The sequence below is a fragment of the Pagrus major genome, chromosome 23, assembly GCF_040436345.1.
Source record: "Pagrus major chromosome 23, Pma_NU_1.0".
Lineage (NCBI taxonomy): Eukaryota > Metazoa > Chordata > Actinopteri > Spariformes > Sparidae > Pagrus > Pagrus major.
This window is the reverse complement of record NC_133237.1, coordinates 22,579,626-22,723,804: the sequence shown is the minus strand read 5'-3', so window position 1 is coordinate 22,723,804 and position 144,179 is coordinate 22,579,626. Positions and strand designations below refer to the sequence as shown.

General features: G+C 39.9%; 7 protein-coding genes across 9 annotated transcripts; 3 read left to right on the top strand and 4 right to left on the bottom strand.

Annotated features, from left to right (window-relative positions):
• The first annotated feature begins 3,832 nt into the window (after positions 1 to 3,832).
• shisa9b (shisa family member 9b) lies at positions 3,833 to 21,222 on the top strand. Its single transcript, XM_073495364.1, has 4 exons — positions 3,833 to 4,680; positions 8,006 to 8,112; positions 14,297 to 14,437; positions 17,641 to 21,222. Exons 1-4 carry the CDS (start codon positions 4,172 to 4,174, stop codon positions 18,021 to 18,023), a joined length of 1,140 nt encoding a protein of 379 aa, XP_073351465.1. The 5' UTR covers positions 3,833 to 4,171; the 3' UTR covers positions 18,024 to 21,222.
• A 12,116-nt stretch (positions 21,223 to 33,338) lies between these two features.
• igfals (insulin-like growth factor binding protein, acid labile subunit) lies at positions 33,339 to 36,274 on the top strand. Its single transcript, XM_073493795.1, has 2 exons — positions 33,339 to 33,411; positions 33,545 to 36,274. The coding sequence occupies exon 2, from the start codon at positions 33,550 to 33,552 to the stop codon at positions 35,281 to 35,283; it is 1,734 nt and encodes a 577-aa protein (XP_073349896.1). The 5' UTR covers positions 33,339 to 33,411; positions 33,545 to 33,549; the 3' UTR covers positions 35,284 to 36,274.
• A 241-nt stretch (positions 36,275 to 36,515) lies between these two features.
• Positions 36,516 to 46,563, top strand: LOC141019776 (dynein axonemal assembly factor 8). 2 transcript variants are annotated; one of them, XM_073494783.1, is made up of 30 exons: positions 36,516 to 36,900; positions 37,004 to 37,092; positions 37,204 to 37,308; positions 38,228 to 38,365; positions 38,472 to 38,561; positions 38,658 to 38,760; positions 38,889 to 39,003; positions 39,073 to 39,315; positions 39,411 to 39,698; positions 39,791 to 39,929; positions 40,010 to 40,204; positions 40,317 to 40,457; positions 40,546 to 40,725; positions 40,808 to 40,915; positions 41,067 to 41,211; positions 41,367 to 41,655; positions 41,828 to 41,904; positions 42,076 to 42,230; positions 42,647 to 42,773; positions 42,908 to 43,039; positions 43,316 to 43,480; positions 43,710 to 44,012; positions 44,417 to 44,580; positions 44,668 to 44,839; positions 44,946 to 45,040; positions 45,130 to 45,235; positions 45,609 to 45,823; positions 45,917 to 46,002; positions 46,088 to 46,157; positions 46,317 to 46,563. In XM_073494783.1, the coding sequence occupies exons 2-30, from the start codon at positions 37,006 to 37,008 to the stop codon at positions 46,383 to 46,385; spliced, it is 4,302 nt and encodes a 1,433-aa protein (XP_073350884.1). In that variant the 5' UTR covers positions 36,516 to 36,900; positions 37,004 to 37,005; the 3' UTR covers positions 46,386 to 46,563. The 2 variants fall into 2 exon arrangements, with proteins under 2 accessions (XP_073350884.1, XP_073350883.1); XM_073494782.1 differs by having other exon boundaries at positions 36,516 to 37,092.
• Positions 46,564 to 46,650: 87 nt separating this feature from the next.
• unkl (unk like zinc finger) lies at positions 46,651 to 63,086 on the bottom strand. Of its 2 annotated transcripts, none has more exons than XM_073494784.1 (16): positions 62,999 to 63,086; positions 62,126 to 62,335; positions 59,839 to 60,015; positions 59,236 to 59,369; positions 58,995 to 59,130; positions 58,790 to 58,907; positions 58,294 to 58,378; positions 57,922 to 58,082; positions 57,291 to 57,479; positions 56,137 to 56,187; positions 55,826 to 56,003; positions 55,639 to 55,749; positions 55,296 to 55,532; positions 54,908 to 55,095; positions 54,070 to 54,327; positions 46,651 to 53,893 (listed from the first exon to the last, which is right to left on the bottom strand). In XM_073494784.1, exons 1-16 carry the CDS (start codon positions 63,061 to 63,063, stop codon positions 53,738 to 53,740), a joined length of 2,454 nt encoding a protein of 817 aa, XP_073350885.1. In that variant the 5' UTR covers positions 63,064 to 63,086; the 3' UTR covers positions 46,651 to 53,737. The 2 variants fall into 2 exon arrangements, with proteins under 2 accessions (XP_073350885.1, XP_073350886.1); XM_073494785.1 differs by having other exon boundaries at positions 55,639 to 55,728.
• A 4,816-nt stretch (positions 63,087 to 67,902) lies between these two features.
• Positions 67,903 to 68,997, bottom strand: gper1 (G protein-coupled estrogen receptor 1). The gene has a single exon (XM_073494960.1). It carries the CDS (start codon positions 68,995 to 68,997, stop codon positions 67,903 to 67,905), a length of 1,095 nt encoding a protein of 364 aa, XP_073351061.1.
• Positions 68,998 to 77,775: 8,778 nt separating this feature from the next.
• On the bottom strand, positions 77,776 to 88,124 carry gpr146 (G protein-coupled receptor 146). Its single transcript, XM_073495169.1, has 2 exons — positions 87,916 to 88,124; positions 77,776 to 81,995 (listed from the first exon to the last, which is right to left on the bottom strand). Exon 2 carries the CDS (start codon positions 81,953 to 81,955, stop codon positions 80,954 to 80,956), a length of 1,002 nt encoding a protein of 333 aa, XP_073351270.1. The 5' UTR covers positions 81,956 to 81,995; positions 87,916 to 88,124; the 3' UTR covers positions 77,776 to 80,953.
• Positions 88,125 to 122,606: 34,482 nt separating this feature from the next.
• On the bottom strand, positions 122,607 to 143,844 carry LOC141019823 (BAI1-associated protein 3-like). Its single transcript, XM_073494844.1, has 33 exons — positions 143,711 to 143,844; positions 137,141 to 137,228; positions 136,292 to 136,375; positions 135,989 to 136,096; positions 135,605 to 135,664; positions 134,332 to 134,398; positions 133,631 to 133,844; positions 133,362 to 133,406; positions 132,889 to 132,966; positions 131,717 to 131,822; positions 131,451 to 131,558; positions 131,264 to 131,356; positions 130,914 to 131,017; positions 130,707 to 130,824; positions 130,410 to 130,534; positions 129,190 to 129,280; positions 128,853 to 128,909; positions 128,639 to 128,736; positions 128,457 to 128,508; positions 128,213 to 128,364; positions 127,938 to 128,061; positions 127,664 to 127,804; positions 127,444 to 127,539; positions 126,952 to 127,167; positions 126,793 to 126,861; positions 126,622 to 126,701; positions 125,474 to 125,582; positions 124,299 to 124,370; positions 124,123 to 124,206; positions 123,382 to 123,502; positions 123,181 to 123,304; positions 122,899 to 123,104; positions 122,607 to 122,710 (listed from the first exon to the last, which is right to left on the bottom strand). The coding sequence occupies exons 1-33, from the start codon at positions 143,842 to 143,844 to the stop codon at positions 122,607 to 122,609; spliced, it is 3,528 nt and encodes a 1,175-aa protein (XP_073350945.1).
• Between the last annotated feature and the right edge of the window lie 335 nt (positions 143,845 to 144,179).

The following is a 144,179-nucleotide window of genomic DNA, read 5'->3' as shown; positions in this document are numbered from 1 at the left end:
TGTTTCATATACGAACAATGAGCAGTTCATACAGTATCAGGAGAATTGGGAGATGAAAAGAAACTACAGAGTTGAAAAGGTCAAATCAGAGGGTCATGTGCATTTGTTTGTGTGTCTCGCTTTGAAGCAAAGAGCTTCAAGCCACGCCGGCATGAATAACTTATACAGCTGAGGCCATAACACTAGGGCCAGGTGACAAAAGGCTGTCTCTCTGACACTTCTGCTTTACTGATTTCACAAGCTATTTCAGAGAAACAGACACTGTTGTGACTGTGATAAAATGGTTCACTGTGACCAGAAAAATGATTGAAATGCTGAAATTGTCAAAGATTTAAGAAGAAGTGATGTTTCATTTGATGCTCAAAATAATGCAAATGAAGGCTGCAGCTTATATAACTCAAGAGCACTTTGTTATTAAGTATCTTCATAACAACCTTTCCAAACACTGGGATAATGGAGCGTGATGCTGTAATGAACACTGATATTTCAGTATGGGAAAGGTCAGCACACTAACAACAACACTTCCTAAGAGTAATATTAGCTCCTATTAGATATAACTCATATTTTTATGTTTTTAATTGTTTTAATGTTGAATTAAAGGGTTACTATAGATGGTCATATTATGCTTTGCTTATTTTATTACTACTTTGTACAGACACAAAGAGGTTTTCAACAAAGAAAACAGCTGGTTAACAGAAATAACTAGGTGGAGGCTCATTTTATAGGGAGGAATCCTGTACGTGCAGTATGATATCAAATATCTATCAATCACTACTCAGAAAGCAGGATTGCGCATTAATATTGAAGGAGCAAGTGTGGACTTACTTGTCCAGTGAAAATGTGGTATTGATCTTATTCTGGAAAGCAAGTTTTTGAAATCTGTTTGTTTAAAAAGAAAAGACAAATATAGAGCCCTAATGAGCAGGATGAGACTAAAATAAGAACACAAGCAGACACAGAACAGATGTAACGGGAGCAACTCAAGTGTATATCAAAACCTTTGTCACAAAAAAAGTTCAAGTATGACTATGCAGCTTTTGCCACTATTAAAATAACTGAGGCAACATCAAAACCACATTAGTATACTGTCACACTGCTGCTGACACTGGGTGTAATGTAATTCACTGCACATTTGTTTTGCAGTTTTGACTCTACCATAAGTGACCACATACTTGATTCCATATATTACCAAAAGTAGCTTTGAACTACCTCCTTATAAAAAACAATAGAGAGAAAATGCCTCGTCTTTAGCCACCTTAGAAGATCTATATATCTAGATATAGATATCTTAATACTTTTGTCCAAATGTTTGTGTTTTTACATTTCTTTAAAGGGTTCAAAGACAAATTATCCAAAGACACTGTTGTCATTGTTGTGGTTTGTGGGTCCTTCCAACACACTGAAACAGTAGACTACTCTTTTAGAGTAGACTACGTTTTTCCTCAGGCCTCAGCCAATCCATGTGACAGTTACATTAACTCAAATTCAGCAGAAAGGAATTTCATTAAAATGTGTGAGCTTTTAATCAGGCTCGCTCCCTGTCCGAGCAGAATTACAACACTGGCGTCTGCCCACCTGCTCCCACCTACAGCATGGCATAGAATGAATTACACCACTACATTTTTGGCAAAGATGTACCTACGAGAGTCATGCTGTGTCAGCCCTGTAACAGAAAACTGTAATAATTTATGCTTGTGCATTGTTTGATTATTGTAGTCTTAGCATTGTCCTGAAGAAATATGTCACTGGTCCTGTTTCAACAGATACAGCCCTTTCATTAATGTGCTGTCCAGTTTTACTGATGCACCGTGACACTTTTGTAATTAGTCATTATTTACTCAGATATAATGTTAAATTTGAAATGCCAAACTTGATGCACAAAAACAAAAGTTAGAGTATTAACATAATAAATACAAAATAATGTTATCATTCATAGGTATTCAAAGCAAACCAATGTTGTAATGTAGGTGTATCAAAATACAATTCACACTGTATGATACATAATAACATAAAAATAGTGACTCATCATTAACAGTGTTTCAGTGGGTGTCAGTAACACTGACCAGCCTCACCGCATGATTACCAACTGGTGGAGGGTATAAACAGCAACAAAATGATAACGTGTTTGTTTCACTTGGCAGTCATCACTATTTTACACTTTGCAATCGAACATTTAAATTAACGTCGACGCCTGGAGTTTATCAGCTCCATATAAAGCTGTAGTGTTTTTACTTTAAAGGAACTCTAAAGTTATATCCTTGGGGACTTTGCAAACTATTTATAGGAACCTAAAGATACACAAAGATGAGACAAGCAAAAACTCCCCTGACAGCCAATTGTAAATAAAAGTAGCCTCCCATGGCAAAGACGATTCAACATCAAAGAAAAAAGAGTGAGATTTCTCAAGTGGCAGATGGTGAGCCTCCTTTCACTAATCATAATTTTAGATAAAAAGGTTTCTCCAAAAATAAATTGCCAACGAGCTTTTTTGCAGACCCGTGCTTGTCAGGGCCCCTTCATCATCTGTTCCTGTTTGTAAACGATCAGTAATTAATAGCCGAGGTTGCGTGTTTGACACATCGGCTGCCGAAACGTGGGATAAAGTGCTCCGCACATCATCTCAGTCAATTTGAGATCATAATGTTTACATACAAAAAAATCTTCCTTCTAAAAACATTCAAGTTGTATTTTAATTTTTATAACTTAGCCAAACCAAAAGCCTGTGAGCAGTTGCACCAGTTGGCGTAGAATGTGTCATTTATACAAACCAGACGGATAAACAAGCTGTGAGTACATTTAAATTGAGCATGAACAACAAATGAATCATCATACTGTGTATCCTAATTATACAGTATAATCCTGTATTTTGTGGTTATGTTCTTGATTTTACCCTATTAATGAACTGAGAAGATGAATTCTCTACAGAACTGTATCCTAGTTGGAACGGATAAAACGATAGTTTTCTTAAATATCACACGTGCTACAACTGTTTGGGAGAGGTGATAATAACAGAGGCCAGAAGGGTTACAGTTCGAACTAAAACTGCTAATCTTTAACATATTTTTGTTGTACTGCCTTTGGGAAGTAAAACATTTTGAAGTTTATTCGTTCCTTATTCTGTTGGAAACAGAATTTGTCCGATTTGATGCTATTTCAATGTTTAAATTATTATCCCTCGTAATTTCTGACACATTAGTGTCTGAGATAACTTCATCATTAGTAAAAGTGTTTAAGTTGGTGCAGCATGGAAGGTCAGAAAGAGACAAAATCATCACAAATGATGGCCAGCTTGAAACAATGAATATTTGTCCCACTGTGGCAAAGAGCTTTTGAGATAGTTAACCCTGGTCCAAAGAAGGAAGTTCAGATGGACAGACATCAACACTTTCTTCAAGCCAAAACGGGCATGAAAACACAAAACATGTTCACCTTGTTACCAAATTGTGCCGTTTGCGCACAAAGTGAAATTGTGATCCAAAATATCCGATAATATAGAATAACTATTTAAAGACTACTGAAGAATTCACATCAGTTGAGTTTTAGTTAAAAACCACCAAGTTATAGATAAAATAAAGTTAATACATTTCATATTTAAAGGCCCATCAATCAAGTCAATCAATCTGGGAGTGACTGCAGGTTCCAATCATGTGTTTCGAATTTAGGTGTTGGGGTGATTTGGATCACGGATTGTACCTTTACCGACGATTTCAAGACTCACCACGATAATAAATGGCAGTGAGGGTTGTAATTACAGCTCTTGCACACAGCTCTGTCTCTCTTTGCCTCTCTCTCCCCCGATTCACTCACTCATCGAGTCTCTTCTCCTTTGCGTTGTCTTTCCCTCCCTCTCTCCGTTCAGCTCTATGGAGTGAAGCATCCTCAGAGGTGGCTGACATCCTCCAGCACAGCCAGGTGCACCACCTGAGTGATGCGACCCCTCTCCAACTAAAAACTACGGTTGATGCCATTTGAGGAGAGCCTGAACTGCCTTTGCGCAGTAACCGTTTGTTTAAGGAAATAAAAGTACAGGGGCGCACAGTGTTTTTACGCATGGAAGTTGGAATCAGCCTTTTCACATTTACGCATGGCTGTGTCTCGTCTCTTCGGAAGATGCGTCCGGGCTTATGAGAGCTTGTCAGGGCGTCAAGAGCGGGATAAAAAGTGAGCAACGATGCGGGGCACTGAGCTGCTGCTCGGTTACTTTCTGGTGAAAGTTATGGTGTGCGACGCGGAGGGCGAGCCGGGTCAGACCGTCGACGAATTCATTGTGGTGACCGGGTTCAACGACTCAAATGAAGGGGAGAACGAAGTGACGGAGAGCCCACACATAGAGGAGAAGTGCCTTGGCTACTACGACGTGATGGGTCAGTGGGATCCGCCGTTCGTGTGCAGGACGGGCAGCTACCTGTACTGCTGCGGCACCTGTGGCTTCAGGTTCTGCTGCGCGTTTAAAAGCTCCCGGCTGGACCAGACTACCTGCAAGAACTACGATACCCCGCCGTGGATGAATGCAGGAAAACCCCAGCCGAAAAAGGACGTGACGCTGGACTCCACGAAGGATAAAACCAACCTCATTGTGTATGTCATATGCGGGGTCGTGGCCATAATGGCACTGATAGGAATTTTCACCAAGCTTGGTTTGGAAAAGTCACACCGTCCTCACAGAGAAAATATGTCAAGGTAAGACTTCATGGCACCAATTTTCTTGTTTGTTTATTTTAACTGTCAACTATTGTTTTTGTGTTGTGAGTTGTGTGTCCTATCATCACTCTGATTTGATCTGTCAAAACATGATGTGTTACTGAGCCCTGTCATGTACTAACTCTGTGGAACAAATAAATTACATTTCATCACAACCAAATCACAAATCAACAGGTTGTTTTATATAAAACGGTGTCACACTGGTAAAGAAGTCTACCTGCGCTCAAAGTACATTTTATTAAGCTGAGATGATATGCGGAAAAATGAGTCCAGTTCAACATAATGTCTTGAGATCAAAACAAGTTTGAAGACACTCAGCCTGTTTATTCTCAGCTGCATAACATAAGTCCCTGGCACATTTTTGTCAGTGTTACAGACAGGAGCTTTTTTCTTGAAGTTCATTGTATTGTCCTTTCACTGTGAATTAATGTGAAACCGATGATTGTTGGCTGGTGCCAGTGATGCTGTGACATGTGTTGCATATGAGTTCCAGCTTTAATTTAAATGATTTGCTGTCCGAATAGGAAGTAAAACGGTTAAAACAAAGAAAGGTTAAATTTTAGTCTGGGCTTGGAAAGAAATGTGTCTATTTATCTCAGCATGGTACAGTTTCAACCAAGCGCAAGGTCAGCTGTAATGTAGCACCATTTTGGTGGAAACATTTTTTCTCCACATGGAATCGTTAAGTATCTACATGGTACAATTACAATTTGCATACAATTACTGACTTTGTACTGACTTTTGTTTTTAAAAAATATGTGAAAACGTAAAAAAAAAAAACTGTGCCCAAAATGGCCGATTGCAGATATGAGCATCACACACTTAGTAATTAGTACACACACACCCACACACTGTCTTGCAGCCTATTCTCAGGAGTTCGGGCTGACCAATGTCTGCACTAAGGAGACACTGAGGAGCATTAGCCTGTAGCATAGCTGCCCAGGCTACTTTCCATCCTTTAAAACAAATAGATCAAAAGGCACAAAAGAATAAGAAAACTGTTTGAATAAATGTCTGTTTCAAGAATAACGGTTCCACTCAATATCCAGGTCAAAGATATTTCTGTGAAAGTAGACACAGCAACAGGATGAGATAAATATGATGTGGATTCTGAGTAAGAGTAGAGTATTTCATTATTGACAGTGTTAATTTGAATCTGAGCCGACACCTCTGACAGAAGTTAATAAGATGCCTGGGCAGTGCTGAACAAAGCTACAGAATACATCGCTGTAAAAGACATTTATTCAACAACTTATCTCACTCTCTTTCAATGTTGTAACAAGACACAATTAAGTGTCAGCAATTTGAGAAAGTAATTTGAGAAAACTGTGACTTGAAAAATGGAACACCATTAGAAAGTCTTGTTTTTGCTGACCTCCAGTGGTTAAAATTCTCGCCTGTCTGCAGTGCACCTGCTGATCACTCAGTCGGTCGGCACGCTCTTGGGTGAATGTAGCTACAGGCGGGTATTAGGCTGCGCCGTCATCAAACTACCTGTCCTTCGGTCAGGCAATACTATTCTCTAACCGTGACCTAAAATACAGTATGTCTAAACAGACACCACACCTGTAGTTCAGTTGGTTGGGACCAAGATAAAATAATCACACAGTGTTGCATTTACGTTCTGGTCTGGTTCCTGTTACAAACGAAACTAGAAGAGTAAATATTATGTTATACAGGTGCACAGGTAACTCGTTGATTTGACAGTTTTGGTGAGTGCTATCTAACACATCATCATGACTCAGGCGGGGAAACCTTCACTTCATGCAGCACTCTAATGCTTCTGCTGTATTTATGTTCTTTGGTGTCAGAGCTACAGAAGAAGTAACTGATATGCGTTATAGTGATTACCAAATGATTTGCATAAATATATACTTGGCTTAATGATAAGGTCGGTTCCTGAACATATTTCATGATCAGCAGATGTATTTATTAGGAATTTAGCGCTAAAATATTTTTTTTTTAGGGTCTGTTTTAACCGAACCAAACATTAGCGTTGAAAACCACCCTTAATCCTACAATCACCAAAGCAAAGAGCAAACCACCACTGTTGTACCTAGTTACATTCTTAAAAATAGCCACCAGTTAGCAGCCCCTCTGGTACCAGATCATTTTCATGAATTATGTCTCCTGACCTCCTCTTACCAAAGAAAGAACACTGTTTCATTATGAAATTGTATTTGAATGCATTAGAGTGCAGGTAAGTCTATAGCATCATCAGGTAGGCAGAGTGTAGTCAGAGGTACCAGAATAAACATTTAATCACCACAATAATGTCATCAGGGTTCTGACTTTAATTGTCACCATGATGGCATCAGGGTTGAGATTTTTTTTTCACAAAAAGCCTGAGTTACGAACTTGAAAAGTGTTTTTTGAATAATATAGGCATTAGGGAGGGGACAGGGTCTAAAGAAAGGAGACCCACTACAACTTGATATTTCACCCAGATGTAGGATACAGCACATAGCAATGCACTCTTCAGCGAGCTTTGTGACCGTCTCAGGAGTGCTCTGATTGCTGGTTGCTTCCCTAATTTCTGTATTTGGTAACCGGCCTTGTTAGACCGTTCAGGTGGTTACGGGAGAAGTTTGCCTTCATATAATGAAGAGATTGTCTTTTGATGAATTTACTTAATCCTCTGTCTGGCAGTACAAAAACGTTTTTGGCCAGCCCGGCCTTCATCAGTGTGTTCAAATGCAGGAGTAGAATCCCTTTTTGAGGATGTCAACAGATAAATTAAATCCCCAATCACTGTGGCTTCACCCAGAATGGAATCACACAGAGTTAATATATTAGAAGTTAGAATATTATCACCACAATCACTGACTCACCCAGAGTTTTTCTCAATTTCCAATGAAGACTATGAAGTTACAGTTAGGCGTGAGGTCTCCTGTAGGTTTGATCTTGGGGTTAAGGTTTGATAGTTTGTACAAACAAAATGTGACGAGACAACCAAATGCCACCCGATGAGAACGCGCATCAGGAACACAACATTCTGTGCAACGCAGGACGTAAGGAGCCGCCTCCGGATGAAATACCATGTATTTAAGGAGTCCCCTAAAGAAAGACACAATTGAGTTGCATTGTGGGAAATGTAGGATCCAGTGTTTTTGGAGTTACCAATACTAAGGAGTCAGGATACCTCAGCCTCCGATGCTTCAGTTTTGACCAGTTATTATATCACCCCATTAAGGGTTCACAGACAAATGTTTTACCTTGTTCCAAGATGCAACCTGTTGGTGCTTTATTGTACTTGTGATTTACTAAAAGATGTCCTATGTGACTTTGTTCTTCATCTTTACAGAGCTCTCGCGCATGTTATTCGCCATCCTGCCTCAGAACATACGGACGACATCGGACTTGGCCAGCACTATGAGAACATACAAACCAGACTCACAGTCAACAGTCTCCGTAAGTACTGTGACCTCAGCAGCCCACAGCACCAGGCTACACACCTACACACATTGACATGAGAGAGCAGTTTGTCCATGTGCTGGTTTCCAAATGTCTGTGCACCAGAAATGTGCCACCACAACCAGAATTAGCTGTGGAACAGGAAGTAGTGGAAAATTTAAAAAATGGTTCATCCACAATCCTGCGGGCTGGTGAAGCAATTAGTCATGCCCTTGGCAATCACTTAACATGAACACTAATTACCACTGACAACCTAGAGCTCTGTTTCTTAGCCAAGACTTATTGTATGCAATTGCCTCACACCTTATACCTCACTCTTATTCTCTCGTTCTTCAACACCAACACCTACACACGCCCACACAGATAGAAAAGCGTTCTTATTAGTGCTAACCTGCTTACTGCCTTGACAGCTCCAGTCAATAAAGCTCTCTGCCGCGCTCCCTCCCTCTCTCTGCAAGCTGGATAATAATGACAAATGGCATCTCATATTGAAAAAAGGTTTCACAGACACAGTCAAGCAGCAATTTTTATGGTTGTACTTTTCACTTATAAATACCTGTTCCAGCTGAATAACTGACTTTTGAAAAGTAAATGCTAAATCATTTTTAGTTTGAATGAAGATAAACTCTCCTGATAGGTTCAATGTCAAGCAGTAAATAGTGAAAGAACTTCACATACTGTACCGTAGAGGATAGAAATCAAAGAATCAATAAATATTTTTTTAAACCAGGTTACTGTTCAGTTTAAAAGTATTACAGAATTAAGCAAATCAAATTGAATAAATGACATGAAGTGAAGTACTGATGTTCCTCAATCTACAGCCCTAAGAAAAATAATTAAGTTTATCAGTTTGAACATTAAATATCTACCTACAACTTCCCACTTTTATTGGAATCAAAGTTGTGGATGCTTCTCAAGATGTTTCAATTGAGGCAGATGCAACTAAAAATCAGTCGTAATCATGCTCTATGGAGGTTTATGGTTTATCATTACAACTGAAGCGTACTACAAGTGATTTCACTGATTAGTTTGGAAGGTTTGCTAATTAGTGAAAACACCTGGTGTATCTGCTTGTTCTTCGCAGCAAGGCTTTAGATGCAGTATGGAAATGTATTGGATACTCTACTCCACATGGGGGGGAAAAGAAAATTGTGTATTTATGTTGTTCTCATATCACTCAAAATTCCCAGTGCATGTGACATTATTTTATTTTCACATGTCAAAATTTAAGTACATATGAAAAAGTCAACTGCAAGTGAAAATGTGTGATAATGTGGTATTCACATGAAGAAGCCAATTTCATGTGATTTCATGTGTCATGTTTTGTTTTCACATCTCAAAAGTTGAACTTTATTTCACGTTGTCAAACTTTACTCCACTTTCCCATCACGTTTACGATAAATATTACTGGAGAGATATACGATTCAACTTCAAGCTAAACAAACTTCAAAATAAAAAAGGCGTTCTATTTTAAGAAAGCTGTCTTTTATGTTTTAGCTGAGATTTTTTTTTCTGCTCTGTAAAGCTGAGGTGACGTGTCAGCACTGACACGATAATAATTCATCATTCTAAAATCAGAGACTTTCCTACCTTACCCCCTCAAAGAATAATTATCTGCTCATTATAAAGCTGGCAACATGTTGACAGGACTGGTCTTCAGAAAGAGCTGCTTTCTTTCGTATACCTTTTTTAATCACCTACTATAGTATAACATATACTACAATACTGTAATATACAATATTGCTAACTGTACTGAGGATTTTTGTTTTTTTACTGTTATTCTGCCTGTAGTTCAATACTTTTTGTTTAGTTTGTTAGAATAAAATAGCAACAAAGGGGGAAGTGTCTAGACACAACTTTTTAAAAACAGCGTCCGTGTTAACATGTTGTGGTTAGCACACATGCATTACCGAACTTGTGTCCTGATTTAAAATCCCATTTTCCTGCCAGTCCCTGGAGTATATTAAAGAAAGTTATCAATGATGTGTGGTAACATGACATCCTTGTTCTGTAAAACGAGAGCAGTCACTGCACCTATTTAAAGGTTATGTCACTTTTGTAAAAAAGTGAAAACTGACTTTGAAAAATGTGCAGTCGTCTCACCCCTCCTGCTTCCTTCTTTGAGTCAGAAAATGATGTTATACCCATAATCATTATATATTTATATTGATATATTAAGTTTTATTTTAAGTCTGTAATAATCTGGAAAATGACATCAGATTGCAGAATGCTTCTTGCCTGTGGCAGTGTAAAGGCAATCATTGCTTTATTTATACTTGTTTATTTACGCACTTGCAAAGAAATGTCTAATTTACTAAACTTTGCACATTTGCAATGCATTGTGATGGTACCTTATTCACATCGTGTAGATTCTGAGGTGTATAACTGGGGTATCAAAATAAGAAGCTACAAGCCAGAAGTTTACTTTGCATGATGGATATCTCCCAGTTGTAGTTGCACAGAACACCTTAGAGAAGCACTTTTGCAGTATAAATAAAAATATAATGTTTTATTCAAGCTATTTAATTCATTTATTACTACACTGAAAAAAAGAACAATGTAGCTCTGTTTGGATATCCAGGGAACAGCAAGCTGGCTGCTGTATCTTACACGGCTGTATGGGAGGCATTCTGTATAACAGAATTGGCAATAGCTGAGGGATGATTATTGTTGTCTTGACAGCCATCAAGGTTACAAGAGATGAGGTGATATTTTTTGCCACATGGAGCCATCCTGTACTTCGTCTTCTCCAGCTGTGTGGCAGGTGTGACTATGCCCCAGCTATAACAGTCACTCTATATTATGGACAGTGGTGCAAAGCAGTGAAATGCTCCAGAGGGAGCCCCTTTTCCTCATCTGTTGCCTGTCAAAGATAACAAAAATCTGTCAGACTGGGCTATGAGCTCTCATTCTCCTCAAGACACCAGTAATACAGATTTTGTGAGCTGGGTTTCTTTGGCTACCAGTACTATCATGTTCATGTCCTGCCGGCCATGTGCGCACATGGGGCAATTGTGAAGTGTGGCCTCTTTTTACTCCAGGCAGTCAGCCAGAGAGAACAAAGTCTCCACTCACTGCCAACACTCCACTGGTGCATGACAGTCTATTTCCTCACTGCCAGATAGAAATATATTTCAGCAGCATTACCCCAGACAGCAGCTAAGAAATGTAGAGTCTGCCTATGGTTCTCTTTTCCACCTGCCACATGCTGTACTCTGAACTCTATACTGGAGCCACCCAACATTAATGACATAATTACAAACTGACAAAACAGAGAGTGTCAAAATATTTGGAATGAGACACATGAGTTACTTTTGTTTCACTTAAAAGTTTGTGAAATGAGAAAGTGATTACGTACAGATTGTTAACCTAAATTTTCACCATATAGAAAAATGACAACACAGATACTGGGACCATTAGCCAGATATAGATAATACAGATATTTTGACTGATATATTTAATGCCCTTTTGGTTAATAAATATCTGCCACTGGTCATGAAATTTGTGATCATTGAGTTATGTTTTGGGTAGTTGACTGTATAAATAAATACACATGTATTTGTTTCCTTTCATGTAACTTAATTTAAAACAACGTGAAAAACTCTTTTAAACTTATCATCAGTTTAATATAGAACTCCTGTGAATGCCTTTTAATGACCCTAAAATATGTATTTTTTCTTTATACAGAAATTAATATTTCACACAATATGTTTTATAATCTTGACTTTTGAAGACATAAACACATAAAAGCCTGTGCACAAATTACTCTGTAATAACTGATAATGACAAATGGCACATACAATATAAATATAGTGTTTAATGTGTTTAAGTGTATAATTAATGGCAAGATATTGACTCAGAGACAATAGAACATTTTCATCCCTAACATGAAAGTAGGCTGCCTGTAAATAAGAGCGCCCTTCTCCTTGTACCATTTATATCGGGGCATACAGCTCCCAAAATACTCTCTTAAATCTTTTATGAGTTCCAGGGAGGTGTCTGTGTCTGGAGTGTTAACTTGCTTATTTCCCTCAACAACCATGGAGTCTTTAACCTTACAAGTCTCCAGAAGTGGCCTACTTTCTTCCAGCAGCTGACATGAAAGTGGTGACTGTGACAACAACACAAGCACAAACGACAGTCAGTCAACATAAAGTCAGATAGACATTAAAGAGGGAGATAAACAAGCGCATACATCAGCATCTCAGTTTAAATTGAGTTTGGCATCAGATGTTAACACTGAAATTCATTGTCTTAGACTATAAAAAGAGGAAATCTGATATACCTGAGCGATGTAGACAGGCACAAAAATAAATGTTTTCAACAATATTGGGATACAAAATAGTTTGGCAATATAGCATTCAGTACAATAATATTTAAATGATTTGATGACTTCCTTTAAACACACTGTATGTAATTTCTGCCATCAGGGATCTCTCAATCAAAACAAAACAAAGACATAAGTAGCATGAAACCATGGGAGATGTGATCATTGGTAAACACTACATGACTCATATTTTAAAGTTTTCTCTTCTCTTTCTTCCGACTGTCTCCTTAAAATCATAGCGACCGAAATGAAACGCACCGTTATATTAAAAGAAATTGCAGATTTCATATTTGATTCATATGTTTGATTGTATTGTTTTTAACGGATTTCTGAAAAAAAGCATCTATATCATATATTATCCTGGTTAAATGAATCACAAGTGAAGTGAATTCAATGTATCCTATGGAGGCAGACAATCTAATCTGATTTTTATCTTAAACAAGATCACACTGAATGAGAGCCTGTGTGCATGGCCCACTTACAAAGAATTATATGAAACTGAAACAGGTCAACAAGCCCAAAGAGGAACCTGGCAAGGTAACACAGATAGATTTGATGCAGAGATCTCCTGTTACATTTTTGGTGAATTTGGTTATTTTCTAGGTAAAGCAGCAAGGGGCTGTCTATTAAAACATTAATATAGATAGTTATCTGCACATTACTGAAATTTAAAAGATTTAATGAGGTTTTATGAAGAATCCATCACTGAGTTTAATAAGTTAGCTGCAGAAATACTGTCTTTAACGACTACAGTTTTTAATAAGGCTTTATATAGAACCGGATAATACAGGATCTTGAAATCGTTATCATAAGGAGAACGCAGTGAAACTTTCGCTCTTTTGCTACCTTAAATGACCTCGAAATCTGATCATACTTATTACACCACCCCCTTGTTGAGGCGTGGTGCAGTCAAAGCTGTCCTCTGCATCACTTCATGAGACAGCATTGATAATTTGAGACTTTCCAAATTAATTAGCACAGTAATAAAGTTTCTTGCTGACCAGTGGGGAATAAGAGCCTAATTAACCTATTTTCTGTATTAATGATCTGTTTTTATCAGACACATTCTAGACCAAGGACTAGTGGACACATTTTAAAGTTTGTAAACTTTAACCATTAGCAGTGGCAGTGATGATGAGATAGACATTTTATTGGTGCTGGACTCAGTGGATTAATACTGGCACCTCCCCTGAGTCAGGTTACCTTTAAAAGGAAACCTGTATGGGTCAAATAACAGAATGAGTGCTGATTCACAACCTTGTGACTTTTAAAATGACATTCTGATTTTGTGCTTAAAGCTTAAGAGTAGTAAGCAATAAATCAATTATCAAAACTGTCCACATTAAGTATTAGTCCATAAACATGTTGATATCTCTACTCAGATATTTATATAACACAGAGCACATGCAGCAGTCTTCCAAATGCTGCCTAATCTCCTCCAGTCTGAACGAGGAGAAGACACTCTGAACATCTGTTTGTTCTGTCATGCCAGTAGGCAGGGGGCCAGTCTATTTGCTGTGCACCCTTTAATTTACCAGATGTCTACTGTAGGATTAGTACAGTTTCACAAAGGGCAGTCATGACTCTCCAGCTGGGTCCCCAGAAAAACCTACTTAAAGGAAAGTGACGCTACCACGGTAGAGCGACAATTTTACTATATTTACATCCATCCATCCATCAAGCTGATGTATATCCTGGGAATTTGACATCAAGTAACAGAGGAAACAAAGCCAGTTTAAATGAACTAAACAAATAATACATTTTGAACATGTTACCCCAGTGATTAACGGAAATGTGTCTGTGCAAACAGCATCTAAATTTCTGCGTTAATGAGTTGTGTTTTCCCTCCTTCAGACAACAACCAGATGAACAACCTGGCTCAAACATCTACTCTGATAGTACAGCCTTACCCGGCTGTGGGACCGATCACTAGCCCCTATGAACAACCAACGCCTATCAAGGATCTCAACAAGTATGCCACGCTAAAGGCCGTGGGTAAGTTGTTGACAAGAAGCCACAATGATGATAAAGCATACAGCATTTTATTTGATTAGGTAGCACATTAGTAAACTTGCATAATTAATCAGGGTTTCCCTTCATCAATGAAACATGAAACATTATCAGTGTGAAGAAACAACAGTGTTGATGTTATGTCATGTGAGTTATGTGAGACATCTATGTACTGTGTTGCAGAGATGTCTAGCCAGATAGCCTGGGCCCGTCCTGTCTCATAATGCTGCTTTGTACAAGCAAGAGGCGATAGTCTGATAGCGCCCGTAGTTTCAGCTGGCAGATATACGCTAGTTGTTAGTGTAATAAATGAACATAATAAAATCAAAACATGTCAAGTAATGAAATACTCTTACTTCTATTTTCCTTACGAAACAGAAAAATGCGACCATACACCTTCCGATTTCAAGATTCTGTCTTCTAACAAACTACAACGAGCTTGATTGCTTCGTTAACTCATCATGGCCCCATTGCCAATGGTGACTCCCCCCTTTGATCCGAGGTCCCAATGCAGGCAAACTCTAGGGCAGCTGGCTCCACGGCTAACTAAGCCATGAGTTAATTATCAAACTACAGCCACAGCCAAGGATAGCTAGCAAAGAGCAGCAGTTGTCAGTTACTCTGGTGATACGCTGCCCCCCATGTTTTTTGGAGCTACCTTTGAATTCTGGCCATATTTTACAAATTACACCCTTAATTGAGTGCACCAGAAACAACAGAATCTGCAATCTGGGTGTCTAAATAGAGTAATGAGGCAGAAAATGTATCTGAAATGTTTCATTAAATGTTTTATAGTATACCAGTAATTTTAAAAGAGGCTTATTTTGTGTTGCTGGTCTCAACAGACAAAAAACAGGATATTACAATTTTCCGCTTGCTGCACATATTAGAGAGCTTCAGTCCCAAATCTCTATCTTTAATTTAGCATTAAAATGACTAAATACAATTTGGCTTTGGCAGTTTTTCAGTCTTTTATTTCCTATTTAGAAATACATACAGCAAAAGGCCTGTTTATACAGCACACGCTGTTGGATATCTACTTCAAAACTGCCTTTTTCTTTCAATAGAAACCTTGTTGGTCTGACTCTACATCAAATCTCGGGTTTACAGAAATCCTTGTCAGTTAATCTATAGTCCATCAATGCCAACAGAGAAGAAAACTGCAAGTTTATATATAGAAGCAAGTTTGTGTTTTTTCTCATGTGCTAATTTTGGAATGTCTGTAGCCAGTGCCTGGACAAACAGCGTCTGAAACAAGAAATAACAGCACACACCAAAATAGTACCACTCAGCAAGATGATGCCAAAGGATTTTTCATTTTCTCTGGAGCATCAAAGTATTAATTTGCATTTCTGCAAATCATAAAACGACACTAAACGGATACAATAGTGCAAAATAAGAAAGTCACTCCTTTTATGTACATAAGGGAAATACTATGTGTTTTGTGAGTATGAGTCCCTGAAATGTTTGAGCTGATATTAAAATTAGACATAACAGCAAACAGGTGATGATGACAGTTTATGTTACAGTAGAGCACATAGTCAGGCACACTTCGTATCAAAATAAAACCATTACTGGTAATGAATGGGTCATTTGTACACGCATACCCAATAATTTTATTACTAAATCCTATACAATCCTGTATGCAAATTTACAATAAAAACAATAATTCTGCTGTAGTTTAAAGCAATTGATATTCCACCGCTTTTCATATTGATTTATATTGCAAAAATAATTATTACAGTTGCATTTCAAAGTAGTTTTATATAGAGAAAAACAAAATATCAGAATCAAAGTGTGCAGTAAAGCTGTTTGTGGGTTTGTATTTATTGCTATTTATCAGTGTGAAATGTCTTTTTATAGATGAATCAATTAGACCTGACCATGGAGGGGATGACAGCTGTCAGCATGTGTGTAGTAGATCCAATCACATGACACAGCTGAAGCTCCTCCACTGCTAATGCAGTGAGGTGCCGTCAAACAAACCAATCATTAGAGAAAATAAAAATAGAGCAAATTTTAGCTAATGAGACTGGGGACAGGAGACAATCAGGAGCAATCAAAACTCAAATGAGCTGGGGCGTAGTGATGAGATGCAACTATACTGTACACAGTGAGCCATGTGAGCCCCTGTGGTCCTAATATACATGTTCATCTGCCCGCACTGATGTGGGTTTTTACTGAAGTAGCTGCTGTAAAGAATATACTGTTCATCATTACATCTCTTTTCTGTATCATGAAGTATGATCTGGAGCGCAGACACAGCCCACAGCAGATCACAAGACCACATTAAAGGTTATCTTGGAGACATTTCATTAAAAAAAGTCTGAAATGTGAGCAGATAATCCCAAAGGCTAAATCGGGGCTGGGTGTGCTCAGGCTCAATTAGTGTACAAGTGAATACTGTTTTCATACATGGTCTGCACCTGATTTGAGACATAAGATCACACCACAGTGGTACAGTAGTTCTGAGCAAATTAGTGCCGATGACTAAAACGAGACAAATGCCAAAAGAGAGAATATACTGTGCAGTGGTCTACTGGGAAACCTCTAAGCCTGACTGAGTTCCCAGTGTTGTAATAAATTGTGATGTTATGTAATAGCTGACATTATGTGTGTGTGTGTGTGGTGTGTGTGTGTGTTTGACCTGTTTACAAACAGGCAGCCCTAACTTATTGATGTAGGTGGTTAGGACTGAATGAAGCCTGTAGTGATACCTGCAGACACTACCAGGCTGATAAAGAACTTCCACTTCCTCTACTGTTTTTTCAGCTTGAACAAAACATCAATCAAGGACAAGATGTTTGTTTGTTTGAAAGATGCAATAACAACATTATCTATCATCTATATTAAGGAAATTAACAGGATTTTTTATTAAGGTTCAGGAAATTATTTAAATATAATGTGGACAACACCTTAATTTCCTGTGTGACGTTAGAGACATTGACAGCATTTGTATAGGTTGATAAATAAAGTTTTACATATAGTAAATGTATGCCTGATGAAGGGAAATCGGACTACTTGACTCTCTTCTCTCTCTGTTTATTTTTTTTGGATGCTTTGACAACAAAGTTTTACTTCAGGCCTATTTTTAACTGCCTGTCTAGTTCTGTACTCAGGACACAATGCCATGGCTAATGAAAGGAAAAATGACAAGAACTATCATGTTGTTTATCTGCATTTGTTAGCAGAGAAAGCTAATGACAGCTTCTACAGCAACCGGCGGCAAGTGATGGAGATGACAACCAAGGGCAGCCTTCCCATGGAAGCTGTGGATATGGAGCCAGAGCCGAGTAATCCTTATAGCCCGCCCAGACAGCTGTCTGGAAAGCAGAACGGACACAAGTACAAAAGCCCCAAGAGCCGCAGCTCCCAGTTGCTGTCCTACGGCTCTAACACTGCTGTCAGCCCAGGAGTGCTACGACCCTGGGACAGCAAGGACACGCTGGGACTCCGACACAGCTATGGCACAAAGAAACTGTGTATCATAGAGAAGGAGCTGCACACCACTCGCTACCTTCCTCCACAACCATACTTTGTCACCAACAGCAAGACAGAAGTGACAGTATGAGTGACTGACAAAACATCAGACCTAAAAGGAGTCTGCATTTAAGAAAGACAGTAGCTGCTGACTGTGGGTGGTGTTGTAAGGAATCAGCATGGACTCTACTATGTGCAAGTGTGCATGTAATGGGCAGCATATAAGACAGCATGCCTCAGGAGGGCACAGTGATGAATATGTTGATATTCATATAATCCAACAGCTACAACAAATCATAAAAGTATATAAACAGTGATGTGACATGTGACACATACAGAACTGTCATCAGTATTTACTGAGATATCAACGGACTTTAAAATGAAAGCATATTATATAATTACTATTAAATCAACATTGTCGTAATGAGAAAACCTTCCTTATTTATCTAATCAAGGTTGAGTAGCCTGTGGTTTATTGGGTATTGATAAAATCCTTTACCGGCCAATTTATAGATAATATCTGAAAATGTTTGGCACCGTTACACAGCTAGATCAAGTGCAGTGTCCAGGGATGATACATTTGAGAAATGACTTCATAAGCATTTTGTTAATCTGTTAATTTGAAAATGTGAGCAGAAACAGTTGGTCACACACAATGTCAAAGACAATGACTATCACTGACTTAAGTGAGAACTGTTTTTATTTAAGAAATAGACTTGGAGACATAATTGTTGTCAAAAAGTAAGTTTTTCAGGTTTGTTTCCAAAATGCTGTAGCTACATCCATTTTGGAGATTCATTAGTTTATTATTCAGTGTCTCTAAACTACAGAGGACTCAGTCTGTGAAAGTGTTACTGTTGACATAAATGACTTAAAATCCATTAAAAGGTCCATTTAAATTTTGTGAACGTGGTGTCACTCTTTAAAGTGGTAGATGTCTCTAAAACCCTTCAGAAATGCATCCAAACAATGTCACTGCCAACAGACATCCATCAGATACATATATTTCTATGATCACTAGGAGAAGTAGCTGCAGAGTATTGAACCAGTGTTGTATTGGTGTAATAGTGCCTCTCATCAGTACCAGCATGTGTGTGATTATCCTAGAATATACTGTAGATGAAGCCCCAGTGTTAGAATATTCATCGGTCTAGTAGTCCATTATACCCCCAATAAAAGTCATGTTCGGAGTGAAGATGGTGGCTCAGAGTTTGATTCATAGTTGAAACTCTCAGCTTTTATTACAAATTAATCCTAAAACACATTTTTATTGAATGTATCTGTTCTGGACAGTCTGAAACCAGTGGTACAGTAGCAGTTGATGTGTCCAGTTTGGAAGTTAATGGTTAATTAACTTTTTGTCAGGATGAATGTAAAATATTAAGTAAAGTTTGGGTTTTTTGTTGGTTACTATTCATATAAATGGGTCAGCTAAAGACATATAAAACATTTTTGTTTGACTGACACTTGGAACTTAGTACATGATGATATTTACCTGCTCTTGTGGTATTTTAGTTAGCTATAAAAAAGTATTAGTTTTAATATTGGTCATTACTTCTTATCTCAGCTTATCACATTCCAGGGGTGGAGTCTCTCCATGTATCCCATTAATTACGTAGCCTATGATGGCCGGATGCACGCGCAGCCCGACACCAAAGCTTTTGTCTAAAAACAGGGTTTTTACAGCGACCCCACCTGTAGGCAGTCTCTGTGTGATCTGGGCCTTACTCATGCAGTTGACTATTTCAAGCAGCTGAGGACAAGGCAGCACTCATACAAGTGGGAAGTGTTAACTGCTAGTATAAAAAGGTGTATTTGTGTATTATCAAGTCTAAATCGTAGCAGTTATTATTCTCACAGATTTCCAAACAAACTGTATGCACAATTTCCCGAAAATCTGTATATCCAGTGCACATAATTAACCGACTGTTTCAGTGTTTCACCGTTATATGAAATCTGTTATTTACACTGTTCAAACTCAGTTAATTCAGCTGTTAATTCAGATCAGATCTTTATTTACATAAACAATATTGTATAGTGACTACCACTACATGTTCTTGTTTTGTGAATGCATATTGTTTGTTTTTATTTCTCAAAGATACTGAAATCACTGTTATTAAGCTACAGTATATATTTACACATAAAGATCTACTGTAATACTGTCATAATAACATAATATGTATGATATCAGTTTGCTGTGACAACACAGCAGCAATGTTATTGGGTAAAAATTTAAAGGAAAGCCCCTATGATCACCGGTCTAATACAGGTTACTACTTACAGTTATCAATTCTTTGTATCACTATTAGCTCATTATCAGATATGCATCTGATTACCTTATTGCTCATGAATGTTGTTATGCATCACTTTGGTTCAAGATGCCCTATTAAATATATATTCACCACCTCTGTATCTGACAGTTCACATCCTCCAGTTATTCTGGAAAATTACTGAGAATTAAAGTGTTTTCCATACATTGTGTAGTAAAATATAAAGACCACATTGTCAGCGTCTTGCAAAACCTTGAATCTCTAAAATGCCTCTTTTGTTGTTTTGAATTATATGAAATTACAGTTGATTCAGTTTTGTTGTGGTATTTTCAAATTGTTTCAGTGCAGCCCAGAAAAGTCCAAGGTTCATGAAACATTTTTTTAAATGTGGAAAACCTCTATGGCTGCCTTTTACAGCGATACAAGGTTTCTGTAAGATGGTGCACGCCACCCATGTCAACTTAATTTCATGTATTAGATATACCATCAGAGTGTAGCCTACCTTGTACAAAGGAAATATTCATTGACAATGAGCAACTGTAGCACAATGTTAGTGGACTTTGTTTACCTGTTATTTGTAAGCTAAATGGTTTCAGTAAAGCACAACAGCTCTTTATCATTTTGTTCAACTGACTTACCTCTTTCTTTTTGATTAAAAAGAAAACAAACATTTGGCTGATGGTTGGGTCTAGTGTGCCAGCAGCAAAAAACATGAAAGGAGACGCAAATAATCACAAAAACAAAACAAATTCTACAGCTGTCTGTAGCATTTTTGGTGCTTAATAAAACCCTTCTGTTTTTTTCTTCCTTTTATAAATTCTTATTCTCGCTGGTTCTATTAGCTGTCCCACCAACACCGCACCAGATGGTATCATATTAACATGGAGGAGCACTTGAGTGGAGCCAAAAGACCTCTTCGGTTAAATATACTACAGTTTATGGGACTTTCTGTTGAAGTGTGCTCCAGCTGTGAAAAGTGACGTGTCATTATACTGTCTAAATTAAAATTATTTTTAATAACTCTGTGTCTTCTCCAGACTTTCTTAAAGCCCTTTCTTTATTTGTCCTTGATAGCTATGATTACATAACTTGACTTGTCTGCTCTCTATTACTATGAAACCATTTCTAAGTGGTCATTTCTTTACGTGAAACAAGTCTTACAGTTATTAGCAGCAACATGCAGCAACAGCTACATGTTTGTGTTGAACTGCACATTTAAAGAAATAATCTTGGCCCTAAAAATTCAGTGTAACAAACATTAACTAATTTAGAAAAGAATAAATAAGTGCTCAAGTCCAAGGCTCTCTGTCAATAAAGAGGAAAAAACTACAACTTCTCAAACAGCTGGACAATAACAGCTAGAACCTTACAATTTACACTTAGTTGGTCTAAGCACTGGGAGATGTGCACATTGATTTCCTCATTGTAGCCTTACTACAGACGTACCCACTGAGAGGCATTTCTTCAAGTTGCTGTCACTCTCCTGGCCTGTATAAATAAAAGGATCAATCCAGTCCAGAACTAATGCCTCGTGGAGACAGTCGAACTCCATGGAGAGACTGAGATTTGTCTCTTGTGCAACAGCAGTAGAACAGCACAATTATTAAAGAAGCAAAAAACAGCAAAAAATGAAAGGGGGAGAGAAGTCTTTGCTATCCAAACCAAACGATTTGCTTTGTTTATGTGTTTGGTGGTACAGCCTTGCATTTGAATTCACATAGAATATGTTTCTGAAAACTGAAATGCTTAATGCACAGGAAACAATACAGAAGTTGACTGAGCGCACATTTAGATCACTTTGCTACTTTTAAACTTGTTGGAGAATTCAATCAATTTCTGACTTGTTTCTGCAGATTACTCCTGTTTACAGTCGTGCTTTCTATCAGAACTTCCGTTTCAACAAGCCTCTGGGAGCACTGTCATTTTCTTTAAAACGCCAGGAGACATTCTTGTTAATTAGCAAATGATGTTTCCTACCACCAGAGTGGTTCCCTCTGGAAATTAAATCAGCACAATAACCTAATTCAGTCAGACAGAGGGGGCACAGCAATGTCCTGATGTGTGAAAAATCTTGATCCAACAGCAATGACATTAAAAAGTTACATGATTTATTAAACATGGTACATTGCAGCACGTAACAAACACCCGATCCAATGAGGGGAAAAACAAACAAACTGGATAAATGAGCGGGGAGTAGACAACTTCATGGCAGCCAATCTTCATCGCCACTACATGCATTGACATAAAAGCTTCTACATGGATATTTACACCGAAAGTAAAACTTTACATAAGAAATCTTTCATTAGCCCCGGGGTACTTGGGAAATTTCTTCAGCTCCACACTGTAGTTGTGAATATAAAATCATTGAGGGGATAGATGGACAGTGACAGAGCTGCAGACGGTGGCTTTTGCTCCCTTGGACAAACGTGGATGAAGGATGAACACTCTGCTTTATTTATTCTAGATCCAGTATGCACATATTTGGCATCTCATGGCTTTACTAAGGTGACCAGCAATCTACATATTGTATATCCTCAACATATACTTCAAAAGATATATATAATTTAGGCCAAAGTCAAACAAGTTTGGGATGACTGACATGACAGCTCATGTAAATAAAGATGAACTTTAACATGAGGCACGACGAGAATGAGACAAAACTTAAGATTCAAAAACATGAATTATCAATCGTTGACTATTGGTAGAAAGAAAAGTCCTCATTTACACATTAACTTGTGTTAGAGTTGGTCAACTTCTTTGTGCCACGAAGACCTTTCAGACACACATAGTACTTAAGTCTGCCTTCCTAAAACCATTCTCCTTTTCTCTGCAATGATCACACAAATGCTTATCTACAGCACACACACATAAACAAACACAATCACACTATCTGCACTGAGGCTGCAACCCTCGTCTGAAACATCACATCCAGTAATTTCCGCCCTTACTATCAATCTCACCTACAACAGGCTAATAGAAGTGCTGACTCTGCCGGTTTGAAACACACCCGCCCAGAGGCTCATGGTGGATTTATGAGTGAACAAGACTTAATTGTATGAATGCAATTAAACCATGTAATAATGATGGTGCATGACAAGTCACCTCTCCTACCACAGCTGCTAACAAGGATGTAATTTTAGAAGTGCAACAAACATGTAATATTATGCACAGTGTGAGTTTTAAACACCTTATCAAATGATTTCAGTTGTTTTAATTCCTACATCATACATTTCTTCCATGCATTCACTCGACAAAGAAAGACTAATCCAAGTATTTGCTATGGCTCCAATAACAATACAGTTGAAGCCCAGCAAGAAGCTTCAAATGACAAGGCGCTGTCTGCATTTCTTAGTCCCGGACATGAAAAACTGGACTGTGACAGGCTGTGGTTCCTGATTCCTCTTTAGCAGCCGCTTATTAAAAGTAATAACTTCCCTACTAAATTTGAGTTATCATCAGAGATAATGAGAGACATTTCAGCATCTTACTGGAAAACTGTGTCCTAGAAGCAACCGCTGTGCATGCAGTCTTTATGTCCTTCAGTTAGATGTACCTGCCAAGACACTTTAGGATATGTTGCATTTTAATTTGGTATTTATCTCAGTTACTGAAGCTTCATGATTCAGTTATTTTGGCATTTGGTGTCATTTCTCCTCTTTCTCTGGTGCAGAGAGATTAAGACAAAGAAAGAGGACTAAGAAAGTGGAGGACTAATGTCTGTCTTTGTCAGATTGGTGCTTTTCATGTATTCTCCCACTTGTGACTAGCAATGCAATGAACAAACACTCTAATCTACAAACACTGTTATGCTGGTGTATCCTTTGTAATGAAAGAAAAAACAATAAAACGAGGAGCTGTGGTGATTTCTGTAAGAAGACATCAGTCGGCATAATTTCCACAGTACTGTAGTCAAGCTAGATTGTTAATAAGTGAACAATTCCCTTCACATAAATAGATACCAAAAGGGCCAGAAAAGGCTGTAAATGCTCCATATTAATCCATTCTCCAGGCCAGTGCAGAGTAAAATAGCCCAGATCATTGGGCCGCTGCAAAAGCAAGCGAAGCAGCTTGGAACAAAATCTGAGAGTTTCCGAAAGGAGGCACACAGAGATTAGGAATGTGGAGCTCCTCAGAGAGATGCCTCTACAGCCGACAAAGACACTGGGAAGTCTTTCTTCCTGCTCGAGGCAGTAATAAAGGTCATGTTATTTTGGGATAGGGACTGTTTTTCCTGGGTTCAAAGTCTGTCATACTGTGATTATCTTCGTGGTGTCATCACCTCAAAACTCTCACTTTTATGGAGATTGCAGTTGAGTGTATGAATGAGGAGATATTTTCATTGTCACCATTACCTGCTCCATTTATGACAGTATTAAACAGCTAGATGAGGGCAGATATTTTGCAAGGTGGAACATGAACAACGAGTCTACAGTGCCTATTTTACCATCTTACTAAACCTCTTCCCTATTGTGGGTATTTGGGTCCCACAATGATACATTAAACATGATTAACTTTTCAATTTAACACACGATATATAACACATATATCTTATTGCTAACACTGTAAAACAAGTCTCCTCGGAGGCTACTGGCAAGTGCACAAAGAGCACATTGAAATTTTGCAAACATAGCTGATGAGATTAAATCTAAATGTGAAATGATTCAACAAACTGCTGCGCGGGGAGCAGCACTGAGGGATACTCAACAGATGAAGCTTGAAACAGAAAAATAATTCAGATGAGTCAGACACTGGTGACAAATACAGTGAAGAGCAGAGCATAGTCAATCAAGAAATGTCATGGAAAGGTTGAGTGATGGTGAGCTCATGATATGTAAAATCAGATTTTCTATAATGGAGCACAGTGATTTTCAAATCCCTGTTTGGAAAACTTCTGGGCCACAAGAAAACTAAAGTGGATACAACATTACTCTGGAAATCTCAGTGACTTCAAAAATGATAAGGACTTCAGTGGCCTGTTTTTATTGCATAGTTAGTATGATTTTTTTTTTACTTGTGTCTTTCTGCTTCTTTCTGTTCAGCACTCTGCAAACTTAAAAAGACCATTATACTGTATAATGTATTAATTTAATTCCCCCCTCATTCTCCGGCCTCTTCTTTCTGTTCACTGAATGATGACAGTCATTCAAGTCACAGACATGGCTAATAATTTCCCAGTCTCTTTGTCCTTCCAGACTGGCTGCACTGCTTTATCTCATTTCTTTCTCTCACATCCATTCCATAAGTGGCCTCTCACCTTTGCTTTACCAGCCTCTCTGACAAATTTTAGTCATAAAGTCACATCAGACATCAACTAGTGCAAAGACATTTTTTTAAAAAGGAGACTCCAAAAAAAGAATGTACTGCATTAAAGCTGGCTTTAACACATAATTCAATTATTATCATAATTAATTTGCCAGAAGTCAATCACTGTGATAAAGAAACATACTGTAGGGAGACATTTTAAAACAAAATTCAAGTCTTACATGGGTGAAGAGTGAAGAGAGAAGGTGAGCCGACTGTCAGCTCAACAAAGCCAATTTTTTTTCAGGTCATCCATACTTAGAAAAGGGTACAAAGAGCTATTATTTGGCTCAACTTCTGGCTAAGTATGGAAAACTAGTAAGTTTGGACCTGTGACACACCAAGGGTAACTGTATTTTGTATTTCTGAAAAATGAGTTAAATTGCTTCCATGCTGGTAAGAATGCTCTGTAACCTGACGTGCCAAAACCCATCTGGAGAGTCGCCCGGAGAAACTGTTTGGAAAAGGGCAGGCATTTTCAAAAAATACTTGGCAGGTGATTGGATGAACCATCTTTCTATTACTGCCTATCCCAGGCTAAATCCAACCAATCAGATCAACAAACTTTATGACATAGTAGAGCAGTACCAGCAGAGCCAGTTGGTAAATTAAACTCTTACCAGTCGAGAGAAGAGCTTTTTGTGCCATTCTTTCATCTTCATTCAATGAAGAAAGACTCTCCAGTTCAGTTATAATTCTATAACAGCATCTATGCTAACCTTAGGAGCTGCCATTGTTGTTTTCATATGAACATCACATCTAAACCATGCACATAGCTAATAGGATCATCTGAACGCAAAACTGATCAGCAAAGAAAAGGTCAGCTTTAAAGGGTTAATATTGTGAAATACTGAATATTCTTGCTGTGAGGTGAACTTTGATTTTTTTTTAAACTGTTAATATAAATTTTCTGGCTCTCACCACCATCAAAAATGTTAAAATCTTTCTTTCTTAGTGTTAAAACGTGATGAAGGCTTGTTACTGCATGCAACTGAAATATGCACCAGGACAAAAAAATTCTCAATCAAGACGGTAACAAAACTGTGACGATTACAGCCCAAAAAAATCAGATGGAAGAAAGCAGCCTTGCTCCAGAGGAATAGCATCACACTTTCCATTAGTCAATTGGCAGAAACAACACCCATGTTGTCAGCCAAAATGAGCTCGTATGCTGTGAAATTACTGTTGGACTAATTAACAATTCACTTATCCATTGTCGTCAATCGTGAATTAAGATTGGGGAGTGATGTGATCTGAAGAAAGGTAAATCTAACAAAACAAAGTGTGTGTTATTTGTGGTGAATATCCTCGACCATCTCTCAGAAGCTTTTGCTCTCTAGATATCTTAAAACTAAATTTGTTTAGGGAGCCGAGACTCAGTTATGAAAGATTCAAAAAATGCTGAATGGAAGGCTGATCTTACTGTGTTCAATGGCCTGTGGTGTGGTTAATGAGGTCTCTTCATGAGCCATAAGAAAAGTTCATCACCAAACAAGGACTCTAGAACTTTACAATAAAAGCTTGTCAAAGTGATATCTGTGAGCTATAATCCCTGTCTAAGAAAAGGAACTATCATAATATCCCCTTATCCCACAGGCACTGCGTTAGTTTTTATTATTGACCTACACTTCTATCCACATTTATTCACTCTACTACCCTAAATGTGGAGCAGGAGCTCTGGGCTAAAGATTGATATCGCGCAACCATTTTCATCACCTTGCAATGACACATTTTTACCTACCTATGATGAACTTGAAACAAATGGGTCATTTTACAATGAAGGATTTTTAGGAATTGGGGTTGGTTTGATTATGTAATATGAAGAACTGCAACAAGAACTTTATGACATTTACCTGGAGCCTCCCTGGGATTTATGTGTTGGATTTGCCTTAATTGTTTTCCAAATATTAAAGAATTCCTCTCAAGACATATAAGATGAGCAATAGGTTTGATTGAGCTTCAGAGAAAAATAAATGTTTATTGAAAATGCTGATAAAATAGCAGAACATTTTATCGAAAGGTGCTTCGTTTTGGCTGTTGCCCTAAAAAGTCAGTGTCCTTCTCTATCACAAGAACAGTTCACTGTTCACAGTGGATGAAATGGATGGGGGGCAGAACTGACCTGGATAAAGTTAGGCAGAGTAGAGCATGCCACTGTTTGTCCTGGATTCCTCAAATTCCTAGTTTTCTGTGTATGTGTAATTTGCTCTTCACTAAAGAAATGTGAAATTAACCATATATACCATTTAAAATACAATGCACAGAATTAGCCATTTAACTCTCAGCACATAAACCTCAAAATCAAAACAGCTGCTAATTGGAAGATCCATCTGTCTGTCAATGTCTACTTCAACCAATCAAATTAGTAGTCGGACAGTGCTACTACCAGCAGAGTCTGTTGCTAAATCAAACTCTTAACCAACTCTTATTTAATTCTTAGCTAGTATTGCCAAAGAGACGCATGTTGATAAGATGTGGCTTAGTTGTCAAACTTTTCATCAAAGCCACATAAGGAAGAAAGAGATAAAGGATTTTTTGCACGGTGTCACAAAGGAAGATGACAAGAAGCCCTGGAAGGCCTCCACTCTCGTTACGAAAAACCAATGTGAAGCGCACAAATATGCTGATCTACATACATGTGCAGTAGCCCAGTAAAGGTACATTATTGGTGTGATGTCTCATGATGTCTCAAGATTTCTAAACATACAGAATATGTGCACCAAGAAGATTAGCAGTAGCTCTTTAAATTAAGTGTTCATTAAAGACTAGCTGACATGCACGATCTACTGAGTATATAACTGAAATGAAATGGAAAAACAACATTAATCAGGTCTTTGTCTACTTTTTAAGTCCCACTATGCTCTACTGTGAAACCATGCATTCAAAAACCCAGCATCATGCCAAAGAAACAGACGAACTTGACACAACACATTTGACAACGCAAATTCATAATATGTCATCAGACTTTGACAGAATCTTTACTGACTTTACCTCAGCTGAGCCTATTGCTATTTATAAACATGTTTCCTGTTTGGTCCAGATATATGAAGATGTAAATGACACTGCCTCTAGATCTGAATCATTCTTTCACCTGGACACAGCTGCGCAGGAAAATGAAATACTTGGCCTTCAGAATGACATTCAGATGAAGTACAGAGCATCTGGAGAGCGGGGGCTGGTCTTATAAACAGTGCTTTTTTACAAAGCAGATCAACATAAGAACGTATCCTTGTACTCCTCAGCCCTTTGTGAAATTGAAAAGTACAGCTCAAGTTCAGAATAAATACACCAATGATTGTGTCCTTCAATTGATGTGTGTGCTTGTCATGCTAATGCCATGTGACATAAATAAATGAATGAGAGAACTAAAAGAGGTTATGGATTTTCTGAGTTTCTCCTGAGATTGTTGTTTTTCTTTCTCCCTCTGAATCGGATCCAGGTCTCCTCCATAACTCAAAGCCTGGAAGGTAGGCTAACAGACTTTGGTGTGTGTTGTTTGAGTGTATGAAGTATCCTTCACCTGCCCTCTACCAGACCTTAGAAGCTGACAATGTCTGTTCAAGTTTACTCAGCAAATTAAAGAGTTCTATCCGTGTTAGTCAATCCGCTGGGCAAACCTTCACAGGACAGGAGGACGGAGGAAAACATTTAAACTGTTTCAGTGGAGGTTCAATGAAGCAAAATAAGGAGAAAGATTTTCTTTCACAGCCAACAAATTTGCAGTTGTACTAAAGTTGAACAATATGAAAAAATCCTAAACGACTTCCTGGAAGAGTCTGTTCTTTATTCAACCAGGGATGCAACACTGTAAACCTACACAGTAACGCCTTTAATTCAGGTTAATATTATGTATTATTATTCACACATAGGACTTTGAAGGGCCATACTAGCTGTTATTAATGATTATTACCAGCACCTTTATATAGTGTTACCAAATATTAAAATCTGTGCAAAAACTACAATGCTCTTTTATGAAAATACCTACAAAAAATGCTAATGTCTTCATTAATTTCTCTAAAATGCAAGTTTCTAAGATTATTAATCGAGAAAACCACTTTCCTCAGTCAAAATTCATAGTTAAAATATAGCATTTTTTAATTCTTACAAGGAATAATCCTGATGTAAATGTAAAAAAAAAAAAAATGTGAATACAAAGCATCGTCATCCCAAACACTGAGAATTTTGAACCTTGTGATGTTTAAATACAATAGTTTATTTTAAAAGTATTCTTAAAATTGTTAATCATATATTATCATGTTTGAATTTTATGGATGGCACAGGATTTGGCAGCAGCAGCGGCTCACACATCCAATTGGCAAAATCGAATGGCCTAATTGGGTCATCAGCTGCAATGATTTGCTCTGGTCACAATGATCACAATCAATTATGAAACAGGGGCTGAGTTCCTTCCAGATGTCGAGACAAAGCCGACGGATTCTCTCTCCTCCTAGAAAGCAGCGAGTCGACTGTGAGCTCTGAGTGTTATTAATAGCCACTGCAGGGGTGTTGAGGGTCTTTGGCTGTCAAAGGGGTGAGGTAGCACCAGGGTTCAGAGCTGAGCTGAACCACCATCACCTCGATGGGTGAAACACTACTGAACAACCCTGTTATAAAACTGTCTTTCTCGAACAAGACACGTTTCTTCTTGTTTAGTTTTAAATTACTGTGAAGGGATAACAGTCCAATAATCTGCCAGTGGATGGCAGTGTTGACTGAACCTGTTGTCATTCAATGTCAAGTTAGTTACTTACCTTAAGTCACTTGGTTGGAGAAGCTGGATTGTTCTCACTATAGGCCTGTGTAGGGACAAAGAAAACAATTTTGTCCAATTAAGCCTCTCCAATTAGCTAAGAGCAGAGAATGATAAAAGAGCTCCATCCTTTAACCTTTCTTAGTGAGATGTGTGGGCCTGGTTAAAGTAACAGTGAAGGGAAAAGAGAGACATTCCTTTGGCTGGCTCCCATGGCTGTATGTACCACTATGCACCATGCACAGGGTCCAACCTCATGCATATCTAGTGGCCCACTGCAACAGGACAGGAGGATTAATCTGTTGCTTTGGCTTTATGTTGATTTTAGGGTTAATTCATCCTGAGGTTCAGTTTACTGCATTCAGCGGCTGGCTTTTAAGTACTTATTTGAGGATCAATTAGGAGTGTACTGTGGTGTTCGGCTGTCTTTGCTTTACAAAAGGTAATACCTCCGATCCTTTTAGCACTGGGTTATCTAACAGTGTTTTATGTCAGAAAAGGTAACTGGAACAGTCGAATGGTTTGGAAGGAAAGTCAGCTCTGACCGTAAATTGTGTACAAGTACTTGGATAGCGTCCTAAGCAAAGACTCAGATTAAACAAAACTTTAAAAGGTCGACTGATGGATTTTAACCTCCACAAGAACAACAAACTACCTTATTTTTTGAGTGTGGGGTTGACAGACAATAATGAAACATGTCAGTACAAAAGAGAAGCACTAAGTAACTTAAACAGACCCAACAAAGCAACATCTGAATCAACCTGGGGACCCATTATGCACAGTTTACTTTTTAATAGATCCTAAAACTTTGTACTGGGCTTCCTTGGCATTATATGTCAAGAGTTCCCTGACATTTATTTGCTGAGCAGTAGAGCGAAGGACACATTATGATGGGTTTCAACACTGATCAGCATGCATCCATCCAATTTAGATTGACATCATGCCTTTCAGGCCTGTTTTCCACTGCTGAGGAAGCACAAAATGTATCAAGAATTATTTGAGGAAATTATCCTCCCAGAAGCAAGACACAGCCCAGTTAGGCATTTACAGCCAGAGCAGCAGGCTCTGCTACTCACCATGAAGACACCTCTCCTCTACTCAGGAAGCACACAGCACCTGAAAAACCTGGAGACCTTTGTGTCTGATTGACTGTAAGGAGTAAGGAAAGAGCCAATTAGAGGTGTTTGTCAGGGGAGCAACAATCATTAAACAACTCACTGTGGCCGCCATTCGGTGGCAATTTTAGGGCTGAAACAGCAGTAAAAACTGCGCCGTTTCTCCCTAAAAACAGCCAAACTCCCCTTCAATTGTTGATATATTGTGGTCTTTATATGCCTTGCACTTAGTCATCAAGAAACATGACAGCAGCAGCCCTAATTGCTCTAGTGTTAAAACTGAAGTTATTATAATCTATGCTTAAAATCATCTGCTTATGACTTCTGGTCATACTCTATTTAGCATGAAACAAACAGTTTCCTTTAGAAGGTTAAGAGAGCCCTTTAGAGACAAAGGACATAAGGAGCTGTTGGGCCTAGATGTGGCAACAGAGCAGCAGTGCTCTCTGCTGGCAAGAGAAATAAAAAAGATAATAAAAGGCTTCATTAGGTACACATTGGTGTTATCACATGCATATAATACATATATTACAAGTGTCTTAGCTTTTGGCATGTGACATAAATGTATTTCATCACAAAAATAATTAATTTACTGCTACGGGAAAACAGAAGATACTTGAGTACCAGTCAAGCTTCACATTTGTGCCAAATATATTATTCAATTTATATATATATATGTTTAATAAACATTAAATCTGTTCAATTAAAAATAACAAACACATTTAAAAATATTGGTTTTATATGTTATATTCAAAAGGCAATGGAATACAATTCAATGAATCTGTGTGGACTACTACTCAAACAAATATAACTGTTTTCACTTCATTATAAAATATTTACTTAATGATTTGCCTGTAAATCTACAACGTTAGGCAACTGAAGAAGGTAAGGCTGTGCCATGCATCACGTACCCTGCCTACACCATTATATTTGCCTAATTAATCATTGCAACAGACGGACCAGATTTGAATGAGACACGTTACAAGCTTAAAAGCATATATTCGACATGATAGTTAGCAAGTCAGTCAATGAAATTCATGTGCAAGCCTACAGTGTTATCTGGATTTGGTTGTCCTTTAGAGCACGACCAGTTCATGGTTGCCTAAAAAATCAAGATACCAAGAAAAAGAGTAAACACAAAGTTAGTCATTACAATCATTGATGTGATTAGGAAATGGACCTCTGGAACTGACCTTAACCTGCACTGTGAAATAAGTGAATGAAACACAAATGGCATTGCTGGCACTTTTTATGAAGTCTCTTGAATACAGCATTGTGCAGTCAGGTTCATACGGTTGATTTTATCCAAATATAACAAGGAGGTACGGCAGGGTCAGTGGCTAAATCAATGTTTAACATGAGGTACACTTCAAGTTCCAATTTGAGGTAAGAAGTGAAACAGGCCAACAATTTTGCCCTATATTACCCCATATCAAATGCTGCTTTCTTAAAAAAGATGAAGTAAAAGTTCAAAATAAAAGGTCATAAACTCAGTAAAAGGTCTAGTGTACTGGGTTCATCTTATCTCTTTATCACGGTATATCAGTTCAAATATACAGCAAATGCAATCTGTAAAAGGACCCTGACTTCAGTAAACACCACAGGCCACTTACACTGAATCCCTTATTAGGTTGACAACGCAGTAAATGTGAGATATGTTAAGAGTCATTAATCTACATGTACATATAAGTCTTTAAATTTTAATCAAGTAGAGAAACAGCTGAACTAGTTACTCTACCACTAAGGCATTTTACATACTTTATGAAAGTGAAGGACTTCAGGTTATTGTGTTGAAGTTATCAAAGTTGATGTCAGTGTAAAACAAATAAGAAGTCAGGTCAGTACATGACAAATTACTTGCAGCATTTAGCACAAGTCTAATGGCCATGCATGGGTTAATGTACATCTTCAGCGCTCCTGACTTTAAAAAAAAGGTTTTGGAGGATTGCCAGACTCCATTCTGCATACAAACATTTGCACAAGGTTCAGTCATTCAGTATTTCACAGCCTGTCCACCATATATCAAGACCTCTCAGATTTAAGGTAAGCAATATAATTTTCACCCTGAGGCATGTTTGAAAAGAACTGCAGTTACAAAAATAGAAAGGCATGACATTTTGTAGCATTTTGTATTCTTCTGAGTATTTATACTTTGATGTGAATAATTTATCCACAGCTGGTATGCAAACCATTGTGTTGCTGGTGTTGTGGGTACTGGGAACATCACTGGTGTTGCCAGACCCCGACACAGCAGGGGAGAAATCGACTGAAGAGCCTATTCCATGCTCTAAGGGATGCACCTGTCTGCCTGATGACTACAGCTTGGAGCTCAACATGTACTGCAGTGCTCGGAACTTCACACAAGTCCCATCTGACATGCCCCCATCCGCTCATTCGATCTGGCTGGATGGCAACTTGTTCAACTCAATCCCAGCAATGGCTTTTAAGGATCTTTCTAACCTGGACTTCCTGAATCTGCAGAGTGGCCAGCTGGTGACACTTGACCCTCAGGCTTTTAAAGGACTTAGGTTGCTAGCACACATTCACCTTGAGCGAAATCGCCTGCGGGTGTTACCGGGTACAATCTTTCAGAATACACCTAACATCGCCTCACTTAGTCTGCATAACAACCAGCTCGTTCGCATTGAGGAAAGACTGTTTGCAGGACTCTCACACATGTGGCTTCTCAACCTAGGGAGGAACTCAATCGCAGTTTTACCTGAGACAGCTTTCCATGACCTTCAAGGTCTACGAGAGCTTGTTCTTGCAGGGAACAGACTTGCTTACTTGCAGCCACAGCTTTTCCAAAATCTTGTTGAGCTTAAAGAGCTGGATCTGACTGGAAATCAACTCAAGGTCATCAAAGCAAATGTGTTCGTTAAACTCACTAAACTGCAAAAGCTTTACCTGGCACAGAATCAGATTGTGACAGTGGTACCCAGAGCCTTTGTAGGCATGAAGGCGCTAAGATGGCTGGATCTCACCAACAACAGACTGACTTCCCTCTTTGAAGACACATTCTTTAGCCTGCACAGTCTTCATGTGCTGCGTCTTTCCAACAACTCTATCACTGGAATTAAGCCCAGGACTTTCCGTGATCTGCAGTACTTAGAAGAGCTGCGACTCAGCTACAACAGGATCCGAGCCCTGGGGGAAAGGATCTTTGAAGGGCTTGGTCATCTGGAGGTCCTAGAACTAGAGCACAACCAAGTGCAGGAGGCACAAGTGGGTAGTTTCACCGGGCTTTCTCATGTGGCGGTCATCAACCTGTCTGGAAGCTGCTTCCACAGTCTGCCTGACCAAGTGTTCAAAGGTCTGTCAAAGCTTCACAGCCTTCATCTGGATAGAGGTTGCCTCACAAGGATCACAACCCAAGCTTTTAATGGACTCTCTAGTCTACGGAGGCTTTTCTTGCAGCACAACAACATCTCTGTGGTGGAACCCCAGAGCTTTGTGGACCTGGTGGGCCTACTGGGACTGGATTTGAGTTTCAACAAGTTGGAGGTTCTCACAACCCATACATTCTCCGGCCTCAAGAATTTGGAGTACTTGCTGTTGTCCAACAATGAATGTCGACAATTTTTGCAGAATGGCACAACGCAGCTGCTACCAAGGCTGCGCTATCTCGACCTGAGAGCAAATGCCCTGACAAGCATGGTCCCTGATTTCCCAGGGACTATGGAAAAACTTTTGCTCTCTGGGAACCGGTGGAAATGTGACTGCAGTGCTCTCCCACTCAGAAACTACAGCTTGAGGAATCCGTTGGTGATACCTCGGCAAGTGGAGACCCACGCGGAGGGTGAAGAGCCTGACACAACTATCACCATATACAACAACATTACATGCACCAGCCCACCACGTCTAGCTGGTCAGGACATGCGGGATATTGACAGTGAACTCTTCCAAAGCTGCTAGACAAACAGATGTGTTTAGCAGGCTGGTTGGTGTGTAACCTGTGATGTTTTAAATGTACATTCATTCAGTATCTGATTTCAAGATTTTAATTGTAATAGATAATTCAGGGTTCTTGTTTCTCATCAACTATGTGTGGATACATTGCTGTCATCTGTAGCTGTAACATAAAATGTTTTAAATAATATTTGAGGGATGTTATGATTTTTTTTCAACCAATATTCCTTTTGCTTCATCTTTAAAAATGCAACTACAGATGATAAATTGTCACCTATCTGCAAAAAAGGGGGAATTTGACAGAATCCATAACAAATGTTTTTCAATAATTAAGTTTATCTTGACATTGGAGAGCAACATGGACTGTAAAGACCTGCATTTAACCACTCTGGGATTGTTTACCAGGTGAGGTTGCTTGATATGGAAGCCAGGAGATTAAAAAAAAAAAAGAAAAAAGAAAAAGGAAAAAAAAAAAAACTGTGATGAATGTGATGCATTCAAATTCATTGATGCATTTTAAAAATGTTGATATTTTTTGAGGTTTATTGTTTGTCTATAAAAAACCTGGACCTCCTCGCATGCCCTTGACACATTTCTTTCTTTGATAGCACTTTCATTGCTATGGTCATGAGCATTTGGAGACAATAAAAATGGGAATAGAGGCCATAAATTGTACTTCTGGGACCCCATAAACCTTATGCAAAACTTAAGGCAAAAAAAAATATTTGATAAAAAACTGAAATGGTACAAAATTTTGAATTTAAGCCATTAAGCTGTGAGTCACAATTTAGTTAATCTTTTATGTGGCTGCGCTGGTTGAACAAACGTTTGGCAAAAACGACAGACAGGCAGGATCAGATATCTGTACTGCTCAGACACTTAAATGTCTTCAAATGTGTTGTAGATGTGTGTACTATTTGGTGTATTAAAAAGCCATGTTTGTTACTTGAAAAAAATACTGTACACACATACAGTGCAATAAATCTTTTTAAATCTTTCTGTATTTATTTTTCTGAAAATGATCCATTTAGGTTACACGCAAAATTACCTTTCTACATCCAGGGGATGGATGACTCATCTGCACACCACTGATTTATATAGGCCTACACAGCACCATGTCTCTTATTAATTAGCAGAATGATGAAGTTTATATGATACCATGAAAATATATACCTTGATAGTGACATAAGTCATCCAAGTTAAGCTAACCTTTCTGGGAAACAGTTGACTCTTCACAGTTGACGCAGCACCTGCAAGAAATATAACATCAACATAATTTTAGTACCATGGCCTGCTAGCTAACGTTAGCTCCAGTTAGCACTACTAGTTAAGCACACTTTTCAACAAGAATGACAGCATGTTCGTAGTGGATTTACTGATATCTACACACAAGGTTACATTTGAGCAGACTACCGAGCTTAACCTACCTCGAATATGTCTCTCCCACACACTCACGAGTCACAGCAGAAGCCCGGTGGACTAATTGTCTGTTCAAGTTTTTTTTTGTGTCTTTTTGTCATTTAAGCAACTAAACTAGCAGTCGCGCATATTTCTGACAGCACTTGAAGGCAACATTGTTGACGACAGGCACGTGCGGCACAGAGAAGCTTCCTGTTGCCAATGGTAACCAAGGATCCTCACATAATCAACTGCGGCACAAAAACAGCAACGTTAGCTTCACGAAAAACATATTTATCTCACTTGAAGGCCTGTTCCTGTCCGCTAGGAATGGACATGAATCATTCGTCGTGTTGGGATTCAATTCTGGAGAGGGTGAAACCACATATACCGACCATCGACTGTGATTCTTCATCTGTATGTATATTATTCGTAAAAAACATGCTAACAACGTCTGCTAATTGACGCTACATAACTTTATTTACAAATGCAAATAACTCCAAATAATGGTTCGTGTTTACGTTACAGTCCGATAATGAGGAGATAGTCACCTTATATCAAAGACCAGCTGGTCTTTCCCTGAAGGTCCCCGAAGACTTTGACAGTTTCTCAATTGATGATGATACACTCGAGGTAAGTTATATCGTTAGTTTCTGGATATTGTTTCATCGTGACATTGTCTTTTCCTGGTTTTAAAGGCTACACTACAATGAAGTGATGTTCTAATACTGGCCTTTACCAACGTATTATTCGCATTATCCACATTAATGATAATTATTCATCAAAAATCTCATTGTGTTTCTTTGTGGAAGTACTGATAATCAGTCCTACAATACTGTTGCAATATTGTAGGGCTATAGATTTTGTCACCCAGTCCTAGCATGCATGGATGCATTTATTTCTTTTCTTTTCATAAAAAAAACAACTTTTATTGTAAAGATACAATTTTACAAAGAATTAAACCAAACAGTAGCACATACAAAAAAAAAGCTACATAAGGACATCAAACAAGGAGAAAGTAAATATGTGTACAGAACATAATATAAGATGAAAATGAATTAGAAAAAAATAAAGTAAGTAGACAGACAGATAGGTACATATATAGATCAATACAGACATCATTAGACAGAGGTTTTAGAGTAAAAGGTTTCAAAATTAGAAAGAAATTTGTCACATTTTTGTTTTTTGTTATTACCTGAACCGATTTAAGTAGTGAGTTTAGTTCTAAAAGAAAAAGTGAAAGCCATCGAAGGAATTTCTGTTTGTGAGTACAGATATTTGCATATAGTATGATGAAGTTGATCACATAATTATGAGTGCTATCATCTGGTTTATTATAATAACAAACAATATCTTTAAGGTTAAGAAAGTAGAGAAAAAGATGAGAAATTGTTTCTATACTTTGTTTACAAAAGGTACAAGACATATCAACATCTGTAAACTTAGCAACAAGACAGTTAACAGGGTGTATTTTATGTAAAGTGTCCTAGCATTTTGAAAGTGCCTGCAATGTCAGAACCTCTGATTAAACACCCCTGATTTATTCGATCAGGAGCTGTTGAACCCTGAAACACAGACATGCTGGTCAGAGGAGACTTGCAGCCAGAGTGTGAAGTTGGATGATGATGAAATTGTAGAAGCCACCACTGCAACTCAGTGGTGTAGACGACATTCTGATGCTGATGTGAAGGTGGGTTATAGCTCTGTTCTGGAGAAAGGAAAGCACACCAGTGTATCATGGCATACACTAAATATGCACCATTTTCTTTTCTTCCCTTTCCTGTTAATTATTAAAGGCAGATGCTTGTGAGAGAGATAGTGTGGAGTTGAACGGAGCCAAGAAAAATCCAAAATCTGAGGAGCGTTTTCCTGTTCTCTCATTTGCGGTGAGTTTGGAAAAGTAAGAAAAAAAAGGTTAGGGATAATTGGTGGGTAAATATTCTCTAGGTACTATGCCTTCTTATCAAAAACACTGGTTTCAGAGGCTTGACCAGTGGGATTTGGATGATGTCCTCCGAAATCTGAACGATCGTGGGCTGTCTCTGCGTGAACATGTGTCAGTTGAACCTGCGAAAACACATGCAGGTAAATAATCATAACACATGCCCCTGTAGTTGTCTTGAGGTTATGTATTTAATTGTTTTAATTAATTCAATTAAATAGTATTAATTTAATATATTGTCTTATAGTTTCAACCTAATTTTTGTTCATAGATGGTGACAAGAACAGGTCCCAGGCTGATGTAATGGAGAGACTAGTTGCTCTCTGTAACAGCCAGTCATCTAAGTTTGTGTCAGAGCCTGTGAAAAGACCAAACAACCACATCAGGTAACTCATATCACTGCTCAAGTTTTGTGACCAAATTAGTTGCATAATAATATTTGATTTTTCATACAGGCAGAATAATGTAAGGAACAAATCATCGGTGGGGATGGCAGCAGAGTTGCAGTGGAGCCACCAGGAATGTCCCACTGTTTATATTGACCTGCGTTGCCCTGATCCTTCAATAAAACCACAGAGTACATCCCCAAATCTTTCATCAGAGTGCAAGTCACCAGCCAAACACAACAGCCACCAGGAAACACCACCTGCAAAGAAACCCAATCTTAAAGTGCATACTGGATCACAGATGGAAGACAGGTACACAAAGTATATCCTGCTTTAGAAAACATTTGTCATGCTTCAGTCCAGCACTTTTTTTGTAAAAGTTCTTATTGTCATTAATCTTCTTCCAGGGAAGTGACTGGAAAGAGTATGCTGCTTCAGAAAACAAGGGAGATGAACAGAAATAGGAAAGAATATCCCTATAAACATACAGATCCTCGATATCCAGAGCTAGGGAATGAAGCAGAAGAACTGAAAGTAAAGCCACCCCAGCCTGTAGAATCTGCTGGCAGCCATGAGTCGGACCATCTGTCAGAAGATAAACACTCCTCACATGTACAGTTTGAGTACAATAAGCCTAAAATGGAAAGCCCACCAATAGCTCAGCAAATTACAATCGAAGAACCAAAGCAGCAGAGGTACGTATTTTTTTTCTGTATTCATTAAGCCCATCATTGACAAAAATGATGGGCATATATTTTAATCATGACAGTGTTTTTGTTGGTAACAGACAGAGACAACGAGATAAACCAACGTTAAAACGTGAACAACACCAGCAAATTCTTGAGCAACTGGAAGAACATTGTCCAACCAAATCTGTCCACCAGGAGCAGCCAGCTGCAGAGAGAACAGATGTTCTTTATGATTTTGTAAGTGCGACAAAACTCTTTTTATTTTGACAGCACATTAAAAATGACCAGCACTTATTATGACTTGTTTTTTTTTCCAGGAAGCATCTCATCTACAGTCAATCAGCACTCTACCAGCAGATATTGAAAGTAAAGGGTGTATGCTACTGATCATTGACCTATCCAGTCCTGGTATGGTCCTCTCCAGGGTTAATGGCAGGAGGAGGAAACATCTGTATCCAGCTGCTACTAAATCACACATCTACAACACATTAGTGGCTTGGTTTCTGTCTTTGGTTAGTAAGAAGTGGCTTTTAAAAAATTTTTTCTGATGAAAAACAAAGTTTGTTATTTGTAAAGCTGAGTTCATGCTTCTCCACGAAAGTGTCATGTGTTAATGTGTATTAGGTTGGTCCAGACCCATGCCACGATGAAGATGAGGCTGGTGCAGAGGTCCCATTCTGGGTTGCAGGACTTCAGCAACTGTGGACAGAGGAGGGACTAGCTTTGCATGTTTTAGCTGTGGCTCGTCACTGTTATACACCAATGGTGAATATGAAAAAAAGAAGTAAAAAAACACTTGAAGCTTTATGATGTCTGATGATCTGAGCTGATGCTGTTCTTTTTTTGTTTGTAGAAAAGGGACGTACACATCCACGCACCTTTCCATGACCATGTGTGCAGGTTCCTCTCTGAGACCTCACTCACTCTAATCGCTGAAAGAAAAGACTTGCTCGACCTACAGGCCTCTGCCTCACCCACCCATCTGCCCTCTGTCTGTTTAAACAGATTCATCACAGCTTTTTCCAAAAAAAGGGTGCGTTTTAATTTATTTTCAAACACTCAGATGATTTTGCATTCTGTTGACTGTATTCTGTTGCCTTGGCCTTGTGTTTCAGGTAATAGAGAGGACATTTGGTCTCAGTCCAGGGTTTTATTGGCAGACTGTAGAAACTCAAGAGTGTGTTTGTGAGGGGAGAGAGACCACACTAGAACTGCACACAGAGGTGAGCATGTTGTCCTTCAAAAATCTATTTTGCTGTGGTGGTTGTTTTTTTTAGATTTATTTTCTTCTTTTGCTTTTGCTGAATCAGGGCCCTAGCAGTAAATGTGGAGTGCCTGACTATATGTTAGGGTTCCTCTCATTTTCTGTTGTAGGTGTCAGTCGCTCTGGTTTGCAAAGCTTTCTTCCTAAATCCCCTCAAAACACACAACACCCTCCAGCTTGTTCTCGACTCAGGACTCGATGTGTGTGGTCTGCGGCTCCTTTATCCACCACAGGGGTTCCTGACTGACAGTGCTGGTAGGACATAACTAAAGCCATCTGGTCATAAAAAACTAAATAACTCTCCTTCTGGCTCATTGGTCTGGAGAGTATCCTTGATCCAACTGTGGCCGAGGGCCTTTGAAAGTGTTGAATAAAAATAGTCTTTAAAAAACTCTCCCTCTGATTCTCAGGTCCTGTGCCAGTCATCCAGAGAAGTGATGAGACCTGCCAGCCTATACTTGCACTAGCTGTCCGTGGCCCTCATGCCCACTCAGTTTTGAAAGATTTAACAAGTTCCTTAGAGCCTCTGCTAACCAAAAAGACAGATCCAACTTCTCCCAACCCTCCTCACTGCATAAGTCAACAACCTCCACTCTTCTGCTCCCCGCAACTGGCCACTCAAGTCCACAGGGAGCTGTGCTTATGGTTTTCAGGAAGATTTCATGAAGGTGCCGAGAATCACGATCAACCCCTGAATAGGTTTGTCATTCGACAGTGTGATATTTTGTACATTGTGTATAAGCTGTTCTTTTTTAAATTTCTCAATTTAGATTACAGTCAGACGTCAAAAACTTTACTTAGTACATGCTAAAGTGTGGTCCCTTTATTAATGTTATATGTTAAAATCAGCCACCCTCACTTTTGTCTGTAGAGTTCTACCTTCAGTTGACAGAGTCAGAGGCAGCCTGTTCAGCAGATCACCTTCCTTTCTGTGTGCAACAACAAAAGGTACTGTGACTCAACAAGGAGCCAAATCCATCACTGGGGGGAAAACTGGCTTGTGTCCACATTTCATTTTCAACTTTCATTTTTTCTGTCCTGAGGGAAATTTTGTTTGAGGCGGGGATAAAAGATTTTTGCTTCAGTGGAGCCGCTAATCCTTCTCTCCCCTCTACGTAGCTGACTTACTCCTTGTGGTGTCGCCTGTCGTGCCTCCATGTTGCTACGGCCAAGTTTTGGCTGTTTGTGAACGCAGAGGCTTCAGTCTGATGGGGCTGCAGAGGCTGAAGCTTCGGAGATATGGAGCTGCACTCCTCGGACTCACCAACGAGCAGGTACAACCACAAGATACTCAGTCAGATACAGTGTGTAGAACAATATATATACATATATAATATATATAATTATAATTGACCGTTTAATGATATTATATTTTTCATTTTATACTATTCACTTTGAAGGGAATTTCACCATTTACCAAAGACACTTGTAGAGGTTAAATGGAGAATGGATTTTGTTGTCAGAGCTTGGAGCTGGTTTTGAGTTCCAGTAGAGATTCTAGTTAAGGCTTTATTATAATGGAACAATTAGCTGCCATTGTGATCTTGATTTTTTTCCCCAGCAAATGCAATTCTAACGGTTGGTGGTCATTTTTTGAACTGTTATAGGTTTGAGGAATCACAGATTTCTCTTTGTACTCCTGTAGTTTTCATTACAGTCTTGAAGCCTGTGTTTTTTTCTTCTTCTCTAGGCCCTTGTGTTCTGCAGTCCGCATACTGTGACCCTGGATCAGGGGGAGCTGCAGCTGCCCTCTCACTGCCTGGTGTTGTTGCTGAGGAAAGAAAATGCAATGCTTCACAGCATTAGTCTGCCAGCAGGTCTGAATTCCATCTCAAGTTATGTCCACAGCACAAATCATCTCCATGAATTACATGAAAATGTGTGTGTACTAATGTGGAAAGCCTGTCACGTTTTTCCTTTGTCAGTAAAATAATCCGCCATGTTGTTTCAGCTCTAATGAGAGAATTTAAGGTGCAAAAGCTTCTGGGTTGCACCCACTCCAGACTTGATGGTGTTCACGCTGTAGAGCCGAGTTTCTGGTTTCACACTGTGTCTTACAGCAAAAACCTGCACGATATTTTTGGTAAGTAATCTGTAATCAGTGTCAGTAAAGATTATAGTAGATACTCCACTGCTGTTGCCCTTTATGTTTTTTGTACCCCTTTCACACTGGACAAAAACCCACCAACACCCGCTCATATCTGGATTTTTTCTTAAATAGGAAAGGGTACACTCTGCATTAATTCCCATATCTAATAACGCTGCAGTGGTCAAAGGTTTTTATCAGCTCCAGCTCCACAACACGACACCCGAGTGGACACTAATTTCTGCCCTTCTTCTTTTACTGTTCATTTCTCAGTTAGGTGTATGTGGGCCGTGTCAGATCCCTCCAGTGTGATCCTGTCCCATCATAAGCGCTCATCCAACTCTAACATGAAGCAGGTGGTGATTTTGACCTTGTGTGGGAAGGACATGAGCCAAGGCCTGAGCCTCCTACACAGAGTGCTGACAGAAGGGCCAGAAGGTGGGTGACGTTCAGCATTATTTCTAAGAGCACAGCCTGCCCTGCGCTTTGAAGCTGGAGGCGGCAGTAAACAAACAAAACACACGGACAAATACACATAGCAGCCTACACAGTTTAATGAATGACTAAATTAGTGAGTATTTGAGTGAATGATTTCATTAGAATTCTCCCGACTCACTCCCCCTCATTTTTTAATGATTGCAATGTTTTTTTGATTTATTTATTCAAGGTGACAAACAACACGCCAGATTCGAGCTGCTTGGCCTGAAGTGTCTGCCTGCTTTAACCCGACTTCAAGCTCAGGAACTGAGTCCATACGAGGTGGGAGAGCAGCTCTGTCACAACAGCCTGGACAGCCTGATGTCCTCTCCCACCCTTGTGTGTGCTCTAAGACGGGTGGATGCTTTTGCTTCGCTGAGGAAGCTCCTACCACACGATTACCCTGGCAACCTCAGTGTCCTGATGTCCCCCACACCTGAAGTAGCTTTTAGACAAGCCTCCCTTTTCTTCTATGAGCATGAGATGATTCCTGGTAGGTTTGCTGAGTGCTGTATAAAACATGCAATCAGATATTAAGGCTAAAGTCAAATCTCTCCTGAGATGTTCCAGTTTGAAGTGCCTGAGGCTATCATATGTTATTTGTAAAAGAAGAGTTCTAACAACTACACAGCACACAATAATCACATTTTATATTGTAGTTTACCAGAGGAGCATTTTTCTTTAATGTAGTAACTAAATGGATACACTCCAAACTGACTCTGCACACCCAGTTGTCTGGCTCAGAGGCTGAAGACAGCACATAAAGTATAAAAGATCTGCATATCACAAATCAGAACACAAATACTCAGTGTAAATCTGAGTATCTAATATATTTCATGCACTTAGCATTGTGTTTGATGGTGTTGAGTAACAATGCCAAGCAATCTTTCTGTTTAGATCCACAGGTGCTTCTCACTGTGTGCCTGTTCAAGCCAAGAACCTGGAATCGCATTTTGGCCAAAATAGTCAGCAAACTACAGCTGAGCGGCCTGACTGTGGTGGGCCTGCGTGTAGTGACCCTGGACGAAGGCAATGCTACCTCACTACTGCCTGCAGAAAGTGTAACTGCGAAAGATTTTCGCATTGAAAAATAAGCTTTTCTTTAATACCAATGTAAGCCTTGATAATTCACACCGACTTGTGTGCAGGACCCCTCATACTTGAAGGCTGGTGTGGAGTACCTATGCTCTGGTTCCTCATTGGCTCTCTGCCTCGAGGGGGAGAATGCTGTGAAGACGCTCCTGGATGTGCTGGGCCAAGAGGACTCAACCCTGTGGACAACCTGTTATGGCACAGAACATTCATACAATGTCATGTATGGTGAGTGCCTGTACTGCACACTAGTACACATGCTACTACAGATACAAATAGACTTGCCTTGCCTTATCTAACCGTATGTTTGAAATGTTGGTAACCAATGTTACAGGATCAGGATCGAATCAGCAAGCAATTGAGGATGTGAAAAGGTTTTTTCCAGAGGGGCTCTGCTGTATTCAGACCAGCACAATGAGACAGGAGCAGGTATGCCTTTCACACAAATGACTTGGTACTTAGGTTGTGCTTCTGACTGATAAACACCAGATATTTAGTGTTTGTAATTTGTTTTTCAGATACTCAACATGTGTTCAGACCATTTGGCCTCGGTGGAGCGTGAACAGAGCTGCACACTGGCCCCTGTGGCCCAAAAAAGACGGTCAACTTCAGGACTTAATGGAGGTTTGCACATTTGTCTGTTTTTTATTTTCATAAACATAAAATTATGTGTATTTATAAACTTTGCTTGGAGCAGTGCTGTAAATTCTGCAGAACTAGGCCAACTATATTCAAGTTGCGTTAGTAGTGTAGTCATAGTCATGTAGTATGAGTATTGTAATTCTGTTTCAACTCACTTTAAACTCAGAAAGCATTGAGCGCTGCATGGTTCAATCATTTATTAAAGCCAGATCTGTCCCTTTGAATAACTTAATCATTTATTGTGACTTTGGCAGGACTCCTCTGTAATGATGTTGAAATAAGACTCAGTTCCAGATGACCTTTGTAAACCATGCAGAAAACAACATGTTCTGTTTTGCTTGTTTACTGGTACCAGGGTCCCTGATACACAGTGCTCTCTGGCAGACAACCTGTCTGCTGATACCCTTAAAAGCTCCACCCCTCAGCCAGGTGCCATCCCAGCTGGACATGCTGGAGCAGCTGCTGAGGTCAGGCTGCCATCTGGTGGCAGGGAGGATGACCATCCTGGATAATGAGCAGAGGAAACATATCGTTCAGACACTGAAAGTGTCATCCACAGAAAATGAGAGGGTGAGACGTTAGGCTTTAAAATATTTTGCTTAAGAGTTTACTTTGAAACAAGCAAACAGCTGTTGAGTTCCCTGCTCTTTTGTGTCATTAAAGATGGCTCATCTTTCCACTGCACCCTGTCTCATCATGGCTCTGCAAGGGGAAACAATTGTGACCTGCTTACCCTTGATGCTTGAAAGGTATAGAAAACTCAAATCTATTATGTAGACATGTATTTACATATTAATAACCTTTTCTATTTCTATACACTATTCATTACACTAGCATTTACAAGAAAAGGTCGGACCTAGAAAAAGTGGGGAAAATGATCATCTACCCTGAGAGCGAGGAAGAGGTATATCATTAATACAATTCACCTTTTTCTTCAAGGTCTTTATTTATTCTTAATAGATTAACATCAATTGTGTATTTAGCTTCTGCCTTGGGGTTTGTTGCATTGTCGTGAAATGTTTTGTTGTTTATCGATTCAACTTATTTCTATTCTTTTCTCTAGGCCAATCAACTGATATGCTACTTATTTGATGCCTTGTCTCCTGAGAGCTGTCATATTATTGTGCCATGAAGTTCAAATGGATGCACAGGCACATTTCCCAATGATCAAACTCCATCTGTTGGCATTTTCTTAATATGTTTACTCTGAAAAACGTCATTTAGAATTCCAATTGCTCAGGAAAGACATGTTTTAGATATTTTTCAATTTGTGATGTAATAAATATGTTTCTATCCTAAAAATCAAGAAACCTCTTCTCTGGTGACTTTTGAGGCATATGCAGTATTTTCAGAACTTTATTCTGTAAGTTGTGTTCGAGACAAAGAGTAGTCACACATTTCAGATGAAAAATTATTTTAATTCTCAAGATGATAAAAATAATTTTGTGAACTCTGTAAACCATTGCATAACTGTAGTGTAACAATTTAACAAGTGTTAACAAACTAGTAATACACTACAGAAAATATGCAGTACACAATCCTCAATGTAGAAAAGAAAAATCTAGTATTCTAAGACTTGCACCTATTTTTGTGTTCACAACACAAAAAATATCAATATACCAACAGAATAATTTCTACAATTATCGGTGGAGAATTTTCCTACATATCCATACAGCTCATCACAAAATAAGGGACATTTTTTTTAATTATCTATAAATAATGTCTAAACCCACTGACATTAAGTAAATAAACCCATGAAATGTTGTTTCCTCAGATTTAACACATTCTCTATTAAATCACTGTATTACCCTGAGAAAAACACATTTCTTTCCTTATATATCCACATTATGCTGACAAATAGAAACTTGCAAACTTGCATTTGTTTTAGTTCTAATAAATTTTATTGAATAGCAGTTCACAACTAGATGCTACATCATAATGAATTAACTGCGCTCCATAATATCCAGTGACCTATTCATTGAATATTTAATTTAGAACAATACATTCAATATTTCAGGGCTTCAATGTTAAAATAACATTTCTACTGAAACTTTCTAAAGTATATGGAACAACCGGTTCCACATTCAGATTATTTACTTTTGACAACACCTGTTGTACTAGTATTTTACTTAATTTGAACAGCTCCATACATCACACTCATATACATGTACAAGATTGCATAAATCTTCAGGCTCCATTTTCATAATATTAAAACAAAAAGACAACACAACAACTAACAATAATGCAAAATAGATTAAACTATTCCAATGCAGAGCATAATGATACATCTATTACAGTTCATTTACAAGGTTCTTCCTATTTGGTGCTTTTCCTTAAAAACAATTGAGTTTTTGGTGCCAAATAACAAATTGAAATCAAAATTGTGTACTGAATGGTTAAGTATTGCTGTTTTTTTTTCATGTTTTGAATGGTATGGCAAATACAGACTGAGACAGACGATTATCAGTCAATTAGAACAGTTTCTTCCTGCTGTGAAACTAATGAAGCAAATATCATTAGATTAGCCTTTTTTCTTTTCAGCTCAGGTGGCCTGAATGCACAGGATCATTTAGCAATCACATTGTGGTCCACAAAAATATTGTAAGGCACTGGAATTTTGATTCTAATTAAAACATGTTATATTTTTTCATCTGAGCAACAAGTCTCAGAGACATTTTCTCAATACCAATCAACATTATGTAATTATTAAAAGGCACAGATGTTCTTGAAAGTGTAATTGGTCCGTTAGAGATAAATTTAACAAATCTAAAGAAATGTAATGAAATGCAAGCTGTGCTTACCAAGTGAACGTTTGTTTCATTTCATTTTAGAAAACTTGAATTGGGGCAAGCAGACCACTAGAGAGACCAACAGCCAACAAGAAGTTATAACAACTTACTTTAAATTATGTCTGTATCTGCCATTAATGTTTGTCACAATCATCATCTGTCCCCTGTCATTTTACAAAAAAATAAAAATAATAATAATAATAATAATAATTTGGACCACGGCTTTAAGAAATAGAAAACAAAGAAAGCACCTTACAGTCACTGCAGGCCGATCATGACAGCATATAATGCATAACCATCAATTTCAAAAGTGATTGAGATTATGTAGTTAAAGAAAATAAAAGATAAAAACTTCAGGACAGTAGTTGTAGTGAAGTTTATATGGCCACTTCAGAAGCACAAATGTCAAACACCTTTGACATTCCTTCACTGTAGACAACAATTTAACTGACACTGAATCCTCGCTTAAGGTCAGCATGTGCTAGCCAGTATTGCACAAACCTGCCATAAACGTCAATGTATACTTAGCACAAAATCAAATATACAAATACACATTTTGTAAGGATCTGACCCATGCATTTTTGATCATTTGTGTATCAACTCACTATAGCTAACTTTAGATAGAAAAAGATGCCATTAATTACGGTTAATGAACATTATCTATTTAAGGTACTAGGTGATTACTTCTTTAAAACTTAATTTAGGTTTCTTAACTGAAATAAAACGAATGATGAAATGTAGTACAAAAGAAATAACAATAGTACAGGTCTTTGGTAAAACTGCAAAAACGGGCTCAAGTCCATTAATGTTGTAAGCAAATCCATTAGCATAGTCCTGTTTACTCACTAAGAGGATATACTGTTATGTCCTACTGAATGAAATATCAAAGCAAAAATCCATCCAAAAACATAATTCCTGCTGCTCACAATGCTGGACTGGACTCAGTTTCATCTGTATGGCCTCGCTGCTCTGATCTGACATTTATAGCTTTGGGAAGGACCCGGCCCTGTTCACATCTACAGGCTGATCTGTCCAAGAGCAATTATTTGAATTCTGTTCGAGGTTAAACTTTCCCTTTTGAACACATATTTGGACAGCTACCAGAACACCACTTTGGTTCATTTTTAGATTATCACACTAGACATCATTAATTTAGTTGGTTTCACAGGCAAATCAAAATAGACTAAAGGACCCTGTGAAATTAGCTGCATCATACACCGCTTTACAGCGTATGCGGGAAAAGAAATCCAAAAATACATTTACCTTCAGTCAATTCAAAAAAGGGACAATCTACAGCAGTACAGGTCTGTGACATCATTCTAAGTGATAATACAAAAGTACTGAAACTCTGACTGAAATGCATTTACAAATGAATAATTCAACCAAATGAAGATTTAGTCAAGTTAGATGCAGATTATTTCAAAGTTTCTGAAATTTGAGCTGTGGATGCACAACAACATTCAAACATCTAAATGTATAACAAGAAACTACATTAATACCTTTTCCAGCAGCAGCGAAGCTTGCAGAAGTTATTAAGCCTTTACTACACTAAAAATAAGTCAATACAAATATTCTGGCAGTGTGACACAGTGCGAACTTTTTTTTTTTTTTTTTTTTTTGTAGCTGGTTAATATATCGCATAACATGCAATACCAGAAGTATTTAGGCTGCCTTTTATGCTGTAATATAATCATGAAAATGCTAAAATAGCATAACCTTTTTCGATATTTTTCCTCTGAGTTGCTTAATTGTCATTTATGTGAATGTAAACAATGCATCTTCCCATATTTATAAGTAGCAAAAGGTGAACCTGGAGATACATGATTTTCTATTGAATTTAAAGCAAGAATAAAAAGATTTCTTAACACAGTAGAAGGTCATTTCAATTAGAGAAACCTAAGCACAATATCCTATGCAAATTCCAACTTAGAAGTTAACTACGGAATTATTTAATCACTGCAGTTATTACAATAAAACAAGTTAAATTTACTGAACTGTTTAAAAAGCATTTTTATATGTTGCTATACAAATCCATGTGTCCTCTGTTTGCATACTCCCAAACATTAAATTGAAAAACCTAGAATCAAGAGTGAAGCTGCACCAAAAGAGCACCACAACCAAGGAATGAGTGGGTGGGTAGTTGGAGAGGAGAGTGGAGATTCACTTCTAAGGTTGAAGTCAGGACACAGGCACTGACAATGTTTGTTTTCATTTATCTTCCGTGGAAATACTTAATGGGATTGGGCCAAACACACTGGCATATATTTATATTTACAGATATAGTCATAAACACGTCAATGCTTCTGCAAAGTTAAACAAGACCCATTATGCAAAAACCTGTGCACAAGCTTCAACTACTTGTGTTTGCTCTGACAATTCTACACATAACCTTTTCCACTAAGGCAAGGCACTTTAGAGTTAGAGGCCGATATGTTCTAGACAAGGTCAAGAGGCTAGATTCCTACAAAAATCACCATTTCAGGCTTTTCGCAAATACAATACATGCTTCTCTAATGGCTAGGCTATATAAATCTCTACAAAACAAACTAACTGATTGAATAACAGCCTTAACATGTAGCATGTGCCTTACCAATATTACAGCTGCTGGTTATGCCTAAAATGCATTTTAAATTTGCACTTATTTGATTGAAATTTTATAAATCTAACTATGAAAGTAGAAACTATTAAGTACTTTTCTATGAAATCTTAATATGTAGAACCATGCCATGACTTAACAATAGGAAACATGAAATATTCAAATGGTGTTTCACAGTACACACAAAAGCTTCAGACATTAGCTTATATTAAAAAAAAAAATCTAAAAAAAAGACACAAAAGAATACCTACAAAGCAGCTTAAAGCAAAATTTCTATATACCCTTTAATAAAGTCCCAGGTCAACAAAGTGCTTTAGTAAGAAATCAAACTTCTTCAGAAAGTTGGTCAAAATCATGATGCTTGACTGGTTGCATTGAAAAGAATTGCAAATTAAAATTTGGGGTTTAAGAAGGTTCACTTTACTTAAAGAGGAACACTGCAAAATCTTTGAAAATGTGCCATTTCCTTCTTTAGTCTGATTTATAGATACAGGTGTAGTTCTGCACTTGTACCTCTTTGGATGTGATCTGTTGATCAGCTATCTATTTCACTCATCAGCTGTAGAAGCTCATTGCTCTGTAAATGGTATGTGTACACACATTTTTAATTACGTTACATGATTTTTGAAGTGTCAGCCACATTCAGGATCTTGGAAGTCTGGCTTCTTGATTTGTTCCTCTTTAATTAAAAAAAAATAATCTGCTTTGTGTTTTGCCCATTTTATGTTCCACATCAGCGGACCACTTTCAACATTTACACAGTGATTTCCTTGCATTTGAGATCCCAACCTGGAAATATCTAAATACAAGCTATTATGTTAAAATATCAGCAATGGCGTGGTCTATATTTCTGTATCAATGTGTATTCCGTTTGTCCATCCGAATGGGGAACTCTTAAAGGCCAAATTTCCCCTATGGAGGTCATTGTGCTACAGGTAGGCCTGTCACGATAATCAATAAATCAATTAATCGTACGATAAATTAAAATGAGCTTGATAATTTTGCCGGCCTCGATAATTTCCATTTGCATGCTTGTTTGTTTTCCTCGTGTCAGTCACTAGCCCCATTCACACTGCCATTTGCATGCGGGGATCCTGCGCCAATTCTCGGCATCCACCTTTGTGCGAAAGTTTCAGATGTGGCGAGGGGTGAAATTTCGCTGCGCCTCCGGAGGTATCAGAGGCGCAGTATTGGCGAACCGAGCTGGCGGCGCGGAGCGAGGGTGTGTCGATCTGATGGTGTTGGTGTCTGATAACTGTACAGATCCTTCACTCAACAAAATAAAGATAAATGTCCCACAAAGCAACGTTACAGGACCAAACAACAGGAACGTAGTAACTGGTCATGTCTTTGGCAACTTATATGAGGAAAAAAATACCGCAGTTATTCGTGGATAAGTGTCTGTCTGACCGACTCTTCGTCACATTTCTGGCCGAAAAACAGAGTCTGTCCCCGGCAAAAAACTTTAACTCACCAAGTGTTTGTCACAGTGAAAAAAATCACCGCGACGGTCAGCACTCCCGACCAAGACTTAGTGAACTTCGTGAACCCCGCGAGTGAAATAGTCAGACAGCGTCCAGTTTACTGATGGCAATTATGTAATTATGTAAATTATAGAAAAATGGAACTTTGTCACTTTCCAGGATGCATGGTGGGTCAGGATCTCAATTACAACACATTATAACTGCATCCATATAATTATAAACAGACAGCTGGTACATGTTTAGATTAACAGGAGGACACCGGGGAAACACCTTGAAAAAAAACATATACGTCATCATCATGACGTGTACCGTCACGCCACCACATCACTACAGACAATGGTGCTAACATTGTTGCTGCAATAAGGAACCGTGGCTGGCCATGGCTCAATTGCTTTGGCCACCACTTCATCTTTATTTATTTTGGATATTTAAAATGTCTTCTTCACATTCCAATGTTAAATGTTCTTTAGAAATAAAGGTTTATTGATCTTTGAAAGGGTGTACTTGTGTTATTTTGTCATTATCATTATATTAGTTGAAAAATGGTCTCAAAGCAACAATATTATCGTTTATCGCAATAATTTCTAGGACAATTTATCGTCCAGCAAAATTTGTTATCGTGACAGGCCTAGCTACAGGTTATCAACACATGATATTATTACAAAAGATACGTTGTTTATCAAACTTATTCCTCCCTCAGAATGACTGAAAAATGACCTGAATACTTATAGTATGACGACGCAATAGTATTTTTTATGTGTATTTTTTAAAACTTACTTATGATTGGTTAAGATATAACATTAAAGTTACAGTGAGTGACCACTACACCTCTTTCTCCAAATACAAGTATCTGTGATCTGATCAAATTTACTGAAACCTTTTATCGGCTTTACATATATTTCCACTGTAACTTCTGGAAAGTTAGGGTTGAAATGCAATTACACTTGCTCTGGGTGGACTTTTAAGTGCATTAAAGAAAGAAGAAGCATCCTCAGGAGATCAGAGATTTATCCACACTAATACCAAAGCGCATTAAAGTATTTCTAATCCATAAACAGCAAAACACGGGGGCTGAAATACAAACTTACACTCATTACTGTCTTTGTGTGTACAGCCTTTAGCCTGAAAGCTTATTGCTCCTTTCGCTTGTTTTAATCTGTAATTTTGTATTTATTGTAAGAGCATTATGTTAGATTTACAATGCATATTTAGCATTTTGTTTTGAGAAAGCACAGCAGCACTGTGTGCTTGTATGTATTCATAACAAAGTGTAAACCACATGATTTATATCCTTTAGAGTGTCCAGGTCATTACTCAATAGCTGACATTGGGCATTGCAAGGTAATTTAATATTCTAATTGTATTATTCTTATTTGAGTGCTGTCTGGTTTGCCGAGTTAATGAGCACATAAGATGAGCAAAATCTATAATGACTGAATCCCCTGTACACAGTCTGATCTATAATACAATATGTTTTGTCAGTCAAGCATCATTTTATTCTAAATTAATTCAATTACTGTATGAAACAGACATTACTATCAATTAGAAAATGTAATATCTATTAGTAGTTTTTCAAAGGGCTAAATCTTTAAATAGTACCTTGAGTAATTCTACATCACCACTTCAATATTTTTGTTCTACAGTAGGGACATTCTGTTTTACTAGGTGCACAGTTCTCACATAGTACATAATGTTGGCAAGGCTGCAGAACAATGCAACGATCATGCTTTTGGCAAACTATACATTTCTTTGACTGAAGCTGATATATTACCTGTTGGGGAAGAAAAGAATGAATATCAGCTGCAACTTAAAAATACAGTTCATGCAGACTTTTCAAATAAGCATGCTTGATGACGAAACAGATAACTGAATGCTAGCCTGATAAAGCGCTTTATAACTATGTACATGCTACGAATGAAATGCTGTGTGTAATCTAGTCTTTCTTACCCCATCTACAAGGTCTAGGTCATTACGCAGCTGACTCTGGATGGAGTGAAGCTTTGACAACGGGAGCTGGTCCAGCTCTCCGTAGCTACGTAGAAGAGGTGTTCCAGGGGTGCGACAAAGAACATCAAAGTCCCCTTGGAGCTCTTTCAGCTTGCGTTCTGTTTCCTCCCATTTCTGTTCTGCCAGCTGCCGCTCCACCTCAGCTGTTTTTGCTTGTTCCTTTGCTTCATGAGCATCTTTCTGGCAAGCTTCACAGGCCTGGAACAAAGTTGAGTCATGTAATTAGAAAACATACTGCCGATTAATGAAAAGGGAGATTGTTCTGATTAGGGGTGTAACAATTAAGAAAATGAGACTGAAGCTGCTTACAAACGTCCACGGTCTGGAGTTGCAGTCTAGTCTTCTGAAACCATGCCCCCACCAACCCACTCCTACCCTCTGAATCAAAACAACATCTCTTTTACTTCCCCTTTTAACCTGACTCACATTGACGTGTCTAATTGCTGTTTGCTGTCAGTCCTTTTCCCAAAAGGACAAAAATTACTCAATCTGGACTCATTCTGATCTCTAAAGCTCAAGTTTTGTTGACTGAGAGCCCACAGTAAACGGCTGCCTGCTTCTCTCAACTGACTGCCTTTTACATGGTACAATTACAAACATGTTGCATTGTACATACATCCAACTTTTCAGAGACTTTTTTCCATTTTGACACGCAAAAATAAACAACAATACAATAACTGAACCGTGGCTCAGAAATCATGGTGTACACCAAGTCTAGGCTACACCCCTGGTTATGATACAATACGACATGTATAGCAATAATCTTTATAATACTGACTTGTTTGACTTGATGCCAGGCCTCCTCCCATTGTTTGATCTTCTTCTTGGCCTCGTCCAGCTCTCTAAAAAGGCGCGCCAGATCAGCGCTGCTGGTTGTGGAGGTTAGGCTGCTGAAAACTGGAGAGGGACTCGGTGAAAAGCTGCCACTTACAAAGTCCCAAATGCTGCTAGCCCCTCCGTTCAAGCCTAGGAGAGTGATGTGTTAAAGTCACAAGACCAAGCACAAAAGTGAAAAGTTAGTTGGGGCTCTGTGTGCAACTACAAAATTACACTTCTTAACTCACTTCCCAGGCATTTTTATTGAAATATAAGCCTTTGAGATTCAAATCTGAAGTCAAATGTTTTCCAGCTCACTTGGAGCTAAATGTCTGATACTATCAGCTTACCCAAAGAGTTCTGGGAGGAGGAGGTGGGTGTTCCCAGGAGGCCATGCTCTTGCTTGGCTAACATGTTTGAAGGTTGATTTTGCTGCGATACCGCCCCAGACAGCAGGGACTGTGATAGAGACTGGGAGAGGGAGCTTAGTGGGGAGGTGGAGAGTGATGATGAGGAATTAAAAGAGGACGATCGGGCTAGGGAGCCGGGAATGTTTACTGGAGCTGATCCACCTAGCACCCTTTGACCTGTGGGGACAAAGTATAAACTTTTACAATAATTTACGAGCAAATTATGAGGAGGCCATTTGTGATCAAACAACTGAAAGTACTTAAACAATCTAAGTGTCCTTACTTGCGAGTCCTACACTGTTGTCTTGCTCCTCTAACTCCTTATCAAGAGATGCAACATTAATGTCACTGAAGTTGAGGTCCAGGGCGGATCCTGAGGGAAAACGAAACAAACCTGGCTGACATTTGGCAACAAAATACAGAAGGGTATCAGTCAGCTCAACTGTTAGGTTAACTTTAAATACACATACCTATGACAGACTCCACTGTGTTGCTCCCTGGGTAGAAAGGAGTGGCTTTTGCATTCATTGTTGATAAGGTGGTGGGTGAGGAACTTTCTGAGCCAATACTGGAGGCCAAGCTGGATGTTATACTGGAGGTAAAGCTTGATGCCAAAGGGTTCACCGCAGAGAATACAGTATTGTGTGTCTAAATTAAAGAGCAGAAGGTGTTTGTTTAATCCCAAGTGTTATTAATTATAGTTTTAAAATGAAATAAATACATTATATATTATGCAATGTCATCAAGCTACAGCCACTAATGAACCGTTTTAAACACAAACCTGTTTTTCTTGGTCCATCAATTTCTGATCCATTTGCCCCTTGTTCTTAATCTGAAAATGATCAAATAACAGAGTAACAGCACATTTCAGTGACAAAAATTTACACTCTAGACAGCTAATTTCACTTAAAAGAACATTTTTGCATTGTAGTTAACCACAGGCTGAAAAAGATCAAAAAGCCTATTTAAAAACAAATTGTTTGCCATCAACCATCATTCTTTTCTCCTTAATGAGGCTTACTTGGTGGTACAATCAAAAGCAGTGTTAAACACTACCAGTTTCCAGTAGTTCATGATTAATGTGGTAACTGTCTACTTAATTACATCAGAGTAGAGCTGCACAATATGGTTAAAAAAAGACATTTTGCGATTATACTGACAGATATTACTATTGCAATCTGATTTGCGATGTATAGGGTTGAATTTTGTTCCATCACAATTAAAAAAAATACTAAAATCATGATTATGTACACTTGTTGGGGTCCGTACTTAACAAACTTGTTTTCTTACAAGATTTGGAGGAATTTCTGCAGCACTACATTACTTAATTCTTATGCTGTTTTATTACACATTTACCTTACTTGCTATTTGGATATTTCACTTCGACAATGAACTGCAGTTTCAGTAATATTTCGATTGATTGTGCAGCCCTACATCTGATATGAATCAGGGGTGTGGGAACTGATCATGTAACTTGACATTGCCTGCCATCGTTAGCTCTAGGGATGATTCAAACTGATTCCAGTGAGTCGAGGATAATAAGACAAACACAGCGTGGGCGGCATTCTTCTGTAATTACAACATCAGAAAGCCATAAAATTAACCTAAGGGGAGCTTTTTTCTAAGTGTGCAGGTTACAAAAACTCCTGGCTGTGTTACAAAATATTTTGTCAAGTTTGTTGTCACATCATTAATGTATAAACTACTCAATACTTTACTGCTTTCTCTCATCAAGAATGATCTCACAACTAAAATCTTCAAACAGTGCAATTCATAGGAAAAAGAACTAAAAGTGATAAAATAAAAATGACATGGCAAATAATGAATGACAAATAAATAAAACAGTGATTCAAAATGAATGATACATCAAGTGTAAAGCCCTAAGTTGTCCATTTGTTATAGTGTTCCTGAAGCTAAAGAGAGCAGTCTGTGTACCTGATCCTCACGTTCAAAGCCCGGAGCTTTGGGATAGTTAGACGTCAGAGATGAGACACTGGATGTGGTGGACTCTGAACATAAACTACTATTAGTTAAGGATTTGGGCCTGCTGATGGATCCCACTGGGGATAACAAACTGTCGCTTCCTGAGCTTGGAGTTACAGTTGAGCTATTAGAACATGAAACCTGAGAAAGAGAAGTGCACATGATCTTAATAAAATGATGATCAAAATAAATGAACAAAATAAAATAAAACCATTATTCTGAATGAACTATGAAGGTGATCTAGAATGAAAAGACTAGCTGTTTCCACTGAATTATTAAACTGCTCTGTTCTTTCAAAATAATGTAGTCATGAAATGTAAAACAGTTAAAGAAAATAGTAATAATGACAAATCAATGTGCAAAATAAAACAACAACATGCCAACAGAAAAATGACAGCATAAAAACAACACATATTGACAAATAAATGGCCCATTTGCATCAGCTGAATAGTGATTTAGGAAGCTACAACAACAGGCATCCATATACATGAGAAATGTGCCTGCTCTTGATATTTAACACCCTGGTCCAGTTGATTCTGACAAATTTCTTATCAATAAGGACACAGCAACAAAGAAAACATACACTTCCTACTTGTCCGTTGCTACTGGTTGCGTTGGTGGAGTTGCCTCCACTGTTCCAATCACTGACTGGACACTCTGAATACTGAGAGCCCAGCTGGGACTGTGAACTTGACTGTATCACTGTTAGCAATGAGCTCATGGTCTCTTCTGTAGATGGAATTCCTGAAAGGATCAAAATAAATATAAAATCTTATATCATATCGTGTCTAAACAACAGGGTTGACTGTGCATACTTAAAAACTTGGAAAAACCTAGGAAATGTCCTTAGAAGTGCATATATACAATCATTACCTCAAAAAAGAACTATGAATATCATAGATTTGTAAATCTCCAATCGTGTACCAAGACAGTATTTGGAGAAACTTTGACTTACTTTCTACATGTGCAAATGCACAAAACGGCCCTCTGGGACAGTATCCAGTTTGTCGCATATCATTGCATTTGGTAGATTTGTAGATCTTAGAGAAAGACAAACAAATTACAAGCCAGTGAGATACAAGTTACAAATTCTGACCATAGAAAAAAAATAAGCAATAGTGTTAAATCAATGAAGATTCAATTTCTGAACAAAACATTAAAAGCTCAAGAATAAAATATCTTAAATTTACAGCAAGATTACACATTTTACTTTCAGTCACCTTTGTGTAGGCTATACATAAAATGCTTCTGAATGGTCAATTTGGAGATTTAATAATGTGATCTATTGTATATGTCATGCCCATTGAGCTCAATTAACATACAAAACTAATAATACATTTAAAAAGAATATGATATATTATAATAATAATAATAATGATCTGACAATATAACATAATAATAACTAAAAGCTCCTCCATCGTTTCATTTTCTAAAAAACTAAATTCACTCACCTCTGGGTGAAACTGCTGTTCAGTGCGAGAGTGACAATACTGGCAACTGTCTCCACTGTCACACTTTGAGGGCTCACCCCATTCATCCCCATGTTTCACATTAGGACAAGGAGTTGACCTGCATGCAGAGTCATAGCCTTTAATGCATTGCAATTACACAACTTAATACCATTACTATTTCCACTCAAACCAAGTCATGTCTTACCTATACTTGAACTTTCTAGGATTTCTTCTTCGATCTCTACTGTTGTGGTAGTGGGGGCAAGCGTAGCCCTGTCTGCATAGTCTTGGGGGCTTAGTACATTGATCTGTTTTATAGTTGGCTAAAACAAAGTTGGTATCTGCAAAAAGACAGAGTAATATATTCAATAAATACATTTAAAAAAAATAAAAGTGTGTTTTTCAGTTTGCCTGAGACCAATATCATCATAGTGGGGGTTACTCACCTTGCCACCGGGGGTCTTCTGTCAGAGTTTTCTCAATCATAGCTTGGCTGGCTAATACACCAGGCTGAAGATCAGGAATACCTTCCCCAGACCCCAACTGTCCATTTTGAAGAGCCTCTTGTGCTTGGATCTCTCTGTACAAATAGAACTTAGGTTATTTTGATCTCCATTTCCTCAAAGTTAAAACAATATATTATCTTATTAAAAGAAACCTGCTTGTTGTCTAAAACAGTTAATTATAAAGATGAAATGCTAAATCACTGGCATCTCTTTACATAATATTATTCAAGCACCAAGAAAAGCAAACTAGATAATATTAATAATAAAGAGGTTTTCAATTGAACTCAACAGTAACGATTTTGTTTAGACACACTTTGTTTTATAGTCTTGGATTCACTAACCTCACTCATTGTTACGATGAATTGAGCCAAGCCTTAAAAACGAGTTAAAAACCAAACCATTAAACCTCTACAATACATCTATTCTGTTAATAGTATATCTGTCTACATGACTAAACTGTCTGATTGTTCACTTCAGTTGTGAGGCTTGTGAGTGAAAAGCTTGGCAGAGAAGAGAGAAGCCACTATTTGCTTTGTATGTCACCTGATATCATAGACTGGAGGTCGGAGATCATGTGGCCCGTGAGCAAAAGCACAGTGGAGGCCATTCTTCACACAATGCCCTCGAGCATCCGTCTCATGGATACAAGTGCCAGTCTTGTAATAGCGTAGATGGTACTTGCGCTCTGTGTCACCAGTGGTCCGGTGTAAATAGGGACAGCTAAGGAAGGAAGGACACATTAAATAATTGAATCTTTTTATCTAAATAAAACATCTGAAGGAACATCATCTGGCTTGATATTAAAATAATGCAAAAAAGCCACAGTCCAAACCTCAAACCTGTCCAAAATAAACATAAAATATAGCACAAATATTTTTTAAACTGTATGATCTTTCTTCAAGTTCAAGATATAAATGTAGAACACAACTTTAAGATGTGTGTGCAGGCAATGTGTTTCACATTATGATTATTAAAAGCATGAAACAGGCAAGGACTGCACATAGTCTAAACAACTCATTATAAAACCACAAGGATTGTAAAAAGTAATAAAGTGAGTGAATTCCTATAGCTGAACACATTTTTAATCAGGAATAAAACTCGACTGTGAATGTAGGGATGACACACCAGCAATGCCTCAAGACATGTATGGCCAATAAGCCTCTTGAATAAACCAATTTTTCCTTTCTTGAGTAGCAACAGTTGCTATAGCAACACATAAGGTCATACAAAAATAGCTCCCATTGGCAGAGGAGGAATTGTAAGGATTGGAGTTGTTCATTTTCCATTAGTTCATCCATTAGTTCAATAACCCTTTTTTTTATTTCTATGTGGGGCTCAATTAAATGCTGTGTGTCGTTTTAAATTGTCAGTGTGTTTATGCTCTACCTGCTGCAGATGAATGGGTAAGGCCACTTCCACCTGGTTTGAGAATTCACATGTCTAGTGTTTCTGTGATTGGACAGTTTAGTCAATATTTAATCCACAAGCCTGTCATAAAATTTTAAATACTGTTTTTTTTTCCCATCATGATGACAGAGGACAAAGTATGCTATGTGCAAAGCTATGGAGACTGTACAGTATGGTCACATATGAAAAAAATATTAATATCTTCTTAGGGAGTCTATATGGAAATTATATTTTTAGAAAATATGAAGCTAGGGGCAAAAAAAATGTTTATGCACATTTCAAACCACATTTACCATTGGCTGAAATGAATAGCAGCACCAGTGAATATGACGCTGCAGGGCAGCCAGCGGCGACATCTCCAGTAATGAAAAAACAAACCAAAAAACAGCATGCACTGTTCCTAAATTTAAACAAGATATCAGGTGCACAGTAGTGACAAGAACACAAACACCTCTTCTTCTTATTCATCAGAATCAACTAAAGATGGCCTCTGACTGAATGCATTAATTTTTATAATAATAATCATAATAAATAACAAGACTATGCAAGTGTCGGAGATTTTTATGTTCTGTAACATCTCAAGTAGTTTTGTTCCAAAAACTAGGAAATGTTGAATTTGGTACAGAGAACGCACAAAGGGCAAAGAAACGGCCCTTGTAATATTGAATCTGAAAGATCACATGTTTTAGATACAGCAAATGAGTGTTAAATACTGCTCACCAAGAAACTGTGCGTCATTTTATTTTAACAGAACTATATTGTTCATACTGTACTCATATGTACAGTTTTCCTTCTTATCTTAAGGGCACTGTTTCCATTGTTTTTTATTACAAAGGCCAGTCCTTTAAAAATAAACCGCTCCTGCACCAAACTGGGCTTTATAACCTGACTGACAGTTTATAACCTTAGTTCAGGCCTCATAATATGCCAATAAAAACAAAAAGCTTTCTTATCCTACATGTGTGTCACTGTAGCCACAATAAACTGCTGAAATTATCCTCAAATAGTGTCCTCCAAAATGTCCAAACATTAAAAAAACAGATGCATTCAGACCTCTGCTAATATCACTGCAAAACAGCTATTCCTCTTTAGTCTGTGTGAATCTATGTTTCGTTTACTTTCACTGTAACACTCAAGCAATAAAGTAAGACTTAAACAACCCACATAATTCCTCCCATGAGGACACAACCCCGTCCAAAAGCCATTTAAGGTCAGCTTAAGGAAGACAACAACACTTATCCAGCACTGATAAAACGTCCTGATAAGCTACATTCACTTTTCTGTACAATGTGTTTCCTTAAGCTGCAATGGTTCTCACCCCAAACATGTAAACAAAACACCAGGCATCTATCAGCAGCTGCATCGTGGCACACCTACATGTTCAAGAAGCTGAAGAATGACGCCAACTAAAACGGGGACTTACTCATCGCCATCTGGGCAGATGCCTGTGGTCTCGTCGTATTTCGTGCAGTACACGTCGGGGCTGTAGTTAAAAGTCCCGTCTCTTCTCCTGATGGGTCGTCTCCGCCGCTGGTTGAGAAAATGCCAATTAAAGCACGTAAAGGGTCTGTGCTGCGTACACTTGTGCTGGAGGAACAGCGGGCACTGCTCTGTCCTGAACTCCTTCAAGTATCTGAAACAACCAGGAAAAACAACAAAACACAATCAGGAACCGGGTTTTATAACGACTTTCAGCTAAGAAATGAGTCGAAGGCGAGAAAAAAAAGTTCAGAGACCGTCGGGTGTCGTGTTATGCTGCTAGTGGTGTAGCCTACTGTGTATTTTTTGGGTCACTCGCGTTAGCTCGCCATTCACGGAGCACACTACGCGAGTATTTTGACGTAACGCTCGCTGGAAGTCCCCGAGCGTACGTCTATAAATGTGCGTAGCAAGAGGGGAACTCAAAATAAGGCCGAGCTATTTACAAGCAGACTGGTTAGCGAGTTCCTGGCTAATCGTTTAGCGGACCGAGTTGACGGTATAACATTCAAGCGATCGTTCAAAACAATCCCTCAACTCTGTCAAACAATCGCACACGACTCCGTGGACGCTTTGCTCGTCGGCGAAGCGATTCAAGACGTCCGCGTTTCCCCACATTAGCGTCGGTGTCGTTAGCGTGCAAGTCGCTGTTTGCTATGTAACGTTAGGTAGTCACAAAGCCAGGAAAAGCACCATGTTTTCAACACACGCACAAGAGTTGAGGAATGCAAGAAATGCAAACGCGCGTAGGTGCACGTGCGCGTAACATTTTCAAACACGAGCGATTGAGTTGTTTGTTTGCAGCGGCTTTACTCACGTATAGTGGGTAGGTTTCTCGGTTTGAGGGGACGCATTGGCCGCCGTTTTCGAAACCGACGGCATTTTCAGTCAAAACAATGAACTGCGCATGCGCTCGGATCTGTTGCTCGCGTGCATGCACGTCCGCCTGCACGCTCACTGAAAACACTGGGTGGGGGGGGGGGCGCTGTGCAGAGGAGACAGCGACATACTTCTGAATGTTAATGTGCTTTGGTGTGTTATATCTGCTCATACAGTCCCTTATCTTTATTTTTTTTTACACCTTATGCTTCAAAGGAATGTTTTTTTTAATTGTTATTAAATAAACATTTGAATTAAAATTAAGGATTATTTTCCCCAAGAAATTGCACCCTTCATTTAAAAAAAAACCTATTCAATTATCCACCAAAAAGTAGCCTATTTCAAAATTCATCTTCCTTTAACTATTGTCTATTGTCTACTCTATAATTATCCTACAAAAAATACAAAAACCCCTTCATTTTATTAAATATAATGTATATACACTATTGGAATATCACTTGATTTTTTATTCTGTGACATATCTGCATTTTTATTTTGTGTTTTGTAAACACGTTTCTTTTGACTTTTATTGCATATCCATGCACACGCATGTATGAACCCATATCCCAAACTAATTTTGAGTAGTGTATATTTCATGATTAAGGTTAATAATTTTGCTCTTGAAGCTAGCGGACAGGGCACCAATGAAAATATAACTTTTAATGAATAAATGACCTTGCCCCAGATAAGCGGTGGCTGTAAACAAGTTTTTAGTCATCCTTTTCAGCAAAATGCTTGCAATTATGATCCAAATTACCACCTGCATTCGAAAAATTAAATTAGAATTGAATGTTCTCAATACACAAGTGAACAACAACAAAGTTATGAATACTAAATGAACAGTTCAAGTATCCAATTAAGATTTCCTCAAAAGTTGTTTTTTTTTTTTTTACAGCTTTCAGATATTGCATTATAATTTATATACAAAATCATCACACCTCACTTGTGAAAATCACAGCTCTGATGAGAGTGAAGCTGTGTGTGGTGGAGGAGATGTGAAAAGCCTCACATGCTTTGCTCTCACGTTGTTTTCAGTCACACTTGTTGCTCAAAATACTGCGATATAAGCTGCTCCTCTTCCTTTTATCTTTGTGATGCTGCATTTAGCACACAGTTTTAAAAAATGTGACTGATTTTACACCAGTTGAATATTAATATCAATTAAAAATTGAATGATCTGTGAACACAAGTTTTTGTTCTTGATTCCCTAAAAAGACATTACACTGGCAATAACCAGTTTGATGGGTTCTGCCTTATAATTACTGCAGCATGTCAAACTCCAACCCTTTTTCTTACCCTCTGTTTCCCGGGAAGCTGATCTGTTCTATTCAGCTCCTTTTTCCTTTAAGGGATTTTAATTTACAAATGCAATTATACCTCTAATCCATTATTCAGCTGCTGAGGTCCACCGAGTGCACTGCCTTGTAATTATGCATAAACCCTGGACTATCCAGTTGTAATTACTTTGATATGCCCCACCCCCACTTAACTTGCTGGAAAAAGGTCTTGTGCCTTTCTTACATAAGAAACATTAGAAGGGGACTCAGATATTTTGCCCAAAGTGAAGTCAATCGATAAAGAATTGGAAGCTGAGTTTAAGGAATGTACATTTAGGTACGAGTTCATCTGTACAATATAATATAATCCAATAAAACAGCTCTGAGTGATGACTTGTAGTTTTGTGATGATTCTTGTGGTGTCAGACAGGTGTTAATTCAACTTGAACTTGACTGTGGTATACTGAAAGATGTTTCTAATGTTTTGTCTATCCTGATTAATATGCATGAAGGGGTAACATCCTAGAAACATCTTTCAACATGATTCAGTCCAATACAACACCAACTGTACAGCCTGAAACTGAATATTAATACATATTTTATTGCACTTTTGTGCAATGTTACTTTGTTTGGCACCTAATAAAGTGGTCACTCTGTGTGTATTGGCCACTCTGATGTCTTTGAGCAACAGCAGCAGGGGTGGGGGCTCCAGTGAAGCAAAACAACTGTGATGCTTTTGCAACAACTAGTCCCATTTAGTCGATAAAAAGTTGCAGAATTTGTCTCTACATTACATTATCATCATCATTTGGCTGCGTAAAGATGTTTACCTGCCCAATGTTACACATGAAAAAGCTAAAGATATTATACTGTTTTTTTTACCAAATTAATTTTCCCTCACAAACTCATTGTTTGATCCAGCATCATCCAGAGGAAGCATTGAATGTAAGCAAGGGGAAAAGTCACACCCTTTTTCCTCTGTGACGTCAGTCACCACAAACCTTTAACCTTACTTGGTAGTCTCAGCTGTACACACAGTCCACTGTCAACCTCTTCTCACAGCATCTCCAATGTGTGTGTTTGTATGCGTGTGTATGTGTGATGTAAACAGCATGATCCTTTGCCTCTCACACAGTGTTGAACTTGGAGGGTACTGGCTCTGGTGTCTAGGTGTTACTTGTTTATATCAATGCACTTGACAGCTCTCATTGCATTATTACTTTCCTGTCTTCCTGCCTTTGAATCCTCTGTGCTGTTTATTCTAGCCTTCACACATGTCTAAATCCACATAAGGAAATACAAAAAAGCTATACTTAAACATGTCTTTGTCACGGCTAAAAGCTAACCACAGCTGAAATCTGAATGCTTTCTTACATAATGAGGATATGGGACATAAAGTGTTGTATTGGAAACAACATGCAAAAACATCTTTAGTACCATGTACCACAACAAGTTTTGCATTTTTGCAGCAGACCTCTAATAAACAATCACTTAAACAATCCTCAGCGCTGCTTTCCCAGGCTGCTGGGACTGTTACAGCTGGAATAACAGTTTGTGGTTTGGACTCCTGTTTTTCCCAGTCACGCCATTATCTCTGCCTGCCTCATGCAGAAACACAGCTCAGGCCCACCGCAGACTGGCAATACATAGATTTTAAGAATCGACGTAAAATACATCCACCTCTTTATTCCTACTGCACAGAACCAACTGTTTAAATGCAGTGTTTGTTTTTGTCTCCTTAAATATTCTGTAAATCCTATCATATTTCATATAATGCAGATGACTGTAAGAACTATTGAATTTAAGATATTACAGTACAGGGAAGGAATTTATAATGTTTGCCCTCACAGATCAACAAACATATAGGTGCCATAAAACTTTATGGCAGGTTTCATTAAACCCTCTGTTATTGAGCCTCTGAAATCTCTGAACTGTACATGTGTATCCTGGTAATCTGCATCTCATCAATCTGAAATAATGTGTTAATGAGCATCTTTGTTTAAAAGCATTTTGTAAGTAATTGTAAGTGCTGATATCCACATATCCAGTGATGACCTTGTGTGATGTCAGGCTTGGTTTTAACAGTTGTATTAACTGAATAAAACAAATGAGTTGAATCTGTTCACAGACAAAAAACAAACAAACCACAAACGTGCGGATGAAGTATGTGTTATGGAAAATTGTTTGTCACAGGCCCATAAGTTATGTCCACGGCTGGCCACTGCTGTTTATCAGAGTAATGTATGCTAAATATGGGTAAGAACAGAAGATTGAAGCAGCTTCATGTTGACAACATTAAGTGATGTGTTTACCCAGCCTCAACCCCTGCTGGCAAACAGCACCTCCTCCCTGGCATCATGCTCACAGGAACTGACAAGTGGCACAATTACTCAGTCATCTTTGAAATGAGCACTCACTGTTTCCTGCTCCCCCCCAAAAATGTTTCTAATATCACCTGTTAGTTTGATTGTGGTCAAAACATAAAGAGTGTAGCTACCCTGTAATTATTCCTTTTATCATACTTGAAGACATTTTGACAATTGAAACAAATTTCTTGTCATAAGTTTAACCAACAACTTCCATGTTGTATTCCTGGATTTTCTTTATTTCTAAAAAATCTTTTAACACATTTTGTGAACATTCGTCTGCATTGTCCAATAAATGTTTAGCAACACAAAAAGGGCATTTTCTTTCAACAACGGAAGAACGTTAGCTGAGATGCATGTAGCAAAGAGACCGTGAAAAGCAAGTCACTACTTCATGTCGCGCCATACATTGTTTTATGTTTTAAAGTCATTTTGTCATGATGGTGTTGATGTGAATGGTGCTTATGTGGGAGTTTCTTGATACATGCATGTTTACCTTTTTATGTTAAACAGGTGAAGGTTTGTGTGGGTTTTAACTGAAATGACCAATCTTTGCAGCTGAAACAAGCCTGATTAGATCTGTTGTGATCTGTTGTGTATTTCCTCTACACATCCTGCTTGAGCTGTGACACAGCCTTTGGTATTTTAACAGGTTATACCACATACACAGAAAGTGCTCTGGAAGATTTGTATTATAGATCACACAATGTAAAAGCTTCATTGCCCCTCTTACACAAAAGCTTCTGACATCTATCCATTAGTTATCAATGCCCACTGGCTGTACTTGAAAGGTAGATGCTGACATTTTGCTCCTCACTAGCATTTCATTTGCCTGCCTTGCCATCCAGCTAACTTTTTGAAGAAATAACACACCAAATACACTTAAAGAAATCAATCCAACGTGCAGATAAACATGAAAATAGCTTTAAGTACTGTACGTGCTTTGTTATCTACATACAAAGATGCACACATTGAGTAATTTTCATCTGTCTTTGAGTGCACATTCTTGGTGTTTTTGTGTTTTTGTTCAGAAAGTGAGCAGGTTAACTGAGACACTGATACAACTATGAGACAAAGCTAAATAACAGATAGAAAGCTGAGGTAATATTTCACACAGGGTGATATATCACTTTGATATGAAGAACTTTTAGCATGTTTTGTGCACACAGTTTCATAACACTTGTCCCTCTTCTTAACAGTCACACCTCTGACACCTCGCTCCTGACAGGGAGGCGTAAATTGAGGCCGTGGTGGCAGAAGCGGTTCACTACTGACCAGCTGGCCTTCTGCTTAATGAAGAGACGCAGCTTGTCCCTGAAGGTTTCTCCTAGAAAGCTGTAGATAATGGGGTTGAGGCAGCTGTTGGAGAAAGCTGCCAGGTTAACAATGTGGCCTGTGAGTGGGTAGTCATGCCACAGGGTGGTAGCAGTCCTCCGCGATGGGTCAGCTGTGCCCTGCAGCAGCTGGATGCTGATGAAGACATTCTCTGGCAGCCAGCAGATGAAGAACACCAGAACCACCACCACGATCATGCGCAGGGCCTTCTGCCGCCGTGGCCACAATCCACGGTGTTTCTGAGCTCTCATGAGGATACGCCCAATCAAAGAGTAGCATAGACCAATGATGGAGAAGGGCACCAAAAAGCCAATGGTTACCTCCAGCCACTGAATCTCAAAGACATTGGCAAAGCAGAAGTGCAGCTCACCCCTGTGCTGTGTCTGCACAATGGTGAAGGGGAGAAGGGTGGCCAGGATGGAGGCCATCCAGATGAGGCCGCAGCTGAGCTTGGCGTGTTGCATAGTCCTCAGAGGGCTGCTGCTCATCGAGTTAGCCAAGGCAATGTAACGGTCAAAGCTCATCCATGTGAGGAAGAAGATGCTGCTGTACATGTTGACCTGCAGGAAAAGGGACATGAAGGTGCAGAGGACAGCGTAGTCATAATACTTCTCATTCAGATTGAAGACCTCAATGAGGGAATCTGCCACCAGGATGAGGTCAGCTACAGCCAGGTTAACAAAGTAAAGGTCAGGGATGGTCATCTTCTCTCTGTGGTTCAGGTTCACCACCAGGATTAAGATGTTGCCAATAAATCCAATAGGAAAGAGGAGGATGGTGTACAGGCAGGACAGGAAGAGACCAATAATGTATGACTGGTATTTGTCTGAGTCTTCAGTCAAATACGTGGTGTTGTACTCATATGAAGTGTTCAGTTGTTCTGTACTGTTAACATATATCCAGACCAGAGATGTTGTCTGCACTTCCATACTGACTGTGGTTGGACTGTCTTGAATCATAGGCCACATGTAAATCACCTGTAGCTGCTACATCATTAGAGTCTGTTAGTTCCCAGTTATGTCTCTTTAAAGGGTGAATCATCTATGCTGTGTTGACATGCTGACAGAAGTCAGGTGTGTTTGAACACAACGGTTATGGTTTATTTGACCCCATGTTGGCATCAAGGTTCAGCTGACAATACATTCCAGATACAAAAAAGAAAAACCTCCATGTCTGAAAACCGTCCTTGGCCTTTTATAACCTGATGATTCACTTCATCCAGACTGTCCAAACGACGGTCCTGAGATTAGGGGGAGGATTTCTTTTTTGAGTCATCTGATTTGAGTGCTGCTCTGTCCCTCCAAGTCCACATGCATCTTTATTCAGCAAGCCTCGGCCAGAGACGCTATTGCTGTGACACCTGAGCTGTGGAGAGGAGACAAGAAAAAAAAATCAGAACACAAAAGAGAATTAGGTATGCAGACTTGAAAAAGAAGCAATCCAGTGTGCAGTTAAATTAGAATAACGTAGATTTATGGCCCTTGTATCATTAATGACAAAAAAACAAAAAATCATCCAGTATGAAAATCAAGTGAACTTTGGTGATAGAACGTGGATGAGGCCTAAAATGGATGGCAGACAACTACGTAAACACATTAACATTCAAGCTTCAGACTTAAGCAGATGCATTGAAATCTTCCTCAGCCATTCTGAGCTCACTCACTTGCCCAGACTTGATGACTATTGATTGCCAAGATGAAAACATATTTGTCATAAACATTTAGCAAACCTCTTCATTTTGACAAACGCCACACTCAGTTATGAGTGTATATAAAAACAAAATCTAGGTTCTATCTTTACTGCAAGATTTCTGTTACTAACAATCCTCTTCCTTAGTTGACGATTTTAGGCCCAGAATCTCAGACTTTCCCCAGTGATGGAAAGACTATTCTGTTCTCAAACATGACCTTTAGCAAGAATTCACGGACCTTCTTCAATATTAATGCATTCTTATTGACAGTAGTCTGGGCAGCAATAATTCAGCATGCATACAGACGAGAAATATAACATAACATTGCAATTTTTTAGCTGTAGTTTTGAAAGCAAACTCTCTAGTAAAAAATATACAAAATCCCACAAAAGTACAAGACATTTGTATTTGTATTTATAAGCTTCCATAGTTATAAAGTATCATCTTATTTATAGTCAAATATTCCAGTAACTGAAAAAAAAATATTTGAAAAATCAAATTGCAACCCAAACACTTGTTTCCATGTCTGACTCCCGAGTTATCCATTTGTAATACAGTAACAGGAAACAGTTCTTCTGTTCTGAGAATGTTTTGATTTGATAATCTTCTGCCAAAATCAGTAACACCTGATATTATGGGAAAGTGCTCTTTCAGAAATTGCAATAAGCAACTCCAGACGTGTAGGGAGCAAAATAAAGAGCTGGTTGATGGCATATTATACGATTCATTACGCAGCTGCATTCACAACACATGAAGTATCACTTGAAGTGAAATTTTACAGACACCATTTTTAAATGCAAAGATGTGGGAATCAGAAGCGGCACTTACTTTTTTAAATTTAGGATTTGATGTTCCTCCATGCTTGTCCGGTGCAGAAGTCAGAGAGACAGAGATTTGTAAATCCCATGTCCGGGCTTCTCTTCTGCACCACCTGCTGTTTGGCCCAACCCTGTCTGGAGAAGAGAGGAGGGCGGGAGAGACAGGCAAGAGATGATCTGTCACCCATGGTTTGTCACTATGCTTCATCAGATTCCCTTTTCTTTCTTGCCCAGTTTGTGATTCCAGGTGTCTGCTGAGCATCTACAAAGATCCAGCAACTGAACTGGCTGGGAGCTGATTTTAACACAAAGGAAAGTTTGGACAGTGTTTGCTTCAACCAGCTTGTGTTGTTATGGAAACCACTTATATTTTCTGCAGTATTTGTTCACCTGGGTTATCGAGCTCTTAGTCTTAAGGGTCGTGTCAACAAACTGCACATGACCTTTCTCAGTTTTTCCATCAATATGGTTGTAAAATATTTCTCCTACTGATCTGGATCGATTATTGATTCTCCCGCACAACAAAAAACATTGACCTTTGCCTGTTTAATGTTCATTCTCTGTTCAATGTTATGTTCATTCTCAATACTACAATTACATTCTGATAAGTCTGAAAAAACTGTGAGCCTTCGCTCTCAGTAAGGGGGAAAAAGAACAGACTCTTCGCTCCTGGGCAAGGAGTAACAATAATGTCATTTGAAATAATCTATGTGTCCAAGCTGTGACTACGGAGACCTATTTGATGTGGTGTTGGCTAGTGTCGCGTCTGCTGGGATGCATTAACTGCAGATGCCTGAGATAATTGCAGACATACAATAACCATCTGCTACCACAGAGCTATACGTATTGATACTGAGCAGACTTCTTGATATTAAAGCATAGTTGTAAAACTAAATCATCTTAGAAAACACTATTGATCTAATGTATTGATATCATATGGGCTTACTATGATTAAAGTCAAGTGGGTTTATTCCCAAATGATCAGCATGCAGTTGTAAAAACAGCAGTGGGTAGGAATCACATCTGATAACTAAAAGGATTAGAGGGGGAAAGGGTCCGTGTTCCATGACAAGAAGAATTTCCACTTTGCCTTAAAAGACAGAATGTGACTCTGAGATCTTAATAACATGGGAAGGTCACTTCATCCATAGACAGTCAGAGGGGAGAGAGAAGTCAAGGCCAAGGCCGGATCATTGCCTGGAGGTTTGGGGTTGCAGCTCCTTTGGCAGCGCCTTGCAGCAGCTCCAGGGCTTTGAATGTGATACAAACAGCAACAGGAATGATGCCTGCTGGCTAGTTGGGGCAGACAACCCCAATGCACTGCTACGCACATACCGATAAGATAACCAATATTTCACATTTTTGTATTTCTAAAATAGTTTCTAACCTGTACTTCATGCACACATGAGGGTAAGAACACAGACAAGACAACAGCAAGCTGGCTGCTCTTCTTCTTTTTTTTGTTCATTGACGGACTGCTAACCAACTTTAGAGGAGCATGCCCCCACCTACTGTGTCAGTGTGTGTAAATGCTGTGCTTCTCAAGTCAATGAAAGTAATCTGACTTCATAGTGTTGGCTCCATTTATCGGCTATACTGTAATTTCACCAATACACTATATGGCCGATTATATAAATTTCCCAATATTACGGAAATGACTTTAGTTAGCATGTTCAGTGGGGTGGGGGTGACCAAGTGACTTTGGATTATAACCAAACTTTGAGATGTTTTCATTGAAGAAAAATCCTGTCTCCTTTCCCCCAGTAGACAAACTGGGACCAGGCAATCTCCTCCCAAAGGGTTTGCTACCGAGAAGCCAGGTGTCAGTGGTTTGCTTCAACATGCTAAGTAGCATATTCAATGCTTTTGCTAACCAGCATATCATGACATGACGATTGTACTCTTTCCAGTCCTGTTTGTGGCTGATTTACTGCTCACTGTTAACCTTTTAAGAAACGGTTTGCTTTTCCAGGGGCATGGGAGCCATCGTAGAGTCACATCAGTCAGTCACTCAGTACGTTTCCATGGACACTTAAGTCGAGCTACAGTCATAGCTTGATTAGGCCATTTAATTGGACTTCTGCCATTGACCCAGTATACAAGCAGCAGGGGAGAATTGATTTATTGATGGAAGTATGTTGACTCCACCACTCAATGCCTGGCGTGGCAATTGTGGCGCATGGGCAGAACGCCAAGGCTAGTTCAAGTCCGACTAAGGTGTATACAAGAACTGGTTCCAGACTAGGCACTGGCCCGGAACCAGCACCTGAACTGCCTTGGTCAAAAAGGGGTATTAATGCTCTCAGGATCTCTGCCTGGAGACCAGAATAGTTGGGCACTCAGTAGTTGTTCAAGTGTGAAAAACTGAGGGCAGCATCTGACAGATGGGTCAAGCACTGGTTCCATCTTGGAGAAGTTATGTTCCTCTTGATATTAGTGCAGATGGCACACAGAGTCATGTCTTGAAAAACTGATTTTGGTATGGTCAGGAATTGGTACAGCAGAGCAGCAGTGATGGTCTGAAGGAGACAACAGGGTCAACAGCAGCAGGAAGCCCTGCTGGCACAGACACGTTTGGGTTTTGGACAAGAGAGGGAACAGCAAAGAACAGCCTCTGTGGGTTTGAAGCAGAGGATTTTAGTTGTAGTAGAAAGTGGACTCAGCAGCTTAGATGAAGAAAGGAGAGAACAGACAGTCTGAGGGGTCATACAGCGAGACAGATTTGTGAGAATTTCTCTCAGCTACCTGAAATCTCAGTTATTCAGTCCGCATGACTTCACACAGATAAGGGGAAAGTGGGGATGTGGAGGTCGGTGGAGTGGAAAGGTGCTGGTGACTGTTAAAGAAAGGAGGGAGGAGGAGAGGAAGAAAGGGAGGAGAGTGTGAATATTTCCTGAATAGTGATGACGTAAAATGAGAGCAAGATAATGAAGTATTACTCAAATGCAGCACTCAAGCAGAGAAGGTAAAATTGATTATATTTGTTCTCACTTTGGTGAAAACAGATCCGAGACATGTTACAGTTGAATAAACCAAATGTGACAGCACTGTTTGAAGCCCAGCTGAGAGCAGACTTGGTGCATATGTCATAATCCTACCTACAGGCTGCCAAGACTAAAAAGAGACGTTTTTGACATTTCTCGTCTTTAATGCACTTCCATGGAAGTGATTGGGTAAGGTAACGTAAGGTTAAGTAAACAGTGAGCTCATCTGGAAAATGTACCTCCAAGACCAGCTCCCAGAAAAAGGATCAGACATGCTCAAACAATGGCTGATGAGGAAGTATAATATAAACCACTTGAAGATATTGTGACATGTGTTGCAGCAGGATTATTTACAGCGACTGGTTGTTCTGTGTTATGTCTTGTTCTGTCAGTTACATGGCCGAGAAAAGTAAGTATGTCATCTCCCACCTTCTAGACTGGCCTCAAGTTTGTTTCATTGTGATATCTGTCACTCTGAATTTATACATTGTGCTCGAAACTGCTTCCTTTGTGAGACGTTTCCTACTGGATTGATGGGCTGAGTGGTTGTGAGAGAGGATGCACTCCCTGTATATCTCCACTGGGTGGCCCACTGGCATAGACAGTGAATATTGTTTGGTAAGGTGAACATCACTGTTCAAGCTTTGGCTGAACAAAATAAATGAGAAAAGAGGATGGTTTATGAAAGTGATTTCTGCACCAAAATACAGCAGGTGAGAGCGTTATGTTGGATTTTGTATTCTAATACTATCAAAGAGGCTAAAGGCGATATAATTGAATTATACGGTAAATGACAAGGGGAATCCAACGTTTGCTTTGGTCTCGGTCTATTAGTATGATAACCATGAAATCATACCACAACTATAAAAACATAGTATTATAGTAACTTTTGTTTTCTCGTACATGTATGAAAAGAAAAAAACAATACTTCCCATCCAGTGACACCTAATGAAGAAGAAAACATTACCAGTGCTGTTAATGGGAAGTTGTGGGCTTTAACTGCTTGTGGTTGGGGGAGTGAAAGTGGGAGGTCTAGAGGAGAGAGGGTATAACACCCTCATCTGCCTCCACTTACCAGTCTGATGTGCTTCTGGCTCCATCCAACATCTCCCACAGCCACAACCACAACCTCTGAATGGAACATCCTGCACAGTCCAGCTCCTCTGCACTGCTTCCAGGGCCATGTTTGATATTTAGCTGATGCTGGGATTTTATTGTTTGAGTATTTTTTTTATTTTTATTTTTTTATTCTCTGCTCTCATTTCTGAAGAGGAAAAGCAAAGAACAGAATTGGCAGGGGAGGAAGGGTGGATTGTTTTTAAAGCATCTGGTCCACTTGTCTCCACAGAGCTATATGTGATGTGGTGGGTCAAAGATGAAGACTCCTTCCTGAAGTCTCTGCTCTGAGCTGTAGGATTCACACGGTGGGAGCTTTCAAATATGTCAAGCCCACGTCTGAAAAGAAATATAGCTGTGTTATTCAGTTCGCCAATCGCAGTTATATGTTCTAAATTCAGGGCAATGATCAGTTAAATGTTTTACCTGTTTTATCAGCTCGAGGTTATTTACAATTTAGGAGCAAAACCATCTTGGCTTTACAGTGTATGGCCTTTTCTATTTGGTGTCATTATGGGGTCTCTCTGGGGTCTAACACTGTTCTCGTAGTTCAAGGATTCAGGGTTTTATTTCACTGCTTGCCCTCTTTATGACACTCTGGATTACAGTGTGAGATAGTTTTCCCCAACACTAGCTGTAACCTGTCTCATCTTGTTTTAGTCTTAACATTCTGCAGCCCAATTTGACCCACATTAAGAAAAAAAAGCTGCGGTCTGCGGGTGTGTGTGAAATCTGGGTGACAGCCAGATAAAACATTTAAAGCCACAAGCCAAAAGTTCTGCCTACATAGGTGGTCTGATGTGCGATGCTGTACATTTGACTGAAGTTGACCCTAATACTTTTGGTCTGGCTGAACTTTTAAAGGAGAAAAACAACATTAAGACTAATGTAGCACATTAAAAACTGTGCTTTGTCAGCGTAACCCCATTCCCAGACAGATGCTTGTACAGTTAAGAGCTTTTCCTGGTCTACTTACATTGCAAAACCTTTACCTCTGCACACCGTTAATTTGGACTACATACAGCCTCATTTTTGTCAAGAATAAACATAGTTTGCTCTGTGAAATACTAAAACTATTACTGGATACCTTATTTTAGCCCAGAACTGGAAACAGTCAAGTGGAAGGAACATGCCTCAGCCCCTGACATTGAACCTCCTAGCACACAGCTAACCCCATTTTTAAACTGCAAATTGTCATTCTTATGATTAGATTTTGTATGGATTAAACATATGAGACATGAGGGGTTACTTCATAGGTGCTTGTAGGCGAATTTTGTTACTACTGGACAGCAGGCTAACTATTTCCCTGTTAGCCTACTATATTAACAATCTGCTGTTTGTTAGCTTGACATATTTAGCGCTAGCAAGCAAACAGAAAAACAAGAGAGTGGTATTGATGTTTCCCAGAATAGGAACATTTTACTTTAAACTAAGCACACAAGTTAGCATGTATTCTATTTGTTGATGACCTCTTTGCTGGCTAAAATAGGCCAGTCTTCCTCTAGCAATACTCACCAGAGGGCTGGGAATGAGTAGGGTACTTCAAGATACATTATGATTCACAATACATTGTTAATGGTAACAACACAATACAGCAGTTCTGTGATGAGGCTATTGATACATTGCAAGACAATCATCTAACAATAGCCTACATCTCGATATATGTCAATGGAAGAATAAAAAATACCCCTAAAGAGACAAAGTACAGGAATTATGTATTTATTCACTCCATTGTGTGAATAAACACATCATTCACTAGTCCACTAGTCGTAGCTTAGTGCCTAGTTTCACAGAATTTGACATGACATGAAGACTAAGCTTAGAGCCTCTTTATCACACACACTGACTGCAAGTTGTTCATGTCCATGTGTGCCCTCAGTCCAATGTTAAAGAGCCATACACTGACAGAATGTTGAAACTGAAACTGTGGTCAATTACTGTTACTGGCCAGTGCATTTACAGGCAAAGTAATGATGTCATCCTTTTTCAGCTGTATTACACCTTAGGAAATCCCCCCCCCTTGCATTAGCTTCCTGTTCATTAAAAAGGAGAAGTTACACATAAATACAGATGTTAACTACACTGACTGATGTGTTCTTTGTGTTTTGTGTTTGCTTGAACTAACAGAATCAAGTGGAAGCCTTGTGAAACTCCAGTCCTCAGAGGGGGAAATGGCAACCATGTTCAATTCACTCCATTATCATATCATTTCCAGATGTAGTACATACAGTATAATTCAAGACCTCCCTCCTCCTCCTGCTGAACCTCTTATGTTTGTTCTGCTTTTTGGCTCTAAAGATCTTGTAAATACGTACATACACTGTTGTGCCTTTACTTTTGCTGTGTGTGACTTTAAGTAATAACAGTGTGTAGTGACAAGAGCATTATAATTGATCTTCCCTGCAATATGGCACCTTACCTCAGTCTGTTTAACTTCAATTACAACCTAATTAGAAGGTTAGATTTTCTCAGGGATCCATTGCCCCATCATCTCAGTCTTGCTAGCTTCCTGTTGCAGCACTTGTTGCACCCAGCTCTGCCTTGCAGGCAGTCACACAGCTCTCAGTGTGCAGCGTTGTCATCAGATGTAGCCTACACAACATTGTTTTCATTGTGAATGGCAGCAGTATTGGATTGTCAGACCCACAGAAGACAAAACAATTCCCAGAATGCCTGGAATTTGCTATTTTCCCCAGTCTGAGTGGCTTGGTTGAAGGGTCTCGCCACAAACAATCTGCTGTTAGCAGTGTGGCGAACAGGAGGAGAGCTGTGGCATCCATCCTCACTCCCACTGTCAGTGCAAAGAGGGAGGGAAGAACCTCCACAACCTGCCAATCAACCTTGACCTGATCACAGGTTTAGAGGGTTGATGAGCTGGAATGAACAACACTTTGTTTTCATGTAAACTTGAGATAATAAGCAGAATGTAAGTCACACAGTCTTTTTTTTAAAAAAAAAAAGTGAACTAAAAATACTATTTTTACATTTGAAGGGACAATTTTGGGCAAGAAGCATCAATTAGCATCAAGAAAAAAGATGTTTGGAAATGACCTTTCAACAACAGACTGCATAGCAGATGTTTCAACATATTTTCACATCATCATAAGAATTGTCAGACTTCACTGAGGGTAATATCCATGTTAGTTTATTGTTTAATCAGTCTTTGACTCAGTTGACAATAGTGTAGATTACTTACAGAATCTAAATATATCTCTCCGAAAATAATACTGTATTTTTGAAAGAGCATGGTGTCTTCCTGTAAATCTCTCACATACAATATATACACATTATTTTGTATTATACATATACACTTGCATACACAGTCACAAAAGCATCACATCTGAAAGTGGATTCATCTGGACTTCTGAGGTTTTGCCGTTCAAATAGCTAAAAATGCATCTGCATACATTCGACACAAGAGAACATCAAGGGTGTTTTACACTGGGTCTGTTTTAGCAATTTAACTGAACTCAGTGATTATTACTCAAATTTCTTTGTGCTGGCATGAGATTATGGGCCCTCTGAAATAATAAATCCATCTGAGAACTGAGCAGTAATCTGAGTTGGGTGTGATTTTGAGCCCAATTTTATCAAGCTTTATTTATAGTTGTCTGCACCGTGCAGTCAGTCCATTTGTGATGATTGCTAATTATTACCCCTGGCAGGGAGTCTGCTTTGACTCTTACTTAGCAAGATGTTTCAAAAAACGACTTAATGGATTTCAGTGAAATTTGGTGAAAAGTCAAGGCATGAGCAAAGAAAAAACAATTAGACCTTTGTGTTAAAAATGAGGCCTTCTGTAATTTCAACCAAATGTATATGGCGCATGCACATATGAAAGACAACATGGTCATAACATGTTAATGGCTTTGCGTAGTTGGTAGATTTAAATTCACAATGAACTTTATCATCAAAATAAAAGATAATGAGCTTTGTTGAGTGCCTTTTTGTTGGATGTCTCTTCCCGTAATAAATGTAAAAATGGATATAAATTCTACCCAGATTAACCACATACAAATACCTGTGGCAACAGGTTCAAGTGTCACATAATCACTATTATAATTCAAGTGTCACTGTGGGTCCTATCGATTAAGTAATAGTAATGTGGACATAACTGCAATCTCTGACGGTATATAGGGCACCAATTGAATCTGCAAATGGACGCCACCTTAAGAAATGCTGCTTAAATTTACTCCATTAGACTAGAAGCTTTGATTTGAACCGCGGATCATTTGACCAAGTACTACTGTTTGCCTTCTGATCCCAAATGGACAGTAACCATTAGGACTTTGAACTGAGTTCAAATAATGATTAACTGTTTCCCAGTACATGCAAGCTTTTATTATGGGGCAGGACTTACTATGGCATATAATGTAAACACACAGCCTCAGTTGAAAATAAACAGTACATATAACCAATTGAATACACATGACGAGGGTGGGGCGATGCAGCAAAAATGACACTGTTAGGTCATTCGTAGACAAAGAATACGATAAGTCTAGTGACAAGATGTTTAAATAAATATGATATGTGTAGGTGTGACATGTTATAATCTTAATAATTACTTCATATCTGGATGAAAAGCATCACATTTGTGTTAATACATCTGGCAGTCCTCTAGATTTTACAGTGAAAGCCAAGCAGACTTGTGGAGATCTTAGCAGGTCAGTATTAACATAAAATTGTTTATTTGAAGGTGTAAATTAAAATTGTCTTCAAGTGAATGCCCCACCCTGCTGGTGTATCTGTTCACAGGATGACTTATAAACTGGCCCTCTCATTCAGAAAAGCAACAGACCTCATGCAAAAACAACAAGCTTTTATTTTTCATTTTGTAACCGTGATGCATTAGTCTGTTCTCTTTTCACTAAGTGGCAGGCAAGAAAGCAAAGCAGCTTTGCCAATAATGTGCAGATGCATCCACCTAAATGCATCTGAGCAGCATTACAGTTCAAACTCTGTGTCAAACACACTGTCTGCAGGTGCTTGGCAGACAAGTATTTTATACTTTGTGAAGGTTTTTGATAACCCCTCGAGAGTGACCCAGTCAAGCTTCATATTTCCACTGTACAAAACCTCCCAACTACTCATGAGTGCTCATACAATGTAGGGAATGTACATGGCACCTCCTCAAGGCCCACTCTGTGACCCCGTGGGGACTTCACTGACCCTATGGGAGGCTCTCCACAACTTAACAAATGACATACTGGGCTGAGGCTCTCTGCTCAAATTAATGAACTGATTTTTTATGAGTTGATTTGAACTGCTTATGGTTAACAAGTGATGTGATTTCAGCAATGATCACAAGAGGTATACCGGTTATGTCTGAACCCTGAATACAAGCTTTATATAAGCGTTTGATGTATTTCTGTGTGACTTCAAAGTGGTGTGGATGTATATTTTCTATAATGATATTTGCTGCGGAGCTTATAATATATGCAAAAATAATCTCTTTATGCCTGTGAGTCGATCAAAACCTCAGAACTCAATCTATCAAGGTGAAATGAGTACATCTCTGAATACCAGCACCTACATCTAGCTACAGGGTAGTACTGGTATCGAGAAAGAAAATGGTTTTTGAAAAGAAGCTACTGTTTCTGTAAGAGAACATTAACATTGTACTCCACCTGTACAATGTGAAGCTTATTTACTCGCATAATGAGGAATCACTCTCAAGACATTTTAGTAAAGAGAAAGTTCAGTTCTATAAAAGAAGAACTGTCCTCTCATTCAAGTGATCAATCCTCTACTTTGAGGGCAGTAAACTGATGTTCACTGGCAGCGCAAAATGTTGGTTTGGTGTTGACACGAAGTGCAAGTTTATTTGCCATGGTGGGATAGTTAATATACCAGACACCATCCATCATTTGATTAATAAAGTTTTAAGTCTACTAGTTTTGTTTGTGTGTTAAGCATAATTTGCAAATAATTCTTTGGGGATTTAGTAGCATAATGTGTACAAGTCATGCATCAACATTTGGGTAGTTATCAGCTGCTTGCACCCTTTTACTGCACTCAAAATACAGGCCCAACTATCTTTGTGGAGAACTTCATGCAGTGACAAAAAAATAACAGCACTTAGTGGTTTCTGCTTGGTTTGTCCTCACAGCAGAGCTAGATAGATCAGATCAAGTTCTGGAAGGTGACAGGAAATTCCACAGTTAGCTACGTCGCTCTTAACACAGTCCAGAGCAGCAAGAGAGCCCAGTCAGATACTGGCTCTGTAGGGGGGAGATAAGTGCCGGCTCGGCCAAGAGTTGGAAAAGGGGGAGTGGGAGGGGCGACAGTAATCTCCCAGGGGGAGATCTCACGTCACCACTTGCTGCACTGTTGAGCGTTCATGAGGGCAGGACTGGTCTCCACAGTGCAGCCTCCTGAGCAGCCGCTGAAGCTTGTTGGAGAAGTTTTTGTTCATCTGCCTATACATGAGAGGCATGGCAAAGCTGCTAGAGAAAGCCAGCAGTTTTGACACACATCTTAAGAAATAATAGGTAGGTAAGTAATGTACGTTACTAATGTACCCTGGTGCACCGGCTACAGTGTGTACCAACAGGGTCATGTAGTAAGGGGTCCACAGTATAAACTGCACACAGACTGAGGCTAGCAGCAATCTGTGGATAGAAGGGTCCAAGCGAGCGGAGTCCTGATCCAGAGGTGTAGACTCCTTCCTAATGCGCAAAATGAGCACAAAGGCATAAAGAACGGCCACAGCTGGAACCACGTAGCCAATAAACATCATGATGGCGTCTGCTGCCTCCTTGTTCTGCATTTTGGAGCACTCGACCATCTTAGTGGAGATGTGGTTGCACACATAGAAGAGCAGTGAAGAGAAGCTAGTGAGCACCGCCCCACCCCAGATGAACCCACACACATGTTTGGTGTTATACACACTGGACATGTATGTACGAGGCAGCGCACGCTCTATATAGTAGTCCAGACTAAGCAGTGTGGTGGAATACATGATGACCAGAGAGGAGATATTGAAGAGAATGAGCAGGGTGATGTAGACCTCGTTGTTGTATTCCCATGCATGCCAGCGGGTGAAGGTGGAGCTCAGCAGCTCCACGGGCGCCACTAGGTTGAGCACAAGGCCTGCAATGGCCATGTTGACGAAATAAACATCCGGCATGGTCATGGAAACCTTGTTGGAGAGGTTGACCACGACCAGCAGCGCATTGTAGCACAGCCCCAATGGGAAGCATACCAGGAGGTAGATGAGGGAGAAGACTGACAGGATGAGGCCATAGTCCTGGCAGAGGCGGAAGTCCACGCTGGTGTCCGTCTCATTGTAAACCATGCAGATCCACATCGCTGGGCTCAGACACAGGTCTCGTCTCTCAACAGGTCGACTGCAGACAGAGAGTTAGGGAGAAAGAAATTAATTATCACATTGATAATGAATGTTCCTATTCCCAGGAATAATTCAAGCCGGGCAGGGGTGCAGCGGTGTATCGTTTTCAAGGTATAACATGGTATTAAAATTGATGGCTATCCCTCCATGCAGTCTTGATACATTAAGATATTTTGATAATGCTGACATCACTAGTGGACATATGTTTTATACACGATGACACTAAAGCTGACAGATTCTGTCTGTTGCTGGCATTAAGTGGAAGTGTTAAGTGTTGAGTAAGATACAAAAAAGCAGAGTTCAACCCTTTCTGTTCTTGTTTTTCTGTTCTCGCTAGAGGTGCAAGCAAGCCTTTGACACAAAAACACGTCAGCCACGGCTCAGCTATTATGCCCTGGGTAACACTGTTAATTTCACTTCACTGCATCTGACTGGATGAATTCAAACGCCTCACAATAAGTTTCATTTGCTAGCTCAGCCTCAAAACCAACCATTTCTCCTCTCTGAGAGCCTCAGTGGCTAGATCAAGTGTTTTGACACCTTGGAAAGCTATCGCTATCTTGCTCTGCATCTCTTTCTCTCTCCGTCACAGTCACATGCAGGGCCATTGCTGCCTGTGCAGTTTTGCCCTTGTGCTTTTCACATGGTCAAGCAGCCAGATAAAGAAAAACACTTCTCTAGCCTGACACTTCACAGACTGCTCTGGTGTTACTGCTATGACTAAAGCACATGCACCTTCTGTTAAAGTAACTGCCAAGTTGACTGGGGGTTGGGCACGTGGTGATGGGTAGATTTATAAAGAGTGAAATGTGAGTCAGACTCCTGTGAAGGGTCAGTGAGGACTGAGCCGAGGGGTTGGAGTTCAGGGTGAGGTCAAAGAAAATGACCACGCACATGTCGAGAGCGTTTGTGTTCAAGCCTGGTGGGGCTGCAAGTTTTCACAAAGCTTACGTAATGCTGACCTGCATTATTAATTCAGGTCATTTCAAATACATCTTTCAGCTAGCTTTGGTTGAGGAAAAAGGAGATCATAAGGCTATCGCAGGACTGCAGTGATAAGTCATCCAAGTTCGCTATATTTAATTTCCTCAGTGATAATTTATGCTTCCATGTGTTTGACTTTACTCCCCAACACTATTTTAAAAGGAATGATTCTCTGAATAGCAAATGATGTTTTTCTGGAAACCTCCCCTGTAGAAATACTGTGAAACAATGCGCAAGTAGTGTTGTTTTCAGGATGAGTAACAATGCCAGTAAAGGGGAAAAGATTCTTCCGTCCGCTTACGTAACACCACTACAGAGGGGCTGTTTTGGCCTCAAGCCTCAGACACAGACGCATATACACACACAAGGGCTCAGTCCCTCCTCTATACTAATCCAATTGGCTGTAATGAGACTATAGTGGAGGCTGGAGCTCAGAGCTGGACTGGAACAGGATCAGAAGAAAGAAAGTATAGAGTTACTCTTAACAAAAAACCCTGTCTTCGCCAAGACAGGAGCACTGGTCAGACCTCTTGTAAACATTGCTCTCTAACACAAGCAGCTAGGTGACTCATTTACCAAAACAGGCCTTAGCAAAAGTACATAATTAGCTACGGTCTTCTCCCATAGGTTATGTGCTCTTTTCAGACTCTTTGGTAGATTAGAAGAAGTTTGTTCGCCCTACACTCATTCAACAACTTCTGATCACTTAAGAAGAAAATGACTTAAGAGAAGTTGGTGATAATTAAAGAGAGCACACTGCATTGTGGCTGTCTGTCCCCATTCATTAGCACCTGCTGTATACAGACATTTTAGCCACCCTTTCATTTCCACATTGGCTCCCTCTGTAGCTTACGATAGCTGCAGGGTACCTAAGAATCAGCACAAAAAAGGAGCCAAGGGTTTGTGGTGTGCTGGTGTTTAATTACTTAAACTGTTGAATTTCCAAATACTTTCTTTCCCTTTGAAAATCTTTTGACATCAGTAGTAAGGAATGAAAACACTATGATGAAGTAGAGACAAAAACAAGCCGTGGCCTTTATGATGTGTATGTAGACTGAATGTAAACAGTGGAAACACATTATAATTTTCTACATTTTACCTGCTGGACGTGAAAGAAATCTTACAATATGTACATGAATTTTGTTTTCCTGTTGTACCATCAGGACCTGCATCTTAATATCACATCACCAGGATTTATGAATAGGCCAAAGCAATCAAGGCATAATTGCTGCCCACACAATACAGTGGTGATGCATGAATAGAGAAGAAAATGACAGGTACTATAATAATAATATGAAGCAGTTTCTCTCCTTCACATATCCCCCAAGTCACCGCAAACAAGGCAAACACATTCAGTTGCTATAGCCAATACACTAAATATTTTAAATCAGGGTTTTTCATATAAAGCTTGTCAAATGCCACTGTTAGCTTTGCATTGTCTGCATCAATTAACTCTGGGAAACTTCTACTTTGCTGTTGTGAAAGTCATTATACTTGAGCTGATAATGAAATCTCTAGTTTTCCACTCGGGAGAGGTAAAAAAAAAAAAATGACTTGGAGGCGCTCCAACCTCTTACCATATGAGCTATGTCTGTTTTAATTCAGAGTTATGAGGACTATTTCATTGCCAAGTCCATTTCAGATTTTTTTTTTACATACCAAAATGCAAAACGATGCTTGGGGTAATTTATAATTATCAAATTATCAGCAAGGTTTATTGCTTCAGTGCACTGATGTCATTTTGGACAATATATTTTTTTGTTAAACTGTAAAATATCCTGCCTCCATTACATATCTATGTAGTGTGTGTGTTGTGTGTTGGATAACCACATTTATTTATATCGACATTGGCCCCAAAAATCACATATTGGTCGGGCAGTAGTTGTTATTAAAGTACGTGTGCTACCTGAGCCGTGAACTTGTTAGGCGTCTCCCTTTTTAAGGCAATATTTAAGCTGTGATTTCATCACTTACACAAATTAATTTGTATCATCTGTCAGGTGACTGGTCATTTGTCAGGTATAATAATCATTTGCAAGTCACAGCTGGTCACATGCAAAGATTTGATTTGTTGATATTTGTCTAGACTGGTTAAATAAGGAACTTACTTTAAAGCTTTACAGCTTTGCTGGGCATTTGGCTGCAATTCTGACATAAATCGACTTATTTATTAGTCAGTTACTCAGAAAATAACCTATAATTCAGCTATTATTATAATTAATTATGCAGATATCCTTAATTACAAGAAAGATCACTATTTCCACTATTGTGACTTTAATAGAGCATGTATACAAATCTACTGCTACAAAACATAAATGTGAGAACAAAACCAGGAGAAAGATGGTTTCTTGCTAGCTGCTTCCAGTAAAGGTGCCATACTTAGGATTATATGGCTCAAGAGGAATAGCCAAAGCTCTTGTCAAAGGAGGACGACATGAGAGAAAATATCTGTTGAGTCCTTCTTGCATGACTTTGACTGCAGTCGTAGACTTGGTTAAGCCCCGTCTGAACTTTTTGCCCTGTTCCATGTCAAAAGTGGTTAAGTTAAATATTCCCAGAGGGGGAGGCTCTGCTTCAGCATGCTTCAGCCCCACCAAACACGATCACGTAAGAGTGACGCCCACGTGCTTGACGTCTCAGCGTTTTGAAGCCAGATCTCACGGGCTGATGGGAGTAGTGTGACATACTGGGCCCACACCCCTCATATATCCTTACTGGAATTTACAGGCTCTTCTCAGAAAGCAGAAAGAGTGATGTCACATGACTCACTACTCGCGTCTGCAGCAGCGTGCAGAGGAGCAGCAGCAGAAATACTACGGAAGGAAAATAAGATTACATGACTCACATTTACACATGTTGTGAATGTGCAGCAATGCCTGAGGTGAAGTATAACACAATGACATTTTATGCACAAACCTTTCTAGTTATTAATGGTGCATAATTTAAAGAAACTGCCCACAGAACTACCAAACTACTTACAGTATGAGAGGCCATTAAGATGTAAATGGTTCATTTAAGAAAGCCCCTAAATCTGTTTTGGTTCCCCTCTAGTGCGTTTCTCAGCTGCCTATTATTCTTGGAAAGCAGCCCATTAACTAAGAACATTAATGAGGGATCTGACTTCAGGTGCATGCTAATGCTGCATAACATTTTGCAAATTAAAATTACTAAGCTCTCAAAAGTGATTAAAATACTTGCCATGGACTCCAATTTTTGTGGAGGGGTTTTATATAATTCATTACATTTTCCCCAAATCATTATCAGTCCCCACAGAATCGAGTCACAGCGATGGAATTTATTTGTGGGCAAGATAACTCATTTTTGAACGGCTTCCCTGCAAACTTCAGGATTTGTGGCAGACTGTACATACAGATTGATTATCTACCTGCCTGTGATTGTTATACTTCTTGTTAATCTTTCAAAAATGTTGATGGTTTGATTGATCACTTCTGCACAGAGGTGGTTGACTAACGTCACATGTGCTTTGGAGAAAACAGTATCTCCTCATAACAAGTGCCAGTGTAAGAGCCTCAGTCAAGCACAGGTCACGGTCAGTCTGGACAGCTTCCTCAGCGTCTTTTCGTCAACATGTTGAACTGTCACACGAATCAACAAAGTCAGAGCTCAATGGTCAGCACAAAGCAGGCTTACTGCCATTAAGCCATAGCACACATGCCCATGTCCCCTTCGGTCACATGGATGAAGTTGACAACAACAAGTGCAAAGCCTAAATCTCAAGAAGCATTTAATTTGATGAGCTATAAGACTCATCTGAGCTGAACTACTTTGTCAGAAAGTTTCATTCTGCTTCCTAGTTGATGTGAAGTGTGGTCAGGTTGATGTGCTGTCCATAATAATAATGGTACATACGTGATTAGTAACTATGGAAAATCTGTTGTTAATAGTCAGGCAAGGTTGAAACTAATGATGATTACTTGATTAATTGTCCACTATTACAATTAATCATCAACCATTTTGGGTCTGATCAGTAAATCAGCTTGAGCAGTTTCTAAGGGAACAGTCGACATTTCTCAGATTCTAGCGTCTTAAATGTGAATGTATTTTTGATTTCTTCACTCCTCTGTGACTGTAAACTGAATATGTTGGTATGTGGCCAAAACAAGACATCATCTTGGGCTTTTGCAAACACTGATCAACATTTTCGACACTTTAAAGCCCAAACAACTAATCAATGAACCGGGAAATTAATCAACAGACTAATCGACAATGAAAATAATTGTACATTTCATCCCTAAAATCTAACACTGGTGTTATACTTGAAGCAGTATATGACCTACTTGTTTATGAATGATTTAACAACACAAGACTAAACATATACACGGAGTACTAATTACTTATTGATGGGCCTCGGATTTAAGGAAGTAAATGAGTGAGCCTGCATCTATCAACATTACATTAATTAACAGATTCACTGTGACACCCCTCCAGCTCAAGGTCAACAGGATATATGATAATATTCATACAAACAGCAGAGGAGCACATCTTTAAAACTACACTTTTAATTGTTGCCTGTGAAGGAGCTTTTAACTGATTCAACTGATACAACTTTACTCTCCTCAGCACTTGAGAAAGCTGATCCCGTGAGAACCGTCTTCAGGTGTTGTTTTCCAAATATACAGCTGAACATGGGTAAGAAAACAAACCAGCCCATCGCGGTGTGTGTGTGTGTGTGTGTGTGTTTATTGTCGCGGACATTGTGTCTCTCCATCACACTTGACTGCGCAGATCAAAGCGTGGATAGCTGTCACGGCTTTTTTCCTCATTATTCTACCATTTCTGCGGCTACAACTGAAGCTGCTCACACTCACGCATCCTATGTGCGTGTCTACAGCTGTGAGGTGTGCGTTAAAGCCCCCCAAAACAAAGCATCACATGAGTGGGTCGAATTAACGTAAAAGAAAAGGAAAACTCACCAGAAACGTATAGATTTGGGTCGGGGACAAACCTACGGAGGCATAGGGTTTGGATGTAGCATTTCCACTGGCATTTCTCAGTCGTTTCATTTGACAAACAGACGTCCTAAAATACGCTCCCCGCGCTCCCAAAGCCTCAAAACAGCGAAAAGGACCGTTTTACTGCACGTCGGCGGAGACTGACTTTATCTATCAACTTTTCGGACGAGGCTTGTTCTGAAAAGGGGCCGTCCGTTACAGACTTTACTACTGCTGGAGTGCTGCTGAGCCCTACAGTGTGTACACACGTGACCCTCCCCCACCGCCTCTCCGCTCGCTGCTGCTGCTGCTGCTGCCTGCTCCACGGTCGCGAGGCCCGAATGGCCGTTCTCTGCTCTGATTGGACGGAGGGCAGGTAGGTGGGGCGCGAGGGAGACTGAGGGGAACACACACACACACACACACACACACACACACACACAAACAAAACCTTCCAGGTCATCAATATGTTACCATCTATCAGACAGCTGGATTTAAACATAACAGTGTGGTAATTAAAGTACTGAAGAGTGTCAGGGCCAGAGAGGAGGAAGTTTGTCATTATGCACTTCATGAAAAAAGTGAATGTTAGACTATAGTACAAATAGGACCTGGTGCTATTTGTACTATAGCCTAACATTAGTATCAAAAGCACAAGTAAATGTAAATTATACATATATTAACACCTATGTATATATAGCAGGGGTGCCTTCAAATGGGCCAAAAGCAAAAACCCATTGTGTTGTATTGTTTCATTAAAGGTGCTGTTTGTAAGAAAAGTTGAGTTTTGAGTCTCATTCCCAACTCGTCACATAATGATGCTTTCGGATGGCGGCCAACCCGTTTTTCAATCCCAAAGTGTCAGTTTTTGACGGCGTGAGACTCAAAAATCAACTTTTCTTTCTTTTGCTTTTGGCCCATAGCCTTAATATTAAGTCACCAGGTAAAAAAAAAAACAGTTTGGGCACCCCTGGTATATATATATAGGTGTTAATATATGTATAATTGTACTTCAGTACATTTATTGCCAGAAAATTTGTTTATGATACATAAGTTCATTCAGTATCAGATGTGAGGTGGCTGTAGCTCAGGAAGGAGAGCGGGTCGTCTAGTAATCGCTAAACCAGGTTGCTGGTTCTTGCTCTAGTAATTCCTCTTATTTCTATGTGGCCCTGAAGAGAGCTGACCCCAAATCAACTGCAATGCAAGTGGTGGAAGAAGACACTAAAAATACACGTTACATTTAAGAAGAAACTGTAAATTTACAGTCTTTAGTACAATGGTCCCTCTTTTTGAGACTCTTCAAAGGGAACGCAGACGGGGAAATTTGTACTAAAAAGACTGAAACCTTGGAGGACATCCACTGATTTGTCTTACTCATGCAGCTGAAATCTCATATTAGCCTCAGATAAATGCAGAATGTATTTCTGCCCAGGAGGACTGTGGATTTTTGTCTCCATCACATAAAAAATGCATTATAGGGATTTCTTAATGACAAGTATGGACAAGCTAAACATGTTTCATCATTTATACGGGCATCAGACTGTTATTTTCAGGCACAATCAAAAATTGTGAAACCATCCTTTTACCCTAATATAACTAATTAGCTCTGTGACGTCTAACCAGAAACAGGAGTTCAGACTGGAAACGTCCCTGCATTGAATGAAGCAAGGGATTGTTTTGGAGGAATCATGTTGTTTCAAGCTCCTGTGAGATGTGAAATATGATCCAGCTGGGCTCGTTTGGGTAAAATATCCAAAAGTTTGACGGTTTATAAACCAAACGACATCCCTTAGAGAACAAATTGCAGACAAATCTTTGCTGATGTCTTTAATGTTCTCTGTGGTCCTTGTCTTGAGGGAAAGCAAACAGAGTTCCTGTCTCTTAAAATAAAATAAAATTACTATTGTGCTTGAAAGCCCAGCAGCAGAATAATGGTGGTTTTCTATTCTCTGAAAAAGTTTGTGATGCAGCAGAGTTGATCATCACTTTGGGAAGTACTATAATAAAAACAGCATGTTAGAATGATGAAATGCTGTTGTGTTGCTCTGTTGAATGGGGACATTAATTAGGCATCTGAAGTTTGCTAAGAAGATTACGGATTATGATGTAATTTCCTATGGTACATACCATAATCCTGACATGGAGAACAATGCTGCACAGCAGATGATTCTAACAGCAGCTAATTTTATGGACCGCCCTGATAGTCCAGATAATGAGTTTGTTACTTAGTTAGTTAGAGATTCAACTGTTTTCATTAAACGCTTCAGGCTGCAGTGTTTTATCACCACACTTATATATAAATTATGTGGTTTCTTGCTTTGCTGGCTGTACATTATTCATATTGCATTTTTACAAATCCTAAGACCGTATAACACAAAATGAATGGCAATGATTTCATGTCTCATTGTGATATATATAATACCTACAGTATAAACCATAAGTAGAGGCTGGTGAGTCACACAGAGACACCAGGTAAATGTCATAGTTTTATTGCATTCATCACTGGAAACCTAGAAAGCCTTATTTAATCACTGCTAAGCTCTATCCATGAACCTGAGATACAGTGGCATATGCAGCACGGTAACATCAGGTCTTATTCAGTGCTTCACTGTGTGCAGATCCATCTCTTAATTTCCTGCTCAGCACCTGAGGGGAATGAAGGATACAACAACAAAACCCTTAAGTGAAACCCTGAAGGTCCACAGTGTCGAAAGAACCTGGAAGCTGATATTTCATTAAACTCTTAAGAAATGTCTCCATGCCTGTTCGGCTCTCCTTGCAAATAATGGATTAGTTCTAGGCCAGCAATAAAAATGAAAAACAGTAATGAAAGATTTTTGGAATGCACGGTTTCAAAACAAAATGCCTCGCCACGGCTCAGTGAGCGCACTCGAGCTTTAAAGAGAGCGAGTAGGAGTGCTGAACATAAGTCTCTTGTGCCACTTTGAAAGAACTGAAGTGGAGATATTGTGCTGGAATAATTCAAGAGCAGCATATTTCACTGATCTTATATTCAAGAGTTTGCATAACCGGAGTTCTTTTCAGTCTAATAGGTTCAGTTGTCAGCCTCTTGCACAGTCAAGAGATATGTGCAACCACAGACCTGTAAAGTTTGAGAATGCAGTGTCCAATAAGATAACTGACCCTTTGGGAAACTGTAACTCAAACTGTTCCCTGGTTGTAGATATCATTATCTAATCAGCCAAGTAAGAATAGAAGACTCTATATCTGTTCTATAAATAAAGACATTCTCTCTGTCACATCATCTTCAGAAAACACATTACAAAAAGACGCTTTAAGAACGCTTGGTAATATCAGTAGTCACAACATGGCAATAACAAGAGATTAGCGCAGTGGAAAAAGACAATCTTTCCTTGTGCATGTGCTATAGTGATCACTTACGCAAGAAGGAGGAGTACTGCATCTCAGGAGTGAGTCTTAAATGTCAAGCCCTACACTTTCCACAGCTGCATCGATGCTCAAGCCAAATCAGAAGCAAGCACGGTTAAAGAATATTTCCAGCAGAAGTCGGGTGATGATGGTGAGGCTCTGCAGGATCTCCATTACATTACATGGATGATATGACAGCAGTGTTTAAAATAACACCCTTTACCAACTGATAAGCTGAGACAAAACGTTTAATGGGCCAGTATAACAGGTTTAGGAGCACTCACAATGAGAGGCTTTGAGAGTGTGGTTCAGTCAACGCTCCTTGGTAAGTTTAAACTGTAGCACTTGAGCATTTGCTCGGCTTTGACAGTGCAGAAAGTGCCCACACGTTTCTGATTCCTGCAAAATCATCCCACTGGAGACAGAGCATTTTAAGCCCATCACCATGCAGAATTTCCCATACTGACTGTTGAAAAGTGGTCATTCATGCATGTATTACTTCTGCAAGCTTTTAACAGATCCACACGGTATCTCATCATGGAATTACTATAAATGGTAGATATCAGGGATTTAATGTTTTAAATTGACAGAGGAGATAAACATTTTGCTTTTTCATAAATGTCAGAAATAAATACACATGCAATATCAAACTCCTCATCACTCACAGTCTGAGTCACTTGTGTGCGAAGTTGGGTGTTAATGCAATAATCCCTCTCATATAATCTTCAGAGTTCCACAACATTAGTCAGATTAATACTACTGTACACGCTTATGCAGTACTTTAGTTTGTATAGCATGCACCTCGAGCTAGTCAGTTGTTTCTCTTGAGTAGCTTTAATAAAATGTAGAATTGAATGCTTTTTTTTGTTTTACAATGATTTGTCCATGCAGATAGCTCATGGTTACACATCATGTGTGTCAAACTAGAAGATCATATTGCCATGAATCCAGATGTGTTCAGGTAGCCCTTATAACATGATTACCATGAGACAAATGCAGTTTTTGTAATATATTTTATTTTAAATTAATTAAAATGTATGTGTCATGGTACATGACTTGCATTTCTATCGTGCTTTTCCAGTCTACTGACCACTCAAATAACTTTACAACACTTGTCACACCCATTCACACACACACATTCATAGACTCATGGCAGAGACTGCCATGCAAGGTACCAACCTGCTCATCAGGAGCAATTTGTGGTTCAGTATCTTGCTCAAGGATGCTTTGACATTTTAATTCTTGATTGCATGTTTGCGTGTCAGTGCCTGTGATGTGATCATTAACTGCAGCAGGGGAGAAAGTGAGTGTTAGCATTAGGGGTAGAGCGGACTGGGGTCGGACGACTAAATCACAGTTTATCCCCAATCAAGCCCTGAAATCTGTTCCTATTCTTGGAAGTCTCAGCACCACTGCAAGGCTCTGGTCTGCATTCACTTTCCCCTAAAGACTTTAGGCTGCATGACGACATATGGCTTATTTACAAATGAAAGTCTATGCTCAGCCTCAGTCAGTCCTAGATGCATGTCAGCTGTTTGCACGGTCACGTTGGCACCAGATGGCCACAGACACGTAATGTGAGTCTAATGATAATGATTTAACCACAGTGTTTGTGGGCACTCTGAAATTCTGATATAATTCATCACATCATGACTTTAAGTCATGTCTTTTCTTACAGCAACACTACTAGACACGTTACTTTATTGAAAGATGATGTAGTCACAAAGTTATGACCAATCAGAGCAGCAGACCTACCTCAATGCTTGTGTGTCTGACTTTTACATTTTTTATTTGGAGAATCAAATGCATACAAACAGAGGCAAACAGTGCAACACAGCAGCACAGTCCATGCTGTGCACATGCCTTTAAGCTCAGAGGCCTGGGAGTGCACATTAAGCTCATTAAGTCTGTGGTGGAGATTATGGTGTGTTGCAGACCCGGCACCAGCGTCCAGTGGCTGGGACGTCATTTACAGATGGCAGAGAGGAAGTGGCTAGACGAGGGTGGAAGCGCGCCTCCTAATCACATAAAATTCATACCATAATGTGCTACACACCTACACCACTAAAAACAAACAAGTGCAATGCTCGGAAAAATGTTGATAGGCCCTGCAGGAGAGCAGAGCTTTGATAAAGCGAGCTCCAATAATAATCCAAAACAAGTTCATCATATAAACATCAGTATGAACCCTGCAGCTTGTTTTTGTTTTGCCATCACGACTGATTTGGCACCACCCTGAGGTCTGTCATCTTGTCAGACAGCTTCCTGGAAAAAGCCTTCCTATGGAGCAAGATGTGTTTGTGGCACTAAGCCTGCCTGTCTATAAATGCCATGTTTGTGTGTGTCATTCAGTGTTCTGCTAATGTAAATATGAACATAAATAAAAGTATTAAAATATTTGAATTGTGAACTAGGTGTGTGAACGCATGTACAAATGATGGTGTTGCTGCAGAGAAAGAATGAAATAGCAGTGGAGCCTGGATTAATATAACACTACGTAAGCCTGTCTCCTAAGCTGGTGTCTGTGTGTGTGTTTCCCTGCCGGGACAAATGATGCTTTGGAAAGATTTTTGATGATGAATTTTGATATTCCCCTCCCATCTGTCTCTCTCCTACCATTTTCCCCAAAAGATTCATTAACCTTTGGGCTTTTCAAGCTGGATAATGTCATGAGCAGTTGTGATTTTTGCTTTGTCCTGGCCCACATCCCTCCTTTTTGTTTATGCTCAAGTGAGCAGTATGCCTTGGCAGAGGAGGGCAAATAGCACATCTGCTAAACCAGAGCTACTTCTTATAGTCGGCTATGGTGCAATGAAGGATAATTTGGGGAATCTTCCAAAACTCAACCACTATAATTCATATAAAAGCTGTTAAGTGGTTGGACATACCATCATTTCCTAATCATTTTCCATTCAGTGACACCATGCATGTCAGTTTCAGCATATGTAAGTCAACAGCAAGTAGACAGCCAACTGCAGAAGAAACGTAATACTGCTGCTCCAATCCAATCCCCAGAATATGTTGGCGATGTACGTTTCTACAAACCATGGATATGTTGAAACTTTGCATGTCTTTTAGTTCAGTTTTGCGTTGTATGTTGTGAAAATAAGATGCTTATGGTCTGGTCACATTTAGGCTCAAAACCTCTTGGTTATGGTTAGAAAAAAGATCATATTTGGGCTTACCTGTCGCCACAAAAATTGGCTGGACAATATCCTGACGTCTGGTTCAAAATATCTAGTTTGTTGCCACAAACACAGCCACAGCTTTATTTTTATTTTTGATTTGGTCAATGAAAAAGATCCCCTTCTTGATTGACAAGATCAAGTCTTAAAAAAAAAGTGTCACTTCTAACCAGACTTTTACGATTTCCCCATTCACACACTCATACATCCTCTAGTCTGACCATTGAGAGCAATTAGGGGGTCTTAAAACCTCCCACAAATGCATTGGTTTTCATATATACAGTATATATATGTTCAAATTCTTTTATATTATTGTGAAATAGTCGGTGATGTTTGTGTTTTCTTTGGTAGGTTGTTACTCATAAATCATGAGTGACCCTGACCCTGCACTCATCAGCATGTAGATATAGTGATCCGCTGCAGTACATAGCTGCAGAGAGGCCTGCATAGCTTTGTGACATTCCTGGAGTAAGAGAAGAGGACACTTAGTGTTTTGGTTGTGGGTGTGTTTAAAATGAGGATGCAGGGTAACTGAGGTGGTGTTCAAGTGCAGGGAGAAAAAAACACGCAGGCAGCTGTTTCCACCCACTGCTCTGCTGTTAGCTTGTCCCCAGCGAAAGAATGAGCAGTGACCTCGGGTCAACCTTGTAATGTATCCTTTTCAATAACATCCACCTCGGCCGTATGCTTTAACAGTAGTTTTATGGCACGTTCCTTGGATTTTCTTTGTCTCTCAAGGGAAATTTATTAGTTGCCTTTTGTCACAGAATAGGAGTCTGAATCAGGTCAGCTCACATGGAGCTTTTAGTGTAAATACAATCCAGAAGGTTGGGGCGGCCTCCATTAGGAATGTGTGTGATTAAATAGCCTCCTGATCATGTGCTCTGTCTCTCCCTGGCAAATTGATCATCACTGTGAGCCACTAGTGGATCATCTAGATGTACTCATCAGCACTGTCATCATCATTATTTGAATTAGAGTGTTGTGCACGTCACAGCCGTGTTTTGGGTTGGTCGCTGAAACTTTTTTGTTAAACTACTGAGAAACCCAGACAAACAAAAAAGTGCTACAGACATTGCTTATATATCTTTTTAAAGCACATGAAATGTACATGTCACTGTAGTTGCATGAAAAATGTATAATCCTATAAGTGTTAAGAGCATTTTTAAAATCTGTTTGGTTTACTAAAAACCCTCAGTGGTCAAATTGATGCACGTATCTTGAAAATGTGATTTTAAAGGTGAAATCACTCGAATGAGAAACACAGCCGTTCATTATTGTGCTCAGGTAAACACAATCACACTGACCCTGTTTAATGTGGGTTAAGTCACATTAGACTCTGCAGTCCTATTCAGCTATTTGCTTTTATTAGAGCTGCTGAGTCTGCCGAGGCCACGCAAATCCTCTTGCACCTAATCTTGTTAAGAATTTAATGGTTTTAAACACCTTGATTGTGTAAAAGTCTTGTGTGTGTTTTTTTGGCCCTCTTTTATTTTAATTTATTTTAAATAACTGGATAATAAATATACTTGGACACAATTATATTCCATTCAACAAAAGCATCAGTTAACCTTGGCTGACATTTCTTTTTTTGAACATAAAATAGTCTTGAAAAACAGACAAAAAAGACTCAACTCCTGTGATTGAGGTTCATATGTCCTCATGACATCTCTCCTTTTTTCATGGTTTCTTTCTCTCAGTGGGACAGAGAGGAGTGGTGGGGCAGCAGGGTTTCCGGTGAGGGCCCCCGGGACTCCCGCCTCATGGGCCCCCTGCTCCATTCTGCTGCGGCCGTAAGCCAAGATTATTCCGCTGTTTGGTTCCACCAGATGCGGCAGCGCCACTGGATGGGCACTGTCTGGCCCTGATGAGCAGATCTAAGAGGGATTAGTGGCCTGTTGTGGTGGATCGGCAAGAACAGTGGGAGGCTGTCCACACACAGCTGTGTGTTTGTGTGTTTCATAATGCTCTGGCCTCTGGCCTGTCTCTGGCTTTGGCTCCAACCCTGAGCCACCTTTCCCTCCCACTGACCTCACAGTTCAGGGAGCTCTCGGACTGCAGACAGCAGGAGCTCTGAAATTTTTGGAACGGCATGAAAGCTTTCAAAGAAACATGATTCTCCCTCAAGGATTGTGGGAGAGAAGTGCTCAGACAGGCGCACTGTATCATCTGAAAGTGTTGTCTTTTGTTTCAATGGCTGCAATTGTTTGGGATCTTTACATGCTGGCAATGAATGTTTCTGCAAACAACGGATATGTTGAAACTTTACATTTCTTTACACAACTTTATGATTATGTTTCAACACTGTGCTTATGGTATGTTTAGGTTTATGCACAAAAAGCACTTAGTTAGGGTGAGGTAAAGATTATGTTTTGGCTTACCTGAAACATGGCTGGAAATTGTCCCGACATCTCTTTAAAAATATCCCCTTTGTTGCCACACACGCAGTTGGAAAATTTCCCGACATCTCCAAAAATATCCAGTGGTTTCACGCTTACAAATGTTGACACGTCATCCCAGACAGTGGTCTCTGGCTTGGCAGCCCTCTCGTCTGGCTGTCACGCCACCACCATCCTCGCCGTCTCTTGACATGGAAGTCAGCTTATACATGTAAACGTGACACGACACATTGTAGAAATGTTGATATGGTAAAAAGCAAACATTTTATTCTGGTGTGTTCACAAACATTTAATTCATCCAGCATTCATCAACAAATAGTCTCAGAATGTAATTTATCAGGGAAAGATACAAGCCACTGATGTGTTTATACTATATTATAGGCGTGTTTGTTGAGCAATATGTCCGTGTAATTCTTGGCAACGATTAAAGAAAGAAATCCTTGTCTGGGCCTGAGAAACTGCTCCTAGATGTGCTGGTACCCCTGCCGGCACAGACAATTGCTTCTGTGCAGGTGATGCTGCCAACTTGTGTTTATGTCCTTTCAGTGACTGTGCCCATATTTCAAGTCCCCAAAGCAGCCACCGTTAGCTGGTGACAGTTTCTATTTACAGAAAACAATCCCCGTGGATAAAGAGTTGACGGAAAATGTCAGATGATAAATGTCTCGTGGAAAGAAGTGTCTCGGCATACCAGCATTTTTCTTTTTTTTAAAGAAACTGTCTTAGAGAAATATATAAAACACCCCGCTACATTTGTCATAGGCTTTGCATGTGTTGGAATGCAAAGCCTAACGAGCATAATCCAAATAAGATATGTCATCACAGAAAGGTATTAAAACCGTTTTTAATTTTTGTAGATAAAAACAATGTTCTCACATTTGTGGTATGAGAAAAGGAAATATATTTGTGGGTTTTTGGAAGACTCAATCTGACCTGCAGCTTTTAAACATGACTCAACAAGGTAACTTAACTTAAAAAACATATAGGTTTTAATTAAGAACCTAATTGGCTTAAATCAGAGCACTACAAGATCATGATTTCCTCCTGCTTTTACTGTCTGATTTCTCTCAGCTACTTTCTGTCATGAGCCTCACACTAAGATAGGAGCTCAGATAACAAAATCCAGCAGCAACATTGCTTCAAAGCTGTCTGACCTCATTTTTTTGTTGACCCAGAGTTTTTGTTTTTGGCCCGGGCTGCATTGTTTTCTCCTTTTTCTCGAGACACTTTTCCTCAAAGACTTTCCCAATAAATTGGAAAGTGGAGCGGTCAGGCGAGAATACTGTCCTCCCAAACTTTTTTTCTAGAAGGCCTTCGTCCGCACACAACATCGCTAACAACTGTTTGTATTCAGTGTCTCTTTCCTCTCACTCTCTGCGTGTGTCTGTGTGTTTGATGTCGTGGTTTGGCTGTCCTCTAAAGCGTTCATTTCAGAGTGGTTACTTTGGGCCTCATTTTGACTCACTGGCTGTCTGCCTACACCCTGTGGTCTACCATCCACTACAGCAACTGCCTCTATGTGTGTGTGTGTCCATATATGTGTGTGTGTGTGTATGGTATTCCTATTTGTGCACAAGTTTTGTACATTCCACAATAATCTGTCTCTGCTATACACTGTATATTGTTTCTATCTGAAAAATAGGCTTGTTTAGTCTGGAGACGGAGGTGAACCATAAAGAAGAGCCCCTGGCTGTCAGCCAGTGCAACAACCAACCTCCAGTCAGCTGATGTTTTTCAGCCCCTCTCATCATGTTAAAGTGTACAGTATATTGCAGTCAGCTCCTAAGCCTATTAATGGAAAGACGAGGAGCGTACATAGAATATGCTCATTTCTTTTTAATGAACTCCATCAACTTAAATCACAGTCGGAGTTGCAATATGCAGGCATGCTCATTTAAGTGCAGAGCTTATTTATCTTGTTTCAAGTGTTCTTCATTCACTTTGTCAGATAAAGTGCTGTGCTGAACTTTCCTAATGCCTTCCAGGAATTAATAAGCCAGAATTAAATTTTAAATTTTATTTGCAACAGGAAGACCTTTTTCTGGACAGCCTGATATTCATAACTGAATCAGAACATTGGATCATTTTGGGTTGCTGATTGTCAGCAAATCCATCATCTACAAGATCCCGTTACTGGCCATTAGACGCCACTAAAATCGTGCTTGTAATCTACAAAACCTTTCAACGAAATGAGCCCAGTTTGAACAGAAGGCAGACATGTTTTCTAACAACAAACAGACTTTACACAAACGAAAGAAAGCCTCCATGAAATCAATTTCTCCTAAATCTCCATTATTATTCAATCACATTGTGAGCAGCTCAAGCTGCTGAGCTGCTAACTTCTACATTTACGCAGACAACCTTCCTCGTCAGAGATCAACACAAACATCTCTGGGTTGATTGTCAGAGTTCACTTCCTCACTGCAATAATGTAGGTGGAACTTGAGAATGCACTGCATGAATCAGGTTTTATGTCAAACAGTATTCAACAATACTAGCTGAACAAAGAAGGCTTCATCAACATGCTGACATTATGCCAAATTCAAAATGAATACTAATTCTTTCTTATTTTCCCAAAGAGGATCCTTTTTGATTCAAGACAAACAATTTTTGAAAACAATCGTGTCTTTTTATTGTGCATGTGTGACGCCTGAGGGAAGTCCATGCCTTTTGCCTCTGAAATCATTTTTAGAATATCTGAACCAAAGACTGACAGGAACCTTGCGGGGAGCGACTGGAAGAGAGAAAGGAAGCAAGCGAGTGTCAGGAACCCTTTGAGTCGAGAACAAAGAGCCCACGGACCTCGACGTTCTGCACATGGAGTTTGTCTCTGCTTGCATGGCTGTTTGAGCCACTCGCTTTGAATCAGGCCAGGCTCTCTGAGTGTGGAGAATTGAATTGGTGTGGATGTTTGTACAAGGGAACGGATGACAGCAGGGGAGGAAATGCTAATGATCTTTATGGGCAATAAACAGGACATATATCTCCAGGTTGATAGATACACATGACCTTTGGGGTGATTTAGTTACACTTAGGAATCTGAGTGAGTGTCTGGGGAAGCCTGACGTCAAAGGTCTTTGAGAGTTTTACTGGAGCAGAGATGAGAAAACAAAGAAGTCGAGGTGCCCTCGCTCAGGATAAACTGTCTAGTCCTGATCAATTATTTTTATCCAGGAAACCAGAACGTTTCTGTTTCACCTCGCTCTAAAACCTCTGGGCACAAAGTAGTGTCCCAAGTTCAACCTCCGTTCAGCCTCAGTGACTCACTAACATTGACACTTCCCATTGAGGACACATCCGGGTGACGTTGCTATTTGATGCAACATTATCGATCTTTCCAGTATCTCCCAGTCACTGACCTGTGTGTATTTGTGTGTTTAAGCATTTAAAACTCTCTCTCTTTTTTAAAAAATGCTGAGGAGTTTTAAAGGCACAGGACAGTTGGCGGCAGCCTTCACGGTGTATATATGTGCCTCCTGCTGCAGCTTGTAATGGAGCAGAACACCCCCATCTTTCTCTTTCTACTTCACCTCCCATGAGCCTCATCGGCCACTACACAGCCTGATGAGACGGCTTTCGGTCCCATCATCAGATAAAACTGCGACTGATAAGGCTCGTCTGCTGCTGAGAGAGGTTTGATTAAAGGGAATAGTTCAGCATTTGGAGGAATATGCTTACTGGCATATTTTTAATTTTTGGTTTGTACAAATGATTAGGCCCATGTGTCGCACTGTTTCTTGGCCAGACGGGAGTCTCCAATATCTCCCCTGCTGTGACGACAAGACTCCAAGTAATTGTCGTTAAATAGTGAACTTAAAAGTTGGTGGTATAGATTTTATTACTTTTTGACAGAGCAGGGCTGACACTAGCCTCATATATACCATACACAAATTAAAGTGGTAACACTCTTCTCATCTAACTCTTGACAGAAATTTTAATAATTTCCTATAACATCAGCCTATTTCCTGATTACCGGATTATAACAAATAAGTCCATGTCCCTGAAAACTGTATTTTTGGTCAAAACAACTGCACTGTTTTCACTGTCAGAGAACATGAACTACATCAATTCAACATTATCCAAGAAAGTAAAGTGATCTTGCTTGTCTTTTCTTTAACCGCTTCAACAAAAATGTTTCTGACACCTGCTGTCACTTTTAAATAGTGGTCTCCTTCTTAATCAGCCAGCGTGGACTTCTAAAAGCAAACGTCTTTGTGTTGTCGTATGACATATGACGCCCATATGTTTTGTAATCAAAATGCTCTATACCTTCTTGTTGTGGTTGTGGCTCATGTTGTAGCTCCGCCACCAGATCAGGCAAACACAACCACAATTTCTATGAGATTTATCTTACTACACCCTTGTGGTGTACCAAATGGCAGCCAGCGGGGGATCTAACTCCAACCAGCCATTTGTAGAGAATAAAGCCGCAGAATAGGACCACATGTTTCACAGTCACATAAGGTATATATGTCGGTTGGATGTGTTTATGCAGTAACAGCTAGAGTCATGATTTCTAGATGTGAAAAATATACTGTATCATAGAAAATACATCAGAGAAACCTCAACTAAGCGTGTCACAGTGGCTGTGTTCAGTCACCTCTTTCTCTTCATCAATCAATCCCAGCACAGCAGAAAACCTGTCAGCTAAAAGCACACTCTTATGTACTATACCATACCGAGGCCAAGGAGTTAAATAAGAAGTACTTTTGTAACTTCAAGGTGAAATAAGCCACAATCCTCTCTGATGTGTGAAAATAATGCCCTGGATCGAGTTCTTTGCAACAACGGTGGCAGTTATTTCACCACATCAGAACACCACAGTGTATTCTTGCTTACTCACACTTGAATCTGAATTCATATCCTTGAACTACCTCTCAAACAATAGCCTACCAAACTCTCTCGAGTCACGTCAGCACATATAAAGTGGACTGCATTTTTATATAACCAGCTTTAAACACTCATGATCCACATTCCTGCACTAATGTTCCTCTAAAGTTCAAAGGGTGCCGTTTCTCCCTTTGGGGTTATTCTGTGTAGTGCTGCAGAACTCGGAGAATATGAAAGTTCACGTGCCTAAAGCCCATTGATCTCGCGCTGATGCAAATTATATGGTCGAATGGCTACAAGAAATGTCTCTATACAGTGGAAAGCTGAAAGGCTTTATTATATGAAAAGACTCAAATTAAAACATCTGTTGTGTACACGATGTCTCAGCGGTTGTACCACCGAGTCTTGCGTGATACAGAACAGACTTGAGTGCAGTGTGAAAACATTTATTTCATGTTTTAACTTAGTCTTTCCTAAACACTGTACTGCTGTAAAGACCTGGAACAGTTTTTGGGCCGCCTGACTCTCATGTATTTATCATTTGATTCTGGAGAACCTTAAATTTCACTCTGGCTCATTTAAAGTCCCAATTTTACATTTGCTTTTTGTGAGAATCAATGAATTCAATATACTTTTTATAAAACGGCATTCAGAATTTGGTGTTTTTTTTAATTTATTGTGAACTCACAAGACAGAACCTCAGGAAGCTGGATATTTTAGACTTCCATATGATTTTGTGTCTACATCTGACCTTTCCTAAGCAAGTTACAGCAATTTGTTATATTATCATCTGTGATTTTCTATGAAAAACAGGTGTAATACCATATTCAATTTACTGACCATGTAGATGTGTCAAAAAAGGTCAGAAATTAAATAAAAGGATTATCAAATCATTACAGAGGACATTGAAGCAAAGTGAACTTGCCAGGAGTAAGAAACTAAAGAAACTACGTTGGTTTCCTTGACGAATCAGTGCTGTAGCATGTGATGGCATGGTCAGCAGTTCAATAGTAATTAAACATTTTAGAAAATAGCTATATTTAGTCACCGGCAGTTTTCTAGGTCTTTGAGGGTTAAAAGGAGATATGTAGCAATATATGCAAATGTAGCAAATAGAGTGGGGAAGATGAATTGATGTGAAAATGAATAACAACAATTATAGTGCATTCATTAGAGAATGGGTGGGTTTCTGCCTAAATGCTTCCAAAGAGATTAATCATCAGCTTCTTCAGTACACAATGTTGCTGTGACTCACAGGAGGATAAAAAAACAACGATGGAAAACATTAACAAATTCTATGGTATAGTTAGATAGTGCTATTAAATCATCATCCTGGCCACAGGGATGATCTTTTGACACCACGCTTCCTGCCACAATAAAGGAGGTCTGGACAAAAGTAAAACATCATAGCTGAGAGGAAAAGGGCACTGGCGCTGTGGGCCACTGTCATTATTCAAACCTGTCACATTTCTCTATTGGGTGGTGACAAACTGTTTGTTATGGCGAAACAAAACTTGTGTCACTGTGGAAACAATACTAGATGACAAATGGCTCCATCAACAGTAAAACTGTTCTTTCTGTTGCATATGAGTCCAGTCGTAAACAAGCTGCAGCCGTAACACTATGGACATTTGATACAGTCCTGGCACTCCGTCCTTATCAATTTTTGATTGTGTCAGATTTGTAATGGATATAACATTTCCTAGAAGGGTCTTTGTTCCATTCATTTCAGATCCCATGATGAAACTTGAGGGAATCATGCCCCTCATCACTTTACACAGAATGGCCCAGGGTAATCCTGTTTTATTCCTGTTTGAATGGATCACATGCTACATTAATGACGAAGGCAAAGTCCTAACTCTGGATCATCCTGCAGGACACTGCCAGTGAAAGGGGGGGTCCTTCAAAGCACCTGAACCGGTACCCTCCACAAGTGAGACTGTCTGGACTCAAAACTGATAATCCATCAACTTGTAAATGTTTTAAAAATTACCACGTTTTCACTAGAAGGTTGTTTTCAAAAGACAAAGTGAAGAAATGGAGTAAATTTAGCTGAAAATAGAATATTCTGTTAATTGACCTGTGAACAGTGGATAATAGGTCAGGATATGACACTTGTACCCTCCAGATTTAGGTAAAAGAAGGCAGCATTTACTGAATGTGGCTACACATCAGCCCAGTCATCAGAAGAAAATGTTGGTATTGCACGTTTTTGGAAACCACAGAAGTGTTACGTTTGCACATTTCATAAGTGTCATACAGTGTTAATTTTGGCAGCTATTTTAGATGTCGTATTAATCCGTAGGCGAATACGCTTATTTGTATCCTTCACAGTTTTAGTTGAGTTTGAGTCAATTAAAAGTCATCCTTTTCAGTGAACTTTAAGTCAAAATGTTTTCTCTCTTTAAACTCATTCAATTAGACTAATAAGCCTTTGCATAAGTAGCAGCTTTGTGTTTTTCACAACGAAGACAGTTTGATCAGGCTGTGAAGCGAGCGAACTGAAGTTAGCAAACACATGAACCCAGCCAACGTTAGCCTGGAAGCCATTCTCATTCATTATTTTGTCACCGCAAACTGAAAACCTTTTTTCATGAGAAAAACTGGCTTCCAGCCAGGCTGAGCATACATGGTTTGCCACAAGTTGACACAGCCGACTGCTCAGTTACATTGACTTAACGTTAGCAAATATGCTTAGTTAACAGGACCTGGACAGGAGCTACAGTCGAGTTAGCTAACTCACCGTGACATTCACAGCAGGGGGGAAAACGACTTCAGCTGTCTCTTCAGGTTGTTTGTTTTTTCCCACTTAACCTGTAGCCACAGGGCAAGTCTCAGTCTCTTTTCACTGCACTCTGCTTTTCTTTTTGCTGAATTGTGAATAAACTGTGTCCATAGATGTGTTTTGGAGTGCATCACCTAGGAATATGCACACGTCAATCAATGACAGGGATGTATTGGTTGTATGTTGACAAACAGATTAGATGCAAATTGTGGAAAAAAATCATTCATCGTTTGAATGTTCGATAGCCCAACTGACATTTAAGTCCTTTCTCGTCTCATCAACGAAAACACAACATACATTTTGTCATAGTTTGATAACGTGTGAAGCCACGTCCAGATGCAGGTCCACTGGATCTGGACGTACATAGAAAACACTTGAGAATTGAATCTTTCATGGAGGAGTTGTTGTGTCAGAGGAAGCTGAAATTTAATGCTGATTTCAGTCATCGTTCCAGAAGCATTAAACCGCAAAGAGGAGTTTCTCTCTGGTTTTCCTTTTATGTCTTCATAACAACATGGAGCAGCTGATCTGTGAACTGGTGAAAGATGATGGCAAAACACATTTGCTGTGCTGTTTTCAGAGTGGTGCTGTCAGCATGGTGCTGTGTGCCTCCCTCTCTCGCTGCGCCGCTACACTGTGGGCCTTTCAGCCTCCCCTCTCTGGGCCCCCATCCCTTCCAAAGCCCTCCTACTCTCCATTGTTCTTGTGTTTGGTGTTTTGTTTGAGGCCTTCCCTTATCAGATGTGCAGGCTCCAACTTTCCTATTTATAAACATCTCAAATATCTCCCTCTCTGACTTCCTCTGGCCTGCTTCCTAAAAAACATACAACATTGAATACAACAGTATACAGAGCAAATTGTCTGACAAATCTACAGGTCGTGTCTGTCTGCTCCCATCACATATCACCATCCTCTCTCTACTCCCTGCACATTCCCCACTCTTAGCCTGCCAGCAGGCCTGTTTATTGGCCTTTTTAATGCATTGTGGGAGGTTTGTGTGGAGGTAGAGCTGAGGTGGCCGCCCTTGTCTGGAAGCCTTGTTTTATGGGAGGTCTACATTCACCACACAGGATTTTTTAGAGACATGCAGACTTTAGCAGACGACAGAGTGTTGGACATAACCACCTCCTTTTCCCACACAGAGCTGGAATCGGGACATTGTTGGAGTATAATCCATTGTCCTTATGTTCCTCATGTGCACATTATTTATGTATTTAAGGTGGTAAAGGGATGAGCCGTGTGAGCATAGTGAGGTCATGTAGAGGTGGGACTCTATGTTTATAGCCAACACATGGAGGACCTTGGGTAGGATCAGTGAACCACAAGGGTGTCATTACACAGTTTTTCTTACATCAGCCACATTTCCCTCACACCCAAAAACACATGACTGCAGCGCAAACAAAGAACATGCCTCGTCCAGAGACACAAAGACAGATAGAGCTGCGAGAAAACCATCACCGCAAAGTGCTTCCCAACCCCTGGATTTGTCTGGGTGACATGCTGAACTCAAGTCCCGCTGCTGCAGCTGTGCAGGAGAGCCAGACTTTGGGCTTAACCAGCTTGTAGAAGAAAGCCTGAATAAATGCATGGGCCTCCCTGTGCTTTCAATCAGATAAGAGTAAGTCCAGGGAGCAGGCATGGACTTCCCTGAGCATTCCTCTGCCGCTACACACAAGGCAGCTTTTGTCTGCAGTCCATATCTGAGGCCCCATTTCCAGTGGCAATGCAGGATGCATGCTGTTTATTAGTTGTAGAAGCCTTTAGTCACTTGTTCCTAACTGGATCACACAGAAAGATGATGTGATTAGAGACTATATCTACTGAACATAATGGGCCACCCAGCTGTATGTCGCATGGATGGCATAGAGATAGCAGAGAATCAATCACTGCCTCGACATGTTGTGTTTTTATCCATTATGTCTGGTTTCTTTACACCTCTTCAAGTTAGTTTTAATAATGTTTTGGTGTTTACCTTGCTGCAGTGCAACTGAGAAAATCCATCACACAGCATGAGTGTGTTACATCACAATAAATCTTGACATGCTGATATATCGCCATATATCATTCAACTGAAGCCATAAGAGGTTAATGGTCTCTACGGGGAAACACAGGGAGAAAAGGTATCATTATATATGAAAGCCTCTGGGGCATTTCTAACTTTCTACACCTGGATACATTACATTCAAAGAGAGCAAAAACACTGAGAGAAAAAAAGGTGATTTACATTTAGGGGGTAGATAGAAAGTAATCTATCCTACTCTCAAACACATATTTATGACTCGGGTAGACAATAGATTCTTTTAATCCCTGACACACTATGTCTCTCAAGAACAAACAGACGGCAGGAAAACGAGCTGGATCGTATCACTCTGCTTAAACCAACATTATGCAAAACTTGTTTTTTTTGCAATTTGGCGTCTTGAGAGTTTCAAGTGCATCAACACAAGACTCTCTCTCCTTCTGAGCTTCTTCTATTTTCTCTTTGGTCTCTTCAACTCTGTCATGATGTCTGTGGAGACTGCTGAGCTCGGATTTGCTGTCTGGTCACCCAGCTCCAGTTCTGGTGCAGATTTTGGCATTGCTCCAAGCCAGTATTTCCCAATCCAGGCCTGAAAACCTCCTACTGAGGGTGGTCCAAAGCTCCTAGTGGTGTAACAACAATCACCAAGTGCACTGAGCTCCCACTCTGGCCCAGGTAGAGTCTGCTAGCTTTTTTCGTCCATAAATATGATCCAGTGGACATTTTTGGTGGTGTGTGATGTAGTACCGCAAAGCGTCATGCAATTCTAGCAACCAAGCAACTCAAGTTACAAAATGCTTTCAGCTCAATGTGACTGAGCTGCTGAATCCAAATCTTTGCTCTACTCTTTAAACTGAGAGTCACAAGCTCGTTTTCGACCTGCTTTCATCTCAAACTGCTGAAAACTATTTCTGTTTACGATGTTGCACTTCTGGGGTTTGGCTGACGGATTAAATCGTCATTCAAAGCGTTTCCATCCCATTAATATCTGATGTCATTATGTCGGCATTTAGTTTTTTCCAGAATTAGACCTACCATAAATAATACTTCATTATGTCTAATAGCTTGTTTACTGGTTTTGGCTGGGTGCAGAGTTTGATGTATGGCTCTATAAACTGTGTATACTACACTGTAATACAGCCACTGCATCACATGGACAGAGATTTATGACACAGATTATTTTATAAATAGTCGGTGATGTAAATACAAGCCAAAAAAGCTGAAGTAACTTTGCATACGGTTGTCTTTCTATACTGTTAGGTGATATTTGTGTGTAACATTTAAGTCTCGATTTACCAAATACACTCACTGTTTAGAAGTTCTAGGACATCCATTTGAGAATAAATACAAGTCATTTATGTAAAAGTTCAACTCTGACCTCCAGACATTTGTTTTCTGCCTGCAGACATCTGTTCCTGCTAACAAATATAAAATGATGGAGGGGAGTGTTTTGGGACAGATACTGTAGAGATATATAGTTGAGCTGATAGATAAACTGACAGACAGATAACATGGTTTTTACAGCAGGGGTTCTTCCCAGGATGCCATGAGCCCATCACTCCTCACTTCAAAGAGAGCAGTGCATTCTGGGGAAAGCTGCAGGATTTTGCTGTTGTGTAACAACCAAGGGGTGTTTCTAGAATTTGAGCAAGCCAGAGGGAGGCTGTGTGTGTGTGTGTGTGTGTGTGTGTGTGTGTATATGTGTGAGTGTGGCTGGGTGAATGCACTTGATCTGATAAAGTGCAGACTGTCTGCTCGCGCACTGATAATCTGTGTGGTATTTACCATAGTAAGTTTAGGTGATATGCCTGCAAACGATGATTGGTTAACCTAATTCTACATTACACTGTGTGCTAACATTGGAGCAAAGTGGAGCAGCAGAAGGGATCGTGTCCTGACTCAAAGTGAAATCTAGAAGTTGAACATGAAAATATCATAAATGCTGGCAGAGTCAAGTCAGTATTTTTATACAACTCATAGCACACATTTTCTCAAGGGGCTTTCCAATCTACACGACATACAGCACCTTCCATCATTTGATTCAGATGAGGAAAAACTCAAGAGGAAATCTCAATCAGCAGAGGAGGGATCACTCTTCCAGGACCGACAAAATAGTAAAATTACAGTACAGACAATCAGGATGACAAAATTATAGATGCTCTGTAAACAAATATGAAGAATATGGATATGTGGGGGTTGTTGAGCTGCTTCAAGGAGCTACCAAACAGACCTGGGGCCGCATTTAATGTTCTTAGATTTGTCTTTAACTCAGTCATAAGACAATTTTCGATGTTGTCTTTTTGTTTGATTCCCAAAAAATGCTGAGCATAAAAACCTTCCTTCAGCCGACTCTAAGAGTCCAATTTCTTATTTATGCACCTGTGATCTATAAATGTCAAATCAACTCAAATTAATGGCACCTGCCTTGTGATTTCCTCTTACACAAATGGACCAAAAGGGAATGTCAAAATATCTGTAAAACAAGTTCACAGCGATGGTAGAGGAAGTTGAATCTAAGTATCATAGTGGACTAAATAGCGGGCTGACAAACAAAACCAAACATGCAGATAAAGCTCATGTAAAGCTCACCACAGCACAGGCTTTAATAACTGTAATACCCTGACATAACCAGCAGGAAAATAACTTACATCAAGTCCAGACTTTGCTTAGAGATAAGATCATTTCCACATCAAAGTGTGATACATGACTGCTTATACGTGGTATTATGCTTAAGACATACTTGAGATCAAAACTGATCCTAAGTCTGTTTTTATAAATGAGGCCCCTGAGCTGCACAACCATCCCTCCACCATGAAACAGACACATAGGCTAATCACAAGATCGTCTTCAGGCTTTCAACATTCTATACTTACACTACAAATAAGTGAAATATCCCTTTAGACCAAGAGCCTGGTTTCTCACAGCTCTCTCTCTCTCTTTCTGGAGCCATCTGGACCCATGCTGCTGTTTTTTGTTTGATTTTTTGAAAGACCATCAGATTATTTCAATAAACTTTCACGAAAAGTCGAGATGCATACATGAGTGATTGCTCCACTGCCCTGAGTGGAGTTGGCCATGTTTTTTGTGGAAGCCGGTCTGGAGTATAGGATGAGACAGTGCTGGGGTTGCCAAATAGCAGGCATCTGGATTGAGTTTCACCCCAGTGGGGCCGGGTCCTCAGCAGATGGTGCTTGCCAAACAAGCAACGCAACTCTGATTAGAACCAGAGGGGCAGTTCTTGCACTTATGTGCACTCATTTCATGCATGCTTGTCAAAAGGCCAGTTTTAATAACATGTAATAACACACAACTCATGGAGAAGAGTGCTTCCACACTGTTCTGTGGTCAGGGCAGGGAAAGCTTCATTTACTGTAAAAGCAAGTGATGATTGATCAACAGTGTATCTTTCTCTTCCTGTTAACTTCAAGGAGAAGCTGCAAGTGCTTAGTCTGAATATGTAATTTTGGTTTTAATTGATTTCACTGTGGGAAGCATTTTTGCTCAGAACAGAGGCACACAATTTGTTTGCATGTTAGCAAAAGGAATTTGGGACAGATGGTGTTGTGTAAACACTTCAATTGAACAGTAAAACATCTTCATCAAGCTCGGCAGTGAGAACAAACAAGTACAAGGCGACATGAGAGTGAGATGTCACCTCGTTGCAAGCTGGCACGCAGACTCACAACACTCCCTTCTTTTCATCGTGACCGAGTGTACCCTCGAATTACCGAGCATTAGCTCCTGGATCCTTTGCAAAGAGAGGCGGGGGCGCGCTGAGCTACTGTTCTGCTGGAATACAGGATGGCAGGTTCTTTTGAAAAGCTCACCACATGATGTCCACATGACACAAAAACACACTGCAGTGCTAACCCACAATGGCCACAGAGTTTACTAGCTTTGTGGGAGCTGATGAGAGCAGACTGTGAGTGTTGGCAGCTGCCATGGTGGTCCCAGAGACTCAACGACGACATCCATCAGGCTTTGGGCAGACTAAGGAGGCTGAATGTGGGATTTTTGGCTAAAGCCAGGCTAGGTGCAGAGGATTTTTGGCATATTGAAGACCGTGTGGTTTGCCATGCAGTAAACTGTCACCTTCATTTTGTTTGCCTCGCCCTGCAGTGACATCTTTGTTCTTCTGACAAGCTCGGGTACAACAGTGCTGAAGGCGAGCTCCACCACTGGAGAGACGCTCACAATGCTCAGAAGGGAGTTTTGACTCCAGTGGCTATGTGGCCATATATGTTTAGTCGAGGATGTTTATTTATACAAAGATGACATAGCTGAAGGAATGTGCTGCAAACAACAGGACTATTTAAAGGACTTCTTAAGTTTGCATTTGGCTCATGTAGAATCCGTTGTATATTCAAAGAAATATACAATAGGGTTGCTGACCATGACAGTGTGAAATAAACAGGAACATTTTAAAGGAAAACTCAAAATGTGGGTTGGTCTATGCTAAAATAGACTGTTTAAACTAGGATTTGTTCATATGCATTATATAAACATTATATAATTGTCGATTAAACTGTCATTTTTTTTTCAAAAGATATTCAGTTTACTGTCATAGAGGTGAAAGAAACTAGAAAATATTCACATTAAAGAAGCTGGAATCAGAAGATTCTGACATTTTTTCTTATAAAAATGATACCGATTAATCGATTATCAAAGCTCCTCTAATACACAATAATGTGTCCCAAGCTCAGCAATCTACACCAGCCGTCAGGGGTTGGGTGCAGACACTCAGTTCTCACTGATAACGTGTCATGTTCATTTCTAAAAGGGTAAATGGGCTCTCAAAGATAAAGTCAGATCACAGGCGACAGTGAAAAAAAACACGGGACAGCTGAGCCAGTTGTGAAACATCGTGTGCTTGGACACAATGGCAGGATAACATTTTAACAGCTGCTCCTGTCCTGAAAAAAAACACAACTTGAAATTGCCAACACCCCATCACTGAACCCCTCTGACTTCAGTGTGCGCTGTGCACAGCACTGCTGATGTGCTGCTGGACGGGGGGGGGGGGGCTTTGTCAGAGAGGGGCTTTGTCAGAGAAAGCTGATGTGACTTATGTGGAGGTCTGGGGGCATGAGAGAGAGGTCGACAGTATACGCTGTTCCTTGGACTCGCATACTGTACCCACAGGCCCCGTGACCACAGAGGTTCTCTTTAGATTTGTGTTTCTCACCCTTATTCCCTTCTGGAAGGATTCCTTTGGCCCTTTCCCACAGCCTCCATGTAAGGGTCTAGTTCGGAGAAAGCGCTACACACAGCTGTACCTCCCACCCAGTGAACTCTGACTGTGGAGACTTTCAATGAACTGCCACGAAAATGAAACGTCTTTGTTTAGTTTATATTGACATCCTTCGTACAGTGCCTCGCATCAAATTAATGTGTGGAATGAAGGGTGGCGTGGTTTCCTTCATGTTAACCGACTCGAGATCTTCCAAGGAAACTGAATAGTTGGCCATGAAAAGCAGGAAATCTCCACACAGCCCCCACACACATTTTATGAAATATTGCAGCCAATAGAAAAGTGTGGAAGGAGCGAGAGAGGAAGCACATTGTGTTGAAGTCTGTTCCAGAGGCCAAAGTTTCCTGTATGAATCATAACATCGGTTTCCAAAGGTGCTGCAGCGCTCTGGTACAGAATGTGTTTCTCGTCCAACAACGTTTGGGAAGTGTGAAAAGTCTGCTGACCTTGAAATGAACCGGGAGATTTTATCTGCGGCAACCGACACATTCTCCCTCTTTCACCACCGGTGGCCATGGATACACTCTTCTTTGTTAGTTAGTGGCCATCAAAGACTTCAAAGAGAGAGCTGCGAACACTTTGGCTTTGCGACTGACCACTTGACCCTCGGACGCCCTGCTTGTGGAGAGCTGTAATAGGAAATGAACTGAAGATTACTCCAACCACAATCAGTCAGGGGTTAGAAAAAGGGCTTCACATCGGAGGATATTAGCCTGTGCAGCACAGAGAGAGAAGAATACACAGGCCTTTCAGAGATAAATGCTAGGGTGGTGGTCCTTTAGATTCAATTAATACTGACTTTGGGTGGCATGGCTGCTACTTTGAAGAAGTCAGACTTTGGCTCTGTTATTTCTCGCCAATGAAAAGGGCAGCGGTGACAAGGAATAAATAACAATAGGACTAAACAGCCCTGGTCAAAATGTCATCTTTAATGTCACCGCGGCCATTGATAGAATGGTGAGCTGTCTTTTCCCTCTAGTCCTTTGTGACCTTCATACCCTCTCAGTGTGAGCAGATCGGATACAGTTTTTGTATTTCTTAAAAAGAACATTTTATTACATCCATCAATACAGTTGCCAAAAAACTAAAAGGTTTACATCTGCTTGTGTATTGGTGGTAAAAGTAAAACTGTGTCACAGTGTATGACTAATGTCATGAAAAATAAGACGCAGTGCTGAAGGAAAATTATTGCGTTTGAACTGTATTATCAAGGCCAGATTACTGGCATGATCCCTAAATACAGTTTTCCTTAAGGGCTGCCATTTTGCAGCAGGCGGTGCCAAAGCAAACAGCTTGCATTAAAGTACAGGATAAGACACGGCAGATTTAGTAATACTCAAATTTTACGGTGTTGAAATATTCACTGCTCTTCATTTTTTAATAAAGTCTGGTGACTTCAAGAGAGTCCTCATTCTTTCATGCATTTGCAACCACAAATCCTTCTTGTATTTGAATGTGATATTATAATGGTATACATTCAAATGCAATGCTTTCATTTTTTGCAGTGTTCCACTGAAAACTGCAACATATTGTAGTGTTATGCACTTTTTCAACTTCTTTTTATTCTCCCACGTTCACAGAAAGTTATTTACAGTTTTACAGCTCGTACTTGGGCCAAGTGTTGCCTGTTGCACATTCAGTTTTGGTGATGACTTCCTGTTTGCTTGGAGAAATCTGCAGCAATCGAAACCCAGAGACTCTCTCACCACATGACAACTAAAGTGCAAAGGACGGATGTTTATATGTATGGTAAAGGTTCATTTTAACACCAGCAGCCAAGTTAGGAGCAGTTAGTGTCCCTTCAGACACATAAAACAAACTGCCAAGAGAAAATAAAGTCTGAAGGTGCATAACAGTCTTAGCATAGAAAGAGGAGAATAACAGGAGAGCTGACGAATGACGTCTGATGCCTGTGTCCAATCTTGTAATCACTTTAAATGCATACAAAGATTTCTCAGAACCAAATTAAGCAAACATGAACTTGAGCCAAAATTCTACCTCTCAAGTTGTTCCTCCCTTGTGATTTGTTTGTGAGGGACTGCACACTGCTCAGGAGGTATATTTGTGCAGTAGAAGAACTGGCCAGGGATTGATGTGCGTGTTTGGGACCAACCGAGGGAGCCACAGTTGGTGTGCTAACTGAACTGAGTGGATAAACAGAGGATTCGTGTTTGCGTGCCCTGCCACAATAATGACGTCTTCACAGAGGGCTCTGTGAGGAAACAGTTGTTTTTATTTAAGTCCCAAAATGAACATCCTTTCTTAGACATCAAACTATGGTGTTGGCTAGCCTCCAGCGTTTGCTCTTGTCTGTACTTTTCACGCTCTGTTTTTGTAGAGCCTCCCCCTCTGCTGTGACTCAGCCGTTCATTCTACCAGCAAGAGAGTAACTTCACAAACAGGACGGCCAGTTTCTTGGAGAGCTAACAATGACGAAAATGATCATTGGTTTCAGAGAAATCAAAGAGTCTCCTCTGGGCTGTTTATATCAGATGCTAGTCATGTGATTACCTTTTGGGTTAGTTCATAAAGCACATACTGTTCTTGCATATTTTTGCTGCACATACAGTAATCTACTTTGTGCGACTGTCATAACTAATTACATGGAGCTTTTCACATCTTACAGACAAATTAAATGTGCAGACACCCTTAAGACATGTGGACAAGAGCATGCACAGAAAGAGGAAACTTTGCAGGTGCACCAGCAGGGGAGGAGCTGGACAGTAGGAGGGTGTTTGCTTGATAAGTTTGTTCATGAAACCAAAGCTCCAACTGTCACTTTCTCCAGGAAATAACAGGGGAAGAGTTAATTATTATAGGGGCTGATTTATATGATCTAGGTGAACAAAGACTGAGAAGCAACCAAGCTAAGCTTAAATGAATCTTGTGAAGCAGCTGTGTGGCTTAGCTAGTGGTGAGTGAATCAAAATAATATGAAAATAATAATTGATGAGAGTAGCTTCTTGGTGTTCTTGGTGCTAGTATCTATTGAACTGCATGTGAATTGGCTTTGCCCTTAGCAGTTAGCTCTCACTGACTTTAGCTGATGTCAGCTCAAAATACAGTGGAGCGCTTTTGAGTGACCAAAGCAAAGGCATTTCTGTGGTCACTAAAGTTAAATATGGTTAAATATAAATGTTTGTTATTCAATCCAAAGTACCAAAATTATATTTTTGCTGGCTCAAATCATGTAAAAACATCAGAAATCATTAATTGAATAACAGAAAGATTGCTACTGGGCTGAGTACCAGTAGGTCTAAACTTGTGCTCGCTCAAAGGGGTCTGGATTTCCCCGTCGTTCCTCTCTTAAACAATGCAGTAAATTGTGGAGAGAGCCCTCAAGCACTTACTGGTTTTACAGTGGGATAAACCCAATCAGAGCGCGTCAAAGCCTGCGTCCGTGTCGACATGCTACGATCGGACCACTCACTTGGTTGAGATCAGTTGACTCTGCTCTGTGTGAAGCTGAAGAGATGATTCAGTGATGGGTTCTGTTGAAAGGCTCAGTGGAGTCTCTGGCTTCGGCCCAAGCACTGTCCCGATTGCATTCCTCAGGGGCAAGCTGTCCAATGTTATCTCTCCACACTCCGATGGAGGCCCCTGAAGCCACAAAGGACTTGCTGTGTTGGCCTCTCCTCACCCTGGCCTCATCACCGGTTTCTCGAGAAGAGAGGCCGACTTCAGAAGTGCCTAATTATGATGACGCCTCAGCAGAGGATGCACCTGCAGACAACAGGTGTTTATGTCCTTAGTCTGCGAGGTCCCTTCCTTTATTCTAGAGGAAACACCTCAGGACTTGGCAGCCATAGACATTTATTATGTGCTGCTTCTGAAGTAATCACATTTTAACTGATATTCCAAAGGAGGACATTTCTGTGGAAGTGCATCATAAGTGTTCATTCCTTCCATTCCTTGAACTTCTCTGAAGACACTTGAAATAACTTATCGCATGCAAGCAAGCACATGCAAGTACACAAGCGTACTGTACACATGATAGCTTGGTTCTGTTGAATTAATGATCTCCCTTGGCAGATGTAAATGTATCAGAGGGAGTGTCACGACTTAATCTACGGCATCAGCCTTCAAAGGAGAGCCACGCGGCGCCACGTAGGGAATCTGCAGGTGTGTAATCTAAAATCTCAGATGGAAAAAAAGAGTGGAAGGAGTGTCTGTGTGGGGGTTCCAGGCTGAGCTCCTACAGTGGGAGGGGAGGCGCTCTGCGGTGTAACATTTCTGTGCGGAGGATTAAGGTTGTTTGAGGGGAGATAAGACACCGCGGGATCACAGCGCTGTTAAATGTATCTGCCAGAGCCAGCACAGGAACAGCAGCGACGCAGAGACTCTGCCAACATTCCTGGGGATCATCACCAGCTGAAGACTCCCACCTCTCTCCCCTGCTGACAGAACTTAAAGGGTAACTCCACCAATTTTACACCTTAAGGTGTATAAAGGTCTTGTGGAGTACCAATGCATATATGTGAGAAAAGAAGTATAACATTAGCCATTCGTGGCTCCAGAGGAAGCTGCATGTAATCTGATAAATTTCCCCAAATGATGTGACTTAATGGTTAAAGATGCATTGTGGGTAATGTAGGCGCCATGTCTATTTTCAACTATAACTACTAAGAGCTGTAGTAAAGTTCATCAACATGTTGGGTCTTTTTTATAGTTGTAAGGCATGAATTTACTCTTTTTATTTATTGAGGGTAAGTCTTTGATTGATGATCGTATGTCGATTTGTCGTCAGAGCACCATGTCAGCACTGTTAGGAAACACAAACTGATCAGCTGAAAGACGTGGAAGAAGCACTCACATCATGTACTTAAACTTGCGATCGACATGTATGCTGTTGTTGTTGTTATTTGCAACTTGGAACGGAAATGATCCAGTTGTCTTTGCAAGAGCGGCGCCAAAAATAATATAATTGAAAACGCTGCAGTCACTTTAAGTGAAGGTAGCAATGGCACAGTGTAGAATGAATGCATTAAAATATTACTTGAGTAAAAGAACAAGTATAAGCATCAAAATATACTTACCAATCAAGAGTATTCATTATGCAGAATCATATATAATATACTATTGGATTAATAGTATAGTAATAGTAATAATATAGTTTATCTGCTGGGTAGCTTGAGCGAATCGACAACATTACATCATTTATTTGTTGATATATTTTTTATTATTGTACTAAACCAGCAAAGCAATAAGTAACTAGTAGCAGAAGTACCTCAACATGTGATTGAAGTACACCACTTGAGTGAATGTACTAGTTACTCTGCACCACTGCCATTTGAAGCCATTTGCCATTTCAAATAACCTCCAACATCAGAGACATCATCCCTGTGATGGAGAGGGATGATGACCCCGAGCCTCCTCAGTTTATAATGCCATGACAGAGTGGCAGTACTCTGTAATGAATCAGAGGACTACATGCACAGGACTACAAGTACGAGTCAAGCTCACAAAAGTATTTGTAAAAACACGAGGACATCTAGTGGTTAAAACCAGAAGTCCCAAATGAAGATTTTCTCTCTCTCACAATTTTTTTTTTCTGAAAGCGGCTTGAATATTACAGCCCAGAATAGATGAGAGGGAACCAGGGAGAGAATCATTGACCAATATAAAGCTTCCAGCTGCACACAGACATTGAAGAAGCTGAAAGCTGTCAGGAACACTGATGCATGTAGTGTGTGCAGGCGCTGACTAGAGGGCATGAGATGACAACATCCTCTCCACACCTGAGCCAGCACACAACTTAATACCCTTCAGTCATCACTGGGCTTCTAATTTAAAACGTATCGACTAGCATCCAGTAGAGTACGAGCACTCACAGACGGTCGCGTCCTCCAGCCATGAGGAATCCTTGTCTAATCTACTGTCATAGCAGCTCTTTGAAGAACATGAAAATGATTGTGTCACAGTGAGTCCTCTGGCTCTCTGATCTCACGCTGGACATAATAAACACACCCGTTTCTCTGTGTTCGTGTGTGCGCTTTCTCTGGGGTTGCTTTGGCGTGACAGGATGTGTTTGATCTCCCAGGTAGCTGCTGCAGAGGGGAGGTGATATATTAAAGGCCGAGGACAGACGGAGACAGCGCTGAGAGTAGGAACATAGGAGATTTGTCGGGTGAATGGGAAGATGGAGTGTGGACATATATACCTGCTATAAAGAAGCTAGAAACAACATGTGCATTAAATATTCATACACATCCATGCTATATAATTAAATTCTCTATTCATGTCAGTCAAAGTACCAAGTTCAAATTTAAATACAATCTTTATTCAAGATCATAGACATCTCCCAAATGTATAATCCAATAAACAGCAACACAGGCATTTACAATTCAAGGACAAATAATTCACTTTTACAATAACAAATCGAAGGTGTTCTGCCTCTTGAAGATACAATTCACCAGCTGTTGCCTTTAAATTTGGACGGCAGACGACAAACCAAATACTCAATTCTACAATATTTCTATATCAGTGACGGTCGTAAAACAAATTGAGACGATGATCTGTTAATTCACAGTCTGATTCCTTTGCAGTTCTTTCCCAAAACTAGATACTGAGGCCTTTTTCCATTATGGTCATATTTTGTAAAATGTGAACGATGATAATACAATTGACTTCACTCAACATCTGAAGACTAAAATACTTTTTTTTTTTAAAGTGTGAACATCATCAGAATAAATCAATGTATTCAATGTATACTGACCAACTGACTTATACTTATACTGACTGAACTTACACTAGCATTGCCTGTCTGTCTAAGGGCAACATAAAGACGTCTACAATACTGTGACTGAACACAGACGTAAATTGTCTTTAATGGGAAAATACACTGCACTTTTCTCACATTAAGATTCTGGAAAAAGACTGCTTTTCATTTTAAATATTTTGAAATTTGAATTTAACTTTCAACATTATTAGAAAGATGTAAATTACTTTTGAAAGTTTTATTTTTACTGTATTATAAATGTTATTATATTATATAGTTTTTATTTGACAATATAAGGGATATTTAGACTCAAAGTGAGGTTGATTTTTTTTGTGTAAACATTTGACCAGAATACAGAGAAATATATATGCCACAAAGAAAATCAGGAATATGTCAGTCAATAGACCCATTAACTATTTATACTGAAGTCCATCTGTCTTTGCCTATGATAACCTACAGTTTGCATGTCTTTAACAAAAAAAGAAGGCAGGTGATATTTATATACCGATGATGAAGAGTTCAGTAACAGTGCACAGAAACACAAACTCTGCCTGCAATATTTTAAAAACAAAAATGAATCATAAAGGCAAGAGCTGTTCAGATGGACTGAAAGGATTCCTCGCTCCTGTTAAGTAAGGCAGTCTTCTTGAACACCTGAACAATCCCTGTAATGCAACACACTCTCCAGGCATAGATGTGTCTTTTTTTTTTTTCTTTTTTTTTTTTTCATTTTGTTTTGTTTTGCGTGCTTCATCCTCACAACTCCACAGGGGAATGACAAAGCACTACACAAGCAGCTACTGTTAGGTTATATCACTATCAAAATGCTGTCGGTGTGAACATTTTGGTGCTAAGTTCTCGGTAATTGCTACAGTTTTTTTGTTTAATGTGACTAGCTTGTGTTCATGTTATCATTATGGTGTCCCTCTACAATAAAATGTGTCACATTTAAACTGGTAACACTCATTAATAACTCCTAAAAGCCGGATTTGTGTATATCTTCTTACATGCAACATCATGATACCCGTTTATTTGTTGGGAGTTTTTGAGTAGAGGAGTCTACCCAGCCTGCATCTTTAAATGTCACGTCTTCATACATGTTTACCAATTGTAAACTTTAAGCTACAATGGTGACAGTAAGGACCAGTTTCCTAGACAGGATGTTAACTTAAATTAAATCATAAAGGGGGCCTTTTACAACCAGATTAACTCAGTCTGACACTTCAGTCTTTTAGCTCCTCTTGGACTAAGGGGACTCAGGCTTGAATTAAACCTCCAGTTTGGAAGTCAGATTAATTGTAAATCAGTGAAGACTCACGAAAAATTTGGACTATTCCAGTGAAGTACTTTTTGTGCCTCCATTGTTTGGTCCCCACCATCTTTTGGGATTTCTGTGCCGAGTTTCAGCTTTCACGAGCGCCGTCAGTCCAGCTCTAATGAGGACGACACAGGTGATTGATATTAACCTCATTAGAGAAAGCTCAGTTCACTCTCACTAACACAGCTGACTGAATTTAAGTGTATGAGTCAAGACAGACTCTTGGTTTAACTCAAACGCTGTCCAGGGAACTGGGCCTTTACACTTGCTACGATAATATTAGCTTGCTAAGTCGTCGCTACTAGAGTAAAATCTAGGCTACTCCATTGATAAACTGTTACCAGAATTTGTGCTTTTTTGAGTTTTTCAGTAATGTATCAATTGCATAACAATGTCATATTCTTTACAATATGGTAGTTTAATTCCAGGTTGTAGTCTGATCCTTATTTTCCCATAGATGAGATGCACAGCTTTGGAGGACTGGTGAGAGCTGGTGTTGAAAGGTTTTGCCTTTCCCCTTAAGTATAATTATGCCACTGCACAGGTTCATTATGCCTTTTCTTTTTCTTTACCTCAAGAGATCAGGCCCCCAACGCTGAGACACACACTCAAATTTTGGTCCTTGTAGGAGGACTGTGATGAGCCTGCATGGATTTAAAGTCAGCATAACAAAGGCTCTGCCATGTTTAATGGCTGTTTCCACAACTTTCTGAACACTACATGAGCTCATTAACAGCAATTAGCTGGGTTCCTCCTAATAAGTGTTTTTGAAGCCCTACCATCTGGACACAAGACCACACACTGTGGCACACACTGTGTTATCTTCAGGGATGTCATTTTCTCCCTTTCAATTATCGGGCCTCAGGGTCTCCTGGCGTAACCCCATAACCATGAAAGTATGAATGGTTCTCAATACAGCCTCTGCTTCCCGTGGAGGAGAAGAAAGGTATATACGTGATTAATCATTTCACTGATTAAGCATCAATTTGAACTCTACAAAAGAAAAATATATAAAAATAGTTAAACCTGTGTGGTTGGCTCATTATTCTCATTGATGTTGACTTTAATGTTGGTTGGGAAAGCATTAAAAGAATAGTTCAACATTCTAGGAATTATGCTTATTCCCTTTCTAGATAAGAGTTTTGTGGTTTTATGGGGATTATACTATTCCTTGGCTGGGCGCAGTCACTCCAAGTCAATATAATAGCTCCCAAAATTTCACTTTTTGGTGCCATTCAGGGCGGCAAAACTGAAATTTTTGAAAAAGTATATGTCAGATTTTTTTTGCATGATAATTAGAATGATAGTACATGTTTTGGTTGCCATCACATGGATGAGTTACCTTGGGAGGCAGCTGGATTCAGGAGATCAGGAGGAGCACACAGGCACACTTGAAGTACTGGCAGCTCCTGATTTGTGATTTAAGTGTGACGACCAGCAAGAGATCTGCCTGGCCATTTGAAAACAAAAAGCTCCTCAACAGATTGAAGTAGTTGCTTCCTGCTTCCTCAGTTAGAGAACTGGAGAGTATATTTCATTGAAAAAGAGCAAAGAATGGCACTGAGGGCTTTTCTTGATGGAAAACGTGTTGTTGGTGGTAGAACACACTCTCTTACTGTTAATCTAAGTGGTTGAAATCAAATTGTGATAGATCGTTCATCCAATCCCCTGCCAAGAATTTTTTTTTAAAGTGTCTGCCCTTTTCCAAAAGGTTTCTAGCCGGAGATATCTCCAGATGGTTCAGTTAAAAAACCATAGACATCCACAACACAGATTTAGATTGAAATAAAGGAGTACAAATGCCAGTAATTTCCTCATTTGTTCTCCAAATAAACATATTCATTGTTCAACACAATTTCCTCTCTTAAATATGACAGATGAATTTGTCATCAATGTGCTGAGTTCATTAAACTTTAAATTAGTGTGCTCTTGCCAGCAGGACTGTCACAGAAATGTGCAGTGACTCACTGGTGTCAGACTGTGAGAATGAACTGAGTCAAAAGAATTGGTCTTCCCACCCCAAGGATTTTGGCTTCCTCAACGACCCATCACACGCTTTGTGAGGAGCAATCTGAAAAGTCGAATGAACCCGAGCTGTGGCGTGCGCCTCAGGGGAGTGAAGGCTGCTGCTGATCTGTTTGAGTGGCCGTAAAACACCAAGTCTCAGAAAGTGCAGTTCTCCAAATCTCTGTCTTCATGATTTCCTCCATTATGTGGGTATTTTGTATTCACGATTGCTTGTGAGTATGCCACCGTATGATCTGGAAAATCAATGTGGGTTCAAGCTTTCACATCCTAAATAGGATTTCATGCAGTTTATCTCCACAACGTGCATGGAGAACGTGAAAAGTCTCATGTCTGAGGTATAGATTTATACTTTGACTGAATACTATTGGTTATGTAAGCTACTTCCACAAAATAGTTCTGTAATGTTAAATCTATCATATCAAAGATCATACAACAAAGATAACAGTTAACCTTGTTACAAAAAATATAGACTAGTAACATTTAGGATCAACTATCCATTCAATTCTAAAATATAGTTTAACTGAGACAGTATAGGGTTGCACAGTGACAGGATGTTACTCTCCCAGTTAGAAAACAGCGATAAGCTCCACTGTTTCTTTTTTTTTAAACTCTTTTTGTTTTGGTATGATTACTGAACAAACAATAACATTGCAAAAAATTCAAATATTGTAAACATCGTACCAGTACAGAAGCACATGTCGCAAGACGCGGTCAGAAAACACCAACACAGGCAGCGCTGACAGCTTTCACTCCTCTTCCATTGACTTCTCAATCTCCTTCAGCCTGCGGACAAACTCCTGAGCCTCCCTGTCCCCGATGCGTGCGTCCAACATCCTCATGATTGGCTTCTCTGGAGGGGAGAGCAAACAGATGAGAGCGCTTCCTACACCTGACACAAATATCTTGAGATTGAATGGCTTTTCATGCTGTATTGGAGAAGTAATTGGAAACCCAGAGCTACACCCTCTGGACTCCCAAGAAGCCAATATTATGTTTGTGTAAAACAAAAAGCTGGATAGAGCCTGGAGCTATATGTACCACTGGGTTTACTGCGTGACAGGTGGAGGATGGAGGGCTGGACGCTCTTGCCGGCTGGTGAGGCGTTCGGTCTCCCTGGCCAGCAGAAGTCGCTGAGAGGGGCCACGGCTTCACCGGCAAAGTCGTTGGTGGACAGCCAGTCATAGTCCATCACAGTGAAGGTCAAACAGGCAAACCTGTGTCTGTACTGTTCAGGGCTGACATGGCTGGAAGACACAGCAACCAAACAAATCAGCCTCAGGCTGCGCAAGAAGTACATGAAGAGAGGAAAATAGTACTCACAAGTGAAAGAGTTCATCGAATACTGGGTGTAGGGTCTTCAGTTTCACTTGTGTGCGTTGACTCTTGGCCATAGGGAACAGGTGGTGAGGACAGAGCTCCACTATGACGAATGGGTCACTTAAACCTGATGAGGACCAGAAAAAGTGAGTGAAACCTTTGAAAAAAACAAGCTGTATTTTACTCAGACTGGTATCATTTTACCGTTAGCATCCAGTGCGATGATATCTGCAGCGTGCAGAATCTCCACCGTCAGTCTCTGCTCCGGAGCATCGTAGTAACACTTCACACTGATCCGACCGAAACGGGTGTGTTTGAGAGTTTTCTGCAACATTCAACACAGTTTTAATCACTGACTATGTTCACATGAACACAATATTCTGATTTATTTTGCACGCTTTCCAAAAAAGACAATATTTCTAATCATAATCATAAGATTTTTTCTAAGTTTTCCACCAGTGACAGACTCTTTCATTCCTTCAACCACCTTCTCAAAAGAAGGGTTCTTCTGTCTTTTCCTTTGGGTATTTCTTCTTCAACCTTGCAAGCTGTTGGCAGTTTGGTTTATGTACAACACAGAGCACACAGTTCAATTTAGGCTCCTAAAACCCGAATAATATCTGCTTATCCCACCTCTCTAAATCTGAAAATAATACATTCAGAATAAGGCATAATCGAGAATGTCCAAGCGGAACATGCTCTAAACATGACTCTTAAGCATAATCAGCAGGTAAAAGTGCAGAGAGATTAAAAAGACTGTTTAATATAGTGGAAACATTCGTCTTCATGTTGCATCGGCTGACAGCACCCTGTTCTGAAGAGTCCAGGAGAAAGGCAGGTTTTTCAATCAGAGGTAAAACACCAGAGTGTTGTGCTGTTCAATCAATACACATCTATCCACTTCAAGGCTAAATGAAATTGTCAGCCTGGTAAGTTGAACCACACCTGATGGGAAATCTTCTCCAGATAGTACTGTTCAATCAGCTCGAAGGAGGAGCATTTATTCAGCCTGAGCTCCTCATCCAGGACCTAAAGAAGCGTGAGCACGGTCAGAAAGGGAAAGAGATAAATGAGGTAGAAGGACATAAGTACTGAAAAAAAAAAAATGCAAGAAGTCCTACCTTATAGTCTCCACTCTTCATGTCCTCCAGGGAAAGACCCTCTCCCTTCATGTGAAAGAAGTGCAGCAGGGTCTGAAACATTTAAGTAAAACAAATGAATATATGAAGGTTACTGTTTCAGTTAAGGTTAGTTTACTTTAACTAATTTTCCTGCTTTATTGTTATATTTCTGTGTGATTACTGCTAACCATTCTCATTATTATTTTTTATTTTAGTTTATTTTACTCTGTACTCTCACTTGTAAATGAGATTTCGAGCTCAGTGTGACTTCCTGATTAAATAAAGTATATATTTATTTTTTGAGGTGACATGCACACCACTTGTTTTTTCTCTTTCTGTGCAGGGAATTAACCCCCCCCCCCCCCCCAAAAAAAATAGGATTGCATTGATTGATTTATTAAAAAGGTCGACGCTTCGGTTCCAAAGACCTTTCTCCGGACATTTATTAAAAAAGGTCGATGTTTGGGTCACAAAGACCTTTGTCAACCTTTTTAATAAATCAGTCAATGCAGAGGTGAAAAGTGTGTGCAGGAATTTGCTCTTCTTCGCTGGAATTATATTCATTTCTTTACCCGAAGAAATCACCGTTACTGACGAACATTGGTCCTTCAAATATGCTTTTTAACTGACAAACATTTGCTTATCAAAATTAAAACACCTTAGTTTAAACTGGGCTGAAAAGAGTTGCACACAGAAAATCCAAAGTACGAGCTGGTGGTCATCACCTTCATCCATTTAATTTCAATAGACTTAAGTCTTAGGATGGTAGAGAGATGTGTTGTTCACACAAACAGCATGAAACTTCCTGCAGGCAGATCTCTCTCTGCCAGTCTCCAAACTGAGCCCACTCGTGTAGCAGGCCGTGACTTTTCATGCAAATCTGTCCCATCCCCTGCCAGCTGGTTAAATTGGCATTAGAATATACAGACGCTCCCATATTCTCATTCACGAGGGAACTCATTTTGCTGCTGAACTATTACCCATTGACTACATAAATATCTAATATATGCTAATAACTGCACGACAGCAAGCATAAAGAGCTAATTAAAGGATTATGGGAACAGTTGGGATGATAATCCTGATACATGTCTTTTTTAAGCACACTCTTCTTAGTGGGCAAACTGGGAAATAGCTATAAGTGAGTGTTTAATGATAAAAACGCAGTAGTCACTGACCTCCACTGTGTACTGGAAGCGGTTGTAGAACTCCACCTGAACGCCCCTGTTTTCTGCAACCGCATCCAGGATCATCCGCAGCAGCAGCTCCCACATGCTTTGGAGAACTCTACGAGGCAGCAGACACAGCGAGACACCCACACGGCTGTGTTCACCAGCTTTTACAATTACCCTCACTTGGCCTTGCGTACGTTTTAACAGATAATAGCTTGATAATAATAAGTTGTAACACAAAACATGTCTGAGTGTTGCTGTTGAAAAGCTTTCATTCAAACACAATCGCAGCATCGCATTTACTGAGATGACACAATTTTTTAAGTGATAATCAAATAAATGACATTTTATTCCGAGAGGATGAAACAGTGAGCATGGTTATGAAGTTAAAGATTCACAACAAGTCCATTTTGTGTGTGCTGGCATACGTCAATGCTGAGGATGCAGGGTTTTGTGTGTATGCAAAGAAATACACAGCAGACTGGAACCGAGCTCTTTGTGAAAGTGGTGCACACTTCAGCCTGGCTGATCTAATCATGCTTGCTTCAATCTTAAAGTAAAAAAAGTACATTTCAACAACTGGGAGGTTTTTATTTTCTAATTTAATGTAACACAGTAGCTTCAACGTTGTTGTTAGCCAGACTTGCTGATTTGTCAATACATATCGATGTGTGAGAACTGGGCTTCAAGTTTCCACATCACACATGCTGGACCAGGAGCGGCTTCTAAACTTCTTGTGATGTAACAAATCGTGCTCGTAGGCCCACCTCTTAAAATCAGATTTTCAGTTAGCACAGACAACTTTTAGGCTTTGAGCAATGAATGTGAAAACAGCCTTCTAGTGTCAATACAGTAGAAGAAGAAGAAGAAAAAACAAACTTTTCACTGTCAAAAAATGAACTATTACCACCCACATGGTGGGTTTAAAGTTGTTTTTTTTATCAATGCATACCTGCCTTGTCTGTTTTGTTTGTGTTTCCTTATTCTACTCATTGTTTACTTGGAACTATTATCGATAGCTGCACAGGCACAGCAGATGGAAATTAAGCCGAATTCGGCACAATTGATAAAAAATACATGTTATTGCACCTATCAAACAGAAAAATAAATGAAGCAATATTCATAGTGAGGAGAGAGGAGGAGGAAATAATTACCTGGTAAGATTCTCCTTGACAAGATTTTCAGTCAGGATGACCATCGTGTCTTGTAAGTACTTCATAAGAGGGGACACAGCCTGGAAGAATGGCACATAATCTCAAGTACTGTGGCTGCAAACATCGCTGATAAAACAATGAATGGCGTAGAAAACCACTTCTAGGCCTTACGTCATCATTATTGATGGAGTCTGGAGACAGGCTGATGTGCTGGATGTACCTCCGCAGCTCAGGCAGCATCTGCACAACAACAAATTGATTTATAAGTGTACCATGTCGCATACTTTCAGTGTAGTTGCTCTGCAGGTTTTCATGCTCTGTGTACGTCACCTTGTCGGTGAGCTGCGCGATGAGACGTTTGGCTTCTCTCTGCAGGTCCAGGTCCATGTTGAACAGCTGCCCGTTGAGCGCCTTGTAAACCTGCTCCTTCCCCTCCACCCCACACGACTCCTCCATGGCTCGCTCCACACCTTGCCAGTCCAGGTCGCGCGGCAGGTGACTGAGGAAAACGCGCACGTGCTCTGTGTTGTTCAGGGCGATGCAGAGCTAGCAGAAAGCGAGGAGGAGCAGAAGAGGAGAAACAGAGGGTGGAGGTGGAGAAACAAAGAAGGAAAAGAAGCAGGGCTACAGAGAAGTGGAGGGACGGGGTGCGAGTGTAAATGATTGACGACGACAAGAGGCAACTGCTTTCTTTTTGTGTATACTGTAAACATATCTGATCTCCTGCTGAGCCCTTTGTGTTGCCGGGGAGAACACTTGCTGACATTTACTTCCCACGTCATCATGTGCCCTCCCCCTGTTCAGTCTAGCTACAGGCGTTACCTGCACTGTGAAGCTCTTGTGGTCTCGGCCCAGCTGGTTCCTCTCAATCTTGCGTGTTATCATCTCCGAGTAGCAAACAGCCTCACTGCAGAAATTCTTTGACAGATAAAATACCAGTCTTGTTATTAAAGTGATTTTCTCACTTTTCTTTTTGGGTTTTGACTATAACACTGGTAAAAAATGTCTCCCTGTGTGCTCATGTGTTTTTGGTGGGACTCACGTCTGTCAAACGCGTGATGAAGATGAAGGCCCCCGCAGAGTCTGGCCAGGCCAGCTGGAGCCAGATCTCGCGTACCTGGCTGAAGCACGCTGTCACTTCTACTGCTGAGGAGCTGTGTTTGGCCTGCTGCACAAGCTCGAGCTGCCCACAAAACACACGCATGCAACATGTAAGACGCATAGAAGAGGTGACACGTTTTTCTGGGCCATGGAGTGACTAAGAAATGTATTTTAACTGTGTTATATACATCACTGAAAAGGCAGAAGCTTCTCACCTTGTCAGTTTCCACGGCTTTACGAATTCTGTCACAGGATCTGTCATGAACGATCTGCAGCCACTTATGAATGGAGGACTTGAACCAGTTATGAAAGCCTGTTAAGGCCAACATTTTAGTATCCCTGTTAGAGAAGAACAGGAGGATTTTTTAATTAATTCAAAGCTGAGGAAAAGGTTAAAGTCTCATCTCCTCGCTGACATTTCAACCAACAATCAAAGGCTTTTACGCTGCCATATATATGAAAAGTCATTAGAGTCGAACTGATAACCAACTTAAGAGGAAGAAACTCCCGAAAGCCTTTGAGGGTTTTCAAGGACATGAAGAGCTCAAAGATGGTCTCTCCCATCGTCTGAGTCAGTCTGGAGCTCTCCTGCTCCAGAGTCCCACAAACCCGCTCCATCGCTACGTTGACATCATCAGCTACCTGAAGGATGAAAGAATTTGACTGTGTTTGAGTAACTTTCCTGTTTCATGACTTGTTCACAATGACTCTTGGCATCATTTTCAATGGCGTACCTGTTTCTCCAACTGCCTGTATGATAAGCTGAGGAAGTCTACTTTCACTGCGCTGTGAGAACAAACAAGCAAAGGATGGAGTGGCATCAGTCCAACGACAACTCATGCAAATCAATGTTTCTGCGCCAGGTAGCGTGACATTTGCACATTGTTGATGAGATGTATAGAATAATGATATTTGCCTGTAGAAGAGTTTGTTGTAGATGTTCTGGGCTCGCTGCACGTCTGCACACACAAAGTCAACCACCTGAACGAGCCGCTTCAGCTGCTCCTCCAGAGTCTGCGATGTCAATACACAGTGAACAACATCCTAGGTATTAATTCTCCAGACACAGACAGTAAAATTATAGACTGTAATCATTTCCATCATTAGAACTTTAATCAGTATATACTTACCCCATCCTCTGGTTTATATCGCGCAATTAAGCTCTCGTACCACTCTGCACTTCCTTTCTGAAATAATTACACAAATTAAGGCAAATTAATGGGTTGATTAAATACTTGATGTTCTTTGCATCCAGTTTTTCTGACTTAAACACAACATATGGGTAACTTTATTTGAAGGGGTGTGCATACGACGTCATGACAAAGCTACTTTGCAGCTTTAACATGAACAATAACACCACCGGCTATCCAGTACATCACTGCACTCTAAACTCTAATACAAACACTGCTTCAATACAAAACAATCTGAAAACACTGCACTGGTGATAAAAACGTGTTTCATTGTTACCTTGACAGCAGTCGTGATGTCCAAATGCAGCTCATTTCGAAGAGGACATACAGTCTTAAACGCCCGCATGTTTTGCATGTAGCCAATCCCCCTGGCATACACAGACAGAGAACATTACGATCAAAGACTGCAAGGTCACGTTACTGTTGATTTCACATCGTACACTAACATGTTGTTCATCAAAACAAATAAGCACACAAGCTTCAATCTCACAAATTTCTTGTCACTCTGATTTTACGCAGAATCCTGCATTATCACTGCAGGAACTTTAACTGTTAGGTGAGTCACTGTGTGTGTGTGTGTGTGTGTGTGTGTGTGTGTGTGTGTGTGTGTGTGTTTCTGGGGGGTGTAGGAAAGATCTCCCTGGAGGTGTTGATCACTGGGCAGAGCCGGACTTCATACTGGGAAGTTTCTATTTAAAAACTTCTCCAAATTAGTCTTACACAGCAACACGACCTTCAATAATTAGCTGATTTTACTGGCTGGCATTTATGTGGAACAGACTCCTCCATTTGGTGCACTTCACTGCCTTAAATTCCTTCTTTTGTGCGATGGTAATGTGTAGCCACGGCCAAAAAGTCTGTTTGTCTAACACTTTGACTCAGAGCAGAATATCTCTGCAACAAACACCAGATTGCCATCAAATTTCGCACAGACATCCACGGTCTTCTTTGGATTTTCTGGTTAAAGTTTCCTCTTGGCCAACACTTTGTTTGATGACAATGTGTCCAAAAGTTAATGCCTGGATCTCCATGAAATTCAGTGTTGATATTAATGTCCCCCAAAATACGAGTTCAATATGTACATAAGCTGAGCACATACATGCGCCGAAAGGGTAGTCCTTTCAGATTCCCATGACTGTATGGCCGTCATACCAGTGTGTATGACCGCATCTGGTCATTCATCGTACTGGTGGAATGAAAGCATATTATCATATAGGCAGTACTATATGTTGCGTAAGGTCAAATATATGTAAAATGTTGCTCATGACCACAATGTGTTGGTGTATAAAAAGCTCTTTTTCAGGTTTTATTCAACAAAATTTGTGGTTGGGAACAAATGTTTAGTATTTTATTTTGAAATGAGTAATGAGCAATGTTTGAAGCCCTGCTTCCTCCACCGACTGTTGAGGTCTCTCTGTGTCTGTTGGGTTGAGAGTTGTTCCTGGTATGGCAGCACAGGCGAGTGTGTGATGTGATGTGATGGCAGTGTGACTTTACCTCAGCATGAGCTCGTAGCGTGTAATGGCAGCGGCGCTGGTGCAGGGGAAAACCTGACGCATGTTCTTCATCAGACACAGGCAGTGCTCTGTGTACAGCCTGAAGCTGTCTGACAGCTGCCTCTCCTGGACACAGGAAGGGCCCTCAGTTATAGCTTCGTTTACACTGGCTGTGAGACATTTTTGGCTGAACCAAAAACCTTGATGAATGTCAGTGAAGAGCTGAGCTAATGAGGTGACTGTTTCCAGATGATGAAAGGTTTTTATCCTACTGAGAGGCTGAAGGTGGAGAACCTACCAGGTCGCCCCTCACAGCGGTCGGGTCCCACTCTGCATCGATGGTCCTCAGGAGGCGCAGCAGCAGGGAGTAGCACACCCTCTGGGTCCGATGGTGGCTGCTGTAGCACTGCCAGCGACTGTGTAAAAAGCGAAACATGCACCTTTTACCTGATGTTGAAGCTTTCATGTTTGATTTGATCAATTTTATTCCTCCATTAATACTCACATAATGGCCTGTTGGAGGGGTGAGAGATCAGTTTGCACAGCATGGTGAGTCAGTACAGTCCAAGCTGCGGGGCAAACCTGCCCGTTCCAGTTGTAGGGCTCTCTCTACAATTACATGTGGTAGATCACCATTTGAGTTCAATCATATAATGACAAGCAGGGAAGAATCTGTCTGAACTCCATTCTCACACATTCACAAAATACATTTCCCTGCAGTTAGAACAAAGTCTAATCAGCTTTAATCCCATTCAAACGCCCCTACAGGCCAAGCTGTGGGTGGTTTATCCCAACTGACTGATCAAGCGTAGATCACAATCACAAATAACTTCATTATGAAGGCTGTTTACTCACCTTGACATGGGTGTGCTCATATTCCACAATCTGACTGAGCAGTTTCTTGTGAATAGAGATGTTTGAGTCTCTCTTAGACAAAGCCGTGTCTCTCTGAAAGAGAAAAAGACTGTTAAAAGTTGTAATTCTTTATATCCTGCACATACACGAAGATCTGCATACTGAATGACTATTATCCTCCACAGACCTGGTTGGTGAAGAGCTTCATTATCAGGTGACATTCTCCCTGAACTTTAGACGTACTCGATCGAGGCTCCAGCTTAAACCAGGTGTCATAGCCGCCCACTGGGACCTCCTGCAAGAAGGAAACCAGCCAGATTAATGACGCTGACATACTTCCAGGGAAATCCTTCACATCGTATTCCTGGGTGGAATCTATTTGTGGTCGTCTTTGATTTGTCATAGTCGTTTCTGACTAGTGAGACTATGAACTGTTCCACTTTAAACACTCACATTTAAAGGGATGTTGATGCATCCGAGGAAGTCATCAACGTTCTCTTCGGAGCCTGATGATGCCGATCCGTTGGCACGCACTGACTTTGCTATTTGCTTAAAATACCTGACAAGAAAAAGCAGAGTGCAAGGAAAGGGGAGTCTTGCTCATCACAGCTTGAACTCATGTTTAATTTTAAAGCGAGACCTTCAATCTACCTTTAGCTAATGCTGTCATCCACCATGACAATTAGAGCATCGGCAGAATGAGTTTCTTGTCCAAATGACAGTTGGCTATGACTCAGATTTTACTTCAAACGGAAAATGGCACATTTTCCTACACGGGATTATGATTTCTTTTGTCCCTTGGTTATGATTGACATGCCAGAGTTTTCATTAAACATGTCTGCTATTTATTAGTCTCTCCATGGCCTTGGCTGAACTTTCTGTGTTATCTGTGTGCACAGCTTTATTGGCACTGGGCTTTCCTGTATGTCAGCCCTTATTTAAGGTTAAAAAACAAATACCAAATGAACTCTTAAAATTATCAAACAGGGTGGTGTCAGTAGTTTTCAAAAGATGTAGACAATGTAGGCCTCCTTATGCACAGCCGACTGAGTGACAGTTTGACTGACTCATCTATTTGCTGCTACAATGCCAACTGCATGAATTAATTAAAGGAAAAGTTCCCCCCAAAATAAAAATTCAATCATTATCTTCTCACCCTAATGTAGACAGAAAGATGATTGAATGTCTCCATTAAAAACTGACACGACAAGTCAGCGAACATCGATAAATTGATATGAAAAGACCACTCGACGTGAGCTTGTGCACCCACTTCAGACAGGGTGCACTCAACGCTTTTACTGAACAGCTACAGTGAAGATTTCAGGGTGTAAATAACGTCTTTTCAAATCAATTTGGGATCTTGGGTCTTCTTGACACTTGTATGGAGCCATTTGGTCTCCATCTACTTCAGTTGTGCAGTAGATAATGACTGAATTTTCATGTGAACTTTCCTTTAATTACCAACTTATATAAATGTGCACACAATTGCACTTTGTTGCCCTTCAGACCTTCAAAGAAACTAAAAGGATAACACTGCTAAAAGAATTTCTTACCAGAGATGTTTCTGTTATTACACTTCATTACATTAATGGTAATTTAAGATTTCACAACATAGTATCTTCTACCTTCCCATTCCACGAAGCCCGCTGACTTCATTGAGCTTTTTGCAGGCCTCTGCAACAGACACATCATCATCATGATCCCTAAAGAAAAGAGGATAATTCAGCGGCTATTACAGCCTCTCATCTCCTGCGAGAGCAAGTTTGCACAACAACTGACTGAACTGAGAAGTGAAGAGGATCCACAATGAATACCCACTGTAGTAGAATAAGCTTTTTCAACTTGTACTGAAGTCAAGAGTCAGCTCTTGACATTTCAATATACACAGTGAAGGACATACAGGACAAAACTGACAAGTATAATCCAAACCAATTTCCTGGAAAAACTGTGATTGTAAATTGAGTAAGCGATTGAGCGACTTATTAAGATAAGGTATTGATCTCAAATGTTTTTTGTGTGCTTCGCATACAGTATATGCATTTACTTGTTATCTCAGATGCAAGAAAAAAGACAAAAAGACATTCAAGGTGTTTCTTACCATATGTCAAGATGTAAGAGGTCATTGTGGACATCATCTACTTCACTGTGAAGAAAAAAAATGAACTGAACTTTCTTCTCTGTGAGTAAAAACTGACAATAAACACCTCCATACTTTATCTTCCACGGGGATGATGACAATGTGCTGCACTGGTCACATACATAACAGCTTTGTCCGTCAGTGTGAAACAAATGAAACTGTGAATCCTCCACGTCACACACATATCAACACGTCCAGTTCTCTGATGGAGGTTAAACGGCTGTACTCACAACACAAAGTGCTCGTCCCACACCGGGTTGAGAGTCTCCGGTTTGACCTCGGTCACCTGGATACACCTGGCAGGTAACACCTCCTTGGTGCTGGAGCGTTTCTCCAGCTTCTCCTTTCTCTTCCTGAAGCTGAACTTTCTCTCCTTCTTATCCTCCATCTCCCGCGGGCTCTGGCCCATCAGGATTCCCAGCATGCAGTAGGGGTCACTGTAACCTGGCAGGCCGCAGGGTGACACCAAGAACGAAAAGTTAATCACACGTGTGAAACTTTGTTTGGGGGCTGAACATTTGTCTACGCAGAATTTATTATGAAATAATGTCAACAACTTGTATCACATATTAGTGTCATTTAAAAATCTTGTCTTATTGTACTTGTACATGCATCTGAAATGTGAGGCTTGCCTGTAATTGTTTCTCTCAAGAACCATGAAACAATTAATGTGATAATGTCTACCCATCATGCATTGCATCATCACTGCTGGTCAAACCTGCAGGCCTTGCTTACCTTGAAAAACTCAACTGCTGTGAAGAGCTGAAAACTACATGACGCTGGCTGACAGGAGGTGAATCAACTGACAGTTCAGTGGGTGAGAAAAGCTTTTCAGTATCCATATAATCACTGTCTAATTCCTATTGGTATTGGTTCCTAATGGTTTTGCTGACTAATAGAGAAGGGCTATTTAATACTGGAGATGTCTCACCATTCGCGTCCTTGGCCATCAGATTCTTTGCTTTCATGACAGAAACTCTCAAAGAGAAACTTGCTCGCTGTGAAGAAAGTTGAGCAAGAAAAGTGACGTTTGCAAGGAAATTCAAAGACACGAGGTCATGCACTGAATATATGCACTGAATGTATATTCTAAAAAAAAATCTATTCTTGTGTACTTCCATATGCTATCTTAAAGTCTGCCTTTGTGAGTCATATGGCAGAAAAACTCAATGTTCCACTGAAGACAAAATAACTAAACAGCAACATATTTTCACTCTGGTCTGTATTTCTCTCAGTCTGTCATCAGGACTCTCTGTTCTGGACAGAGATATTTGAAAGGTCTCTGGCAGTCAAGTAAAAGTAAATAAAATCATACAAAATTGAGCTCTAAGGAGATACAGGTCTCACAGCCTCCATCAGTTCTGGCCTCCAGCTGCCGCTCAACAGGCCCTGTTTTCACCGTATTACCACTTCACACTTCAAACTGACGGCACTAAAACACCACCTGGAGTTGCACAACGGAAGACTGCAAGAAGCTTCTAAATCTGCACTTTGTGACCGCCGAGGATTTATTATGTGTTTTATGAACTTAAGAAGATAATGACTTGGACTGTACCAGACATTTATCATGTTTTAAGTTCCATACAGGAGACATCTTGTGTCCAACAGATAAACCTCTGAAATGAAAATATTTGCATATTCATATATTCTGAAATCGTTCATTAGGAATGAGTAGGTGTCCTTTTAAGGATTTTAATGTGGTAATTATACTTTTTTTCCACTTCAACAGTCATGTCAGACACATGTCTGCAGGGGATCTTTAGCTATTTTTGTCCTGAAATGACTTTAATGGCACCAAAGACTGATTGGGAAGATACTACGAAAAGACTATATACTATAAAAGTCTAAAATTGGGCCACACTGTGCTGCAGTGGTTAACCCGCTAGGGCAGGGTCTTTCTCTGCCGAGTTAACATGTCCTCCTCATGCTTGTGTGGGTTTCCTCTCGGTACTGACCTTGGACGTGTTGAGTGCAGAGTTTCACCTTGTTGTGCATTGTGTGATATGTGAGATTAATAAAGATTTTTTCCTCTAAAACACAAATACTGGTATGCTCCTTCAATATCTTTATAAAAGTAAATTTTTCCCTTTAAGTAAGAAGACTGATGAATAAGGACTGACTGCTTCAACCGCCACAATCTATCTGAAGGATACTGTTCTGAAAACGTGTGAATTGACAGTGACTCATGTACAAAGTGCCTTTACCTTGGCTTCTTGAACCTTTTGGATAATGATGTCTTGTTCCTCTTCGCCCATATCAAACACCTTGAAGAGATGGTAAGAAAGCATTTGCATTACAAAAACCTGACCACTAAAGTTCCTTGGAATTTGAGACACACCTTAAAAAACAGACGCCCACTAATGACATAAAAGAGGCTACAATACATAGTGTGACACTATCTGAATGGATGTAATATCACAGCTGAATAACAGTATACAGCGTGACTGGGCTTTGATGTTTAATCAGGTTTGAGCCGAGAGCATCTGCTCGGATACCACCAGCCTGCTCACAACAAATAACACTCTCATAAGTGTTACTGACAGAGATTTACAGATTCTAGATAGATAGATAGATAGATAGATAGATACCTTTAGCAAGTAAGCAAACAGCTCTTCATCACTTTTCACATGCTCCGATGAAGGCACGCCCACCCGGTTGACCACCGTGTACACAGCCTCCTCATAAAGCAGGTCCAGCTACATGAAAACACACTCCACTTAATAACAACCCTTCAAAAACAGAATGTTCTTTTGCCTGCATGCTTTTTGCTCTCCTGCACATCAAAAGCAGGGGAAAAAAAATAATCTTCAACTGTTATTCTGTTATTGTGACTTTTAAGAATTAATTCCTGCTGAGATACAACAAAAGACAGAAAAGCTGAGCCGACGCACCTCTGTCCTGCTGATTCTGTCAGGGATAAAGGACTGGTCCACATGCTCCTGGGGCGGAGGCACCGTGCAGGCCCCTCTTTGGCACTGTGAGGGGACAGAAATAGTTCAGTCCCTAAAAAAAAGCCTTTCTTAAGGCTGTGTAGAGTGAGAATTGCATAGAGGAGGTCACAGAAATGCATTATTGACAGTAGGATGCCAATCATCACTTGGAAGGACAAACATCTCCAATGATTATTTTAGGGCCCAGACACACCAAGCTGACATCGAAGAACAAGAAAAACTCAGGACGGAGGATATACAAACAGTTATTATGATAAAGCAGCTTTTTTTGACGCCACTCTCGCCAAAATACGAATCTGGAAATGTTGATTAAATGTAGTAAAGTATATTTCTACTGCTGCTGCCTTCATAGCCACTTCATAAACCAAAATCAGAAGACTCATTCCAAATGTTGACATCCACAATAAGGAAAACAGCCCGAGATTTAAGTTCTGAGAAGATAATGTTATGTCTTGTCTCTTCTACGTGTCATGTAGTGTGGATGTTCCTTCTGTTTCGATACAGCAATTTGGACATAAGGAGATCACTAGCTCTCAGCAGAGATGTTAATACAGCATCATTGCCTTGTTAGCAGTATCGGCAGAAGGAGCTGAACACCGCCATCAACAGCAGCTTGTCACAGCTGAGCTTCCAGTCTTCTGAGCCCCCAACTCACCCCGGCCCTTCTGTCTACAAACGTCATATTGGCCACAATGGTGGGCTGAATGACAGCGCTGAGGCCCTCTAGCTTCACGAACATGATTCAAATGTGTAACAGATGGAAAGGTGGAAGTTTGGGGTGTGGGTTACCTCAGCCTGGGCAGCCCGCAGCATGTTCTCCTGTTTCTGAAGGACGGCATTCACACGCTCAAAGAACTCCACGCTCTCCTCCGAAATCCTGCCAAGATGAGGAAACAGATTGACAATTCATCTCTAAAACGGAGATGAATTGATTGGGAAATATGCAAATTTGAGGGAGGAAAAAGTGAGGTTAAATGCATGTTATGTTATGGTAAACAGATACATCCTCTCATCTGTCGTGATTAAAAACAAAGTGGGATTCAGTGACATTGGTGGGATCATACTGCATCATGTTTGCACTCGGCCGCCTGCAGTTCAGCTCCTTATTAGCAATGAAACACAGTCTTGTCTCACACACTAAAAAGCAAAGCAGCTCCGAACCAAAGCACCCAGCAATCCAACATGTCTGCACCCTGCATGAGCCATGTTAATCTACTATGATTAGCAGTGCTGTGTGCAAAATGCAAATGATGTTTTCTGTTTCCTCCAGGTGTGAGTGAATCCCCGGACTCCTGCTGGCCCCAGTTGTCATGGTGATGGAGGCACATTCAGGGAGGGAGGGCTGAACACCTTGGGATTTCCCCCCCATCACCCCAAACTCTCGCTCTCATCCTTCCCAAATCTCTCACCGGGGCACCTTCCTCTCTCGGGATCAGCCATGCCGTCTGTCTCCTCAACCTCTTCCAGCCTCTGTCTCCTACCCTGTCACTTCATACAGAAGCGCCGTCAGCAGAGGCCCTGTCACGCTCCTTTATTAGCGTCATTACATCACAGCGGGTCTGTGGCAGCCTATACCAGCACCCACTGACTCTCGCCATGGTGGGGGAGCGGATGGCAACCCCTGAGGTATTGATGAGGACTAATGGCAGCCATGCTGGGAGAGCTGGTCTGGTTTCCACCGGCCTGAAACCCAGTGAAACCTGAAAGGTGATTCAGTTAAAATGATTGAAATCTTTAATCAATACAAGATTAACTGTAGGGTAGTTAATCTCTGTTGGGTGAAAATCGTAGCAGAACAAATGCACACCGCCACTGTCGTGCTTTTAGTCGGGCTGCGACTATTTTCTCGACAATGCCATTAAATGTTTGGTCCATAAAATGTCAGAAAATGCTTTTCACAGCAAAATATAGGTTGTTGTCCAAAATTAGAGGATAAAAAAAGACACGCCTCTAAACTATACGTCTATTATCGGCCATGAAAGCTCCAGAGATGCGTTTTCCAACAGAACTGCATTAACAATGAAACCAACATGGGAGCAAAATGAATGATATACAGTAAGAAATAACTGTAGGTGAACGTGTGGATTGCACTCATCTGTGCAGCTGATGTGCTGTTAAAAAAGACATAATTTATCTCCTCATAGAGTAGCCTAATCATTGTACTTCAACATAATGGGACAAACTGACACAATATTCTTTATACAGTGACATAATTGAATGTATTACATTTGCCGAATTTACAAGAGGGGGCAAATAATCAAAAAAATGTTGTAGACTAGTTTATAAAGTTTCCCCTACCTCAACAACTCACAAACTGTGATTTTTTAAGGGAGTCTGGGGCTGATGTGCCGCCACCTTGCCGCCAAAACCCACATGTAGCTTTGCACTGAAGGATAGACATTGATCGCAATGAGGATAACGACAACACATGGATAAATACTAATTTATCACAAAAGTATTGTTTTTAACCTTTCATTTGTTATGACAAGAAGTACAACAAGGAAAGGCCTTTAGTTTTCAGCAACATGGCGTGTTTGTTGATTTTTTCCAAATACTGATCAAAGACTGAGTTGTTATTCTAATTTAAAACCTCTCAGTCAGTGTTTGAAAGCTTGAAACCATAAAACCAGAATCTACAATCAGTGAACGACTCCAAAAACAAAGCCTGTTCCACTGACAAGAGATGAGAGGTTTTTGTTTATTTTTTGGAGCTTACAGTTCTCATTTGCACATATAGTGCAAATAAGCTTCATTTGATTCTAATACTTGCGAGACACTCAATTCTCTCCCCATCCATCCTCCATCATCCAGGGCATTCTCCCATCGAGAAATCTGTCCCATCTTCTGTCAGTCAAGCACAGAGCTCAAGGATTTGTCCCGACAGTCTGGGATCTTTTGTTCGGAGCTTGGGGACGACGTGTTCATGAGCAGAAATAAAATCCAGTCCATTCTGATTGGATACATCTAAAAAAAAAAAGATGATGCTGATATCTTTCAACCTCTCTCTCTCTCGCTCTCTCTTACACACACACACATGCACATGCACACATACATGCCACCAGAATAACAAACTGATTTGATGTTGCTAGGAAACAGGTTCATTTTTTTTTTTTTAAACCGTCATTTCATTCTCATTTATTTTCAGAATTCATACAGTTGTGTTTTCCTGTCTGGAGAGTAAATAAAAAGGAAAACATAAATAAAAACAAGAACGCTCTGAACTTCTTCTATCTGCGTGTTTAGATGTGGCTAATTGGGAGTGTGACGGTGACAGCAACCCTCGCTTCAAACTTCAATATAATGTGGCAGTGCATACATAATAATTAATAGAGCGGACATCACCGTTGGCTGCAGCATGAAAGACAATGTGACGTCTGTATACATTCCACTGGAATAAGATGATTTTTTAATCTGATTCATCACGGTTGTCAGTGCACAATATCAGCCTGTGGCTCCTATCGGAGCTGAGGATCTCCGTGACAAGGATCCCCTCTCAAATACTACACACAAGATGGTTTGTTTTACTCTAATTACACATTTGATTAAGCAGCTAAACACTACAGGTGAAAAGGCTGGAGACACGAATGCAACAGCTCTGATAGGATCTCTCTATTCAACACGTCTCCCAGCTAGAAGCACTGACAGTAGCAGGCTGTTTAGTGAATATTATATACCATATTGTGGCTATTTCTTCCCATTGAATGGACAGCATGTCTGTAACTAATGACCATACCTGCATGTATCAGAGGTTATTTGTATAAAGGATAAGGCTGATGATTTATTTTCCATATTTGCAACAAATCTCACTGAAAGACCAAAATCAATCAACCTGAATGAATTGATCCGGCTAACAAGTAAAGCCAGATACATATCATTCTGTGCCATAGAGCTGCATTGTTGCCCAAAGACTATTAAAAACACATCATTGAGTCGCACTCACATGTTCGACATGTTCCTTCATTATAAACACGGCACTATAGTGTAAATTGACAACTCCACCCTCTGCCTCCATCAGTGGGGCTCTTTTTCACAGGTTTTCACCATTATTTCAGCTTTTCCACCATTACCTGAGGATAGCGACCAGGGGAAAGCAATGCCTCTTACGCAATGGCAGACTCGCTTCCTATGTGCCACAATGACACCTTTATTTTTGTGGAAAAAATCCCGCCTGCATCCCACATAACACACTGAAAGAGAGGTCTATGGGGAGGTTTATAAGCAGATGTTGGCACTTTTTCAACAGTGATTACACTGTGCAGTCACTGTGCTTTAACTTAAGAATAATCAGTCAAAGTCAAAAAGTTGCTTATTGCCAGGCTAAAGTCACACATACAAAATTGATGTGCTGTAAATGACAGTGGGTCTTGGATCAGGGCCACCAATGTGTCAATAAATCTAAAACATTACGGTTGGAGGTAGCGGGAAATGTTGACTTAACCCAACTTCTATGTAGCTGAAAGCCAACATGATGAAACAATAAAAAATATCAGATATCTGAAGGCACAAGCAGCGACGCAGGAGGGAAACTTTCAGCCAGAAGCTACAAAAGTTCTGAGAGCTAAACACAGAGACTTTTAAAAACGTCTGTGTCTCTGGTCTCCTGCGCACACAAATATCTACCTTCAGTTTTAACAATTGACGGGCTTGATCCACTAGGAAAATATTGAGAGACGGAATTGGTTTGGGTTGTTTTAATTGATTTATTGACAATAATAACAATGTAGAATAACACCAGCCTTATCTTTTAAATGTATATTATGCCTGTCAGTAATTACTGTACTGGCATGCTCATTTAAGGTCTCTGTTTAATGTCGTTCCAAACCCACTGTGTTATTCTGCATTAATTAAAAAATGAACTCAACAGTGACACTGAGTCAAATTCATTAATGACCCTGTAGCAAGCTCACAATTAAAAACATGTTGTGGTCCACCGCTGGTGAGAGAGATGGAAGTGAGGAGTGAAATAAGCAAACAATGATAAACCAAAATATACATTTAAATGTAAATCCCTACTTGTTTTATGCTGTATTACACTCAGTCAGGCTCGTCTCTGACGGTGTCGTGTGCACTTCCACGGGCTTAACAACCTGCTCACTTACTGTAGGGGTAAAACCATAATTTGCTCGACTGAATTAAAACGTTCACCTCCATCGTGCCACTCTCAGCTCCGACAGCCGACTGGACTACTAGGTCAACAAGTGCGGACGGAGCAGACCAAATCCACCCGGCCTCATTTGCAAATTCTCAATTAAAGTGAGAGTGCAGGCAGGGCAGCAGCAGCCTGAATGGATAACAAAGATCAGCGGCCTGCCTCTAATGATGAGCACTCCGGGTATGTGCACGGCTGAGGCTCAGTGGGAAGGCTGTAGCACCAGGGAGTTGGCGAGGGAAATGAGTAGAAGGTGAGATACTGACTGTTCAAATCAGTCTTTAATGAAGGACTCAAACCGGGGCAGATGTTACATAGACTGTGTAAAAACATAGATGAAAATGTTAATTTGATAAAACATATTAAGAATATGCGTTGAATAAAAACATGCATGAGAAATGTGCCATGTTGTGCTCTGTAGGAATAGTATTACTCTCTTCAATCCTAAATTGATCAGTGTTCAACACAGCATCTGAGGTTATCTTCCATGTTAAAAATAGACATGGTCGTCATTACAAGTACAAGTTCACGTCCTGGCAGCAGCCTGCGTTTAGGTTGCTATAGAAACCTCAGGTTCATACTATTACTTTTGGCTTCAGATGAAGCTTCAAAACAAGGCTGAAAAAAATCTGATGATTTCACCTGTGGCACTTTGGCAGGCGATGAAAAGACAGTGTTCAACAGGAGACAACGGTGGGAGAGATCAGACGAGATCAAGACCGAGGTACATAATCCACTTAGAACCTGTTTATTCTAGATTAACTGGAGAATCGTTTAGTCTCTAAAATGTGTGAAAATACTGAAAGATACCCGACGCAACACTCAAGGTAACCGTTTCAGATTGCTTTGTCTCTCCGACCAACAGTCCCAAAACACAAATGTGTTCAATTGTGTATAATTTGTGTTCAATTTACTATAATTTGGGATAAGAAACAGCAGCAAATCCTCACTTTTGAGGAGCTGCATCTAAACCCATGTACATATAACTTTCATGTAAGGATTTACAAACAAAACACATACATACAGACGCTAAAATATAAGGCGATTTGCTCCTCTGATTTAAGATGCAGTGAGATGTTCTCACTCAAGTAAAAACAGCGGTGTGCTGTACCGTGCTGCACTCATATGCTGAAGGAGACATGTGGATATCAGAACCATGTTGTGTAAACGGATATGCAAGAAAGCAGCATTTGTGTTCCAAGTCAGAGCCTGACTGTGCATGTAATAGTGTGGTTGATGTTTCCTTTGGGGGAGAGGCAGCTCGTGCAGGGCCCCGCTCACAGCAAGTCACAACTCTGGAATAAATGTCACCCACGATAAAACACTCGCTGTTGACAAGAAATGATGGCCTGTGGCTCCAGCTGGACGGCAAGTGTAGAACAAATAAATAACAGCCATGATTTACTGCTTATGAGCTTGTGCCGCTGTTTTCGTAAAGGCTGTCATTATCCTTTTGAGCTACACTGTCTGCTATTCAAATTTTCCGATAAAAAGACTCTCATTATAGAAGCTATTACTTGTTCTAATAGGCAACAATCAGGCAAATATTAACTGTAGCTAGAAACGATCTTTCCAGACAGAGTGATGTATCAATAAACAGCCTGCCTCCTGCTTCTTGCTCAAATTCAAGTGGGCTTAATTTGCGTCTAACAGTAATGCAGAGGGTAATTCAAAACCAAAGGCAGGGAACGCATCACAGCTGTACTTCTAATATGAAAAGACACAAAGTTCAAGCTATACAAGCTTCAATTTAAATGTTCAGCATCGCTACATGATACATTAATGTTGGCAATGTACGTTTCTCGAGGTCCCCTTAAAGATATCCGGTGGTTTCACACTTATAGAGGTTGAAACTCTAACTGCGATCACTGGCTTGACTGCCTTCCGGCCTGTAACTCCACCACCATCCCCTCCACCTCCAGACATGAAAGTCAGGTCATGAATATGTAATGTGAGCGTGGTATGGTTTTAGTAGATGTCAGTATGGTACGTAGGCCTATGACACATCCAAATGTGAACATATTCCTAGCGATTGGGCTGCATGGAACCCCAGAAGAGTTATTAATAACTTGTTCAACGAAAGAGCGCTACGTACAAAGTGCCCACAAAATCCACAAGTGCCACATGATCGAAAAACCTTCATAATACCTGGAAACCTGGCAGAAACTGATGTCGTGAAAAGTGTGTATGTGTGCACAGCAGCGACTCACCTGCGAGGTAAGGGCTCAGGACAGTGTGTGAGGGGGCTGCTGGCGGTGGGTGGCGGTTCCCTTCGGCTCCTCAGCGACTGGCTCCTCTGCACCTGCCTCAGCACACTACTCTTCAGGTCCAGCAGCGTCGTCATGATCTTTCACTGCCAGGACAGACACAAAGAGCAGACATCACACCCCTGATTGGCAGCGTTAAGGAAAGGGAGTTATAAACCGGTTGTTTCTAGAAACACAATTAGTTTTGGGGATTCTTTTAGTCTAATCAGCTGCATAATCACCTCCCCTCATTATTTAAACATAATTATACTCTTCCTCGGCAGAAAGTGTGTTCTATTTCTGTCCGAGTCTTACTGATGCCGCAGGGTGTGAAATTTATCTTCTACGTTTTAGTCTGGTCACTTCAGAGTCAATTGACTTTTATTTTTGGGATCACTCTTTGTACAAAATGTGCAAATGAGCCTCAGAGAGC

Bases quoted from the DNA above. Each gene is read 5' to 3' on its own strand.
- shisa9b (XM_073495364.1), top strand. From the start codon at position 4,172: ATGCGGGGCACTGAGCTGCTGCTCGGTTACTTTCTGGTGAAAGTTATG. The intron at 4,681-8,005 runs GTAAGACTTCAT...TCATCTTTACAG, and splicing joins CACAGAGAAAATATGTCAAG to AGCTCTCGCGCATGTTATTC. The intron at 14,438-17,640 runs GTAAGTTGTTGA...TGCATTTGTTAG, and splicing joins TGCCACGCTAAAGGCCGTGG to CAGAGAAAGCTAATGACAGC.
- igfals (XM_073493795.1), top strand. From the start codon at position 33,550: ATGCAAACCATTGTGTTGCTGGTGTTGTGGGTACTGGGAACATCACTG.
- LOC141019776 (XM_073494782.1), top strand. From the start codon at position 36,898: ATGGTAACCAAGGATCCTCACATAATCAACTGCGGCACAAAAACAGCA. The intron at 38,366-38,471 runs GTGGGTTATAGC...TAATTATTAAAG, and splicing joins ATTCTGATGCTGATGTGAAG to GCAGATGCTTGTGAGAGAGA. The intron at 39,316-39,410 runs GTACACAAAGTA...ATCTTCTTCCAG, and splicing joins GGATCACAGATGGAAGACAG to GGAAGTGACTGGAAAGAGTA.
- unkl (XM_073494784.1), bottom strand. From the start codon at position 63,063: ATGCCGTCGGTTTCGAAAACGGCGGCCAATGCGTCCCCTCAAACCGAG. The intron at 57,480-57,921 runs GTATGTTTTCTT...TCTCTTTCTCAG, and splicing joins GCAACGGACAAGTAGGAAGT to GTTTCATGTTCTAATAGCTC. The intron at 55,533-55,638 runs GTAAGGACACTT...TTGTCCCCACAG, and splicing joins CAACAGTGTAGGACTCGCAA to GTCAAAGGGTGCTAGGTGGA.
- gper1 (XM_073494960.1), bottom strand. From the start codon at position 68,997: ATGATTCAAGACAGTCCAACCACAGTCAGTATGGAAGTGCAGACAACA.
- gpr146 (XM_073495169.1), bottom strand. From the start codon at position 81,955: ATGTGGATCTGCATGGTTTACAATGAGACGGACACCAGCGTGGACTTC.
- LOC141019823 (XM_073494844.1), bottom strand. From the start codon at position 143,844: ATGACGACGCTGCTGGACCTGAAGAGTAGTGTGCTGAGGCAGGTGCAG. The intron at 127,805-127,937 runs GTGAGAAGCTTC...TTTTGTGGGCAG, and splicing joins AAGCCGTGGAAACTGACAAG to CTCGAGCTTGTGCAGCAGGC. The intron at 126,702-126,792 runs GTAAGGCCTAGA...CCATTCTTCCAG, and splicing joins ACTCCATCAATAATGATGAC to GCTGTGTCCCCTCTTATGAA.